At 37.5% G+C, this 144179-nt stretch overlaps 1 long non-coding RNA gene across 1 annotated transcript; it reads left to right on the top strand.

Annotated features, from left to right (window-relative positions):
* The first annotated feature begins 86985 nt into the window (after nucleotides 1–86985).
* LOC140595190 (uncharacterized) lies at nucleotides 86986–136999 on the top strand. Its single transcript, XR_011996643.1, has 2 exons — nucleotides 86986–87382; nucleotides 134545–136999. It is a non-coding gene; the product is annotated as an uncharacterized lncRNA (long non-coding RNA).
* Nucleotides 137000–144179: the final 7180 nt, after the last annotated feature.

Here is a 144179-nt window from a genome sequence, read left to right as displayed (position 1 = left end):
AAAAATTGTTATGGGGCCATAAAAAATGCAATGAGTAGAATGCGTACTTAAAATAATTTCAGTGAAGTCTCTATAATGAAGAAAGGTTTTTGTTTTTCTTTCCTGTATCATACAGCTTTAGTATTAAAACCAGATAAAAATACCATGAAACAAGCTAGTAAAAGGCATTTATTCTGAAAAGCAAGTGTAGTGTACATTCTGGGATCAAAACAAAATCAACCTGAATTCTTATTTATTCTGCTGCACAATAAAAGGCAATATTCAAGATGACAATATTCAGGCAGTGTATGATTTTTCAAACACAAAAGATCTCATTATATTTATAGCATAATGTCCTTAAAAAGATGGAAGAAATAAACTAAAATTCAGGTCAGGAGGATCTCAATAAAGCTTGAAATTAACAGGTCTTCTTGTCTAGTAATTGTTAGAAAGATTGCCAGATACCTCAACATTCTATGCCAGGAACATTTTTATTGCAAAGTACCACTAAGTACCAAATGATAACATGACTATACATAAAATACATATGATTATATAAAAATGTGTACATATCATATATAACATTTATCAAACCAATTGGTGATCAGTGCTCTTGCTTTGGAGACCCTGAATTTCAGCCGACTTGAAATATTACATATTCAACACCCTTGAGAAGCCCTAATTATACAACTCGCCTACTGGGTGACCTCTGAAGTCAACTCACTGAAACCTCAGTCTCCAGATTTGTAAAATGGAGATAACTTCTTCCAATAGCTCCACAGAATGAGGAATATATCCAAGAGCCCTTCATAAACAGTAAAGCCCTATCTCTCCACAAGGACAGCCTTATGATTAATGGAAGATCATGGAAAGAGGTGTTTTTGTGCTTGTTGCATCTATTTGTAATTGTTACTGTTGTAAGATGGTGCTTGTAAAAAATAGTTGACCTTTAGAGGTGAGTGTATCAATGACACCAGTTAAAGGAACATTAATTAATTGATCTGGGAAAGTTTTTTTTCTTTTAAAGATTTTATTTATTGGACAGAGGGGGAGCACAAGCAGAGGGAGTGGCAGGCAGAGGGAGAGGTTGAAGCAGGCTCCCTGCTGAGCAAGGAGTCCATTGAGGCGCTTCATCCCAGGACCCTGGGATCATGACCTGAGATGACGGTAGACACTTAACCGACTGAGCCACCCAGACCCTCCTAACTTGGAAAAGTTTTATTACTTTCTCTGTGCCAGGCAGTGTTCTAGATTCTGGAGACATAACAGTGTACAAAACCTGGAGCTGGTGGCGTAATGGTCATGCATTCAGTTGTTTGATACGCCTAATATGAGCACTTCCTATAGCAGAGGAAGCTAGTCAGGAGAGTGCTCCACCTCCCCAGCCTATACTCTTTTTCACATTTATAGCTTAAAGTTTGTCTTGCAAAGCATGTGAAGAAACATTGAGCAATGTTCATACAGAGTGTGAAGAATGAGGATGTGGATAAATTATCACATCTAGAAATTTGCAGACAAAACCCACTTCCTAATGTGCTTTTTACAAAGCAATAACATTGCAACGATCATGAATAGATGCCAAAAACACCTCTTACCATGATTTTTCATTAATGATAAGGCTATCCTTGTGGAGACATAAGGCTTTACTGTTTACAAAGGGCTTTTGGATACATTCCTCATTCTGTGGAATGGTTGGAGAATGTTATCTCCACTTCACAAATCTGGAGACTGAGGTGTCAGTGGGTTTTCAAATGTCACACAGTAAGTAAGCTACATAATTCAGACTGAGACTCACGTCTTCAAGCAATTCATGAACGTTGATTTCGTGGGCACCTTGATATTACACTCTTCATGGGTTTTGCTGATTTGGCATGGGACCATGATCCCTGGAGATTTTACTTTCTCAAATTATTACAGTTAAAGTGGCATGTGCTGATTTGATGGATATTCTGATGTCCTGATGGTGAGAATTCCAGGAGAGTCCTGAGTAATATATAGAACACACTGAGTTACTGGAAGTTCTGGCATTTGGATCTGAGCTAATGCCTAGGTTCTGACCTATTTCATTCATTACCAGAGTAGATGTCAGATTTCATAAGAGGAGGATGATAAATTGCAAAAACCATTATCCTGGCTAAATTCCAAAGCCAACATTCATATATTAGCAATTTTCAAATGGACAAAGTTAATTCTTTAGAAAATAAAATCAGTACTGGACAGTACTTTCTTTGGATCTCATAACCCCGGATGGAGAACTCCATTCACCGGGTGTGGGCTCTATATCGGGTGGTACATATGGGGCAATATAATATTGTACCTGAAAGTTTTGCAAGAGGAGTTGTTGTTTATCTAGGAATGGTGGTCAACAGCACGAGCTCCTGAGGACATTTGACACAAGCACATACACAAAAAGCCTTTGGATTTCTAAGTAGAACTCTCCATGGAAATGATCTAGACCAATTTTTTTTGACAATGACTTTTTCATTCTAATATGACCATCTGGAATTTTGTGGGTGTGAATTTAACCCATGTTTGAAGATGTGTACATACAGGATGTGTACAGACTGGTTATTTGTGAAATTATTCTATCCTGTCACATGATTTTACAGGATGAAATTAGAAAACAAAAAGCCCTCAGAAAATAAGCCTTCGATGGTTCTCCTAAAGTGAGGAGATCCATTTGAATCAAATGCTGATAGCCAGTCAAGTTGCTCATTTGCAGTCTGAAAGTGGAAGAGGCACCACTGTTTTTGGAGAAGCTCCTGATTTCTTGCTTTTATGTAAGGTTCACAAGTTTCAAAATACTTTCACAATTTTTAATTTGTTTGTTTTTCACAAAAGTACTCTGTGTGGTGGAAGGGGGTACAACAATTCTCATTTAAAAGAGGAAACTTTGACTCAGAAAAGATAACTATGAGACCTAAGGTCAAAATCAGCTGAAATTCAGGTCTTGGTATTGGAAATTCAGCTCTTAGCCCTCTAGGCCCATTTTCTTTAGATACAGAAATCTCCCTTTCCCTCCAAATTAGGTGCTAGGACTTTGCACTGGAGTAGTTTTAAATTGCCACTGGGAAAGCTGGTAATTGCAAAACAGGAAGTAAGAGAATGTGATAACTCTGATTTCAGCATTAATTATGCATCAAAGAGTAAGAAGTGAGTCAACGGGATAGCCAAAAGTATATGTGACACACCACTCACTGTAATAGCTGACTTTGGGGCCTGGTAGCAGCATCCTCACTTAGAAAGTATTTTTATAGGGATATGGTTCTCAGGTTTGACCCCTCCAGGACGATGGAAGTCTGTCTGGTTTCCAGAAGGTGACCTAGGGTGTTCTGTGCCCCAAGCTTCTTAATTCTGGTGGAAGGAGTACAGTGGTCCAAAGGACTCAGGTGCTATCTAGTAATAAAAACACAAACTGGAGACAAATTTACTGATGATCTCTATGTAATGCCACTAGATAGCTACCATTAAGGTAAACTTATCTGATGTGCAGTTTGTTGAGTGATCCTAGTTGTAATTCAATATACTTTTCCCTATGTGCATAAATCAGGGCAACGGTATTCAAGTTAGGCTGTACAAGTAAACATTTTTAATATGTGCTAAGCTATATTAGCCCTAACTTTTCCCCTCACTTTGATATTTGTCTATATAGAACCAAAGAAGACACTAGGAAAAAAGCAAAACCCAGTCATTTGGGGAGGTTTGTTTCAGTTTAGAAGATCCTCCTCAACAGCAGAAACAAACACTTCGAACCAAAGATGAAGACCAAGATAAAGGGAAAAAAAATGATTCCCTGCTACCCATCATGAAAACACATGCTTAGTCTTTTAGACTAAATTTAAGGAGAGACGTTATATATATATTTTTTCAACTTGCCAAGATATGCTAAACACATTAAACAAACCCAGTCCTCCTGCTCAAAATGTATGAAATTTCTATTCCATTTTTAGGGTATCTGCACACAGCTGACATATCTGTTTGAACTGAAAAATTGCTACTTGTAATTTCTTATTCTTCATGTATTTTATTCTGAGCCAACATGTCAATTTTGATTGTAAGTGTATTGTGTCTGTACCACAAATGGGAAAAAAAGTGCTGATAGATTTAATTATGTTTATCCGAACTTTGGATAAAACAAAACAAAACACCTTTAAGATGATCTATTAAGGATTTTCCAAACTGATTGGGGCTAAAAGTCATTAATATTTTTTCCTAATATGAGAGTGTTGTGATTCATATAATTTTGCCATTTTGAGATATATATTTCAATATCTGATATTTTAAGACAATGCTACCAATAGGTTGATTCTGGAATACTGATTATATCTAATTATACACCAGATGCTATTAATTTTTCTCTCAGTAATGACTTTTTAATCTGTTCCCCCACTTCTTAATGCCATGGTTCAAGCTTTCCTTTCTCCTCTTTGCAGTTTTTCTAATAGCTTCCTTCTCTGGAGCCTCTGTAACCCTAAGATAAACTTATTCCAGAATGCTTCACATTGCTGTCAGGGTTATCTTTTAAAAATACAATTATGGTCATGTTACATCTCAGCTGAAGCCTCTATTGGATCCCTCTTGTTTTCAGAATAAGTCCAAGAATAATACAAATAATAACAGAAGCTAAGTGTTCCATACAATCAAGTAGCAAATTTGAATCACAAATATTTGCCATTCTAGTGGATACACAAGGTATCTTATTTTGAATTAATTTGTTTTTCCTTGATGATCTGTGATGGTGTAGCCTTATCATGTGATTATTTGTCACTCATATATCTTCTTTGGTGAAATGTTTATTCAAATCTTCTACTTTTAAGAAATTCTGTTGACTGATATCATTTTTAATGATATGATACTAAAAACATTCCCTTTAAAATCAGGAACAAGGCAAAGATTCCCTATTATCACTGATTCTATTCAATATTGTATTGGAAAACCTAGCTAGGCACATACATAGATCTTGGACATGTGACAAAAGCAGAAGTAAGGAAAAGATAGACCACTTAATAAAGGATGGTGAGATGATCAGTAATTATCTTTTTGGAAATCTTTTTTGAAAAAAAAGAACCTGCGTAGCTGTCTCAACTATACACTAGAATCAAACCTAGGTAGAGTAGAAATGTAATCTGAAAGATGAAACTAAAACTTTTAGGAAAGAATGTTGGAGACTATTTTTATGTTTGAGGGGCAAAGAAATATTTCAGAGGTAGACACAGATAGCACTAATCTCAAAAGAAAAGAATTGATAGATTGATTACATTAAAATATGACTGTTTATTAAGCCACCATAAAGAAAGTGATCTATTTAGGAAAAAAACAAAAACAAACAAAAAAACCCAACAACACCAAAACAAAGACTAAAACAAAAACTGGCAGAAATAGAGAAGGAAAGGAAAACACACCAGTCTCACTTATAAATAAGTATTGATATAAAAGTCTAATATAAAATATTAGTAGATAGGGGATCCCTGGGTGGCTCAGTGGTTTAGCACCTGCCTTCGGCTCAAGGTGTGATCCTGGAGTCCTTGGATTGAGTCCCGTGTCAGGCTCCCTGCAAGGAGCCTGCTTTTCCCTCTGCCTGTGTCTCTGACTCTCTTTCTCTGTGTCTCTCATGAATAAATAAATAAAATCTTTTAAAAATATACTAGCAAATAGAATCCAGCAACACATTAATAGGTTAGTGCCCACTATTATTGCTTTTATTTAAAATTTCTCAGAAGTGCCAACCAAGGGACACCTGGGTGGCTCAGTGGTTGAGTGGCTGCCTTTGCCTCAGGGCATAATCCTGGAGTCCTGGGATCGAGTCCCACATTGGGCTCCCCACAGGGAGCCTGCTTCTCCCTCTGCTATGTCTCTGCTTCTCTCTGTGGATCTCTCGTAAATAAATAAAAAAAATCCTTTTTTTTTTTTTTTTTAAAAAGAAGTACCAACCAACACAAGTTGAAGAGGTGAAAGAATCAGAGGCACAAAAATTGTAAACAAGGAGAAACTATAATTATTTACAGATGATGTTACTGTATTTCTGGACAGCCTGGGTTAATCATCCAAAGTTCAATTAGAATAAATGAGGGAAATTACTAATGTGACCTACTCCCTAACATAAAAACCAATAGCTTTCCAGAATCAAACCACCGAGTAAGACAATATAAAGAAAACGTTGAATTTATAATATCATGCACAAAGCTAAATACCTAGTCACAAGCTTAATAAGAAATACACAGCACCTATATACATTTTTAAAAAACCCTATTTAGGCATATAAATGAAAACTTGAATAAACAAAAAGCTGCAACTGTTTCTTGAATAAGAAGATTCAGTATCATAAAGATGTAAATCTTCCTTAAATTAATTTATAAATTTAGTAGAATCACACTAATAAAACTTATTAATTTTGGACTATTTTTGGAGCTGGTTAAGCTAGTTCTAAACTCCATTAAATAAATAAAAAATATAGGATTTTAAAATAGAAAATCAAAATTAATGGGGCTACACTAAATCTGCCAAATACAAGAATGTATTAGTGCAATATTTTTGGTACTGGTCTACAAAATAGTCAGGCCCAAGGAATAGTATTGGAGTCCAGAATCGGTAAAAATATACAAGATAAGTTAGTCTGATACTACTGAAATTTCAATCAGTTGCCATTGAGGGGAAAAAATCTGAATACATATTCTTATTCTTAAAATGAATTCCAGATTTGTCAACAATTCAAATGTTAAAATTAAACCCATTTTCCTCCCTGCATCCCCTAAAGCAATTCTGTAAAAATACTAGAAGAAAATGGAAGAATGCTTTAACAGTGGAATCAAAAGCTTTCTCTTTCTAGACAAGACAAAGTCAGATTAGAATATATATTTGTAACACATATAAGATTCTGAAGCTTGACTTTCTTAATATCTGATAATTCCTGCAAATTAATAATACAAAACCTAATTTCAAAATGGGCAGAAAATATATCATTCATAATAAAATAAATCTAGGAGATGCTTTTTATGCAAAGCATTTTTGCTTTTTGATACAAAGATCAAAATTAGTACTGCACAGTGTAGACAAAGGGTGGGCAGTGATCAGTCTCACATAGTTATAGTGGAACTGTAAACTGATGTAAGGTTTTCTTTCTTTTTTTTTTTTTTTAAGATTTTCTTGATTTATTTGAAAGAGAGAGGTAGAGAAAGAGAGAGAGAGAGAGGGTGCACATGCATACAAGCAAGGGAGGAGCAAGGGAGAGGGAGAAGCAGGCTCCCCACTGGGCAGAGAGCCAGGAGCCTGACCTAGGGCTCCATCTCAGGACGCTGAGATCATGACCTGAGCCTAACAGGTACTTAACTGACTGAACCACCCAGGTGCCCCTGATATAAGGGTTTTTTTGAGAGCAATTTGGAACTATCCAAATTTTTGACAAGAAAATCTCATTTCTAAGACTAAATTTTAGGGACAAATTTTAAGCAACTATGTATCAAGTAGCAGGAGCAGTAAGGAAAGAGTGGATAAAATGTAATGATCGATCAGTAAGTGACTGGCTGAACAAATAAGATAAATGGAATGGAATACAGAGAAACCGATTAAAGGAGGAGATAGATTTATTATGATGATGAAGAAAAATTCCCCAAGAAATTTTATTAAATGAGCAAAACAAGATGTAAGATAATACATCAGATATATCCTTTGTATAAATACTGATATATGCAGTCCAGATTTTTTCTGAAAGAAGTCACAAGACTCTATTACTATGATTGAATCAACAAAGAGAAATTGGATTAGAGATGGAAAACTGATTTACTTTGTATAGTATCTTTTGTACTTCCTAACCTTTTAAAGAGTCATATTTTTGTATCACTAAATTCTCTAGATGAAAAAGTAAATATTTTGAAAGATATTATAGAATAATAAAAGGGAAAAGATTTGGGCATCTCTTTGATGATGGGACTCTAGAGATGACTTTATGGGTATATAGCTCCTTGAGGTTCTCTGGGTGTCTCTTTCAAACATGAACTAGCTAGTGGAGATTTGAGAAGCTCTCCTTTGGTTTACTCATTTTGCTTCCACCCATAGGACAATGTCCCACATCATCTGCCTTCTTTTGCTCTTCAATTTTTGTGATCTCCTGGCTTCCCACCTAGATTTTATTTCTATCCTGACCTCTTGCACGGTTCTTGATCACATGTTTTCTTTCTCTTCGGTAGATTTATGTGGAATGCTTACTCACTGGTTTCTTTCTGGCTCTCTCATTCTCATATTCCCTCATCTTATTCCTGGACATGACATTCTTTCTCCTAGGGTTGAACATAGATGGAATTTGAATAATAAAAGGAAGTGTTGTGTAAAGAAAGTCAGGCAATAAAAGAAAGACTTTTAGCAGGTAATAGAAAGTGGAGGGAGAGGGTGTCCTTCTTTAGAGTATATAAAAGTCTGATTGTTTTCCTTAACCTCAGGACCAGTGGGTTAGAGGGGCTTTTATTCATTCTTTCTTGAGCTTTGCTGAAAGGGTAGAAAGCACACTAGAGTCCCACAGGTGTGGGAAGGACAGGGACATGTGAAACAGAATGCTTAAAAACTGGGAAAGAGAAGAGAGGATGGGTGGGTTCTTGGGGTGGGAGATGGGTGAGGAAAGCAAGGCAAAGACTCTCTGGAGAAGTGAGGATCCTGAGAAGAAGGATAAACTAAAGTTAACATATGGACACGAGTAGCAGGAAGAGGACGCATGGATTTTGTCCTCTTCTTGGTTTGCATTAGGTGCATGGACTGGATTTGAATGGAACCGTCCTTCATAATCTGCTAGATTCTTCATGTTGGATTGCAGTGGACCATGTTACCCTCCTCTTTGAATATTAAGGTTATAGCAAAGTATTGCAGATTCTCTACTACATCTTTTCCCATGGTAAATGATAACGGTTAAAATTGAGCATTATTTTTGATAGTGTTGAACCTTACCTCCATCCCATGCTCCTGGAAAGCAGTGATAGTTAAGAAATCTTCTTATCCCTTATGACACCAAAAGCACAGGCAGAAAAAGTAAAAGTAGATAAATTGGACTATCAAAATTAAAACTTCATGTATCAGAGGATACAATCCACATATTGAAAGGGAAACCTATGGAATGAGAGAAATTATTTGCAAATCATATGAGGTTAATATGAGGTTATGAGGTTAATAGCTAAAATATATAAAGGACTACAATTCAACAATGAAAATACAGCCCAATTAAGAAATGAATTAAAGACTGGAATAGATATTTGTCCAAAGAAGAAATACAAATGACCAAGAAGCATGTGAAAAGATGCTCAACATCATTAAACATTTGTAAAATGGAAATCCAAACCACAGTGAGATACCACATCACACCCATTAAGATGGCTACTATAAAAAAACCAGAAAATAATAAGTGTTGGTGAGGATATGGAGAAATTGTAACTGACAGAGTCTCTCCTTGACTAATAAGCCTTAGGTGGATTTTCTGAATCCTCTACTCAACTAAGCCCTGACCTTTGAACTTCTGTGTATGTCTTTGTATTGCTCATTATCAGCAAGAATCCTTTCTAATCAGTTTAGCTAAAATCCCTCACCCTTGATATCTGAGTTTCTCATCCCCAATGTTCCCCTCAGATGACATCTGATCACCCTGTCCTGATCTCAGTGAGAATTTTGTCAAGTCATATGAGTTAGAATCTTCCTTGCCCTGATGTTTCCTTTTAGTAATCTTCCATTCACTGACCATGACCCTGCCTCTTAGCTATCAATATCTATTTGCCCAGGCTGTTTTTGGAGGTGAGCCTGCTTCTCTACTGAGGTCTCTTTTCCCTATTGCAAAAGTTCTCAAATAAAATCCGTTTTTACCACTTTAACTATTAGATTCTGGTTTTCTCTAACAGAACCCTTGTGTGCACTGTTGGTGGGAATGTAAAATGGTGCAGCCGTTGTGGAAAACATATGGCAGTTCCTCAAAAAATTAAAAATAGAATTACCATATGATCCAAGAATTTCACTTCTGGGTATATAGCCAAAGGAAATGACGGCAGGGTCTCAAAGAGACATTCGTAGAGCTAGGTTCATAGCAGCGTTATTTGCAATAGTTAAAAGGTGGTTGCAACACAAAAGTCCATTGAACAAAAAGTGATACATACATACAATGGGAAATTATTTGGCCTCACATAGTTAAGAAATTTCTGACACATGCGACAGCATGCATAAATCTTGAGGACATTTTGCTAAGTGAAATTAGCTAATTACAAACAAACAAATACTATACAATTCCACTCATTAAAATACCTAGAGTAGTCAAATTCACAGAGATAGAAAAGTGGGATGATGACTGCCAGGGGTTTGGAGAAATGGGGTAATGAAAGTTGTCTAATGGGTATAAAGTTTTCATTTTGCCCAATGAAAATGTTTTGGAGGCTGGTTGCACAACAATGCCAATAACACTACTGAATTGTGCACATAAAATTGGTTAAGATGGTAAGTTTTATGTGTATTTTACCACAATGAAACATTTTTAAAAAAAAGATGAAAAAGAAACCCCTCTATTCTTTTGTGTTCCTGGGTTACTTCGAAGAATTCCCTCCTTTCTCCTATGACTTACAGAAGCTAAGGGATGACACCCTTGTTTACCAATGACAAGGCCAGACAGATCTTCCAAATTTCTATTCTTAGCCTCATATTGATTAGCTAACTGTCTGTCCCCACTCATCAATTTGGACAAAATACCTAACAACTTGACTGGATCAAACTGTAGCCACCCTCCCCCCGCCCCCCTTCACAGGTTTCAGATCTTGATGTACTCTTGAGCCTAAACAAGCATTGGAAATGGGAAGCAGTGCCTCCTTAATGCCTCTTCCTCCAAATTGACTGATCACAAAGATATTTCCTGCTCAGCTCTCCAATTATACCACCTGCCTATCCCCCTACCCCATGTCCATTTCGATCTAGCCTTGCTCATTCCCCCTTATATAAGAAAAACTCTTTCTGCCTTAACTTTGAGAGACTTCTAGATCTTAAAGTTGGGATGCTCTTACTATTGTAATAGTTCCCCAAACTCCTTTCAATACCTCTTGTAATAGAATAGTCTCCCCTTACCCAAGCCTGGATTTGTTTTTATTTGACACTCTTTAAATATGAGAATGACATTTGTCCCCTTTAAACATGTGAAACACAGTGAAAAGATATTTGATGTATGAATTGCTTCTGTACCATAGGTAATACACATATAATTGGAATATATGAGTCTAATTGTGTAGTATATGTGTAGACATGCTTTAAGTGTGCCAGCTAAACTTTATTATAATGTTGTCCTAGGATATTATAATTTTTCTTTATAAATCTGCTACTTGGAAAACAATTACTTTGTTTTACAGGCTGTCAGGTAACACTTTTAAGCTGGCAGTTTCATTCTGGAAAACGTTAAATTGTGGACACTTAAACACCTACATAAAGGACAAAAAAGTTATGCTTAACTGGTTCGGTTTCCTATGTGAGATTTTATCTCTGTGCATTCTTAAGTTGCCACCTCTTTATATTGACTCTGTGAAATTATACTCAAGAGTATAAACAAGTGTTCTTCATAGTAAAAATTAACATTTTTTTTTACTATAACTAGTACATGTTCAAAGTGTTCTGATTTTAGATTCACGGTGTTTTCAAATCATTTCCTTTTGGTTTTTAAATTGTGGTTGTATGTTAGGATCCCACATATGGGTATTCTGATAAGCCAGTAACCATGTTAATTAACTGAGCCAACATTCTTACCAAGACATCACCAACGACTTACTTTCAGACGACAAGGGCACTAATATAGCAGCAGACTTTTCAGGTCAAATCTAAATATTTTATTTTATTGTTGTGAAGATTGGCTCATTCAGGATTTTTCTTTCTCTTGTCCTTTTTCAGACATCTTCCTACTTTTAAGTGGTAATTTTTAAGGAAGAGATGATGCACTGCTATCAAAATGAGAAAGTTTCTGTTTTTTATGGCCTTGTAATTTTTATGCTAAAAAATTTTCATACATTCATTCACCCATTTATTGAGTCCGATGTGGTGGATAATGAAGATTGTGACATGGCTCTATGTAGGAATATCCTTTACCTTAGCACTGCATTGATTTCTTCTTCTTATTCCCACTCCAGTCCTATCTCAGCCAGGATGTGACACTTCCACAACCATTCATTCCCACTGCCCTTGCATTTGGCTAACTTGGCCTATTTATGAATTTTCAGGAGCTTTTTAAAAAAGATTATATTTATTTATTTGAGAGAGAGAGAGGGAGAGAGAGCAGAGAAAGAGAGAATGAGTGGAGGGAGGGGCAGGTGGACAGGGAGAAGCAAACTCCCCGCTGAGCAGGGTGCCTGAAGCAGGGCTTGATCCCAGGACCCAATCCCAGGACCCGAGCTCATGACCTGAGCCGAAGGCAGATGCTTAACTGATCAAATAAGCTACCCATGTGCCCCTGAATTTTCAGGAGCTTTTATGTTCTTATGTCAGATGCACACGAATCTCAGAGGTGTTGGACATCTTTTATTTTTTCCATTATCTTTTGTTCCTAGGTCCCAAATCACCTAAACTCATTTATGTGTTGAATTCATTATATTCGGAAGGAACTGATAGTACTTTCTGGAAAATCAGCAAAAACCTTTTCTTTGCTATGGACTTGGAAGTTTTTGGTCAAAACAGAACTATGACCTTTGATACTATCAGATCTAATCTCCTTACTCCACAGCTGAGGAAATTAGGTCAAGAGAGATTCAACACTTTTCTGGTATTCCATGTGCTATTGAGTGACAGAGCAAGGCCCCAGACCCCTTGGTCATAGCCATAGGCCCACATGATTGCACTGCCTCAGGTTCAAGCCAGATAAAAGTCAGGCACCTTGCATATAAAGTAGATCATCAATCTTTCTACTTTGCACAGGTGACAGAAAGGAGAAATTGAAATTTACACCAAAATAATTAGATATATTTGGACTCTCTGGGTATCACAGACTCTGAGACAGTTACAGGTTGGTGTCATTCAGGCAGACGGTACCTAAGTGCAAATAGATGTAGTCTATGTGACCTTTTACCCAAACTAGATCTTTTTGTTTTCTACTAAATGTTTTCTTCTTCGTGGCTGGGGCCATCTTGATTACAGTTTCTTAATTTAAAGCTTCTCAATTGTCATCACTCTGGTGGCTCTGTGATGTCAGGCTCTGTGATGTCAGGCACTAGGGAGACACATTTCAGGTGGCCAAACTATGCACAACCAGCTTATGAGATGATGAAGTAGGACTGTCACAAACAGTAGCACTACAAACTGGCACCTCTGCAGGCGTGCTTTCAGAGAAGCACTAGCTTTAACTAATTAAACGGAAAAAAAATCCATTTTAATACTAAAAGTTGAATCCTCAAAGAAGAAGCTGGGAAGAGCATGGATCTGGAAAGCAGGACAACGGGAGGGACTGTGTGATTACCGCCTCTCCAGCCTCACGGTTTGGTGGCGAACAGAAGTACCTGAACATCTCATGACTTTGGTTGCCCCTTCTGTGAAAGAAAACAAAGGCATGGGGCGCTCCTTCGAATACTTCTAATGACAGGTTCTGTGAAATTAGATCCCCAAATTACGTGGTTAACCGTCAAAATTATTATCTTGACTTAGCCTCTGCCCCCTGGGCCTGTCTGTGGCTCAGAAAAGGTGTTGTGACTGTGTATTCCTAGCCTCAAACAATCTTTTCCCTCTAAATGTGACAAATGTCCAGGAACAAAGATCCCAAGCGATGTCACACTTAGGGAGGAGTTACCTGAAATATCCCAGAGTTCAGAAGGTTTATTTCAGGCCATTGCTGGGGTTCGCGAAACCTGTCTGTTTGTTCATTTCTCCATGAGACCCTTTCTGTTCTTGCATCTAAGTCAGTGTGTTGTGATAAATAATGCAGTGCCTTCCCAACAGTTGCCTTAGCCATACGAGGGGTACATTTTAAAAAGAGAACAAGCAGACACAGAAATGGAAATTAACCCCAGGCCTGCCAGCCTCCGTCAGGAATAAAGGCGTCACATAATTCCAGGGTTAAATGAGAAGTAGGTGCCTTTTTACTGGGTTCGGCTCTTTGTCCTTGCTTTAGTGTGTCATTGTAGCGACTGTCATGTAAGGTTAATGACAGCCCCTCATTACCCTTGTCAAATATGTAATAATGTGGCCCAACAACGGGTCTGAATGGCTTCTGCTTGTCAAGCCCCTATGTTTTGCCTGGCAGATGGTCACTGTGTTCGGAGGGGCCCTCGCTCAGATCCATCACACTGATACCCTGAACACGTGTGTGTGCGGGAAGCATTTTCCCCTGATGGGACAGTGTGTGGCTAGAATACTAATTGAGCACAGCAAGACGACTGCAGGCTTCACCCTCACTCCTCCCCCAAATCCCTGTTAGTTTTCTGTTAGGCTCTGGGGGGGAAAGAGGGAAGATAGGACCTTTCTTGCCTCTCTCCTTTATTATTTCCGGCGACACACAACACTTTTCAGCTGTGATACGCACCCGTTTGCAAACCCTTTATTTGGATCACTTACGATGCAGCACCCATGAAATTTAGACACATTCTATTCTCGGAGACATGGAAACAAAGGGGGGAAAAGCCTCAGTGAGGAAAGTGGCAGGGGGCAGGGTTTACTGGAAAAGAGCTACAGTCCAGGTGGCAGGAAGCTAGGATTCTAGCCTGTGACCTTGTGCAAAGTCACTGCTCCTTCCTCTGCTTACTCGTCCAGGAAGGTGGCCTGGCTGCAGGAGGTGAGAGACATACATGAGGCCAGACACATGAAGGATTCGCTGTCCGGCCCCAGGGCTTATCCATTGGGCTCATATTTCTCATCCTCAGGGATTCTTTTTCCACATGATGTCACTCCCTTTCTCAGAAATGACCCGTGGCTCCCAATCACTTGAGAAATCAACTTAAACTCTAAATCACATCAGTGGCATTAATTGCTAGACAAGTGACTCTTTTTCTCTTCCCACTCTGTTTCCACGAGTTCTGGGGGCCACATATAACTCTTCAGACATCAATCTGTCTACCTGTTTCTGTACGTGAATTTTTTTTTTTTTTTTTGGCTTCCAGTCTTTCCTCATGTCTTACCTCCCATGTGAAATTCTCTGATGCTTCTTCTAATGAGCTCCTATTCTTGAAAATGGTCACTTGAAGACCTCACAGCTCTGATAACCCCTGATTCTCTGAATATTCCTGATAAATAAGGTATTTCCTTAGTATACATTCAAAATAACAGAGAACTTAGAAAGTATTCCATGCAATCACTTCATTTTCAAGGTGAGATGGTCAAGTCTGCCTTGGTCAAAGCCAAGGTCAAAGAGCTTATATGGTAGCAAGGCCAGTACCCAGGTCTTTTGATTCTAGATTGTTTTTTTCCACTCTAGCACACAGCCCATTCCCCTCACCTCTCTATAGAAGAGCTTGTTGTTGTCATTTGTTCTATTCCACAATGGAGCACGTACTCCTTGAGGGGAGAAACAGTGCCTCTTCCCTTTCAGGCTCTGCACAGGTCAATGGGCACTGGGATGGATGGTTGCAGGTTGTGGTGTTAAAGCCAATCCCTTTTGTAATCTCCACAACATGTATCATTTTTACCAAATTATCAGTTGGCACCAATTTCTTGGCACTAACCTACAAGTGATATTTTCTTTTTCATCTTTTGCATGACTCATCCTTGAGGCCAGCAAGTCACTGTGAAGCAGTCATCAAGAGCAAAATGTTGTGTTAGGTCTTATGAGAAAGAGAAAACTACAGCCTACGACCGGAAGGCATTGACCAAACTATGTGCCATTGGGAGTGCAGAACACCCACCCCTCCACCTAAACCCTGTGACGATCTGAGAGGTAATGCTGATATAAACTAGAGGGAATTGCACTCAGCCTTTCCAGGATAGAAAAGGAAATAAATCCCCAGGCCTTTCCCACCCAGTCTCTTCAGAGTGAGAGATGATTTCACTTGATTTTAGATTTGGCATTTGCTGAGTGTCTTTTTTTTCCCCTTCTCATCAAATATGTGGAAATTTTAGCATAACTGTTGAATAACTTTGCTTCTGAAATTAGCTCTAGATGACCAGAGAATACTTCGGTTCTCTTTGATTCTAGATACTCCTCCCCCAAATGTTTTTCTCATAGTGTTTCAGTTAGTTGCATTCTTGCTCAAAATCATGCAGTATGTATGTACGACCTCTATAGCTTTTCTAAGCCACAGGATGATGTCCTCTGATTATCAGCGAAGATATACTCTGTAGTTCTTATTTAGCAATTGCTCCTTACTCTCTCAACATTTACTCAACATCCAACATTACAAGTATTCTAAAATATAAAAATACGTAAGACAAAATCCTTGGTCTGTAAGCACTACTATCTCATGGGAAAGGACGTAATAGAAACAGATAAACCTCGTCATTCAAGGGTTTCCCCATCTACCCTAAACTTCTCTCAGATGAATGGGTCGTCTCTGCCTTTATCCCCAAATCTTACCACTTGTTCTCGGGAGTTCTTGTCCACACTCAGCCACCTTCTCTATATTCCCAAACTCTCCTCTGAAAGCTGCCTCCATCTCCTGAATCTTTCTTTGGCACCTAGTTGGTCCATAAGGACATCATTTTCTTAGGAAGGGCTCACTGCTTATTTTCTCAAGTGACAATAACTCACCACAGAGGTTTGGATCAGTGTCCTTCTCAGTCCTCATTGCCAATTCTGGTTATTATTTATGCTCCACCTTATACAAAATCCAAGTCCATCCTACTCCTCTGAATCTTATACCATCTGCCAAAACCACCTGTCTCTCCTCAGTGTGTAGTGTGCCAATAATCTCCTGGTAACCAGCTCCTTGTTTGTCACTGAGTTCTGGATCCCACGGACAGCCGCAGAGATGACCTCTCCATTCCTTCCTCATTTATCTTTAGTGATTCTTTCCTGATTTCAATCTCAGCCATCTTCTCCCATAGTTGCATTCTGGATGTTGACATATCAGGACTCCCACTACATTGAAAATCACAAAACAAAATGGCCCATTTCCCCCCATCAACCTCCTCTTAATTCACTTGTTGAAGTCTACCCTGGCAGCATCATTCCATGGATTTCTACCTTCTATTTTCCTCTCATTTTCTCCCAGCTCCACTTGCCTTCTCATCCAGTGAGGATTCAGTGGTAAATCATTGTAATCACTTCCTTGCAAAAGCCCTCCACTGCCGTGCCCCTGTTTTCATCCACCATATTTTCCATCCACAATATTTCTTGGCAAAATCTCAAACCGGGATAAATCCAACCATCTGTCTCCCCCATGGCTACATCTGAGCAGTTGATTGTCAGTGGTGAAAATTATAAACTGGGAAGACGGGTGTTCCTTCAAATGTGTTGATACTATTTCACATGAGAACGTAACATGGTCCAGAAATCTATGTTAGTCTAGTAAGCTTGCCCTAAAAGGTCGCATTTACCTCTTCCTCTTTCGTCAATCTTATCTACATCTTCTTCCCCTAATATTTCTTCCCCAGTATTCCTGCTCCCTATCTGGACCCATCCAACTTACTGCTCACACAGCATTCAAGGTGAGTTTTGAAAAATCCCCAATGGATCCCATTTGTCCCCACTGAAACCACTAAGCCAATGTTCCCATTGTACTGGAACAAAGTGCAAACTCCTCGATGTGGTCTGGCTCTGACTATATGTCTAGCTCACAGCCTAGCTCCTCTCTAGCCAGGTCCACTGCTTCTGGCTGCCATACTTGCTGCTTTCCCTTTGCCTATCTCACTCCCTTTCCTGTTTCAGGTCAGATGCTGCTTTCTCAGAGAGTGTCCCTGAACCCCTCAGCTTCTCTTTTCATATACTCTTCTTCTTGTTCCTTAGAGCATCCTTATAACTTATAATCTATATTCACATATGTGATTCCTTGCTTAATTTCTGTATCTTCCACCCCACTCCATGAAAAAAAGAAATCTTGTCTGTTTTTTGTTCATAATGGTTTATTCAATATATAATAGATTTATTGCCACATGGCAGGAGCAAATAAATATTTGTTGACTGAATGAAAAGTGGTAGGGATGAATTACTGTTCAAAGAGAACTTGCCTGATAAAATTGGGGAAAATTTTCACCCAATAATTTTAAAGGTCTTTGAGTGTGGAAGAAGGAGGTAGAAGGGTCAGTGTCAGGGTGATGTGTTGTGAGAAGGACATGGTCACTGTTGTTGACTTTGACCATGGAAGGGGGCTGTGAACCAAGGAATGCAGGCAGCTTCTAGAAGCTGGAAAGAAAATATATTCTCCCCTAGAGCATCCAGAAAGGAATGCAACCCTGCTGACACCTTGATTTTATCCCAGCAAGACCCATTTCAGACTTCTGACCTCAAGAAAGAATGCCGAGATCATGAATTTGTGTTGTTTTAAGTCACTGTGTCTGGTAATTTGTTACAGCAGCAGTAGAAAACTAATACAGAAATGAAGTTATGGATGTAAACTGAAGTCAGAGTGAAGAGCCCTATCACAAAGCTGAGCAGTCTGGCCTCCATACTTAAGGAAGTAGGGGAAGGGCTCGGAGTAGGGGAAGGGAGAGACGGTGGGAGCAGCATGGTCCAATTTGTTTTATGGGACCACCCCTCCGTATCAGTGTGGCAGCATTATGCATTGGAGGCATATCGATAGCAGAGGGACCACTCTAGAGACTTCTCAAATATTCCATGTGAGTGATTAGGAAAGCCTGAACGAAGGCCCTGTGGGTATTTTGGCTCACATGCTATTTAACTTTTACATTTTCATAAATTTATGTTGTTTCTTGATCTAGAATAAAAGTTCATGAAATACAGTGGCTTTGAAATATACTGGTTTATGTCTTCCTGAATTCCTAATAATAGGTACTCACTAAATAGTTATTGATCTCGTAGCAGATTATGACCAAGCCAACATCTTTATTTCTCTGGATCTGTGCCAATTTCTTGGGCAAAGGTAGAAACCAATTGTCCCTGTTGTTCTACTGACTGGCTCCATCTTCTAGGGCCACAATTTTCTGGTCTTTAAAACAGGCATTAAGACAATTTCTACTCTCCAAATTTCAAAAATGAATAGGATAAGCTTGAAAACAACATCGATTATTGGGAGAGGCAGCCCACATTCTGAGGCTCTAACTTCAAAGCAGAATCCTTAAAACACATTGATCATGCAACATCTGCCTATCTAACTCGGGCTCAACTGAAATCACTGGGACCTTAATTTTCGCCTGCTTTTGAAGAGAGTGTGACAGAGGATTATAAAAAGCTGTGTGGTGGTTTAGTTTGTAACTGTCTTCCTTTTCCCTTGTCTAAACTACTTAAAAAAAATAGGACAGCTGTGGAATGAGCCAGTTCAGCAATCTGTTTCTTGCCTATCATCTTGCCTCACTCTCTGTGTGTTCCTCTGGGAAGGAATCCTGGGGAATAGATGGCAGGAAATCACAGGCAAATTCTAGAACTTCTTAGGGGGTGGGAACAGGCCGGGAAAGCACAATAGAAACTATAAAATGCAAAAGTGCAGCCAGCTACTCCCTTGGGGCTAATTGGAGGAAGCTGGCCTTCCTCCTAGGGAACTGAGGCATTTGAAATTAATTGTTTCCATTTTATACAAATAGTTCATCTGAAATGAAAGGAATAAAATACTCTAATGTAACCTTAGGCCTCCTTATAAATATGAATGTGAATGGAAACACGTATATGTACGTACCAGAGAAATCAAGCAATATCAGCGTTTAGTCGAATGACAGGTGTTTCTAGGAAGTGGCACCGTCATGGGCGAGTGAACAGGATGCTCTTGTGTGTACCCCAGTTCCCCAGTCCTGTAGCGTCTCTATACTGGGCACTATACGGTATAGCATTCGGGTGCAGCCTGTCTGGAGGTGACCGACAAGCCCATGTGCATCTTAAGCATCTTATTTGCTCTTGGTAACTTGTCTCTAAAAGCAAAAGAATCTCTGGTGCCCCTTGTCCACGGTGGAGGGACTTAGCTTTTAAAATGCAGACCCGAGGGGTGCCTGGGTGGCTCAGTCAGCTAAACGTCTGCCTTTGGCTCAGGTCATGATCCCAGGGTCCTGGGATGGAGCCCCGTGTAGGGCTGCGTGCTCAGCAGGAGTCTGCGTCTCCCTCTGCCCCTCCCCCCAGTCGTGTTCTCTCACTGACTCTCTCTCTCTCAAATAAACAAATAAAACTTCAAAAAAATAAATAAATAAAATGCAGACCTCTGTTTATGTGGGTGTGATCCATTCAGCTGCCCCCAATTTTGCCCAGAAAACAGTGCACCTGTTTCTTTTCCATTTGGGCCTAACACTTCCTTACCTTAATATACTCTTCTTCCTTCTCGCCCTTTCCACAGACACCCTGTCCCAGGCCCCTATTCTTCTATTTAAAAAAAAAAATTATTAGAGTTCAATTTGCCAACATATAGCATAACACCCAGTGCTCATCCTGCCAAGTGCCCTCCTCAGTGCCCATCACCCAGTCACCCCCACCCCCCCGCCCACCTCCCCTTCCACTACCCCTTGTTCATTTCCCAGAGTTAGGAGGCTCTCATGTTCTGTCTCCCTCACTGATATTTTCACTAATTTTCTCTCCTTTCCTTTATTCCCTTTCACTAATTTTTATATTCCCCAAATGAATGAGACCATATAATATTTGACCTTCTCCGATTGACTTACTTCACTCAGCATAACACCCTCCAGGTCCCTCCACGTCGAAGCAAATAGTGGGTGTTTGTCGTTTCTGGTGCCAGGCCCCTATTCTACGCTCTGTTTTAGGGACACAAGGTCCTCTGGCATGTTTCTGCGCCACCACTTACCTTGCTCCTCAACCTGACATCGTCCCTTATCTCTTCCTCTGCTTGGGAAACCTCCTCATTCTCCAAGTCCCCGTTGAGGTGCCATTTCTCCTGGGAAGCCCGAAACAAGTTTTAATGCCTCATCTTCACCCATCCAGTCAGATTAAATCATTACTCTCTCGGAGCCTTTTCACTTGGTCATTTATCCTTTTATTTTTAGCATCTATTCCACATTCTGACTGATGTTTTGTGTTTTTGTCCATCTCTCCCACCAGAGCCCCTCCAGGCCTGGAGTTACACCCACTTCACTTCTGCCAGCTCCGCAGAGCCTGGCATGTTGTTGGTGTCCAACCAACGCAGGGGGCAGCGAGGCGACCCTGAGTCCATCCTGCCAGGCCCACCCTCTTCTCTCCTCCTGGTGTCTCTCTGGAATGAGGTGTCAGAGGAAAGGCGGGGGGAGGCTACCTTGCGGGGTACCCACATACAGAAGGTCCTCTCTGACGTGGTATGGGTTTTTGGATGTACAAATTGATGTCAAGTTGGTTTCCAGTCTCAGTTTGGAGGCATTCGCTTTTATCCACGCTCTCCTATGTGGAGAGCAGGAAGCATTATGTCAAAGTCACGCGCGTGTGTTCATTTTTGGCTCCCTCCTAAGGAGAGAAGCACTTACCAATTTGGGGACGAGGGTTAAAAAGAGCAGGATAATAACAACAAGCAACAATCGCATAGCAATTTGCAGCCTGCGAGCCCTTCAATCTGCTATCTCATTTAACCCTCAAGACAATCTTGTGAGGCTGGTATTATTGCCCTCACTTTGCAGAGGAGGAAACTCAGGCTAATGATGTTTAAGTGACTTGTCTAAGGTTGTATAAAAGCACCAAGACTGACAGAATGTTATTTATTCAGAGTAACCTAGAGTGAATTGAACTCCGGGATGATTATACTGGAATTTTTTTTTTTTTCTCTCTAATAATATGCAACCCTTACTAACTGCTTACAATGGAGCAGACACTGTTCTAAGTGCTTTACATGTATTAACTCATTTAATCCTCAAACCACGGCATGCGGTAGGAACGATTATTATTACCCTCATTTTACAGATGGGGAAACTGAATTCCAGAGAGGTTAATTATCCTGGTCTTGCTCACATAACTGATAAATGACAGAGCGAAGATTTAAACTGAGGCAATCTGGCTCCCAGGTCCATATTCATAACCACCGTAGTCGACTGCCTCCTGGGGAATGTGGTGCCAATATGAAGCAGTGACTCTAATGAATAGTAATGGAATGCTTTCATCCTTAAATAAATGTTTAATGTTTTTTAATTTAAGACTTTCAAAATCAACAAAAACGTTTCAGACGCAGAATCCACCACCTCTCGGATCTCACCCTCTCTTCTCCCTTCTACATACATACACCCCACTGCCCAGAACAGTGCCTGGTACAAATGAAGGTCCAGGAAAATATTTGTTGAATAATGAAAATAATGCCTCCTGGTGTTTAATTACCAGTAGCGGAAAAAAAATAATCCTATTGACTGGCTGGAACATCAGGCCAAAAATTTATTTCAAACTCCTCCGTACTTAAACTGAAACACTCTTTCTTTTTAAAAAAAGATTTTATTTATTTATTCATGAGAGACACAGAGAGAAGCAGAGACACTGGCAGAGGGAGAAGCAGGCTCCCTGCAGGACCTGGATGTGGGACTCGGTCCCAGGACCGTGGGATCACATCCTGAGCCAAAGGCCGATGATCAACCACCAAACCACCCAGAAGTCCCTGACTTTCCTTAATTTCCTTAATTATTCCTATTCACCTTCCTGATACCAGCTTATATGTCACTGGCATTGCAAGTCTTTCCTATCCCGCTGCCCTGCTCCACTACCACCGCCAAGATAGAAGCAGAAATTCCTTTGCTGGGCTGTGGAGCTTCCACATTGTCCTCTTATATAGGATTGGTAGTATTCATGTCAGTTTTCTAAGACTCTGGTACACACACACACACACACACATGCTGTAATTTCCATCGAGGCGAGGATGGTGTGTTTCATTCATGTTGTTTCTCTGGGGACTTGAATTGTAAATGTTGCAATGGCAGATATTTGTTGGAGGAATAAATGAGTGAGTGAATCAACATTAGCAGCAGTCACCCAGACTTGTTCATTGATGAATAGGAATTTAGAAACAAAATGCATCGCCTTAGCTAGACAGCCAGTTATTAAAATCTCTTCAACACAGTTATCCTCGCACTTGAAGGACTGATGTCAACAGCAGAGTCCCTACACATTTTCTTCTTTCATTTAGAAGGGCTCATAGAGTGGTTACTGTGGTTTCTGATTCTTGCTTGTTAGCTCTTCTGTTGAGGGTTTTTGCAGGACCTTGACCTGCTCTGACCTGGATCTGGTTTGAGGTTGGATATTTATGGTGCCGCCATGAATTTTGCATTTACTTTTTAGAAAAAGGAAAGTGTAGAAATTAGAGATGATCACACACACACGTGTGTGCGTGCACACACACGCATTTTCTCTTCTTGATCAAAATCTCCAGATTAACTCTCTCTATGGGTTCTTTTATTCATGCTTCCAAGAGTGTTTGTTTATTTGTTGGATTGAGGGTTGGGATATAGAAGGGAGAATGGGAGAGGGTGTATTTCACTGGGACATCTACTAGAGGTAAATCAAATTAGGGAATATTCAGTGAAAGTTTTATCTTGAAAGATCCTAACTTCAGATGCTATTAATATTTAAACCATACTAGCATATTAATATTTATTTGCTTTGCTTTATGTGTATTTTGATTTCTGGCTTTTAAAGTCTGAGTTTGAGAATGCACCTGGATTGACAAAATTAATTTTCGTGAAACCATCAACACTGTGTTCCATTTCACTATGTCATAGGCCTTGAAGATTTCTGCTCAGGTGATTCACTTCTGAAGAGTCTTTTTTTTTTTTTTAATGAAAGTCAAACAGTCACTATTTAAACACAATACTGCTCTCTGCTTCAGATCTTAAATTGATCTCCAGACAGATAAAATTCAAATGTACTTATTTTCACAGAAATGTAATTCCTAACATTAAGGAGTCTGTAGAAATTTCTTGTTCCCAGTTAAAGAATTATTTGTGCTTGTGGTTTTTTCCTAATGGTATGTAATTTATAATTTTCTAGTATTTAGTTTTTAGAAATCTATCCAACTCACATAGTCCCAGTGGAGTTTTTTCACAAAGACTTCCTTGTTTTTTAAAGTATCAGTCATAATAGAATATTACAGGTTTTGTTTGTTGAGTTAGAGATAATTTTACAGTGTAGTGTGATGTCCAAGTGAGAAACTTGAAATGGTTGTACCTGGGATCTTCCTCCATCCTTTTATTTTCTAAATTGGTTCTGGTTTTCTCATTTTGTAATAATATCCTTTAATTTCTTTTTAGTTCTAAAGGGTTTTAAGAGAAGGAGACAGAGACAGCTAATCGTCTCCCAATATTGGCTCTTTTCTTTCCATTTAGCAATGGGATCCCCTGAGTTTTTGTTGGCTAACTTCTGTAAAGACTACACTTCGAAGGACTACTTGGCAGGTGTGGCCAAAGGACTACATGTTGGCCAATAAGATACAAGCAGAAGTCTCATATATGACTTCTACAAACGGTCTTGTCAGTAAGGGTCAAACTAATTTTCTTTTTTTTTACTTTCTTGCATCTCCCGGGTTAGAAGTCAATAAGGTAAAATCACATGCTGAAGACAAACAGCAGAGTAATAAGATAGATGGGACTTTCACCTACCAGCCTTGAACTACCCTCTGCTGGACTTGGTTTGCCTCAGATAGTTTGGTCATTAGCTAAGCCTTATCTCAAACTCTATAAAGAGCTAGACTGGATTTAATGAGACCTTCACAATTGTTCAAAGTTGTGTTGTTAAATGGTTTGTCCTTGCAGAAATTTTGGAGTTGGATTCACGACTGGGATCTATACTCTGGGACTTGTGTGAGGTCTGTGGATCCTGGGTGTCACTTCAGGAGTCATTCCAGTGTTGTCAGGTACTCTCCTCAGGCATATTGTATACAGGCAGGTTCAGCATGCTGCTTTTGACATCTCTCTCAGGGATAGTGAGGTTGTTTCAAGGGAGAAGGTACTCCCAGATTTCTAGCCATCAACATGTGATATTCATATTTTGAGCTTAAATATGTCTCCATTTGACCCCAAAGCAAAGATAAACCTTCCCTCAAATCCTAATAATTACCTAAGAACATCCAAGTGTTCTTAAACACTTAAGCATCTTATTAAAATTCAGTGGAGGCTTGGAAATGATTCTGATGGCATGACTTTTAGAAGGGGATTTAAAAATTGTTTAGAAAGAAAGCTTATTAACATGGTGGAACAACTTTATGACAATTTCTTAAGGGACTTTGGTTATCTCTTTGATGGGACTATTTTGTACTACCTCTTTAAATCTAACAGATTATTTCATTTTGTTTTATCTTTCCATATATTTTTATCTTAAAGAATATAGTGATATAAATAAGCAAAAGTGTGTCTAAAATATTAGTGGGACTAGGACCATTGTGTGTCATATCAGACTATAAAATATATGGTGGCATTAAAAATGACATTTCCATGGCATCTGCAGTTTGAAGGGTAACAAAATACTCATGAATTTGTGTGTGTTTCTCAGATACAGATAATGTTCTTAAAGTTCTTGTCTAAATAATCTTGGTTATGGAGAATGTCCCAATTTTTGATAATGCCATTTAGCATATGAAAATAGTGTTATTGGTTTCCGGTATAAATGAGTATTTTACCCATACTGATACTTTTGGTGTCTCCCTCAATGTAAATCTATACTTGACAGTAATTTTTGTATTGTGATTGGAAAGAAGAGTTGGGAGTTTAAGGAGTGGTTATCCCTGGCACTCACCTTTATAGGTTAGAGGTCTCTCCTTTGAGTGAATAAATCAATAGACACGGCTGTAGAGGGACATAAGTAAATGGCTCCCTTTCTAAACCATGTAGCATGCAGAGACATTTTTAAAAAATACTAATCATTGTGTGTGTGTATGTATATATACATATATATGATAATTATGCCTCATAATTAAATATTTTGAAGATACATATCTCTGGTTTTCCTTAATATGTCCAACTCTTTGAGGCTTTAGCAAAGTACAGCAATTATTGGCAAAATTAAATTGTGTTCTGATTGCCCTCTTGGTCAATTTACTTAGTGTTAGAGAGTTGGGGGTGAGAAAGCACTTATGTAAACAAACTCTGAACAACATTTTTTTTTTCTGTTGCGTTATTTGATAGAAAAGGCATAGGCACAAGCATCATTCTTGAATTCCCTTAAATCTTAAAATGAAGGCTCATAGTCTCCCTAAGAGTGCTATTTGCAGAGGCTCAGAGAGCATCTGGATTCCCCTGCCCCCAGACTAGAGTTCCCTCTGAATTGCTTGAATACTCGGGTTAACCCAGAGAATTTATGTGAATTAGGTAGGTTCTTTTCTTGTTCTTTGTTTAGATCTAGCCAACGTAAAATGCTGACAATTCTTTGTTTAAAAAAGCAGTTCTGCCTTCTGTGTCTTGCAAGGTAGATACCCACATGGCCATTTATCCGGTTTTTAAATTAGTTGTGTATATATCTTAGTGTCTTGTAGGAGAAACAGCATTCATGAGTGGTAGGTGTGGATATGGAATCTCAGAGCAAGCACGTTGAAGGAAAAATTGTGGATGGGATCTCTATATCTAGCCTACTAGTCCGTCATTACAGCTTTAAGTTCTGTTTTCACATCTTGTTCTTTATTTTATCTAAAGTCTGATTGAGAAAGATAAATCGTGAGAAAACTGAGACATAAATCATCTAGACAAAAGAGAGTGTATTTTTAAAGACTTCTTGGTAAAAAAATTCCATGGTCTCCCATTTCAATGTTTAACACACTTCATGCTTCATAGCAGACTCCTGAATCCAAATTTTGGGAAAAACATCTTTCCTCTCGTATAAGACCCAGGTTCCTTTTTGGCAACTGCAAACATCACCTCTCCCTTGCCTTTCCTATCTTTTGCTACAATGTGGGAGGTGTAACAAATGAATGCCATGGAACTCAAGTCACACTTAAGAAATACTCAAGTATTTCTGTCCCTTGGTCTGCCTGTTTGTCCATCTCTCAATCTCTCCATATGGCTTTTGTGGGTTGTGCTCAAAATCTCAGCCTTCAGGCTTCTCTTTAGGGGGGCAGGGTGGGTAGGGACATTAACTTTGGGAAATCTAGGATCACGTCTTTACAACTCACAGACCTAAGGGAAAGAGGTGCTGAAGAGTTTATGAGTCTACGATTCGTTGGTGTGTGGGAGGAAGTGCTGAGATTTGCAGCCAACCAGAACATGAAGTGGGGGAGGATCAGTTCCCCAATGGAAGGTAATGAGGTGCTATTTCCAGTGGGAGGAAGAGAATGCTGGAGAGATAGAAATAACAGATGTCTACTCTGAGCAGAAAACTAGAAATACCTAGTACATTATATGTCTGTGTCCATATCTCTATGTCTGTACCTATATCTGTACCTACTTATCTATAAGTAGGTCTCTATCTCTGTTTATGCCAATATCTTCATCTTTGCATTTCTACAAATGTCATTGTCCCTGACTGTGTTTCCAACATTTGACCATGTCTCTATCTGTATCTTCACTGATGTGTATAGGAGTAATTTATTCTTTAGCGCTTCAAAATATGTTTCTGTTAAGGATGATCCATTAGGTGAATGTAGCCACTGGATACCTATTTTTTGAACTCCCAACAGTATGCACAGTCGTAGGAATATAAAAAAAATCAAGTTAAAATGATCCTTGTCCTTTATTTCTTATTCTTCTCTCATCCATTAGAATATATGCTGCTTCAAAGTAGGTGAAATATCTTTGTAACATCTTCCACGTGGTACGCACATATTATTTGATGACTTTTTCTTTATATGACATTAGCAGGAGGAATACTCCTGGAAGAAGATACATTACACTTTGTATAATTGGAAGTGATTTTGTATTGAAGATATAAAATTTCTTACCTGAAATCTTTTCAATTTTTTTTTTCCGTTGATGTTTTTAGCCATTGGTTTTCTTTTCATTATCGAGGAAGGTGTTATTCCTCTAGAAAACGTTGTTGATTTTACTTGCAAAGATGCAGATTATACAACTAATTTTTAAAGCCTGAATCTGGTAAATAAGCTTAAGATTAATGTAGAAAAATATGACTAGGTAATAAAGATGTTTATGTAATGAACAGTTGTTTTATTGTATTTGGCAACGTGTTCTGAAATTTTTTTATTCCAGAGAATGCAATATAGTTTAATTTAAAATGTTATATAGAATAGTTTGAATCTCTGGTCTAAAAGATGGTTTATAATGATGAGATGAAAAATGTATCCATTAGTAACAGCAGTTTGATAGGAGGCCACATATTTACTTTTATTAATTTTCACTTTTTCATCTTAAAATGAATTAACCATCTTGATGGTTTGCTCTAGGGGTTACTGTGTGAAATTATAAGTCAAAATGATTATGGTACAAGTGGAAAACAGAGTTTATGGCCTTTCCAAACACTTAAACTAGTTTCTGATATAGAACTATATGAATTCTACTTCTGAAATGTTTCTTCATATCATGGTATCTCATACATTATAAATTCTGTGCTGCAATTGCATATATAAAAATGAGACTCAGGATTTACTCACTTCCAACCATGACTGGTGGCAAGTGAATGAAATATTCTCTAAATAATAAAAAAAAGGGGGGGGGACCATTAATTTAATCATATAACCAGTCCATGTACGTACTGGAGTGGATCTAGTCTCAAGGTAAAAAACAGAGTCTGAAGGAGCTTCTGACCTCAGCCTGTCTATATATATATGTTGGTTTGTTCTGCTTTTTCATCTCTCAATCTCTTTACCTGGCTTTTATCATGCACCTCAGAGTAACAAATTTCAGGCTTCTCTTTGTGGAGTGAGAGATAGTAACTCTGGGAAATCGGGGATCAGATCTTTCCAACTCTTGGACCCAAGAGAAAGAGGTATTTGCTGAGAGTTTATGAGGCTGCTGTATGTCTGGGTGTGGGAGAAGGTGCAAGATTTGCAGCCAACCAGGACAGGTGATGCAGGAAGATCAGTTCTCCAATGGAAGGTACCAAGGTGCTCTTTCCAGTGAGAGAAAACGGATGCAAAGACAGAAATTGAAGATGTCTAATTTCAGAAAGAAAATATTCTGGATATTTTTTTCACCAGTATAGAGCCTCATGCAAGTTACTGAGGGCCCCAGAAATTGGTGTCGAAAGTTCCTTTATGGACTACAAATGCGAAGTAGTGTGATAAAGAACAGAAAAACATCTCCTGGCATCAGATAAATCTGAATTAGAATCTCAGCCTTATCTCTGCCACTCTACGGGCTTTGTAATGGGCCGAATTGTGTTACTTCAAATTGATACATTGAAGTCTGACCTCCAGAACCACATAATAGGACCTTATTTGAAGATTGGGTCTTTACAGAAGCAATACAATTAAAATGAGGTCATTGGGGTAGGCCCTAATCCAGTTGATTAGTGTCCTTATAAAAAGGGGAAATTTGAATGTGAAGACTTACTAAAAGGGAAGATGATGTAAAAGACACACAGGGACAGATGGCCATCTCCAAGGCAAGGAGGCCAGGAATAGATCTCACCATTTCAGCCTTCAGAAGGAACTAACTCAGATTCCTAGCCTCCAGTCTTAGAGATAGCACATTTCTGTTGCTGAAGCCACCCAGCCTGTGGTACGGTGTTATGGCGGCCCTTGGGAATGACTACAGCATTGAACATCTTACTTAAATTTGTAGAGTCATTCAGTAAAGACTAACATCTATTCATTCTCCTCTTCCTTCACCTTTTCCACCCATTGTCCTATAATCTGGAAAACTGCTGACCAATTGTGTGTCCTTTCACCTTTTTCAAGAGTAAAATAGGTTTTAAAAATATCAGGTTGCCTCACTACAGATTCAGGTAAGAGTTCAAGTAACCTATTTGGAAGGAGGAGGGCTCAAGTGGGTTATTAAAGGAAGGAACAATAACTATTACCATATATTAACATATTGCATTTTAACTGAAACTTTATTAAGTAGGGAGACATGGTATCTTCGGAGCGTAATTGCTAAGGAGGTACATTCTAGAGTTAGACTACCTGCATTTTATTTTTTGTTTTTTAGAATACTTATTTGAGAGAGAGACAGACAGACAGACAGACAGAGCATGGGGAGGTGCAGAGGGAGATCGAGTTTAGGCAGCCTCTATGCTGGGTGTGGAGCCCGATGCAGGGCTCAATCCCATGACCCTGAGATCACGACCTGAGCCCAAACCAAGGGTTAAATACTTAACCAACTGCACCACCCAAGCATCACTACCTGCATTTTAAATCTCTACGCTCATTCTCTATATAATTCTGGGTCATTTACGGCTGTGATGTATCTCAGCTTCATCTTCTATAAAATAGGAGATAATAGCTGAGTTAGATCTCAGTGTATTAATAAATACAAAGTGTTCCAAACAATGCATGAACGATTGAAAGCTTTCACTACAGCCTGGCTTTGGTTAATTTGCCTCTCTTACTTTCAAAGCTGTAATGGAAGGACGATAGTGAATGTTCCAGGGTGGGAAAGTGTAGATCATCCTGCCCCATAACACCCACCATATAGTTATATTTCTAAATAGTATCACTGCTGCCTTGGCTTGGGAAATTAGCATTTTAAAGGGCTCTCCTATATAAAGAAGGAAGCAGAACATTCATGGGGCCGCTCATTGTCTCCCAAGGCATAGAAACACAACGATCTATTTCTCTCTTGGCTAAAACTTCTATAGGAGCATCTCAGGAATTAATGGTAGGATTACCCAAGAAGCACAGTAAAATCATCTTTTTCCTGCCTCATTTATCCATGAACACAGCTCTGACTGTAATTTGGGTCCTTTATCTTTAATGCCTGGGCAGCGGTAGAATGAATGCCCTTTGTACAGGCAACACACCTGGGAAATGCTGCCATACGCTCCCTAATGAAAGCAGCGCATAGAACAAAAGGCAGGCTATGGGGTCTTCATAGAGACACCAGAAAAGCACCGGCTGTGCTTGTGATGATAATGGCGAGAAGGCCGCTCGTACCTGAACATACCTTTTAGCAACCTGGTCTAACACACACATTTCTCACTCTAAACCTTTGCTTGATCAGTGGGACAATACTTTCCTGGTAACCTTGCAGGAGGACAGACTAACTCAGTGATATAATTGCCTGTGAAGTAATTTATAGCTTAGGTATTGGTGCAAGTCAGGCTAAAAGTGGTTTATCATCCTCGGAAATTTTGCCTTAGTGTCCTGGCGTAATGGAGATTTGTGTGGTCTGCTTTCAAAAATCCGAAAATTATTCTTATTTTTGATCTGCAAATAAATGGCAAATAAGATGTATTCACTTACAAGATTTTTATGACTTATCTCAAACCTGTATATAATGTGACATGTTGTGTCAATGACTACTAATTTACCGCAGAAATCAATTTATTTGGTGTGGCGCTGCATTTCAAATTTATTTACATTTTCATTTTTTAATTTATGTTAGACTCCTCCTGTTTCCTCTCCCCCAAAACAGATCTGTGGGTCAAGCAAATTTGAACAGTAGCTTAAAGGAATGATCTCTCTTAAGCAAGTATGTAGTATCTCCCCTAAAGTCACTGGTATAGAGTTACATATAATAGCATACATAGTTCTTACATATGAATTCAGATGCCGCATGGGGTATGCTCTGAAATCTAACTCCACAGGGAGACCAAATAATCAAGGCCAAGAAATCAGTCCCAGGTATGCCAGGAAAAGGGAAGAGATTTCTGTCATTATGCAACTTATTCATTCGATTCTCTGTAATATTGTATATATTTACATATTATATAAGATTATGAATAGCAAATCACTCTTAAAAATTACTCATGCTTCTTATACTTCTACCTTAAATGTGGCATTTCTTCAGGCTTCTCACTCGTCACTTGTTTTCTTAAAATTTTCATTTTCACTTACACATGTATTTTTCATTTACACGTGAATGTTCTGCAATTTCTATCTTGAGCTTCAGCTCTGCATCTCCAACTGCTTCTTAAACAATTCACGCACAGCACATCCAGCAAAATCAATACCATTTTAGCTCCTCCTCTGAGCCAAGCACTCTGCTAGGCCCTGCTCGGATACAATGAGGAATTAGGCACAGCTCCTGTCTTCGTGAATCTCTAATAACCACATATAAATAGATATCTTCAATAAGGCACATTGGAATAAACAATGAATGAGTTTAACTAAGCATTCTCAGATCTGGGAAGAGAGAACTTGACGTTTACTAAGGGGATTTGGGAAATACTATGGGATGAATAGGATAGAATGGGGTCAGACTTTGACAGATACAGGAAAGATGGGGAGGAGCTTTAGCATTAGGAACAAGGCTGAAAAACCAGCCCTGTCCAGGGAACCCTGAGAAAGACAAGAGTTGCAGCTGCTGTGGAGACTTGGGGGGTTCTCAGGCAGGGTGGGAGGAGACGGGGAGTGAAGTAACATCAGATGAGGTGCAAATGGCAGGTGGGGCTCGCTCTCCCTCAGAAGGTTTTAAGTGCCAGGTGGAAGAGGTTGGGCTTCATTTGGAATGCAATGGAAAGACATGGAAGGTTAAGTAGGTGTGTGTGTGTGTGTGTGTGTGTGTGTGTGTGTGTGTGTTAAGAAGATGTCTGAGGACAGAGGGAAGGAGACTATAGGCAAAGAGACTGGTCAACAGGTCATTTCAGAGAAGAAGAGAGTTGAGTGTAAAATCCCCACTAGTACTTCCTAGCTGTGTGAATAGATGCAGGTCCTTAACCTCTCTGAGTGTCCTCCTTCAGCCTCTAAGAGAATGGCTATAAATTTTCAATGAGAATACATAGACAGTAGTCATTATAGTGGCCGGCATATAATTAGTAAGCACTCTAAAATTTTAGCTAGAATTGTCATTAGTGGTATACCTACAGGTTTTGATAGGCTCAGTTCAGTACAGGAAATATTTATTCATCTAGCCATCTAGCCAATCAATAAATTATTCAACACCTACTTTAGATATAATCATGAACAAAAAGTTCCTGACTTCTTAGAGGTTATGTTCCACTGCAGAGTCAAACAATAAACAGGTGAATGAATAAATACTATGTTGGGTGGTGAGAGTTACTATGGACCATATATCCTGCTTTGCCTGGAAAAATGGTTTATATGTCACCTGTACTTGTCATTAATAGTGTCTCCTTTCAAACAAAACAAAACTCATAGATGCTGAGTACATTTTGGTGGTTGTCAGAGGGAAGGGGGTAGGAGTATGTATAAAATGGGTAAAAATGATCAATAGGTGCAAACTTCCATTTATAAAATAAGTAAGTCATGAGGATGTTATGTACAGCATCGTGACTGTAGTCAATAACGCCTATTTGAAAACTGCTAAGAGAGTAGATCTTGAAAGTTCGCCTCACAAGAAAAAAATGCTTTGTAAGGTGATGCGTGGTAACTGGCTTTATTGCGGTAATTATTTTGCAGTATATACATATACTGAATCATTATTCTGTACACTCAAAACTGATTTGATGTTATATGTCAATTATAATTCAATTTTAAAAAGTTTTAAAAAGTACCTCCTTTCAGCTGCATAAACATCTCTTTAGCTAGTAAATTATATGGTCATTTCAGACAGAATAAATAACTAAGCAGAGCAAAGGGGAGAAGGAATGCTGGTACAGGCCTGGGGGGATTACCATTTTTTAAAAATTAGCCAGGGAGGGTCTTACTATTTTGGTGTCTTTTGAGCAGGGATCTGAAAGGAAGAAGTGCAGCATGTATATACCTGAGAAAAGAAATTTCCAGGCAGAGGCAAAGACTCTGAAATGAAAGCGTGCTTGGAATCACCAAGGACTAGGAAAGAGGCTGGCAAGGCTGGAGATGAGTGAGGTCAGAGGCCCAATCGCCTGTGTCCTTGTGGGCTACAGTAAATACATTAAGGACTTTGGCTTTCATCTGAGTGGATTGGATGCCATTTCAAAATTTGACCAGAAGAGTCACATGAACTAACTCATTTTTAAAGGATCACCTGTGCTGCATGGGATGGCAAAGGTGGAAGCAAAGATCTGAATTGAGACAATGTGGCAATACTTGAGAAAAGAGATGATGGTTTTTGGAAGTAGGGTGGTAGCAGCGGAAATGGTTAGACATGCACATATTTTGAGAACATAACTGGCAAAATTTGCTATGGGTTGATTGTGGATGGAGAAGAGAGAAGACATAAGAAAGACTCCATGATTCTGTGCTTGAGCAACTGGAAGAATAGAGTTGCCATTTAAAGAGATGGCAGAAAGAATACAAAAATACTGATTTAAAGGGATAAATGTGCCCTAATTTTTATAGCAGCATTATCAACAATAGCCAAACTATGGAAAGAGCCCAAGGGTCCATATACCAATGAATGGATAAAGAAGAGATGTGCACACACACACACACACACACACACACACACACACACACTGGAATATTACTCAACAATCAAAAAGAATTAAACCTTGCCATTTGTAATAACATGGATGGAGCTAGAGAATATAATACTAAAGGAAACAAGTCAGTCAGAGAAAGACAAATACCACATGATTTCACTCATATGTAGAATTTAAGAAAAAAAATGAACATATGGAAAGAAGGAAACAACAAAGGAGAGAGAAGCAAACCATAAGAGACTTTTAATGAAATGATTGATAACAAATGGAGGGTTGATGGAGGGAAGTGAGTGGGGGATGGGCTAGATGGGTGATGGGCATTAAGGAGGGTGCTTATTGTGATGAGCACTGGGTGTTGTATGTAAGTGATGAATCACAGATTTTTTTTCCAAAGATTTTATTTATTTATTCCTGAGAATAAATACACGCACACAGCACACGCACACAGAGGCAGAGACACAGGCAGAGGGAGAAGCAGGCTCCACGCAGGGAGCCTGATGTGGGACTTGATCCGGGGACTCCAGGATCACGCCCTGGGCCAAAGGCAGGCGCTAAACTGCTGAGCCACCCAGCGATCCCCTGAACCACTGAATTCTATTCCTGAAACCAATAGTGCACTGTATGCTAACTAACAAGAATTTAAATAGAAGCTTGAGAAAGAAAAAACCAAACTAACAAAAAATAAAAATAAAAGTATGGTAAAGAGGCAGGAGTACAAAATTCTGTGATAAGGCAGTTGGGTTATATGAGTTTAGAATTCAGGAGAAGTTCAGCTGAGGATAAAAATTTGGCAGTCTTCATAAGGTAAGTGGTGTTTAAAGAGATGGGTCTTGATGAGAACAGCTATGGGTTGAGTATAGTTAGGGAAGAGAAAGGGTTCAAGCACGGAGCCTGCATAAACCCGCCTCAGGGCCCCGGGGTGAAAAAGAGGAACCAGTAAGAAGGAGGACCAAGACGGTGGTGTTCTAGCGGCCGAGTGAGGGATAGACATCAAGGAGGGAGTGCAAAGCTGTGTCCAATGCAACAGATAAGGCAGGTGAGTGACAATGTGGTTCCTTCACAGGATTGGTTTTGGGGTCGTGAACTGAGTGCCAACTATATGCTAAATACTACAGGCACGCTGATACAATTTCTCATACTACTTAATTTCCCCAGCCCATTCTAGTCTCCTAACCATTCACTTAGAATTAGTAATCAAGGGCCATCGGACAGGTTCTTTCAGGCAGGCATAATTGTGGACACCAGGAAGATAGGGCTTATTTTCTTCTGAAGAGCTCCAGGAATGAGCTCTCTATACCCCCTGCCATCCATTCCTGTGTTTGATCAACCTGAAGGCGGACACGTTTTTCATGTTTAACTGGACTCTACCTTTAGGCCCATTTTGTCCTGTCAGGTCCTCGGCCAATGTGGAGAGCAATCAATCACTATCACTTTCATAAGAATGCCCTTTGTGGACTTGGAACTAGTAATCAGATCACCTCTTAACCTGGTTTTCTTTAGGATGAACAATGCTATTGCCTTTCATCTTCACTTAAAGGCCCTATTTTACCCTTTCCACGTGTATGAAGATAGCATATTAAGTAAGTATGGGCCTCTCTATCCCCCTAGTCGGGCAGATATATTTTTTATACCATTTATAATCCACTGGCATACCTTGACCTAGAAGGGGCAAAAGAATGAATTTCTCTGGCTCTTAGGTTCTGTCGTAGACCTGACCTTAGTGTGGGTGTGTGTGTGCGCTAGCACGTGCTAACAGTGAGAAGAGAGGGAGGCAGGGGGCAGAGAGAGAGAAAAGAAGAGGGAAAGAGAGAGAGAGAGAGAAGACAAGAAAGCACCTGACTCCCACTTTAGCTCAAAGAGAATCACTTCCCTCCTGGTGGCTGCTCGCCAGCCAGTGTGGTTGGCTGGTTGTAGTCATTTGTTAGCACGATTTCATAATTCAGTATACCTGTATGCCCTTGAAATGGCTGAAGGATTTGTCTTGCTTCTTAAACAGATAACAAACTGGAGCTTTATTGGAGGAGCTCGGCTTCCTATAACTGTTATTCAGTTTGTCTTGCTCCCAAAACACCCTGTGTCCATCCCCCAAGCCTGAACTTTTGGGCCATCACAAACAGTGACAAGTGGGCAGAAACACAACCTTAGAAGGAAAATACTCCAGGGGCACCTGGGTGCCTCAGTGGTTGAGCATCTCTCTTTGGCTCAGGTCATGATCCTGGGGTCCTGGGATTAAGTCCCACATCAGGCTCCCCAGAGGGGCTGCTTCTCCCTCTGCCTATGTCTCTGTGTCTCTTTCTCAGTGTCTCTCACGAATAAATAAATAAAATCTTTAAAAAAAAAAAAAAAAGAAGGAAAGTACTCCAGATCTTAGATGCTTCAGAAATCCAGTGGTCTTCGGTAGGAATATTGCAGTATTTTGGCTGAGCAAGGTTCCGTAGCTCACCAAGCTTTTGTCAATCACAGAGGGTCGTTCAGCCGGTTGAGATTTCACATATTATACATCCTTTGACATTAATTATACCCCACGCACTTAATTCTGTTTTGGCCACTCATCTTGGCTAGCCCAGTGATAGGTTAATCAACTTCCAGGGTTTATAAACTGTCTGACTTTAGTTTTTCCATATGTAAAATGGAGTATCCCATAGCTGTGAACTGGAAATGCACTTTGATATACGTTAAGAAAAATAAGATCTGCGCAATGAGATGCTTTATTTGTGTGGATAATCCACACGATCGGAAACCAAGGCATCTCACAAAGAAGATTTATAATTGTTTGGCTGCACCATAATTGTATGCCCTAATTGTATCTGTGTCTGCAATCACTGATGTGCTGATCCGATTCGATATTCTGAAGCCTTGATTTTTTCAAAGGTTAAAGCTGAAAATAAAAGCAACACTGCTTTGTAATGTCTATTGATCCTGAGTTTATAATAATGTCTTTGGCATTGTGGGGGAATCGTTGCTTATCCTGACAACCACAGTTTGCTTTTAGTTTTAGCTACAGAGGCTATTAAGTGGGCAGGTGAATGTTCTCTGGAATGTTCTTCTTCCAAATGATTCACATTTAACTACACAAAATATGTTAAAATGCTAGGCCTCCGTGTCAGAAACCCACAAAAGCAAGAGGGAGAGAATCCAGCTCCTCTCTTCTTATCTCACACATGCTGACTGCAGAGGCCTCTGAACAGCAGGGAGGCAGAAATGAAATTTATCACTAGATAAGCCTTCCGAGATAAGGGTGATGGTATATCTAGTAGATGGTATTTTCCAGAGGGCAGGGTGAGGCTCCCAGACCCTAGAATCACCACATTTCTCCCTTGCTGAGCTTGGAGCTGAAAAATAGCAGAGCATGCAATGGTGCACAAATGTGCACTGAAATTTTTAAAAATGTTCACTGACCTTTAGGGAGCTTTCATGCTTTTTAAGAATCTACTGACCTACAGGCAGTTACTGCACATAAATGCCTAGTTTCTGCTGGGAATTCAACTTTGGGCTTTTGCCTGCTGTTTCTCTCCTTTCCCCCTTTCTCCAAGCAGCCACGTTCTGCAGCAAGATGGCAAGGGCTTCAGCCTACAGGGAGAGCATGGGACTCGCCTCTCTGCCTGGGCTGGCTCCGTACTGCTGTTTGCTTGCAAACATTCAGTTACCAGCAAACGTGGAGTCAGCTCTGCTTCTGTTCCACTCAATTTTCTTCACCCCATGCAGTGGGCTTTTCTCTTCTGCTGCCCCAGCTGTTCTGGCTTTTCCCAGGGTGGCAGAGTCCGCCCCAGCTGCAATCTGTGCTTCCTACAAAGTTCCTTAGCCGCCTCCTTGACCTCAGCTTCCCTGCCTAGAGTTTTCATTTCCTGAGCCTTCCACACCAGCACTGATAACTTAGTGCTGGCAGCTGCAGCAGCAGCAGCAGCAGCAGCAGCAGCAGCAGCAGCAGCAGCAGCAGCAAAAGACGATGGGATTAATGGAAACAATGGTGTAGCGTTGACTCAGGAGTCAGACCTGGGTTCAAATTCTGCCTCTCATTGTTACCTTAATGCAAGATGCTTAAACTCTGCTGGTAGCCTTGGTTTCTTCAAAGAGAAGATGATGCCAGTCTGTTGTAAGGATGAATTGCAATAATGTGTGCAACTCCTAGCTCATAATAAGCCCCTCCTAGCATCAGTATTCAGCTCTGCTTCCCTTCCTGAAAGTACACTCTGCTCAAGGTAAATGCTCTGGGACCAGTGCACAAATGTACAAGATAAACAGCAACCCTGCCTCCGCTTATAAACCATTTGAGGGTTTGAGCCTAAGTGTGAGAAAAGTTACAACCCCATCCAGGGTTTAAATGACGTTTGAAATGTTGCGATGAGAGAAAAACCACAAGGTAGAGAGAACTGATGAGTTCATGTGAAAGGTGATGTGTTGTAAGAATGCACTCTGTAATAATCAAGTAAGAGTTTATGGGAATGAGGCAACCCGAACCGGGTCTTCAAGTAGAGTTTGAATAGGAGAGAGGAGGGCATGATGGGTAGAAACAACACTGAGCAAATGTGGGGAGTTGGGGAAGCGCAGGTGTGTGGGGAACATAGAGTTCCTATTTGGGTTGGAGCATAGAGTTAGCTCTGCTACGGTGGGAAAATTAGCTGACAAGAAGTGTTGGGGCCGGGGCTGTGCCTGATTTAGCAAATATAAATTTAGGATCCCCAGTTAAATGTGAATTTCAGATACACAACAAATTTTTTTTTTAGTCTAACTATGTCCCAGATACTGCACACTTATAAAAAAGATGTTTGTTGTTTATCTGAAATTCAAATCTATCTAGGCATCCCACATTTTATCTGGCAATTCGATGTCAAACACCAAGCCAAGGATCCTGCCCTTGACCTCACATCGCTGAAGGTTTTAAAGAGAGGAGTGAATGGATAAATAAGGCATTTTAACAGAAATAAACTTGATAAAATGCCAGAATGGCTTGGAGAGAGAGAGAGAGAGAGAAAGAGAAGGAGAGCTTAGATGCAGGAAGATTGGCCCTATGCATCCTTCCCCATTTTAAACCCTTGCTCCCATACACATACACATAGTTCTCCTAATAGCTTAACAGTCAAAGACGTATTTTTTTTTCCTGAAATTTAGAAAATTATGCAAGGTGAGGATGCTGGATGAGAGTTTAGTGCTAAACATGGGAGAGGTTTCTAATTAACATCAATCCAGTCTCCAAGGACTATTAATGCGACCCATAGAGAGCTGGCAACAGGAACTCCTCATATATCATCCGTGGAGGGGCATCATCCCTAGCTCTTTCTAGAATTCTGTCTGTGACTATTAGTGATGAGCATGTTTCCTGGAACACTACTGCTTTGTTTTGATTTCGAGTCCACGAAGAGAAGGAAGAAGTTAAATTGTAATGCTTGCCTCGGATATTTCTATAGACAAACTTAGAAAACACTAGCACATAATATTTTTTCATTTTTAGAGATTTATCTGGTTGCCATGAAAAATTAGGTGTTCATATTGAAAGCCTTTTTACTCTCTCAGAGTAAACAAATCTTTAGGGTTTTTGTTTTGAGATAACGGAATTTCTAAGGTTATGATTTTAAGACAATTTTCAAAATGGATTTTTTGCTTTTTATCCACTTTTATGAAATTTATCAAATTTGATCTAATTTGCTGAAATTCAGCCTGTTGACAATAATAGTATTATAGAGCTTGTTGATGGTTTGATTATTTGCTCAAACAATTTAACTAAATATTTTCACTGAAAGAGAAGAGACCCAGGTAACTCTTCCAATCTTGAAATTGATTTAGAAGATTCTGAAAATAATGCATGTGTATGAAAATCTTTCATTTTCCATTGATTAAATGAGAAGTTAAAATATGTATTTGCAGAATTCTATTAATTATATAATCATCCAAATGCTCACCTTTGTCACCCGGCACAAAGACAAGTAGATATTAATATCAGATGCACTGATCCTATGGTCAGTTGAGATCTTATTCTCAAGACTTTTTAATAAGGATATTGGGTGCATATGCCTGGCAATCATTTTTTTTTTTTTTTTAGATTACCTGGTGACTCTTATTTTAGTAATTGATAAGCAGTCTTTGCTCCCTAGAATCCGAAGTTTGGGGTGGCATTAAGCAAATTGTTTTTAGCATGTGATGTTTTCTCACATAGAGACACTTAATGTGTGTCCCAAAAGAGACATTATTCTTTAACTGCTTACTTTATCTTCCAAAGGCAGTGTTGTTTCTCGAAATGAGGATGTTCAGGTGCAAAGATGCAGATGACAGAAAGGCATCTCTATTTAATTCTTAGGCTAAATGTCCACCAAGAAATCTAATCAGTAAAAAATGCATACAGACTATGTAGACTCATCTTACAGGATTAATCTAGGTCCATCATTCAGAATATGAGCTCTAGATCACAGTGATAGCCAAGTGTGTGAAGATGCTGATGCAGGTCTAATTGCTGCAGTGGCTTGCCCGTGCTGAATGCTGGCTATGGACATGCACCTCTCATCACCCAGGTGACAGCAGGGTTGAATCTGCTCACCAGGGAAACACACCTTTCCCAGTTGCTGTGGTCGGAACTCAGGAATTTGAGACCAAGTGACCAGAACCATCCGCTGGATAGAAACTAATCCTTTGAGTTTCATTTTGGTTGAAGATTTTGCTCCTTCATTTGGTTAGAATTGTGAGTACCATTCTCTGTATGGCTGGAATCCTTATCTTGCAGTTACTAAAGAATATTCTAGAGAATCATGCAAATGAACTCGTGTTTAGGAAAACTGGCCTTCCCTTCAAATCCTGTTTCAAATTCCATAGATTAGTTTTGGAGCTATTTTCGAAATGCTGCTTAACTCTTCTGACCTTCTTCACCCCAATTTAATCGTTTCAAAACTTTGGATTGGTTTTACTCGTATTACCAATGTTGAATCCTGATTCTCCTTCCCTTTACAGAATGAGATAATGTACGTAAATGCCTCTAGCAAATGCACACAAGAGTTACTCCATGCAGATCCCCATGAAAGCTAAAGCAAGAAGGATAAACAGAGCAGTAGTCTTGATTTTTTTGAGCTCATCCCAAAGTTCTTCCCAAATTTTGACTTATGGGCCATTGCTTACTTTTATGACTACCTAGGTTGTGCTCCCCTGGCTTATATTTCGTTTTTCATGCTTTCAAATATATACGTATATATATTTGTGTGTATATATATTGTATGTATATTTGATATATATTGTATATATTATGTAAACAAATATGCATTATATAAACTTTCAAGTAGTTTTATTGCAGGCTAGGTATGCTCGGATAAGTATTAGAGAAAAGCTTCCATTTGGCTTAGGGGTAAGAAGATCAACATTTCCTTTCATGTAGAGAAGGCTTCTAAAGCCTACTTTTTGAGATCTTCTTAAATAATTTGGGATAATTGAGTCTTTCAAGAAATAGACCTAGTGCCCTTTGCCTAAGGCTAGCAAAAAGCCTTTTTTGGAGATGAGGTAGTTTGTCTTTTTAAAAAAAATCTGTATTATATAAGCCAAGGGTCTTTGGGAGAAGACAGGCTGATATGCACATGCTTTTTTTCTTTCTTTTCTCTTCTTTTTTTAAAGATGAATGACCCACCAAAATTTACCCAAAATATTATTAACATATGCATTTTCGCATGATTGAGAATTCTAGAAATTGTCGGGTAACCTTTTAGGGTTCTCCAACTCTGGCAGTCTGCCACATGCACTGAGGGCAGTCTCATGAAGACGATGCATTAAAAAATTAGTTACTCGATGCCAACTAAGATGCTTCTTGACCCAGCCAAGAAGTCAGCCACGTTATCCATGAAAGTCATTCCATTAGCATGTAGAGCAACACTGATTTTTATAAGAGATGAAATTAATGTGTTATGCTCCCGTTAGAGGAAGCTGTGCTGTGTTGGATTAGCAGGGATAGCTCTCCGAGGAGATGAGGCTGAAGCTCAGGGTAGCAGCCAGAAGGATGGTGGGAAGTGATAAGAGATCTGCCACTGTTGCAACCAAATGGGAGTCTGGATAAGTTGAAGAAAACTGCAGGAGACCCAAAGGGATGTTTACCACATATAGGAGCCCAGAGCTGTCCAGGAAAGGTGGTGCCCTGGTATGCCAACACCCTTCCTCAATTTGATAGTTAAAAATGTGCTAAACGAAAAGCCTCATATTTTTTAAAAAAAATCCCTGAAAGTTCAGGAATCTTCTCTTTGGATGACATCTTTTTTAAATATAGGAAAATCTTGTTGCTGCAAATGAGTGTATAAATATTTCAATACTTTAAAAGCTCCATTTAAATGATTACATGTCAAATGGCTATATCTTTTGTCTCTAGATCGTCCTACAGGCTAAACCAAAGGATGCCTGTATTAATTCCCTTTTGCGAAGACAGCATCCAAGTGTTTTACTGACTGTTGAATGTAGTGCAGTAGAACCCGCTAGTTTAGCATCATTCCCCGAACTAATGCAGCACAGATCGGAGTTTCTGGAGTAAAGGTATCTCGTGTTTATGTATTTTATTATTTTGGCACAAAGTGGTTTTTGTTGTGTTGGGAAGCCACATGTAAACTCGTGTCCGATGCCTTCTAAAATAAAAATTGTTAGCATAAAATAAAAGAGATTAGCATTCCAAACATTTCCTGTGCTCCAAAGGAAAGCAATGCCATGCAATCTGAAATCCTTCCAATAGAGGGCTCTATGGGTTTGATTTAGATCAAGAAAGAAAGTGAGAGAAAACTACTTGGGTTTAGGTTGCTATAGTAAATTCTGTATTATCCTTAAAAATAGAACTGATAAAAATGGAGTCAGTTGAGTTGAACTGGAAGAATCATCCAAAGATTAAATGTAAGGTCTACTCTTACAAGGCAGAATTTCGTAATTCTTTGAATTGATGTTCTTTTCAAAAGGCAAAATACATTTTACCGTCTCTAAATAAGAAAGTAGGCAAATTAGAGATATTCGATGCTTTGAAATACTATTAATATTACCTCATTTCAATTACATTTTAAAAGAAAAAAGGAGCTACTGCATTCATTCTCTCTTTGGAGACATTTTATCTCTACTGTTGTCAAATAATTTAGTGTTGGCGTAAGGCGATGTATTATGTACGTAAAATGCATTGTAAATATTTAATACACAAAATATGTGTTTGTATGCACGCAAAATGCACAATGTACTAAAATGTTTTACAAAAACTAGTGATACTGTTTAGAAAGGTGAAGTACAAAGGCATAAAAATAAGCGCCTGTGAAATATATTTCTTTACGTAAGCATACATACTATGCAGTCTACTTTTTCACGTTAGGCCTAGCTTCTTATTCTATTTTCAGGTCGGAGAAGCTTACAAGATATGCATTAAAGTGGAGAAAAGAATAAACTAAAGCAAATTACTTTTGGACCACAGATCCTTGTCTTCTGATTTTAGGGAATATTTTATTTTTGTCTGATCTCCTTCAGTGTTCTTTGAGATGCATAGGCTCATTATGTTCTATGAGCAGACAGCTTTAAAAAATTTTAACTCATCTTATTATGTCTCGTTGAAAATGTTTATTTCATTTGGTATAGGGATGCTTTGATGGCAAACTAATATTCAATTTAATGAAATAATTTTGAAGTTTGGATACATTTCCTAAAATATATCTACCTCAAATTCCCAAACTGCTGTTTTAAAATATTCTGTAAATGTCATTTAGAAATACTAGCATCTTAATAAATGCCTATATTCACTACCAAAATGTTTCCTTCTAGAACTTGAATACACATGCAGATTATAATTTAATATTCTGGGTAAACCATTAGTATATAAAGTATGTAAAAAGAATTTATTTTATATTTATATTCTTATGTGATACTCTCTTAATATATCCTGTATTTATATCTATATTTCTTCAAAAGACATATGGTTATTTTTACTGTAATGGCTTTGACCTGCTAAGATTTTGCTATGTGTGATACTTGGATCTATAATATTAAGAAACAAATCCTCATTTATTTTGAATAATACGTTCATAACCTATACTCTTACTATAGTCTGTTATCAAGCAAATAAAATTTGGTTTGATTTTCTATAAAAGGACTTTCAATGCTTTTTTTTTAATTTACAAAATATTTCGCTGAAACAGAATAAATACAATTGCAACCTAACTGTTCATCTAGAAGAGTTTGATTAGCAATTATATTTCCATTTGTCTTTTTTTCCCTATGAATTGAGGAACAGAGACTTCTAATAAAATACAAAGAAGATTCAAACCAAATTACTTATTGTTGTTTCAGGTATTTTTAAAAGTAGAGATGATTTTTTGATATAATTTTCACTGTAGATAAGTATGTTTTCTAATTTTTGCTTTGTTTTGTTTAAAATGAGCCTGTCAGGAGCATGAATGACGACTTTCAAGAGATTTCCTAATAAAGATTCAGTAACAGCAAAGAACTTTGGGTTCATAGGGCTGCTATTTTAATATTGTAGGATTTTACCTTTGTCTCCAGAATTCTTTCCTACATATAAATTCTTCCAGAATATTTCCCTCCTTACATGTAGGGAGAATTATTTGGTTTGGCTTATTTTTACTTGTCAAGAGTGAACTTAACATCATAGGTACTATGCCCTGAAAGTGTAGAGGGCAGAGTGAATATGGAGCACATCTAGAATTATTTGCCAAAATAATTTTCCTTTTTTGTCATGGGTCCAGATATTTACGTAACTTTTCCAGGTGGTGGTTAACCTTTGCTAATATTTCAATCTTTTTATTTAAAACATGATCATCTCAAAACACATGTGAAATGCTGAGTAAGGGTAATGTGGCTACATCTTAGGCTCAATTTCAGCTGAAGGTAACAATCACGTTTAAGCATTCTCTATATAATGTCAATAACACGTGCATCTAGGTAAAATGTAATAAGGAAGTGGAAGAGTAGGGTGCCCCACCGTGTTTACAGCAAGGCATAAATCCGCGTTATTTGCATGTGTGAGTATTGCTTTGTATGGCTAAATGAAAAAAATAACAAAAAACAAGAATATTTCTCTGAAACCCGAATGCACAACTAATGGTTCGCTTCGCGCACCTGCCAGTTTGGGTTGCTATTAAAGCCACCCTGGAAATTCTCCTTTCTTTGTGCAATATTTTATGCTTTTCTTTTCTTCAGGGCAGATTGGTTCTGCCTGCATTTTATTCCTGAACCCACGTTCATTCAGAATGGATTGGCAGACTTAAATGGTCTATCCAGTGCTGCTGCTGCTGACTAATAATGCCCCTCCCCCAAGCCGGCTCCCACCCATCATACTCAGATGATTCTCTCTCCCTCTCCCTCCATCTCTCTCTCTCTCTCTCTCTCTCTCTCTCTCTCTCTCACACACACACACACACACACACGCACACACACACGCACAGGCACCAGTGGCCCTATTGTCAACAAAGAATGCATAATGGTACTCAGCAGTAATTTTGGTGATGTTTCGCCTTGCATGTTTTGAAAGTATTTCTGAAGAGTATAAATAAATGTGCCCTAAAGTCTCCCCCTTTCTCTATGTCGAGGTGTGGAGCTAAGCTCTCATCCAAAGGGGCAGCCTCAGAACCACAGGGACCGGAATGCTTTCAGGGAGCAAATGCGTGGCTCGATGGCTTCCCCCCTTTTCAATAATATTAGCACCACATAGATTTAATAATGGGGTGTTCGAAAACATTTCGATGATGGGGCAGTTTCTCTGATCTGCAGAGGAAAGCATCTGATTTGTTCGTGTACCAATTAATTATTGAAGCAACAGAAAGTACAGGCTACTATGTGTGCTTGCTTCCCTCTTGCAAGAGGCGGTAGTGTGTGTGTGTGTGTGTGTGTGTGTGTGTGTGTGTGTGTGTCTGTGCTCTTGGGCTCATGTTTATACATATGTGTATATTACTTAGAAAAGAAACTTGGCCAGAAATTTCTGCATTTTGACCTTGAAAATTATTGGGAGATTTTCTCTCTGTGTGTGTGTGTCTGTTAGAGTAATATTTGGATATAATAGGACACAATCCTCGTTTTTTTCTTTTCTCTTTTAATTTGTTCTTTCTCCACACCACATAAATGGGCCTCACAGCCAAACATCACCCTTAATTTTAATGTCTATTTCTAGCTTGTATTTTATTAGCACCTTTTCTGTTTTACAGTCTACTCACTGATATGGCACCAGATCTGTTGTGAGCAAACAATACGGTTTTGTTTCATGTTCCAATAAATATTATTCTACTCTGTAATGCATTCCTTATATTTTGTGCTTATTTCGTTTGGTTTGGCTGGGGGTGAGTACTTCATAATTGTCAGACCCGAGTTCCTTTTTTTCAGTCTAGGACTCCCTAAAGTTTTAAGGTAAAGGGAGAACATATTCTTGGGTTATTGTAAAATTTGTTGCTTTGTATTGTGACAATAGTGTTCATATGCCTGACATCCTCATAATAATATTAAGCTCTATTTTTTAGTGTGATGTACTTTATACATTTGTATAAATGTCACAGCCTGTAATCACTTCCTTTGTCATCGACGATTAATCTAAAAAAATCGAATAATTCACTGCCCCTTGCCATTTACATATCGTCTGCTGCCATCTGCTCTTCTCAGCAGCAGTAAATGATGGGTAATTAACTCAGTGCCTTTGTCTTTCCCTTGCTGAATGTCTGACACATATAGATTTTCCTCTGTGTGCGTATGTGTGCGCGTGTATGTGCAAGTAAGGGGAAGAGGGAGGGAATGAGAGAAGAAAAAGCAAAAAAAAAAAAAAAGAGTGAATGATAGTGCAAATATGGAAGTCAGCACAGGATCATTTCAAGAGAAAAAGCCAAACAAAGATATTGGGTCAAAGAAGGGGCCATATCTCATGACCTTAAGCCTTCTCAAGCTGAAAGGAAGAACTGCTGGAACAGTAGCTGCCTTACACAAGCACAAGAAGCATTTTTCTAAAACCTCAGTGGTCAAGGTCAATATGCAAAATCAAGTGAAGGCTCCATCAGCCATCTCCACCTAACATAGTGCAAAGAGATTGTGTAAATGAGACTAAGCATAGGGTCCCCACAACCCACATAAATAAATGTTCTAATTGACTTCTGAACCAGTAGCCAGAATCTGTGTTTTGAGAAATGGTTATAGAAGGAAAATCTGTTGATCCTGATATACACGTATATGTACACATAGATATATACACACATATATTTGTGTGTATATATTTATATATATATTGTGTGTACATATATGTATATATAAACTGAAAGTATATAAACTGAAAGTATCAAGGAAAACTTACAAGGGCTTATAAAACGGGGGATTTACAGATATGCTTATTTTAAAGGGAAACAATATCACTGTCTTGGATTTACCCAAACTTCCTCTTAAGTTATTCCTCCTGGTACAGCCCAAGAATGCTTTAGAAAGGAAACCCATGCTACTCTCAAGACTTCCTAATATAATTCTAATAATTCTTGTTGGGAACATACTATCTTATACTATATGAAAATTATTTGAAGGTGGGTAATTTTGATAACATTAAATACAAATAATGAAAAGATAAGATTTAAGGAAGGTCGGAATTTGTCTTGTTCAACATAGTTTTCACGTTAAGTGAAGTTAGCCTACAGGCTGAGTACCTATAAGTTTGCCAACATCATTTTCACTTGGAATTAGTAAAGCTTGCTTAATTAGAGATGATCTATTTTTGCTGTAACTTAAAGGAAGCCAAATGCAATTCTTGTTCTCAAGAAGTTTGTCATTTATATATGTGGGTATATATATGTGTGTGTATATATGTACACATATATACTTAGATTATTCAGTCAATCAAAGGAATAGGCCGGAATACATAATAAGATCTCGATCTTATATTCTTTACGATGTTTGTCACTGTGTGTTCTCAAAGTCTGAGTAATCTTTGAACTCCTCACTGAAGGGGGCGGAGATCAATATAGAAGCCACAGAAACTCTTGGAACCCATTTCAGTCTGCGTGAGACTTTCTGTGTGATATTTCCATCATGTAATCCTAGTTCTTTTTTTTTTCAGGATTTATTTATTCATGAGAGATACAGAGAGAGAGAGAGAGAGAGGCAGAGACACAGACAGGGAGAAGCAAGCTCCTCGCAGGGAGCCCAATATGGGACTAGATCCCCGGACCTGGGATCACGCCCTGAGCCAAAGGCAGATGCTAAACCGCTGAGCCACCCAGATGCCCCGCAATCCTTTTTCTGTACCTCTACTTTTCTGTCTATACAATGGCTTTGGAAACATTCTCCTATTTTTCTAAAATAATGTAATTAAAAGTAGTTTTGTCATACATTTAAGCAAACTTATTCTTAATGAAACCATAATGCATTTGGTAGTATTTCTGGTACCTCAATAAGACCATTAACATATCTATGAGTTGTGAATGTTTAAAAATATCTATCTTTTGGCTTAATTTTGGTATTTGTGACTAACCTTTGCTTCAGTAGCTATCAGCACTGGACCTCTAAAGGTTAAATGATTTGTTCGTAACCATAAAACAGCCGGACATTACTGGAAAGTCATTGAATCATTGGATTACATTTTCTATGTTAGTTTCAAATGACTTGCAGAGACAACTTAATATATACATTATGTGATAAAATGGCCAAAAAACACATAATTACTAAGTCACTTAAATGTAAGAAAGGAACATCCTAAATATATAAAAATGGACTCCATATCTCAGAGCTATTGTGTTAACTGTGTGAAGTACATGCACTTTATGAAACTATTTAAATTTCATAAAATTTTTATGACTTACAGGTAAATTTGTCAGCATCTAATTGAGTAAGAGATTCTTGAAAGCTTTCACTGCAATTGTTAATTCAGCATCATTGTTCTCTCAGGCTGTTACGTGACCCAACAGGCTGGGAGAACAATATTGCTGAATATAATTGGCATATGTCAGCAAAATATAATTAGTAACAAGCTTCTTTCTGAAATGCTCTTTTTGTTGGTTTAAAAAAGTTGAATACTTCCTCTTGGATTAAATTATAGCTTGGGTTTCTCTCTCATTTGATTTTGCTAGGTCTCTAAAAAAAAAAGTGAATTAATTTAAATTTTGGTATAAAAAGTATATATTGATTTCTTGTGCTGTGCAAAGCCTGTGAAGACTTGGCTTTCCTTCAATGGGTTTTCAGTTTAATTTTGGGTGTGAGAGCTTCGTATAGGAAATACAGGACAGTATGCTATCCAGTGTTATCATGAATTCCTCTCCCCTCATTATTCTGTATTGACCCCTCACCCACCCCCTGGAGGTTTAGAATAGGTGAGATGACAAGCTATTTCTCCAGGACTGTGGCTGGGTAGTTACTAAAATAAAGTGTTTGAACTGTTTTCTTTTTTGTGTGTGAGATTTTTTTTTAATTTTGCATTTAAAATTTTTTTATTTCCTTATTTTTTTATATCTAGTTTTTTGAATTGTTTGCCTTGGCACCTCCCACACGCTTAACTTCAGGGGTTTTATGGCTAATATTGATAATGGAGGAAAATGTGTTATGATAATCTTCTACCTCACATTATAAAAAGAAGATCTACATTGCTCACCATGGGAAGGAAAAAATAATAATAAGGTCATATATAGCACTTTTTTGACAGGAACAAAAAATATTTGCCAAATTGTTCTTTTTTTTTTTTTTTTTTTTTGGTCAGAAAAGGAACTCCGCAAAATTTCTTTAGAACCCAGGATTGGGGGATCCCTGGGTGGCGCAGCGGTTTGGCGCCTGCCTTTGGCCCAGGGCGCGATCCTGGAGACCCGGGATCGAGTCCCACATCGGGCTCCCGGTGCATGGAGCCTGCTTCTCTCTCTGCCTATGTCTCTGCCTCTCTCTCTCTCTCTGTGACTATCATAAATAAGTAAAAATTAAAAAAAAAAAAAACTTTATAAAAAAAAAGATTGTTAAAAAAAAAAAAAAAAAAAAGAACCCAGGATTGGAATGAAGCATCATTTTAATGGAAGGCTGCTTTAGAGTCTATCTAAAAATGTAATAATTTCACCTAAGAATGTTATTACTGCGATCATAGCCAAGTCTGAGGGAATGGTCCAGCCCACAGCTTCTGAGGGATAGCCCTAGAGGAATAAGGCAGACAAGGATACAAATGCTTAGCCATTCATACTGTGCAAAACCTGCTCAGGTGACCCAGCAGGGAGTACTTAATACACAGCAGAGACCACTCGCAATCATGTCCTCATTGCCAAGGTCCTTCTCCTGTCTTCAGCTTCATCTGGCTCTACATTCTGTAGTCCTCATTTGCTCTGTCCCTTTAGATTGAAGGTTCCTGGACACCTTCCCTGCCTTCCAGGCAGTCTGCCCCTAATCTTCCTGGCCTACTGTCTTCAACTTCTTCCACTCCTGGGTCCTGTGTGTCTGGGAGCTTGTCTTCCATTCTTCAGTCCTCCAAACAATCTATGACTATCTGCTTTTTTGGGGGCTCTATTTTTTACTTCACAAGGATCATTTTATTTATTTTATTTTTTTAATGATTTTATTTATTTATTCATGAGAGACACAGCGAGAGAGAGAGGCAGAGAGAGAAGCAGGCCCCAGGCAGGGAGCCCGATGTGGGACTTGATCCCGCATCCCCAGGATCATGCTCTGGGCCGAAGGCAGCGCTAAAGTGCTGAACCACCCGGGTTGCATCACAAGGATCATTTTAAACATAGAAGAGCTCTCTATATAAAATGGATTTGGGGAGCAGAGGGAGCGTGGTGGGAAGTAGATCCTTCTACACAATCATAATCCATTCCAAGTCTTATAAGCAACTATATTTGATTCAGACTTTTGGTCTTAAAGGCATGTGCGATAGAGTATAACCATCAGGCAGAATTAATTGAGTGTACTGAAAGGTCTGGAAAGCTCTAAAAATCATCACAATTACAGATTGGTTTTGGAGATTATTTTACAATATACACAAATATTGTATCATTATGTTGTACACCTAAAACTAATATAATGTTATATGTCAATTCTATCTCAACAACAACAACAGCAACAACAAAATCACAGTTATTCAAAGGAGATTTAGGGATAAAGGCCAACAACAAATTCTGCTTTTTCAGAGGTACTTATCCATAAGAAATAATATAGACAGAGGCCAAATAAGCTCATTGCAAATAAGCAGGCTGTCACAGAAGGGTGTAATATAGCAGCAAGCTCTAGGTAGATCAAGTGATAATGAAATCTAGGACTTGGGAAAATTTGATAAGTGCCAACCAAACTTCCAAAACAAATGAATCAAAAGGATGACTATTTGGGATTACCAAAGAATGATGTACTTTATTAAAGGGCTTTCAGCAGCTTCAATAAAAAAGTTAGTTACCCTTGTTTATCAACATATGAGCTCTTCAAAATAATAGTTTATATGTTATCTTTCAGGGATGCAGATTGGTAGAGTGGGAAGAGAGCAGGACTTAGTTTGCTCATCTATAAAATGGGTCAGTAACTTGCAAAAAACATTCTGGCAATGTGAGGATGCCATGAAGAGGCTGATAGGCATGGTTTCTCCCCTGCTTTAACCAGAATAACTCCAATTTGTCTTTTCCAATTTGTGATTTGCATGCGATTTGTTTTTTAAACCAAAGGCACCATAGATAGCTAAAACAACAAGCAGAGAACCTCTTGTTCTGATGAACTCAGGAAGTGTAGTAAAACATATAAAGGAAGATAAATTTTGAAACAAGCAAACCTAGTTTGAATCCCAACTCCGGCTCTGAGAGAGTAGGCGAAGACAAGGAAGGTATGCGAAGAGTAATATTTTAGAAAGAGAGTCTTGTGTTATGAAGGATGGGTTGAAAGGAATAAAGTCTGGAAGCAAGAAAAAAAAATTTAGGAGATTTTTGAAATCATCTGAATATAATATAATGAGCCCAACTCAGGCACTGACAATAGAGATTGAATTGGGAGTGCAGATTAAAAAAATACATTTAGAGAGTTAGAATCCATAGGAATTGTTGAGGTTTGTGGGATGAAGAAGTAGTCAAGACTGCCCGCTTTCTGAAGACATTGACTGAAGAGAAAATCCAGGGAGAGGAGCCCTTCTGGGGAAAAGAATGATGACTTCACACTGCACATATAGGGTTTGAAAGACAACTGGACATATTTACTGAGGTCTGCAGTATAGAAACAAGATCTGGGCAATACAGAGAAAAACGAACATTTTCATGTATGAAAATAGAAGTCACTAGAAACCATAGCAAAAAAAATTAAGACCTTTTCAAGGGGGAAGGGTCTGTGAGGTAATTAAGCCTGAATGCCCTCAGGCATTCATTGTATGTAATGAATTAATTTTATTCCTTTGCATCTAGAATGGTATTAGTTATATAAAACCTGTATTAGTCAAGATTCTCCAGAGAAACAGAACCAATAAGATATGTATATGGGGAGGGTTTATTATAAGGAATTGGCTCACATCATTATGGAGTCAGAGAAGTCCCATGATCTGCCATCTGTATGTGGGAGACCCAAGAAAGCCAGTAGTGTAACTCAAACTGAGTCCCAAAACCTGAGAACGAGGAGTGTTAAGTGAAGGAGAAGATTGATGTTCCAACTCAAGGAATCAGGCTGGAAGGGATGAATTTTCTTTGCCTTGTTGTTCCATTCAGTCCCTCAATGGATTGGATGATGCCCACCCACACTGGGAAGGGAAAGCAGCTTCACTGCATCCACCAATTCAAATGCTAATTTCATTCAAAAACATCCTCCCAGATAACACCCAGAAATAATGTTTAGCCAAATGTTTGAGCATCCCATAATCCAGTCAAGTTGACATGTAAAATTAACCATCATGCCAACTTTAGGTGAACTGAAAAACAAGTCAACTCATTTGGTGTGTGGGTTTTGTGATTCATATAAAAAACCCTACTTAGGACGAGTGTGAAAGGAAACCCAAATTCAAAGCCCTATCAGGACTTCCCTGATAGTCCTGAGAAGCTCACAGAGCTGTGTCTAATACAGACCTGCTAACAAATAGCATTAACAATAAGATAGGTAAGTGTAACAGCATCAGGGCTGCTGAGCAAGTCACTTCTGGTCTCTCTCTCACTCTCTATTTTTCTCTGTCTCTGTCTCTCATCTTCCCTCTGTCTTGGCTTCTTTATCCAGCTGGCACTTTTCATAACATAGTTCTGGGCAGCTCCAGGGTATGATCATCCTCAATTTAGCAATCCCCTTGGAAAATGCACATCTTTCCCACCAGGTCTAATAAAATTTCCTGAAATAATTCACATTGGCCTGGTTTCGATCTTGTGCCCCTTTCTGAAACAATCTCTGAGGCTATGGGGAGAGACTACACTGATTGCTTGGGCCCAGGTCACAAACTACTAAGGGAACATGATGAGTTCAGCAGAACCACGTAGACTGGAAGCAGGGGGAAGAGAATGCTCATCCAGGATGCCGTCTTCATAAGAAAGAAGCAGTGCTATAAAGATGCACACCTGATTGCCACAAGGAATCAGTAACCAATATTTCCCTTGAAGTCCGGAACTGAAGGTTCCATGAAAGGAACCTTCATGATGAGCTGGACCGTAGAGGTTGAGTAGGATTTCACTAAGCTCCTAAAGCAGTATTTGGAATTGTGACATACCTGGTGAGAGTGATATAACTGAACTGTAAACCTATCATCTTGTGCTCAATAAGGAAAAGATAGAAGGCCAAGCTTCAAACTGTAGCCAAATTTATGAAGATAACAATAAAATGATAAACAATAATAAATAATCATAACACCTGTAACTACAAAGAATGATACCACATACCCTTTTGTATCCTTCATTATTGGGCTGTGAAGCTTCGAAAATATGAACTAAAAATGAGATGATTTTATAATTTTAAAAAGAGGGTGGGTATGGGGAAATGCACTGATTTTGGAAGAGCAAACCTAGGTAAGCTTTCACAATTGGGAAACAGAAAAGGCAGTATCACATTCTCAGCAGATTTGTTCGGGGAGCACTTCTCATAAGCTGAGAAGGGTAGAGGGTAGAGGGATCAGTAGTTTGCTTTAAATTTATGAGACCAAGTTTCTGCATATGGAAGAAAGATCAGAGTGGGCAGATGGACCTATGAAAGTGAAACTTTTTCAAAGTGCAGAGGGCATCCCAATGAACAAAATGGACAATTTTACCTAAGAAAAAATGGAATTATTAGAATGTCCTTAAAAGTACAATAATTGCAAAAGCAAATTGGATTGTTTTCATTTTCATTTTGAATATGACCTAGAGTTTTTTTTTTGGGGGGAAAAAAAAGCTAAGAGAGAATGCTTCTACCTATTCAAAAAAATTTCAACTTGAAAATAAGAAATCAGAATTACTTCAGGCTTAAAAGGTCAAATGGTTTATAGCAATGGTACTGAGGAGATGTTTTTGGATTTCAAAGTAAATTGTTGAATAAGGCGACAACTGTGAACATGTTAATTTTGTATAACAACGGTTAATAATTTCATAGAGAGGGATCCCTGGATGGTGCAGCGGTTTGGCGCCTGCCTTTGGCTCAGGGCGCGATTCTGGGGACCCGGGATCGAGTCCCACATCGGGCTCCCAGTGCTTGGAGCCTGCTTCTCCCTCTGCCTATGTCTCTGCCTCTCTCTCTGTGTGTGACTATCATAAAAAAAAAAAAAAAAAGTAAAAATAATTTCATAGAGAACCTTAGGGAGTCTCAAAAAAGTAAGTGTATAATTATGGGGGGGGGTGTCTTTATGCCAATAAGTCATCTGCTCACTGCGACAGAAGTAGAGTTGGGCAGTTTTTACATATATTCATGTAATTTGAAATCACAAATTTGAAAACCAATCTTCATACTCTATAAATACTACAAATGATTGGTGCCACAAAATGTACTCATCCATTTATGTATTAATCATCCATTCAACAAATATTTCTAGTAAACCCTCTGTGTCAGGCACTTTTCAGAGTGCCGGGGAAAGAAGAATCAATAAAATACAGCCCCTGATTTGGGGAACTCAGTCTATTGAGAGTGGGAACGTGTAAATACATAATTAAATCCTTCATCCATGCCTGAGGAGTTCAATTAACTTTGTTTCAAATGACAAACATTAGGATAATTTGGTCCTAACAAAATGTTACATTTTGTTTTAGAGGTCCTAAATTTACCACCATTTAACTATTTTGAAATATTTTGGAACTCTTTCTGTAGTTACTCCTTTGTTTCTCTCTCCTTTTTTTTTTTTTTCCTTTCTTTGTTTCTTTTCCTTTTCTGCAGCTACTCTCTTGTTTTTTACTTGTTAAATAGATGCAATTAGGGCTACACTCTTCTGGAAAGGCACTGGCGATATGAAATTCGGCAGGAAGAGAGTGAGACATCCATTTCCAAGGTTTGTTCAAAACTTGTGTACCCTACTTTTAAGTGAGTACTAGGGGTACTTCACCCATGATGAACAAGGTCAAGTTTCTCTAGGCAAGTCCTGGAAAAGGTTTCTGAATAAGCCTTGGGAATGGATGGCTCCCTCTCCTCCTGCCCAATATTTTTTTTAAAAAAGATTTTATTTATTTATTCATGAGACACACACAGAGAGAGAGAGAGAGAGAGAGACAGAGAGAGAGAGAGAGAGAGGCAGAGACACAGGCAGAGGAAGAAGCAGGCTCCATGCAGGGAGCCCGACGTGGGACTCGATCTCAGGTCTCCAGGATCATGCCCTGGGCTGAAGGCGGCGCTAAACCGCTGAGTCACCCAGGCTGCCCATCCTCCTGCCCAATATTATATCAATATTGCCTTTCCAGAAGAGGATGGCCCCCAGTCTATCTATCTAACACAAGTGAAACTAAACAGTAGCTGCAGAAAAGGAAAAGAAATAAAGAAAGAGGGGGGAAAAAAAGGAACAAAAGATTAACAGTAGAAAGAGATTCAAAATGTTTCAAATTTTTTAAAAGGCAGTAAGCTTAGTGTGTGTGTACTACAGACCCAGAGGTAGAAATCTTAAGAAGATGAAATTGCTAGGAGAAAACTGTAGGCCAACCAGTTAAAAAAATCATTTTTCATTTTTTGAGGGCAGAATGAAGACAAAGATTCCAATTGTAGGCAGCACTAATTGAAATACAATATTCAGGTCATGGGAAATAAAGTCATCTGCATTGCTGAGCACCATTTTTTAACTGGAACATTGACAAATTCCACTAAATAGAGAGAGGGGAAGTATAAGAATAAGGAAGATCTAAGTTTCCTTCCAATTCTAATTGTTGAGGTCTAAGTTAATTTAGTATTTATCCTATGGGTTAAATATAGTCCCTAAGTAAATAAAAGAAAACAAACACCTTCTCTCTCTACTCTACTATATCTCTTTGTGTGAAGGATGGATTCCATACACCTTATTGAAAGAGTTATCAAGGTCTGTCTGTATGAGTTTGTACCTAAATGCCATCTTTCAGGAATCATTTCCATGATTTAAGCCAATAGACAGAAGTTTGAAGATCTAGAATTGGAATAGAATGAAAGAGTTTGGAGGACTGTGAAGACAATTACCTTTCTTTTGATGCGTATTTCTTTCAGCAAAAGTAAGCATTTTGCCTTGAACAGTGTGCATGATTTTTTGCTTGGCCATTCCACTTTTAGAATTGCACTATACGGAAATCATTAAAGATTTACACAGAGTTTTCTGTAAGTGTTCATCTCAGTGTTACTGATAACAGTGAAAAAATAGAAATATCACACATACCAAATGTTGGAGAACAGGTTAAACACTCCACCCAATGCAATGTACAATGAATAGTTGAGATGGGAAGCCATTCATACTATATTGTTAAGTGAAATAAATCAGATTAAAATTTGTATGCATATTATTTTTTGCATTATTTTATCCAAAAATATGGAAGGAAAAGAATTGAAAGAATATTATGGTAATTGTGGCTCACTCTGGATGTGGAAATTATAGGTCTTTTATTTTAATTTTCTCCCATTTGCTTATTGTCTAATTTTTTCTCTGTGAAATCATATCTCCTTTGTAATGATAAAAATGTACATTAAATTTAAAATCATATATATTTTTTATTTAAGATGGAAATATTTCTATTAGGATATTTTATGTATGTATATGTAAGGGATAGAAATCATATAAAGATATATACTTGAAATAAAGACAGAGCCTCTCTTTCTTTCATGCCCCACAAGTAATCCAAGACCAGACGTGGTCAGTCCTATGTTCTAATCAAATTGATCTTTTTTTTAGTTCTTTAATCACACCCTGCTTATTCCCATTTTAGGATCATTGCTGAGCTAATCCCTCTGCCTTGAATGTTTTCCAACATCTCCATGGTTGGCTTCTTCTCATCTTTCAAGATTTGGCTCTGATATCACATTCATAAAGTGAAATTCTCTGACTACCCTCCTTCAAGTGTCTTTGCCCAATGTCTCCCTCTCTTGTTTCTGTTTATTTCCCTCAGAGCACTGATGACAATCTGTAGTTTTCTTTCTCATTCATGTGTCCACTAGATAAGTGCCTGACTCCTCTGGAATGTAAGCTCCATGAAGGCAGAGAACTTTCCATGATTGTTGGACCTTCAAAACCTAGCCGAAGGCCTGGTCTTTAGTGAATATAGAATGAATTACTCATGAACATTTTAGCAAGAAAACAGACATTACAACTTTCATCAAAAAAAGCTGGAGAACCAGTATCCAGTGTTAGGTGGAGATAAACTAATGTCAAGACCCTAATAATATTGTGTATTATCTAAATATAAATTTATATATATACATAAACTATAGATACATACCTATAAATTTATAAATGTATACACATACATACACATTTATAATCTACACATATTTAAAAACTGTGTGTATATATTTATATGTACATGTAAATATTAAACAAAATTTCAATTCTTTTCAAAGTAGAGAGAAGATTGTAATCAATACCTTCTGTGGGTCCATCAACCACCTTTAACAGTTATCAACTTATGGTTAATCTTGTTTATAAACAGAACCCCTCACTTCTCTCTCTGTCTGAAATATCTTAAAGCAAATTCTAGACATTTTTTTCTGTAGTTTTAATGTGTACTTAAAAAAATTAAAACAACCATAATTTCATTATTGCACCTAAAATTAACAATAATTCCTTAATATTTTAAATATCTGGTGTTTTCAAAAATGTATGTTAAAAATCTTTTTCATCTGAAACATTTGTTCTTGAATACTCTTCCACATGCCATTTTTTAAAAAAAATTAACATTTAATTCTTGAGTTCCATGAGGTTAGAAATAGATAATATTTTTTCCCTTTTACTTGGATAATATTTTAGCTTTCTAAAGTAAACTCTTTTTCAAGTTGACTCAGGGATAAAATAGCCAGTTTTTTTTTTAATGCATTATCATTTGGTGGTGGTTGTGGTGAGGGGTTCTCATGAATCTTTTTATCTTTCTCAATCTTCTCATTTTGTTAATCTGCCATCAGATGATAAATTGCCTTCAAAGAGTAAATGATCCTGAAACTCTGTCCTAATGAATAGTCTGAACTTATAGATAGTCAATAAGTATTTGTTGATTTTATTTTATTCTGATATTTGGTTATTAGGGATAGCATAGTTTCAATAGTAATTTGTGAGTTGCTATACAAGATTAATTTTGGTTAAGCTATGTAAGAGTCATCTTGCCTTTCTTTTCCAATAAGCTGCTAGAATTATTGTAATTTTTCCCCCTCTTTATAACCTTAGGCTCGTCCAATTTCTTAAAGCAGTTATAGATAATGTTAAGCAATTGATTGTGTTGCGAGTTGTTACTAAGGACAAGAAACATGTATTCTTCATGGTTGTAATACCCTGGCAGAGAGGAACAATGTAGGAGCAAAACTGTAAATTCTAGTGAGTTGCTGTAGATATGGCATCTTTGTGCCAGGTTTCCAGTTGTCAATAAATTGCATCGTTGGTCCTCAAGTCAAGATGCTCAGCTGAAACGTGAGCGTGAGAACTCCCATCTGTGGGTCCCTCACTTGGTGAGTAAGAGCAAGCTAACTACCCCTTACCTGCTGCAGCCAACAATGTGTGCTAGTTATCAGCCAGTGGATCACCAAGCCTGGTCTTTTTTCCCTCCACTTCAAATATTACATTCCATCTATCTAACATTGTCACATGTTCATCAGCTAACCTCAGACTAGAGGATCAAGGAGTGATGGAAACATCCCTGGAGACTTGGAGATTCGCCTCTGGTTTTGATGGGATATTATTCTGAGGATTCACACATGTATTGACCTCAATGCTGGTGAGGTCAACATGACAATGCAGTGTGTATTGATTTGTTTCAATTCAGAAATTGCTCATTTATCGTTTATATTTATGTAAATAAAGCACTAGTCTTTCATCTTCCAATTATAACATGTTACTGAATTAATGTGATTAAAGACAAAGCTGGACTAATGTTAGCAGGGTCTTTCTTTCTGTCATAAAGTGCAAAGGAACAATCATGTAAAATTAATATATTTCTAAGGAGGTGACTATGCATCCCAGTGTCAGTTATTATAAACTCCCTCCTATTTTTCCCCCCCTCCTGTTCAAGCCAATTTCATGCTAAAATACCTTGACATAGTTTCTTTTTATTCCAGGCGCTTCTTCCTGTTCTATGCCTGCATCTCCAAATTATATTATGTGGTAGATTTTTCTATAAATGGGAATATGATATCTTTGAGATGAACAAGGTTGGCAGGAATTTAGCATCCGAGGAGTTTTGAATAGGCATGTCTGTTATTTTTATTGAAATATTTTCAGCTATCTATTTTTCTTAACACAATAATAAAAAAGACAGTGTCTGGAGTAGGAATTACCAGTTCATACATTTGGCAACTGAGCTGCTTTTTCCCAGGTCATTGCTTTGTTGTCTAAGCTTGAAATCACATTTTGGAACCAATAATATGGAATACTCATAGCTATGACCCAAAAGATAAATCTTTTTTTTTTTTTCCTTTTTATTGGGGGAAAGGAAAATTCAGTTTAGGAATGAGAGGGATTGTATAGTTCCTGCTCTAATCTATGTAACAGAGCAGCTCTGGCCACTGAAGCATAAACAAATATATACGGTACATTTATAATTGGTTTTATATCTTGGCTTTTAATATTGTTTGATACAGAAATCATTTCACTGAAACATTGCAGTAACAAAGGCCTTACGTACGTGTTTCACCTCATCCCTTATCCATTCAGTATAAAAATAAATTGAGAAGTGTATTCTGTAGGACAGAACTTATGGAAAATACAGTACGGTTGATATTGTGGTCTATTTCTTAAATTTATCAAACTAGCCCACTACCGGAAGACATTTACCATGGGGACAAGAGATTCATTCCTAAGCATTCCCTTTGGCTGCCAGGTAAGGGTTATCCAAGAACTGACAGCAGCATAGCATTTAAGGGCATCAGTCTGGTACAAAAAAATGAATATAGAAGAGATGGAATCACTGGGTATTGAGCAGCGGGGAAGGAGATGATTTGTGCTGCCTGCTGATGTATAAAGGTATATTATGCACAATAAGAACAGCTTAGCTCTCTCTGCTCCGTGGCTTACCACACTCTAGAACTGAAGGTACATAATGTGCAGGATAAGTTTATCTTCCAGCATGGCCTGGGCAATTATTTGGTATTGATTTTCTGAAAGTTTGGTCTTATATGTCAGCATTTTGTTGGCAAACTTTGCAACATAATCCAATCAAGTCGGTGCAGAGATGAATGCGGGTAGAGATAAACCCTCACGAGCGAGTCCTTTGCATGGTCGGTAGGTAGCCTCCCTACATTAGGAACGCTCTTGCAATGGCACTGTCTCGTCAGGGGAATTGTAATCTTGGGGAATCCCTGTGCCTGATTGCGGCTCTCCTCCCAATTGTGCACTTTTGACCTCTGTATTGATTCTGTCCTCTCATCAAAAGCGCTGATGTAATTCCGTGTGCTAGGATCACGCAGTGATTTGCATTTAGGAGCTGTAACTGCGCGCTGACCCCAAACCATTTCATCAGAATGAAAGTAGCCCAAATGGCAGATGCGTTTCCCATAATATTAAAGTCTATTGTGCCATTTGGTGGGGTTTTTTTTAAATCATATATAGAAAAAGGACATACATCACCCACTCCAGATTCTGATTTAATTCCAACCAGAAATTGAGAAATTCTTTAAATCATACCAGGGATCAAAGGGATTTTATTGATTTCCACATTCAGATCAATAAATAACATTCCTATTTGTTAAAGCTTAACACAGAATGCTGAAACCGTCTGAATATTTTTTTCAGCAATTCTAGTGCTTTAAAAAATTATTGGTTTTTTTTTTCCAGGGTTTTTGTACTAACCTATACCCATAATGAAGCCTCTTTATTGACCATCTACCTAAATATGTTAAATAGAAAAGACATTTAATAATTTTCTGAGGAAAATAGTAGATATTTCATTAAAAAATCCAATGCAATTTAAATATTGACTGTTAACATTATTTTGTTTCTCCTCCCCCTCCCCCTTCCCTTTCTTTTCCTCCTTAGCCCCCTCCTTCAAATAGAGTGAAAAATGGGGGGAAACTTCTGAAGCATAGACACCTAAAGAAAGCTTCATTAGAAATTGATGTAAATCTATAATTACTTGTATTGTGTTCTGCTTTCCTATCTTCCCTTTAGTTTCTATTCTTCTTTATTAATTTCGATCAACAAATATTTACTGAAAATTTATATATAGGTGCTAGAAATTCAGTGATGAGAAAAACAGATACAGTGCCTCATGGTGCTGATAGTTCAAATGGAGAGACAGTCAACAAAGAATACAAATAATGCTGAATATAAAAAGAAGGGGACAGTTTATATTAATAGCTGACATAAGAAATTGTTCTATGAATGGAATCTAATTATTTGGAAACATACTGAAAGGAGTTTGGTGGAGAGGAGTGAGGATATTGACGGTCCTAGGTACGGATGGATCCATTCACTGAACACCAAGGGAGGGATTGACTAATTATCCTATAGAAGGAGAGGAAGAAGATGCTTAGTAGAGGGAGAACCAAAAAAGAGAAAGCAAGCTGTGGCTTATTAAATGTTCTGCAATTCACAGAAAGTATGGGGATATTCTGTATTCCTATATACTAAGAATTTGGAGGTTCAAGCCAATAGTCCATAGCCTTTTTTTTTTTTTAAAGAGTCTTCAGAAGTGCTGTGAAGATAAATTACAGAGAGCATGAAAGAATACAACAGGAGTTTTAGTTTAGATTGGAACAGAGTGGTAAGACAAAACAAGACCTTTTGATTTTTTCAGATCTTGGGGATACTTGATTTCATTTAGGAAGAGTTAGATCTCTCTGTGAGAAAATAATTGCAAAATTTTCTGAGTTTACAGAAATATTAAATTTGGAAATTTTTAAAACAAGATTTTATTTTTTTATTTGACAGAGAGAGAGAGCACAAGCAGGGGAAGCAGGAGAGGGAGAGGGAGAAGCAGACTTCCCAAAGAGCAGAGAGCCAGATGATGCAAGACTTGACCCCAGGACCCTGAGATCATGACCCCAGCTGAAGGCAGATGCTTAACCAACTGAGCCACCCAAGGGCCCCTTAAATTAGGAAATATTGATAATAATTTAGATTGCATAGGAAATTCATAGTTTCAATTGTTTCAATAAACCTGTAAAGCAATCCTGTGAAAAAGCTTATGTGAGACCACCAACATTCAGACAGTGACTTGCTAAAGGTAACAGATAGCAAGTGGCAAAGGTAGAACTTGAATCCATATCTTCTCCCTATAAACACTGTGCTCTGTCCACTAACTTTGTAATACAGTATTTGAAGTTGTAAAAGCATTTGCCAGTTGGTTTTTCTTTAAATTGTTGTTGATACCAATAAGTAGAAAAGTGTTCAATTTTTTTCAAAAAACATAGATTTTATTTAAATTTCTAGGAATATATATATTCCTAGACTACATTGTGGTTTACTTCTAGAGACTGTACTCATGGCTGCTAGAGAATAGGAGAGGGTTTCAGATCGACTGTCCCATACACTTCTTATTGGCCCGGAAGAAGCAAGTGATGGGATGGCTCTTTATTGGCAGGGGATCTCTAAATTTCTGCCTTTAGAAGCCAGGCTAAAAATAGCAGCAGCATTATAGGGAAAAGTGACAAAAGCCTGCCCCGAGACACGCTCCTACAGAGAAATACTATGGTGTCATTAAATAATCATGTTGTTGACTTTTGTCTTGAGGGAGGGTGGTTTAGAAAGCCTTTGACTAATCCTCTGTCTCTTCCGTCATATTTCTGTGATTAATATTTTATGACAGAGGCTCAGTTCTATGAATAACAATCGACAGCATGATTGTACTTATTAATCATTATTTAAATCAATTATTAGATAACAGATAATCGAGTGGAGGACTGCCCCTTATATAAGTAGAAGATGCTGATTATCCAAGTTTATGACATGTGCATTGCTCATTTATTATCATTGATTATTTGTAGTTTAATTCGGGGACAAGTCATTGAACTCGGACTCTAAGCTCAAAGTTAAAAACCCAGCTTCACCACTTTATCAGGGGCCTGACACCAGTTATTTAAACTTTCTAAGGCTTCAGGCTCATCATCAAGAAAATGGGGTTAATGATGTTTATAAAATACTTTTCAGGATGAAATTAGATTATAAATATGAAATAAAGTAATGCAGGTTTTTGTTTTCTTTTTTTTTTCTTTTTGCCTCTTTGTTTTATTTATATGGGAGATGAATAGAGCAGATCAGGGGTGGTATCAGAGATCAGGGAATGGTATGGATGAGGGTAGACCAAGAAAGAATGCTATCAGCTCCTTTGGTTAGCATTTAGATATTTGGACTCAGATCACAGGATGAAGTTCACGTGCATACAGATGTCCTGATCTTCTCCTCATCTGTGAGCTTCCCACATTGCCACTTGGTTACATTCTCTTTAGCAGGAGTTAAAAGTTTTGATCCAGAAATGGAAGGTTGAACCAATGATTTCAGTCCGAGGCCTTCTTAATTTATCTTAATACCATGTGTCCTTTTTGTTTATTAAATTCACTGAGAGTGTTCTTCAGAAAATTAAAGTCCATGAGTACAACTTTGCATGTGAACACAATGTAACTGCTTCATCATGATAAGAAATACTTGCAAGAAAAAGTGAATGTTTTTATTAAAGAGCACAGATTTCACCTCCTCTTCCTGGAAGCTCTCTAGGATGATCTGAAGCTACTGATATATTGATTCATTTCCAATGATGATAACTTTAGGAAATGTTATATGGCATCCCACCTCATATTATCTTATCTTAAATATCAACTGTAGCAGAGAACAATGGTGATGAATTATAAATAGTTTGGGGATTGATATCAAGGACATGTAGGCCAGGAAAGATAGACCTTTAAATTGTGCGTGATCACAGTTTACTGTCTTTCTATATCAACTTAGTGTTTTCTTTTCAGTTTAGAAGTCTCTTTCATATTGATTGTCATCTGTGTTTCTTTACAGAAAAGAGAATATGTTTTAAAAATTGTTTTATATATTGGAAAATATTACCTTTGACACCCAGGTGTCTTATGTGTGTGTTTTGATTCGCTGCTAAGAAGTATGGGCCATGGCTATTAAATTAGTTGATCCTGAGGCTGGATAGATGTCAGCATTTCATGGGTTAATTCTTACTAGGATGAAATACAAAAGATTAGAAGGCATACTAAAGATTCAGCTTTTCTTCATGATTAAAATCTTCCCAATAATTTTTTAATGAGAAAAAACATTAGGAGGCAAGTCTAGCATTTAAAATAGCATGTGATTATTGCAGCATGTGATCCATACTTGTTTATGGTGTTGAAACCTTTTTTGCCAGGGTTGCTGTTGTGTATCATGAACCTGCACATATGTGAAGAAGCTATACACTGGATTAGCTTTTGAGACCATAAATATAACATAAGACAGGAACACATTTCCTGAACTTCAGTAACAATTCGCTTTGCTTTTGATAACTTCAGTTGTCACCATTTAGTATTTACAAAGCAGATTTTAAGAAGTTGCACAGGGCCATCTGAAGCCTCTCTTTGGTTAGAGCAGTCAGAAGGAAAGCCCCGGATACGTCACAGTGCTCTTCCCATGTCACAGGTGTGGGACATGAGGCCACAGATGGTGAGGGAACAGATGTGCCCTGAGGGCCAAAAGGGTGACCAGCAAGGGCACTGGCTTATGGGGGTCTTAGAAGATTGTGTTGGGAGCCACTCTTCTGGAGTGTGAAAATCTGCCTACCTATCCCGCATCATGCTCAGAGCCTTTCTAAGGGTTTGAGCTTAGCTTATGGAACCATGAACATCTGGCTTTTTTTCCACCCTCTGGAAACAGCTCCAGTCCATGCTCACCTGAGAGGAGGTGAGCATCACTAATCCAGCTGCATTCCTGCTGTATCTCTCAAGCAAAATGACGAAAAGACTACATGAAATAGAAACACTCTGATCAGTTGGGAACGTTACCAATAAGTATTTTCTCTCCAGGTTGTCTAATCAAGTTCACCGAGTCTTTAACCCTGTCCTGCGTTGCATTTTGGGTACATTCACAAATGGTGATTTTTTTTTCCTTTGGGTTGGTTTCTGCTACCTACGTGTACAGAGAAGCTGAACACTTCAACCCTTCCATAGTGACAGTTGATGTGCGTGATTGTTTGCTGACGGTGATTTGGAATATTGATGCTTTAGAAAAAAGAACTACATCGAACAGGCAATCCGCACAGCTCACAAACTACACAAAGAGCATTTGATATAAATAAAGTGTCAACCGGGTGCTGCAGCTTTGTGCAGAATCATTTTCAAATTTTCCTTTTTGAATTATTAAATAGACCATGTCAGAACAACTCTGATTATTATCCAATCCATATGCTTCAACACCAACCTTTTATGTAATATCAAGTGACTGCAGTGATCAATTGGACCAATCATGAATGCGCCCTCGTTCTGGAAATGATTCAAGCACTTCGCCACACTGCAGCATCTTATGCAGATATGCAAACACCTGCTGCATTGCTTATACAGGAGGCCACAGCAGGATCTGTCTTTAGGAATGTGTGGAGGCTGTGAAAATATATTTAGTTCCTTATCAAGAACTTTGAGCATAAGTCCATCTTTTTTTGCCATTTTAAGACTGTTTAGGTAAGTTAGATATAGCACAATTATCCAACTATGCATCTATACAGCAGAATTATGTACATAACCTATATTGTAAATAAAATGTGATAATGCATATTTCTGAAAACTGTGGTGTAAAAATAAAATGTTGTTTTTGGTTTTTAAAGAAATACAGTGTCTACTGGAAGCAGAGACCGAGATACTCAGGCATGTAGCCACGTGTAATTTATAAAATGTGATAAAATGATAATCTCTCACCTACACTAATACACAGTTTATCTAGATAAATAACTCTTAGAATGAAGACTGTGGATGCCTTTAGGGTTTTAGGCATTTAATTAAAACGGAACAAAAATATTAGCTGTCAGCTTTGGGATTTTTAGCATCTTCTCTTGAAAAGGATATTCTTTAGTCTGAGAACAGATTTGTGACATTCACTGGGAATAGATGTGAGGTGGTGTTTTTCTAATCCTCAAGAAAAAAGAGGCTAAAAATGCAAGATATAGAAATCTTAAGATGAAATGGTTACTTAAGAATGCCTCCATTGCCCACTGCAGCTCCCTCCCAGGACCTGGGACTGAGGGAGGAATTCAGGGAGCCTCTGATAATTGCCAGTGATTGGAGGCAGCACTGTGGCCCGGGCACTTTCGCCATCGTGCTGGTGCGTTGCCATCACTCACAATGACTGCAGAAGCAGAGGGCTTTCTTCCTATTGCCTGTGTGTGATTTTGACGTTGGACACAGGGAGGCAGGGCAAAGCAGTGGCAGAGACCAAGCATAGGGAAGAGCCGGTGGAGGCCCTGAAGCAAAAACTGCCTTCCAGAATGCGGAGATTATAGGAGGCTCTACTGCTGCCCCCTTAACCCTAAAGATACAACCTAAGCTGCTGTGCAAGAGACTTGTTCAGAAATTACTCCTTTTAATTGTTCCATTGTCTACTGAAAATTGATTTGGCTTTTCTTTGAGTCAATTTTTCTGGGAAAGCACTGGTTACCTTTATGTGATAAAAATTCTGTCTCTTTAAATGCATAGATTGCACACTGTGTATACATATCATGTGTATTTCTTTTGTTTATTTTTGCTCTGTCTTATAGGGTTTGGAATACAAAGAAAGAAAAGAAAAGCCTTCTATTGTAATGCAGTGGTACCCTATTGTTGAACAAATTAATCTGGATATTTGTCCACAATTTTGATAATAGATGACACGCTGACAAAGCATGAAATTATTACTGTAAATGAATGTGGTGTGAGATTTCTATTTTTTTTCACATAGTAGACACAGTGTTTATGGAACATGGTTTAAAGGCTTTATTGCATGTGTGTAGATGTTCAGCACTCTTGAGAGGGAGAAGAAAAGGTCTAAAAACTTAAGAAAATAATTTGAATAAGGAGTTAGATTTTATAAGTCACTTTTAGTTCTTGTTTGGAGTATTCATTTTTCGCTGTGATTTTGCTTTTGGATCTGGAAATGGACTATATCCTAATACAATAATGATTGTTATGGGACTTACTCTAATTTGTGAAATAAAATTTCACAGATCTGGAACAAAGATGCTGTTCAAATGGGCAAATGTATGATATGTTGATAGTGGGTAGCAGACCAAAGGTGTGTGTGTGTGTGTGTGTGTGTGCCCTGTCTCGTCATACCAGGAGACTCATACAAGAGTTACAATCAAAATCAAAATATAACCCTTATAATTCAAGTGGAAGAGAAATTTAGGTAGTCAGTTGTTAATAATCCAAATCAATAAGCACATTGTCTTTTTCCTCCAGGTACATCTTAGCCATGAGCGCTGAAAAACACCAGCCCAGAAAGGTGTATTTCAACATTTCAAAATTGTCTTTGGTGGGGGGAAAAGGGGTAGGGATGCTATTCTATATATTTTCCTCATGGGCAATGGAAATAAGCTCTTATGATTCCATGTTCTTTTAGCCATCCACCCCTCCCCCCTTCATTTGATCACATTATTCACACAAAGAACCAATGAGCCGTACGCCATTACCTTAAAATCCTATATTAATGAGACAGCTACAGTTTTTAATCATTTGAGTTAAGCCTTGAATATTCTGTTTGTTAATATAGTGCATCCATTTAAAATGAGGACAAGCCTTTTATCGTAATATTTTATTTGCAAATAATGAATAAAATACTGATTTTTTTCTTTGTATAGTTGTCAAACATTCTGAAGAAAGCATTTTATTTTTGAAGAATTAATTTTATCTCTAAAAGCATGGTAAAACAAAATGTGTCCTGCAGGGTCAATTAGGGAGATAAGGGCCTGGGATTTGGTTTTCTTGCAAAATTTTTTGGATGGGAATAAATATATAAACAAACCGGATAGTAAGCCAACCTTGATTATTTAACAAAAATCGAAAACGTTTGAGATAGCACTTAAATCGTACCTAAACAACTTATACTTCGTATCTTCTGGAGATGTGTGAACAAAAGGAATATATATATTTTTTTTTGCTTAATCTTACATTACTTTGCCTTTGTTTATTAAAACAGCTTAGAGAAGTACTTGAGATAAAGTTAATATAGCACCATAATTTAACTTTTTTTTCCCCTTCTAGCTAATAACTGTTCTCTGACTTCAAACATGACATGCAGGCCACCTTGATTCCACGGATGTCAACACCGTATGAATTAGAAAATGGTCTTACCTTTTATAATTCCTGTATAAGAAGGCAGCAGACTTAACCTCTTGAAAGTTGCCAAACCATTTATAAGTGGGCTATCATTATTTTTTCTTTTATAACGTTTTTCTTATTTGATGAAAAAATCTAATAAATGCTGGGGTGCTAGTAAAAAAAGGGGGGCTAAGCTATTGAATTTTGAATGCTTCTTAATAAATACACACAGTGAGCTGTAAAATATTAATTCTGAATAGGAGGAAAGGTGTTTTAAAATGGAGTTTGGTACTGTTTCCATAATACAATGACATTCACAAATGAAAATCACGAGCAAAATTCAGGAAAAATTAAAAGGAATTTCCATAAGTAGGGTTTTCATGGCTAATAAAAAGTACCAGAGAATTTCATGGATGCATAGCATCCATATCACTGAACTAAACCTTAAAAACAAACTTAAAGACACAGAATGAGTTTTCCTTGACTTGTGTTTCTCACATCTCAGCAACTTAATCTAGGATTTTTTTCAGTATTCATGTAGAAGCCACTGCCCAGGCATTTATAAGAATTTGGGGGTCTGCCTAAAGCTAAAGTCACAATATGTGGGTGGATGGCAATGTTACTTCATTTGCATGGGAAGACAGTAATTTTTAATGCCCCTGAGATTACAGACAACATAGAACAGAAAAACCGTTTGGGAATACCAGGCTCCCATTGCAGCTCTTCCCTTGAAAAATCCAGCTATCTCACCAGTTTATTCTAACCAGAATGTACTCAGTTACCCCCTCTGCCCCACTCTTGTCTTGTCCTCCCCCCTTAGTCACATACAGACACCCTCTTACTTGGAACCTTTGAGGCGACTTCTTTTTTCTTATCATAATGGTGATTTCTGCATAAATAATCAATCAGTCAACCAAGCATTTGATCCTATTAACTGGCCAGGGCTACCAAAACCACAAAATTTTGCTAAGCTCTATCTGATGCATTCTTCTATAGAAGCAAATATATTTTTCCCCAAGTAGTTATTAGATACTTTATTTTAGATACTGCCTTCTTCTTCTTCTTTTTTTTTAGCAACAGAATCTAAGCAGCCTGATTGGAATTTCAAATGATCGTCACACTGAATTTGAAAGTCTGTCTTACACAGAATGTAACATTTTTCTTATATTTTAACCAAATAGAGACAAGAAAGTCCTTTTTCTCTTTTTCTAGCCAAATGTATGTTCAATATTATTAATTCAAATAGAAAAAAGAACAGTCCACGTCTCTGACTATTTAATAAGATTTTTCAGTCTTTTGCTAGGTTATCAGTTGCTTCCTCTCTCATTATGAAGTATACCAATTTTGCTTACGTCCTGATTTGGTTTGTTCTTAAGGGATATAAAATCCATGTTGTCATTTACCAGCGCACACAAAAGCCAATTTGTTAGAAAACAACACGTTGCAGTATTTTATTTATTTATTTATTTATTTATTTATTTATTTATTTGCAAGAAAATGAGTCTGAGGTATCTGCTTACACTTAGTTTTCCTTTCTTTACACACGAAGAAGCAAACACTGTCCCTGTCAAACGATAAATGAGGCAGAATTGGTGACGTGTGTGTTTGTCAACATAAGCAAGATCAAATGATTGCTCAGCAGGAAGAAGCCACGGGAAAGCCAATGATTTTTGACTAATTAGCAAAATAATAATAATGTCTCCCTAATGATTACCTTGTACGGGGTTGTGGCCTTTTATCAGACAGATATTCCATCAGTGCAAACTGGTGTTTTGAAGGCAAATTAGCAATTTTAGTTGAAATCATGGATGTGCAGAATTTCTGAGAAATCTTTTGAAACATCCTGTCCTTCTTTACCACTTGAGTAATTGAGAATGAGAACCTAGCTGGACTTTTTTTGTTTCCCACTGTCATATTAACAAAGTGCACTTCCGTTAATATTCTATGAGAAGAAGCAATGTGTATTTTTGAGGACCATTTAAAATACAAGTTCATTCTATCCTTTCCGGGAATTGTGCCAGAGGGTTTCATGAGGAATAACTTGATTGAAAATAACAATGTAAACCAGATTTTTTTTTTTTTTTTTTTGCAACGTGCTAACCAAAGTTATAGGGCCCATTACCATGTGTAGCCTTATTTTAAGTAATCTTTTAGGAAACTTCAAGAAGAAATAGATAGACCTAAATTCTTGCCCTGGAAAATGTCGCTGGAGCTGACATTTTCTGTGAAGTTCAGTAGACAACCACTATTTATAGGAAACGGTGAAGACAGGAGCATCTCTCAGGTCGCAGGGCGTGTGCTGAGCTCTGTGGATTATCTTGCCTGAGGCATATTCGCAGGATTCCTGGCTCAGGACAAAGCTACATATTTCTCGCTTTCCTGTGTGCCAGATTTACACCTTAAAAATAGAGATCAAGGATGAGTGAGCTTGAAACCAGGGAATATTGTCTAGGAGAACTTAGTTTGTCATATGGTGTCTAGGTTGGGAAATGCTACATGGACTTTGCTGATTTGGGCATTAAAATTGCTAGAACTGTATTAGAACTGTATTAGATTTTCTAAAGAGAACTGATAAAACTTCCAAATGATCATGGGCAAAAGTATCTCATGAAAATAAAAAGCAGACATGATGATAAAGTTATGGTTTTTCTAGACTAGCAAACTACTTGTTTATTTGCTTTTAAACATTTTTACTCTTTAAATAATATTAATTGTTATTTTTCACATCTTTTCTATTGTGATCGTTTAACTGACATATAGATTTAAATAACAAAAACAATCCTCCACCCATTTTCTTTCTATTCAAATCACCAAATAAGAAGTTTTATTGTTGGGTAAATGTTGTTTGTGCTTACAGCAGTGAATACAGGACTTGTGGTTGCCTTTCTTTTATTTTTATTTTTTGGCACCTTAAACCTGTTCAGGAAGCTCTGCTGGCACCCATCTCTCCACCAAGATCGCTCCCAGCCCCTTCCCCAAAGAGCAGTGATTTCTATGCTAGTAACCTGAAAAAAGAAATAGTAGTATTTTTCCTTTGTCTAACCCAGTACAGAGCACTAATAGGGAGAGACAAGGAGTGAGGAAGTGACAGCAGTGATGGGGCACATGGTAATAAGGGGTGGGGGTGGGGGACAGGGGAGTGGGCTAGCAAAAGACAAGAGCAGTGTTGATAATATGCGGGGTCGGGGGTCAGAGGGTAGAGGTCACTTTAAAGAGTCACATGGCTGCTACCGCCAAACAGATGCTCAGAGATTCTCTTAAGTCTCCATCAACTTCAATGAATTCTTCGATGAATTCTAGAGCTGCACTGTCCAATAGAGTAGCCACTAACCATGTGTGGCTATTGAGCACTTGAAATGTGTCTAGTCAAAATCGACACATGCCTTAAATTCAGCATACATAATGGATTTCATGATTTAATACTAAAAACATAAGATATCATTGATAATTTTTGTGCCAATTACATGTTGAAATGATAGCATTTAAGACATTTCTTTCCTTTTTTAAATATACTCTAAAAATGGCTACTAGGAAATTTAAAATTACATATGACTCACTTTAATAATCACATTATCTAGTTTCTGTGTTTGATGCTGGACATCTGCGCCTTGCTGAGTCTAAAGGGACTGCCTCCTCCAGGGCTAGCTAATTTCTAGAGATAGCAGAAGGACTTGCATAAGAGAGCCCCAGCCATATGCAAAGCAACCAATCCAGAGCCCATACCTCCAGCCACCTTTTGTATTGGGCTCTCATACTCTAAGCCACTATTCACCTGCTCTAATCATCCCAGGGCCAGATACCAGACAGCTAAGATAGACCCTATGGCCCAGAGCCCACGGAAATTGTTCAAATTAGTCGAATTTAAGACTGCTTCTCCTGCTTCTCCTATTTCCCTGTGCAAACCACAATAAAGGCTCTTGCCCATGTTTTGCACCCTTCTCTCAGCCTCCTAACTGACCTTGGTACTTCCCATGTGGCCCTCTCGCAAATGGAATGCCTCATCTTCTTGGGATCTGTGACTACAACAAACTACCTTTTCAATGGCAGTAATTTTCTGATTTGTTGGCCTTGCCATACTGGAATAATAATAAAACCGACATGTGAAAACACTTGCATATTATTTCTATGGGCTAGTGCTGCCAGAACTCTGTTTTCTCCAAGTGTGATCCACTGATCACTTAAAAATGTGGAGAATCACTTACCAAATTAAACACCCAGATTCCTGGGACCCCTTAGAATTATCTCTGCTTCTGAAGCATAGTATTAGTTCAATAATTCTTAGTTATTATTACTTTAACACCATAATAACAACAACAGTAATAATGATGATAATTAAGTGGTTTACTTCTGGTTTGAGAGAACATTTCTTCTCTTTTTATAGTTAGTTTTGTTACTATTGTGTAATATAATAAAATATATATCTCTATATGCAAACTAGCATTTATTGTTTATTATTGGCCAAGCTCATGTTAAGTGTTTTACACATTATCTCATTGAATCCTTATGACCAGCAATTGAGTGACAAAGTAATTTGCCCAGAGTCACACAGCTTGCTAGTATGGGGGCATATATTTATTTTTGAATGATACATGATTTGTATATTTGCTTAACACTATCAGGTACAATACTCATTCAGAAAGACAATAGAATGTATATGCACAATTTAAGAATTATCACGAAACAAACACACATGTGCACATAACCAGGCGGAGGGCATGGCTCCTCTCTGATCATGTTTCCCCTTTCTTCGTCAGAGGCAGCATGCCCTGACTTTTGTGGTCATCATCTAGTGGCTATTAAGACAAGTCACTAAAAATACTCTATTGTTTTTTCCTGTCCCTAGACATTTTCAGTGATGTGCATTTTTTCTTTAAGAAAAAAAAAACTAATATTAACTCATATTAGCTAACTAATGTTAACTAATAGTTTTAATAAGCATTAAGCTTACAGGAGAGTTGCAAAAATCATAGAATTCCCACAGACGTCTCACATGGCTTCTCCTGGCGTTAGCATCTTACTTGATCATACCACAATTATCAACCAGGAAATTAACGTGGGTAGGTTATTATTAACTAATCTGTGGGCCTTTTTGGCTTTCATCAGTTTCTTCAATGATGTCCTTTTTCTGTTCCAGGATCTTATCCAGGATCCCACAATACACTTAGTTTTTATTTGGGGAGACATATTTTGAACCCATTTCTGTCTTACTACAAAATTCACAGGAGCAGTGTTTCAGGGAGATTAATTGTAAGGCAGCATGTGAAATAGATTTTAGGGCAGAGAGCTAAAAGCAGGAATGTCAGGAGACTCTTGCTATATTACCATTGCTTAAGGCAGAGAAGGACTATGGCAGTGCAGGGCCATCTATGTCTCTTCCTTTATATAGCACACACTGCATTGGAACAATGTGTTCATCTGCCTCCCCTAGAAGCCCACAAGTTCCTTGAGGGCAGGGAGCATTGAAGCTAATTCATTTTAGTATCTCCTCCAGGTACCAAGGAGAGTGACTGGCTATAGAAGTGATTTGGTGAAGGCTTGTCAAATAAATTAGTATGAATGAGAAACGTGAGCAGAGGGGGGAAGCTATGACACACAGGAGGGATGAGCAAAGGCGAAGGGAGAAGAGGGAGAGCAAAAATCAGAGGAGAGAGACCCAATCAGCTGGCGGGCTGGGGGAGACAGCCACACAAGGTACAGCATTGATAGCAGAAGACAAAGAGAGCGAGAAGCCAAAGGAGAGGAAGCCAGGAGATTTGAGGTATAAGCAGCTAAGGCAGCAGCACTATTTTCCCATCATGCTGCTCACTTAGATTCTGTACATTATCATCCATCACTTAACTTTAAAACCTTGCCTCCTTTATTTATTGCTGTTCACAGCTCTCAGACCTTTCTTTATCATTTACTCCCTCATCGCACTCCTCCTTCACAAGATGCTGCTAAGAATAGTCTCCTGCCACAGCAGTGGAGAGTCACGTGATGCCTGGGCTTCATTGTCACCAGGCCACTTCTGGTGCTCAGCCCTTCAAACCACTTCCTGTCTCAAGGCCTTTGCGCTTGCTGGTCCCCCTCTTCCTAAGATTCTCAGCTCCTGGATTTTCAAAGGGTTGGCTGCTTCTCCCCCTTGAAGTTTTAACCCTACTTGCTTTACCCTATATCTTATGTTGTTTTATTGTCTTCAAAGTGCTTAAGGCTCGAGGAGTTTTTCTTATTTGTCTATTTGCTCACTTTGTTTTCATTTGTCTTCATCCACTAGAATACTAGCTCCAGGAGAGAAGGGGGTTGCCTGTCTTGTTTACCAGGAAACTCCCAGCACCCAGAAGAAGGTGAGAAGACTCTGAAGTGAGGGACAAATTGCTCTGCACACAGGCTCAACTTAGTCACTGTGGAGATGCCCTAGGAGTCCACCCACCTTACTTAAAACTTCACTGTTTCAAGCATCTAAAGTACTCTCAACGCGCACTGTTCATGCTTTGCTTTGTTTTTCACCTGGGCATCTATTCTAGGATAAAGGAGAGTAATTGTCATGGTTCCAAGGTAAAATTAATTTAAAAATAATTCACTGAATGGGGATAGAGGTGAGGGAAGAACAGCTTCTGAACTAAGATAAAATTTCAAGTGAATTTGATATCTCTCAGGCAATTCAATGCTTCAATTTAACACCTTTTTAATACCTGTTAAGTACCAGGTACTGTAGCAGAAATGGCAAATATTGAAAACAATTTTCTGTCCTCTAGGACCTATTTGTCAGAAGGAACTGTCTGATAAGCAAATAACTGGTTGCAAAGCAATTTCTTTTTTCCTTTCTTTAAAAAAAAAGATTTTATTTATTTATTCAGAGAGACACAGAGAGAGAGGCAGAGACATAGGCAGAAGGAGAAGCAGGCTCCCTACAGGAAGCCTGATGCAAGACTCAGTCCCAGGACCCTAAGGTCATGACCTGAGCCAAAGACAGACACTCAACCACTGAGTCACCCAGGCCCCTGCAAAGCAATTTCTAAGAGCTATATAGAAGATTATGGAGGAGAAGCAGACAGACCTTAAAGGCGACTTAATATCCACTTCAAATATGCAAATTAATTCTCAAATAATGTTTTGAATGATGATAACAGGTGTAACTGGGGGCCTCAAGTGAATGTGGCAATACTGGCTTAATATTAACAAGTTGCATCTAATACGATACTTAATGGTGTCTTTAACTTACTAATATGTGTTGTTAATTGGGGTGGAGAGGTTGGTAAGCATCATTAGCTAAACTTGACCACTGTGCCTTTTTCAAATATCTTATAAAACTAGTTTCCACTGAACAAATTTTGAAATTTCTTCATGATACATTTAGCTTAAGAGTTCTAAAACATAACTTCTTGATGTTCAGGGTTGAGGATTTCACACTTGAAAATTTTAGGAATGGAATTAAGAAAGCTCTTCATTACTTTCTTTTCTCCACTATTGTCCTAGGACTCCTTCAAGACCTGCATACGTGAAGAAGAGTTCTAACTAGTGGAAGATGCCTGATAGTTTTAAATTTTTTTTTAGAAATTCTACCTGAAGGAATGATGAAAGAGTAAACAAAAAAAGCCTATCATACTAGTGTCTTGTGCCTTGTACCATTCTCTATGAAAAGGAATTGCGATTCCTGAAAGAAATGACTCTTTTCAGGGCTGGGACACAGTAGCTACAGGATGAATTGGGACTATCTTGTTATCTATAAAATAAGAAAGTGCCCACCCCCTGCTCCAAATAAATATACTGGTAGGGCATATTACAAGGACATGGGAACAACTCTAAGTGATCCCTACTACCGACTCCTAAGACAATCAGAGCACCAAAACAATTAGTATAGTAATAAATCATTGGGAAATGAAAAAATTATAAGTCCATGTCAAAAGTAAAAGTAAATAAACAAATGGAGGAAAAGGCAGGGTTCTTACAGTAGAATGTCAAGTGTCTACTCAAAAATGGAGGAAGTGCTGGAGTTAGATAATCACTATTTTACAATCAACTTGCCAAAGATCAGATCAGACAAGAGTCATTGATGCAGAAGGAAATTTTGATGAAGCAAGATGTTTGCATGGTATTAAGTATTTCTGCACAGATTGCTTGTAGTTGTAAGGGGAAAAACAGTACCAACATAATACTAACTATATTATAGCTATACACACACACACACACACACACACACACACACAATTTAGTTTCTATATAATAAGTAACTACATAGTAGCAATATATAATGGTGAAATCAGACAAACCTTGACTGGATGATGCAAATTAACATCAAGAAAGGGCAGATGGACATCGCGTGCCTCTAGATGTGATAACTTGAGAAGGACACAGCATCACTTATGTATTATTCCAGCCTGGAATACATTTGTGAATTTAATCATAAGGAAACATAAACCCAAAATGAAGAATATCTCAATGTAAAAAAGAGGACTGTTTCCTTCAAACTTGTCAATGTCATAAAAGACAAAGAAAGGTTATGGAAATGTTTTAGATTAAAATAAGCTAAAGAGACATAATAATAAAATGCATTACTTGACTCTAGACTGAATCTTGCACTGGAGGGGAAAAATGCTATGAAGGACATTATTGGGTCACTTGAAAAAATTGAAGTACAGACAGTAGATTAGAAAAAAGTATCCTATCAATGTTAATTTTACTGAGGTTCATAACTATACTATAGTTTGTATGAAAAAATATCCTCTTCTTAAGAATTAGATGCTGAAATATATGGGGATAATGGGCCCTAATGTATTCAGCTTATCCTCTAGAGTCAGAAAAATATGATATATATCCATATATATAAATTTATATCCATCTATCCACCCACCCATCTATCCATTACTTACCCATCTCCCTACCTATTGTATCTATTCTTGATCAATCTATAGATTAGTTGATTCAACAATATGTCATCTATTCCTCTCTCTCTCTGTTGTGCAAATGACAAAGCAATTGAGTCAAATTTTCATAGATGAATCACATATATGGTATAATGGTGTTCTTTGTACTATTCTTATTCTTTCAAGTTTTCTATAAAATTAATATTATGTCTAAATAATGAATTTTTACAAGTTAACATAGCACCAGGGATAGCTCTTGTTTGGCTTGGGATTAGCCTCATGGGCTCTGGAATTATATTCACCTGCTTCTAAGCTTGGCCTGATTACTAATGACTTCTGTGTTCTTGGATAGTCCCTTAACATTTTTATGCTTCTATCTCTTTATCTGTGAAATGGTCATAATAAAAGCATGCTTCCTAAGTGTTATTATATAGATTTGATGAGGTAGTCCAAAGGAAGTTTAGCAATGTACACGACACATGATATCTTTCAGTAAGTGTTATTGGGATACAATGAGTATTCAGTAGATGCTAGTTGATCGAAAGGATTCATGGTTGAACCAGCTCAAAGACATTTAGAAAAAAGACACAGGATTGGACTAAACATGCTTCTGAAATCTCTTTAATTGTTATAATCTTTTGGTTATTTAAATAATTCCTTGTATTTGATTTAGAAAGCAAAAGATTGAATTTTTAATGATTTTTACTATAGAGCAGTCTGTATTTGTTTAAAAAAAAAAAGTATAAAAAGCTGACCCTCTGGTCTAACTGAAGAGTATGGTTGATTTTCAGAAAAGCCTTCAAATGAAACAAAATTGAATATCACATGCTCCTTTCCACCAAACCAGACATGATTTATTTCTGTCCAAATTCAGTCAATAGTTCCTATAAAAGAGTGAAATCATACTGCCACTAATAATGATGCTAAGTTCATATGTCTAGCCACATTGACATGAAATTGGACTTGCATAGCACCTGTTTTACCATTTTACTTGGTTTTCTCATCTGAGATACCGAGTCTTAGGTCAACTGGATGAGAGAGTTCAATGTCACCCACTTATAAATGATGGAATTCAGGCTCTCTCCTGGGTCTGGTGAATTGCCTTGATGTCAGTGATTTCTTCCTCTTTGGCTCCTGAGCACCTTCAGCAAAACTGCCAAAACCAACTTCAGTTTTTTCCTACCAAAGTCTTCCCAATCTTCCAACTCTTTTTTGCTTCAACTTTCTGCTTTGGCAACTTTGAAAATTCTTTTCTGGATATGGAATGGAAAGAGATCATTTTGGAATTTTGGAGTCAAGCAGAGATGGATACAAAATCTGCTCTGTACCACATTCTTCCTGTGTGCCCTCAGGCAAGACAGAATAGTATTCACATTAAAAGTGCATCTCTGGGGGTGGGGGGTGGGGTGCACCTGGATGGTGGAGTTGGTTAAACAGCTGACTCTTGGTTTTGGTTCAGGTCATGATCTCTTGTGAGATCCAGCCCTGTGTGGAGCTCAGCACTTAGGGAGGAGTCTGCTTGAGATTCTGTCTCCCTGTCTTTCTGCCCCTCCCACTCATGCTCTCATTCTCTCTCTCTCTCTCTCTCTCTCTCCAAAATCAATCTGGGACGCCTGGGTGGCTAAGTGGTTGAGTGTCTGCCTTCAGCTCAGGATGTGATCCTAGAATCCCAGATCAAGTCCCACATCAGGATCCCTGCGTGGAGCCTGCTTCTCCCTCTGGCTGTGTCTCTGCCTCTCTCTCTCTCTGTCTCTCATGAATAAATAAATAAAATCTTAAAAAAAATCAATCAATCAATCTTTAAAAAACAAATGTATTATCTCTGGGGTCAGACTTCTAGGATTAGAATCATGTTTAGTGGGACCGCTTTGTTGGGCAAGTAACTTGACTTCTTTCTGTGTCAGTTTTTTTATCTTAAAGTGGGGATAATAGAGCTTACCCCACAGGCTTGCAATAAAGTTTAAACAATTTAATTATGTGAAATTTTTACCACAGTACATATAAATGACAAGTAACTTTTCAAGTTTCAGTTTTCTTATCAAAAATTGAGGATAAGGGGATCCCTGGGTGGCGCAGCAGTTTAGCGCCTGCCTTTGGCCCAGGGCGTGATCCTGGAGACCCGGGATCGAATCCCACATCGGGCTCCCTGTGCATGGAGCCTGCTTCTCCCTCTGCCTGTGTTTCTGCCTTTCTCTCTCTCTCTCTCTCTCTCTGTGCGACTATCATAAATAAATAAATAAATAAATAATTTAAAAAAAAATTGAGGATAAGCCTATTTCATATGTATAATAGAAGGATTAAATAAACTATTGCAAGTAAAAACACTCAACTCTGTACCTAGTTCATTAGTGACCTTTCATTCATTCACTGAGTATATGCTTATGGACCTCCTATGCTTTAAGGGCTGGACATTAAGAGAAGACTCAGCTATACAAGAGTCTATGCTCTACTGATCTGTAGGGGAAAAACAAGTGAGTTGCTGTTGTTACAAAAGATGAGGATTGAGTATAAGCCTAATCTCTAAATCTTAGTAAAAGTATGTTTTGTTTGTTCTTATCTCCTATCTCCACTTTTAAGGCTATCTAATTTCCCTTTGATTTAGAGTTTAGAATCTAATTTTTCCCCCTACAAGCAGTATTTAAATGTATCTAAGTTGGCATTTAGCTAATAAGGAAAATGAACATTTTGGGGGCATTTTGAAGTTTGCAAAGGCCTTTCATGTACAGCTCCTCCTTTGGTCCTCCTCTGACGCTCTGAGGGACAGATGTGGGCCCATTATCTTCATGAAAGCTCCCACGGAAACATGTCTGCCACATATTCTTAGTGATTAGCCAAATAAAAGATTCAAAAGTAAAAATATTCCTGTCTCTTTTCTTCAAAAAGCAAACAGATTCTAGAATAGGCAAGGACAAGAGCTGGAGGAGGAAAATTGGCAATTTTTTCTTTGCATAATTTTTCTGACAAAACAAAAAGATTTCTACATCATTTTTGATGACAAACTGCACCCGTATCTTTGGAATTTTTGCAAATTTAGCATCAATCATGTACATTTTCCAGTCATTTTCATTGAAATTTCATTCTATTTATCTTGTTGGCAAAGTGAAAGGCAATTTTTGTTTGCTAACGTTGCCTTTTCCCTTGCTACATTAAAAAAAAAAAAGGCAATGCTGACAAGAGGGAGGTTTTTCTTTTCTCCTGCAGGGAAGCCCCCAGTGTGTTCATTTGTATGTACAGTCTATCATTACTGTTTTAGCGTATTTTCATTTTATTTATAGGTTTGAATCATTTATTATTTGCTTGCAAACATTTTGCCAAGGACTCTTAATTGTTACATATAGCAATTAAAACTTTATTACTTAAATAGTTTGGGGACTAGGAAAGGAAAGGTACCCAAATCAGCATAATCAATTTAGCTATAAAACACTATGTCTGACTTTTTATTTTATTTATGATAAGGATTTTGTTCTAATGCTTTGTAAGTAGCATGGCTGCTCTCTCTAGTTCTACATAAATGAGATTCATGCCTAATGTGCCTCCAATTTTCACAAACAATCCCTCAAATACAGTTTTAACTTCCATTAAGGCTATGTCTACCCATCATAAAATGAATGTTTGGGAAGGAATTACTGGTGCATGCAGGGTGTTAGTTTTTTAATAGGAGAATTCATTTTGGCCCTGCAAGCCTCTTCATCAAAACTTTCCTTTAGAGAAGTGGTTTTTGCTGTTTTTTAGGGAATATTTCCAGACAAAAGTCACATCAAGTCCATTCTCCACTGATGGAGCTTTAGCAATCTTTGCTGTAGACAAGATTTTCCAAATAGATGAGAAAGGGTTTTTCATATAAATTTAATGGCTTGGAAATGTTTATTCAGTGTAGGCAAAGCATCTGTTAGTACCTTCTATCCCTCGGGAAGATTTCCGAAAGACTATGATAAACAAAATGGAGAAAGTTGGAAATTTATGGAAACCCCAAAACTATTACAAGAATGATGAAAATTACTTTCGTAAAGTTCTGATGAGTAAGTAGCTAGAAAGTACACACAGACACACACAGATGAACATGCACCCAAAGACTGTATCTGCAGGACGAAAAATGAGTCAGGCATTGTGCTAGGCACTTTCACCTACAGTAAGTATCTCATTTAATCTCCACATTATTCCACTGAAAAAGGTATCATTATTGTTATCCTATTTCTACAGTTGAGAGGGCAGATAACAGCATAAAATAATTATAAAATTGATGAGTTAGGTTGAATATGAAACAAACTGAGAGAAAGAAAGACTTTCGACAGGGGAAGAACAACTTCTTTAATGAGGGTTGAAGATGTCAGGAAAGAGATTTTAAGCAAGCCTTGACTGATGACTGCAACTCTCAAGCCCACTCATTGTCCTACGGCAGCTCAGTTCTCTTCCCTCACTCCTGGCAACCTGGATATCTGTCTTCATAGGACTCCACACTCCAACCTCCATGAATTGTAGTCTGTTTTCTACTAACCAGGAGTGACTGAAAGATTTTCTGTGTGCTCTTAAGGACAAAATTGAAAACCCACGCTGAAACCTTTAAGGTTTTCTTCCTTAGTACTGGGTTGGCTTCCATGATAGAGTTCACTTTTAACACAGAGAGAGAAGCACACCAGAGTGTGTCCTCTACATCTGTCAACATCCATCCCATCCTTGTGGCCACCCATGAACTAGGGATGGTTATGCTCATGGACCGATGAGGAAAATGAGGTCTGAAGAGAGTAGGTAACATATTAAAGCTTGGGTAGGAAGTAAGAGAAAAAACTTAGATGCAAGCCCAGATCTGTCTTATGCAATGTCTATGAACCTTAAGTTCTTTCAAATCAATAACCATTGATGAGGATCTGAGTGCCATACAATAAACCAAACAACCTGCTTCTTACTGCTGAGAGAGCAAATGTGGGGAAAATGGATGTGAAAACAGATGGGCCCGTGTGAGACCCTTTCCAAATAATGATAGGGAAATGAAAAATTTTATTCATACTTCAGTGAAGTTCTGCTGTCATAGGATCAGTTCTAATCATAGAGATTAAGGACCCTATGGACATCAGGAGGAAGTATGCTTTTTTCCATACCAGGATAATGTGAGTGACTTGCAGTTGACAACGACGACTTTGAGTTTGAAGATCAAAGCTCACATAGCGGGTGGCATATTGTGGCAATAAACAAGAGAACCATTGATCTATATTTATGGATGTAGGATGGACAATGTTATCGCCTGCTTAACATCCCTCCTCCTTTCCTCCTTTCTAACAGAACTCCACATTTGTTCAGCATGGTGATGTATTTTGCCACCCTGAATCTGATGTAGACTATAATCCATCAGAACCAATCATAACCATCATCTTCCTTGCTTTCCCAGTGTCTGCAGCATACGGGGCAGCCACGAGAGTCAGTTCTGCCAATGGAATCTAAGAAAAATCTGTTCAGATTGTTCCTGGAAAGGTTTTCCTTTTCTTAAAAAAAATAAAGACAGACATCATTGACATCACTTTTCACCTCTCTTCATCTTTTGAATGCAGATGTGTAGCCATCTTAACTATAAAAGGACAGAAATGTCCAGCCTGCATTTGTGCTGCTGTTGAACACACATCAGACATAGCCTGCCTTTCGACTTGTTTTTTGTTTTCTTTTGTTTGTGGAAAAAACTCAACACTATTCTGTTAAGATACTATATTTTACTACTTCGTTACTTGCGGCTAAGTACATTCCTAACGGGTAAAGGAGAGATTATACCTATAATATCAACTACAGCCATTTAAATGAACAAATGATTAAAAGTATTATATTAGGGAAGTAATATTTGCGCTAATCTAAATGAACAGTTCATCCACCCCCAAACCTAAATGGGTTTAATATGGGTCACACAGTGATAAAAATATGATAACTAAATGCAAGTAAATAGAAAACAAATAGGTGAGTGAAAGCTACTACCAAGTCTTGGGGAACTCATTTCAAATTTATTCTCTTCTATTTTTTGAAATTAAATATGCTCTGAGTTGACACTGGTCCTTCCCTCTTTTTTTTATCATGGCATTTTATATATATGAAAAAAATTTTCACGCTAATTATCTGCAAACAAGAAAGGCACATCATCACAGTGAAATTAGTTCTTTCTTGATCCTGCTCAAATTTAAATGTAGCCCAAATGACACCTGACAGAAATATGCAGAGGTCATGCAGTTCTTGCTTATGAGAGACATTAATCAAACAAATGGCATTTGTCTAATTCAGCAATTTTATATCAGAAAATTTATCTTTTAAACCTTATGAAAAAGGAAGATTAAGTGAAAATAGACACAATACATTTAGCATTGAAGAGGTAAAACTCTAGAGATCAGGGTTACTAAGTTATTATTTCAAAGATCTTGCTCTAAGATTGACAGGTCATTTTGAATCTCCTGCTTCTCTCACCCTGACATTTTTAGAAAAACTCTCTCCTTAGTTGTCTCTACTTTACTTTTTAAGATATCATTACTAGTAGGTGAGTAGTTATGGTTTTTCCTACTGTGGTTTTTCCTCAATTGTTTGATACTTCTGAGAACACGACATCGCTTTGATAATTCTAAGAAGACAAATCATTTTGCAGCTTTCAAGGGAACATGTCTCCAATTTGTTTTTGTTTTTCACTCAGAGAATGAAAAGTTAGTGGTTGTGAAAGGCTGCTTTCCATAGCCACCACTGTGTAGGGAATGATTTGTTATGTTCCCCCTTCAGTAATTTTTATTTTTATCTCTTTCTTTTTTCCCTTTAAATATCTAACTGGAGAAAATAAATTATATTTTAGGAGGGAAAAAAAGGGAATTTTGCAGAATCCAAAAGGCAGCCCTGGTGGCTAGACAAAGAGCCTGAATGTTTTCATACAATTTGAGTTCAGGGCGTCAGTGAAATCATCCACTTCTCCAATGAACAGATTTCACCTGGGATGAGTTTTGTTACTCAGACTGTGAATAACTTGTTATAAAGCCACATTTTTATTTTGTAAGTCCCTTGTTCATGCTAAGTCTTTTGTTGGTCTCTATTGAAAAAGAGGAGATAAGCAGGTATGCTCCAAAATTTTTCCTTAGAATATTTATTTTTTTCAGGTATCAGATTGGAGTTCGAGTAATTAAAGGGCAGAAAGCATTTTCCAAGGTACCTATTCATATACAGCAGCAAGTGGATGGGTTCAAGTGAACATCAAACATGCACAGAAATTAAGGCAGAAGAGCTCCCTTATTTGGCTAAGTGAATTATCCCTAAGTTCATACATTAAAGAGACACAGAGAAATACTCCTTTCTGTCTTCACTAGCCTCAAAAGAGTAAAACATAGTTTTCCTTATAAAACACGTTTGACACTTCCCACAAAGTCTTCGAGTCCCCACAGTGAGGTCCTCACAGGGGGTTCACAGAGAATGAGATAACATAATTAAATCTTAGGGAAGTGGGGTCATTTAAAACTCATAGAGGATGAACAAATAGAGGTTGGAGTTCGTGCAAAATGAAAACTCTGATTCTTTTCATTTAACTCCTTATTAAGCCACAAAGGACTTTAATTCTCACTTATATGTATCCTGTGGCATAAAAGAAGAGGTGTAGCAGTTCTCAGAAAGATAAAAGTGTATGTGTGTTTGTGTGTGTGCATGTGTAGGTGTGCACATATACATCTACATGCATGTATGTCTGTGTGTTGTGGGGAGGGTTGCTATCACTGGCCACTCACTTTAGACTAAAATCTTTATCTTAATCTAAATGTGCTGGAGATGAAATGCATGGTTTAATAATATGGAAACCATTTCTATATTAAATATCTTCCTTGATTGGCTCTGACAGTCAAATTTGAAAATTATTAAATAGGTAAATAGACTAAAGACCTTTTAAAATATATTTAAGAATGTCCTAATTACCCAAAGAGCCATGTGGAAAAAAAAAAAAAAAAAGGATTCTTGAATATGGTACTGAACTGGAGTGTTTGACAACTCATTTTAACTATCTTTCAGATAAAGAATAAATTCAAAGATTCAGTCACTTGTGCTTACAGAAGAACATATGGCACGTTCTGTTGGAGGACAGAGTAACCCTCAACATCCCAGCCAAATTTTAGTTAGAGTTATTACAGCCTCTTTATCTACGGCTCCCTGTAGTCTTCACTTCCCAAGTGACAGGGCTGGATGAAGAGATGATTGTGCATAAAGTGGTTTGTGATCTTCCTAAGGGAAAGACTTGATAAAACGTGGGCTCTTCTTAGGATACAGCAGATGTGCAGACTCCAGCGAAAGCCCTGCTCGCTTGAGCGCAGACAGCCATGAATCACGCACTGTCACATTTCAGCAGGGCGGCTTGGCCAGCAGGGCTGGGCACTCGGGAAGAAGGCAGGAGCAGGAGGGGCTCACCGGCTCTCCAGTCTCTCTGGGCCTTTTTTTTTTTTTTTCTGTCCTTAAATCAGGCATGAGGGGTAGCTCTGCAATAAGCTTGGAGCTGGAGCTGGAGCTGAGGGGGAGCTGTCATAATCCAGGTATCTCTACTTTTTATTACTTACCCAAAATGAAAATATGAGTGAGGGTCAAGAGGAAAAAGCTCAATCCCAATTTTGACTTGGTAAGCAGCATCTCACTCACTTGTTGGGTCAGACACAGGGAAGTGCCTCAGACCACTGCTGAGCTTCATCCCAAGGAGCAAAGGAATTCTAGCCAGGGAACAAAGACCAGCACAGGGCAGCATCGAACTGAGGGCTGTGTTGAGAAACCAATTCATAGGAAGGGGAAAGAAGAGGCATGCCATCCGCCTCAGGGCCACATTTGGCTTCTCTTCCCTTCCAGGTGGAAGGGGAGTCGGCTGTCCTCAATTACGTATCTTCCCTTAGGAACATAGAGCTACCTGCCAGATTCAGAAGTGACTCAGCTTTTAGGAGGCTTCTTTGAGGCTATGCTATTTGTATATTCACCCAGGAAGTAACTGTAGAGCACCTGCTGTGTGCCAGGCTCTATGCTGGAGGCGAGGGGTGCACACAGAGCTGCCCTCAAGGAGCTTCTGGCCCAGGCTGAGTAAGCAGAGACACGGGGAAAGCAAGACCAATTTAAGCCCCATGGGGGATGCAGGAACAAAATGGTGTGCTTGAAGGGCACTCCAAGAAGGGCGTCTCATGGACCCTGACAGCATTGTGTAAACATCACTTTGGTTCCTTGCAGAGTCTCAGGCTTGGTGTCAGCATTTTTGAGAGCTAGCCGGAGCTTGGCAGCAACCAGCACATCTGCTGCATTGCAGGAAGAGCTTGAGATTTCTAAAGCTGTTTCTTTAGGAAGATCACAGTCCTTGACTTCTGATTTCCACATAGACTTTCAGCATTGGGAGCAAAATCCTCCTGGTGTGTCAGCAAGCAGTCAGGAAATGAGATGCCCTGCTACTCCCCTGGCACAGGAGCAATAATGCATCGCAAGTTTCGGTTATAAAAAATAAAAGGAAGAAATCAAGATCATGCAGTAGATAATGCCACGTTCCACCATTTGGATGAGATTTGAAATATTCTTCAGGCCTGTCTACAAGCCTAGTGTGACTCCCTAAAAGCACAGATTCACACAACCCACGGTAGGAACACAGAGTCATGAAATTCCAATGTTGTTGTTGTTTTTTAATGTAAGGGAATTTTGTTAACATTTGTCAGAATATTTAGCTTTATTGATGTCTGGGATTGAATTCTGGAGAAAGTTCTCATATTGGAGGTTGCCGTTACAGCTTTATCAGCTAATACTGCACGTGTATGTGTGCGCGCGCATGTTTTAATATATGTGATAGCAATAATGAAAAAGAGGAATGGAATGTTAATACACACCAGCTCCCAAGAGAGCAAGGAAGCACTGCAAATATACACAGTGGCATCAAAGCAACATTTCTTTTGAACTAAATAATGCAAATTAGGTTTACCTCGATCCATCTCCCTTTTCATTGGAATATATTTTCAAAGAAATGAAATATGGGTTGTCCTTGTTTTCTTGCTAAAAACTAGGCCTCCCTAAACAAAACCAAGTTTTTGAGGCTGTCAACACTTCTTACAAATGATGACATTTTTTTGTAAGCATGTTAAATTAGAATAGAGAAGATCCTGGCTAATTTGGGTAGCTCGAGCTTCTGAAGGCTTGTGTTGCGCCCTTTCTTTGCGGTGGAAGCAAATTCATATTGACTGTCTTCTCCCCTTTCTCATTCAGTTTTCATCATCACATCAGCTGTGGGCCCCTGCACTCACCCTCACATTCTCTTTGTTGTGTTGTTTCCTGCAGGTTTGGCTTATTTTTCCCTCCCCTTCTCTTGTCTTCCTGTACGTATTCTCCACGAGTTTATTTTCCATTTGGAATCTATTTTATCCCTGCTACGGGAGTATCGATCCTCTGTCATATAGACCACCTGCTTCCTGGTGTCCCCTCTTGACTGTCACACAGGCTATTATTGCATGTAGGTCACTTTTGATTATTCCAATGTTGGCTGCGGTTTTCCCAGCTGATGCCATATAGCCTTCCCGTATATCATCAAGAGCATGCAGAGGCCCCCTGGCCTTTTGCTTTGGCCAGATAATCCATTCAGAGGCTTGGATTGAAAAACAAAAAGTGGCCACATTTTCCTATTAATGGAAACATAACTTTTTGGTTGAGGATGAGGAACAGGAAAGAGAATAACAAGTAAAACTTGGCTTTAGCATGTTACCAAAGAGAGAGCAAAAGTCCTTATGTTTTCAGGCTTTGATGTACAGCCATTTGTGTGGACATGCCTGTAGCAAGGACTTTGATGGATAGCTCCCCACCTTCCCACTCCCCATCCAGACTTGCATGCTGTTGAAGAACAGGCCTGCTATCGTTCTTCTATCAGGTTGAGAGGCCAGGCAACCACAATCATCGTTAAAAATGTAGGGCTATTTCAGGAAGGTGTAAAGTATGCTAAATCCTATGAAATATATTTTTAGACAGATCTAATCTGGAGAATGATGCCTTTGATTAAGGAAACTTGGTAAAAATCATCTTGCTGCTCAGAAAAATCATTTTAGGTAAAATAAATCAAGAGCAAAGATATTTAATGGGTTCAATTAGTCACGTTGAAGTCATGGGAGCAGCTATACAAGTGTACTTTCCCAAGTATAGAGGGGACCAGACATTCTCTCCTTCTTTGTGTCCACTTTCTTTTCAAGAAAGCTAGTACCTATGCTTCTATGCCAGGAAGCTCCTGATGAAATATTTTAAAGGAGAATGAGCAAGAGATGCGTACTTTTTCATTCCTCCTTGAGCATCTTGGACCATTTTTCCTCTTCTCTTAATGGCAGAGTGAATGTATCTATGTATCACAAAACGTCCCTCCCACTCCTGCCCAAGAGCTCATCATATATTACAAAGAGCAGCAACCTTGTCTCTGTGGAGGTAGCCTGTGTCTCTTTCCATGATATAACCTTGAGAGACATGGAGTAGGGTAGAGAGTTCTTCATGATTTCCTTTTATCTGCTCTTGTTTTCTCACACACAATCAAATGGTGTTGAGCTGCCAACCCACAAACTCTTGAAGATTTATTCCTTGGCTAGGGAAGTGCATAATATTGAAGATGAAAACTGATAGGTGGAAGGGTAGGGAACCAGCAAACATATTTCCTTCAGCTGTCTTGGGCAGAGCATCACGTACTGATCTGAAGTTCAATACACCTATTTCTATTCTTCATTCATTCATTCATTCATTTATGTATTTATTTATTTAGGGGGGCAGAGGGAGAGAGAATCTCAAGCAGACTCTGCAATGAGCACTGAGCCTTATGTGGGGCACCATACCACAACCCTGAGATCATGACTCAAGCCAAAATCAAGTCTGATGCTTAACCTTCTGAGCCACCCAACCTCCCTCAACATGCCTATTTCTTACTTCATGGCTACCTATTCAGGGAGAATGAGGCAGCAGAGGCAAATGTGGCATCACCTTCTTCATTTCAGCCTTGGAAGGGAGGATGTAGGAATTATATACTTTAGTGTGTGTGTGTGTGTGTGTGTGTGTGTGTGTGTGTGTGCAATGGTTAGGCGGTTCGGGGACAATGCTGGTAAAATAAAACTCTCCTGAAAAAATTAATGACAGCAACAAAAGTTTTGAGTAGGAATAGATCAGATGCTGTGCCTTTAAGAGTCTCACAAATGTTTGCGTTGAAAATAAAAGGCTTTGAAACCACAGGTTTTATTCCAGTTTCTGGAAAGTGTTGATCCAAACTGGTATCTTCTTAATAATTCTCAGACATGAAAAATCGTTTTAAAGCTCAAGTTAAATGGTTTGTATATAATACACTGTCCCTTGAATAACTCTGCTTGAATTAATTTCAACCAAGAGCATTGCCTGTTATAAACAGAACTGATGTTTTCAATACCAAAATTCTCTCAGAAATATAGGTCTTTTGATAAAGCAAAAAATGACATGTCATTTCCCCTTTTAAAGGCTTACATAAATCCCACTTTGTTATTCTGTGGATTTTTCCTTTGTCTAACACACTTGTAGGAGCTTAGGCAATACCTGCAGCCATGGAGCATAATGATTGCAGTCAAGTGTCTAATAGGTGTTTTCCTTTGTTCTGGTTTCAGACTAAGTCTCTGCCATGGTCCATGTCCTTGTATTTAAATCACTGACTTAGTAGTGCTCGAGCCACAATAGATGCCATTGGGGAGAAGCAAAAGACAAAATACTGTAAAACTCGAAGCTAAAGAGATAAAGTCTTAGTGGGAAATCTCTGAAATATTTTAAGTGGTGAAGTAATGTGAACAGATTTAGTTTGGGGGAAGATAAGATTAGTTGCAAAGTAGGGATTTCAGCTGGGGGGCTGAGGGGTGGGGACCATTCTGGGTGGGAGGAGAGTGGTTAGAAAAACCTTGGGGAGTAGCCTGAGTGGTAGAAGGGTAAGGGAAATGTCAGATTGGGGGGTGGCTAGGTTGAGAAATTAAGGAGTTGAGTAGGAGAACTTGCTAACTGATTGGGGGTAGGGAGTGAAGGAAATAAAGGATTCAAAGATGAGGTCCATATTCTTGCATATGTAACAGATGGTCATTTATTGGGAAAACCCAGCAGGAGATGATACACTCATGTTGAGATATGTGAATTTCAAAATACAGATGGGACTACCAAATTTATTAAGAGGTGTGGAGTGCAGATAATTTGGGAATCAATACTTGGTAGAGAAAAGTATTTGTGGGCATAAAGAAAGATGGGGACTTGCATGGAGGGCCCCACATTAAAGTGAGAAGAGGGAGCCCAGGATAAAATGAGAGGAACACCCACACTGAGAAGATAGGATCAAAGGGAATAGAACCCCAGAGGTGAGGATGTTTTATGAAGGAGGAAGTAGTTGACAGTAAAATTCTACTGAGAAGATAAAGATGGAAAAGAATTCATTTGATTTTGTTGTAAAGGAAAATAGGTTCAGTGCAATAGAGGGGATGGAAATCATCTTGCGATGGGTGGACGGTGAGGAGCATAGACAAAGTTTTCCATAATTTTGACAGTTGAACCAAAGGCAGCGAATTCTCTATGCGGAATTGTTAACCCTACCACATATGAAAACTTCGTTTAGATACAGACATCATAACAGGTTTGATTTTTAACTTTGACTTGACTTATTACTATGGCAGAAGGCCCAGCTCAAAGAAATAGAACCTGTTATAGAAGTACTATCAGAAAAGAATGGCCAAGTCAGGTGAAACCGCTATCGTATGACTGTGAGTATTTGCCTTTGTCTCTGTATGTGTTTTGGTCTGCGGCCATTAATAGCTTAGATTCCATGAAGCAGTGGCAAAGGGGAGTGTGTCAGAGCAGCAGGCCAAAATTAAATTACAGCAACCTCGCACTTTGCATTAAAACCTTCACTCGGAGATGGAGGCTGGTAATCACATCCAGATTTTCCTTAAAGACAATGGCCCTCCATGCAACTGGCCACACTCAGTTAATTCATGCTGTCAGCTGCCTTTATTGGCTGTGGGGAATGCAGTATTGATTCTTGAACTCAGCAGCAGCACAAAGAGCCACTAGTGCATGGTCAAAATGCTGCAATAAAGGGCTGGCAGCTTGAGAAAAGCAGCCATTCCGTTGCACAAACAAGGTCAATTAGAGGACAGTGCAGTGTAATATAAATAGCATTAGCATCCCTCTTCAACTCCGATGATATCACGCTGGCAGAATGACAGTAAGGAAAATAAGGTTTAATGTCGAATAAATATAAAGGCATTTAGTGTAATTTAATTTCAAGCTCTCTATCATTTTAAAAGTGCTATGAGTAGCAAAATATTTAGTTTCATCATGGGTAGGAATTTATGTCTACAACACTGAGTTTTTGATAAAACTTTGTGCTCTAGCCAATTAGTCACGTACAGTAAAACTGATGTCGTTAATGCTATTGAGAAGTAAACAATTTCTCATTCACAGTTTCAATGTAGTGTGCCTACCTGTTATTTATTATCCTATTTAATATTGAAATTCCAGAATCTCTAGAGTATCATGAAGGAGGAACAAAAGATATCCTGGTATTTTTAGTTTAAGAGATAGAGCAAGTTGCGTCTTTTTCTTTTCTTTTCTTTTCTTTTAAGTTGCTGGAAATTACTAGGACCTTTTGTTTAAATACTTGCATTCATTACTTTTATTTATGGGAGAATTTTTCCTACCTTCTTTGTCAGTTCAAAATTAATTACAAATGTAAAACGCATCATGCTGTTAACACATACTCTATGCGGGAAACAAATTATACTCTCAAAATAGATAATGGACAGCTTGGAGAGGTAATTGATAAACCTACCCTGCCTACAATAACTGAATAGATTTTAGAAAAATATATAATTGTAAGGAATGGAAAGACTGTGTTTGAATTCTCTTAGTAATGAGTGCGCCCAGGGTTGACTAGGAGCAACTCATTAAAGTGCATAAAAGAGTTTAAAGAAAGTTTGAAATCATGGTGTCTTTGAAACGTCCATTAACCTCTGAGAGCGTATATAGTTTCTCAGGCTGATGTTGTCCAGTAATTTGGTCAAAACCAGTTTCTAAAAGATGAATGTACCAAGTAGCCTAATGTATTTCCAACAAACCAGCTGTGTTCATTGTGAGTTGGATACAAGAATCCCACAATGCTTTCATAAACTTCCGTGAGTGAGTTAATATATCTCATTTTTTTTTAATCCCATAGGTCCTCCTCCATCAGCTAAAAGATAATTTGTGGGCAGCCCTGGTGGCTCAGGGGTTTAGCGCCACCTTTGGCCCAGGGTGTGATCCTGGAGACCCAGGATCGAGTCCCACATCAGGCTCCCTGCATGGAGCCTGCTTCTCCCTCTGCCTGTGTCTCTGCCTCTCTCTCTCTGTGTCTCTCATGAATAAATAAATAAAATCTTAAAAAAAATATTAAAAAAAGATAATTTGTATTACCTCTTAACAGAGATGCTATAAGACCAAATACACAACTTTCTACAGAAATTAGGCTGAAGGATTACCAAATTTTCAAGACCATAGACTAGTAGAATTTTAGGTCTGAGAAAGATGTTAGAAGGTGATCAAATCCCACTTCCTGCTATTTATCTGGGAAAAGATAGGCCAAATAATTTAAGCCACGTGAACAATGTCATAGAACTAGCCAATGGCAAGACTAGAACTTTTTAAATTTTGTTTGTTAATTGTCCATGATTCTTTTCACTTCACTACAATATTTGCTTTTCTTTAGAAGATTTTATTTATTTATTTGAGAGAGAGAGAGAGAATGAGAAAGCATGAGCAGGCGAAGGGGCAGAGAGAGAGGGGGAAGCTGACTACCCACTGAACAGGAAGCCCGACATGGGGCTCCCAAGCTGAAGGCAGATGCTTAACTGACTGAACCATCCAGTTGCCCCTACAATATGAATTTGAAAAGAAACATATTTATTGTATAATCTCACTAAGTAAAGTAATAATATTCAGGGGAAAAAGTTTTTAAAAATAGATATTGAAAAATTTGGAAAATAAATGTCCTCCATTTTCCTATCTCTCAAAAACTAATTATAAAATTTCCCCCAATTTCTCTTATGTAATTATTTCTATCTCTCCCTCTATCTATATCTGTGTATAGCAACTTGTATTTAAAAAAATGATATACCGGGCAGCCCCGGTGGCTCAGCGGTTTAGCGCCGCCTAAGCCCAGGGTGTGATCCTGGAGACCCAGAATCGAGTCCCACATCAGGCTCCCTGCATGGAGCCTGCTTCTCCCTCTGCCTGTGTCTCTGCCTCTCTTTCTCTCTCCCCTCTGTGTATTCTCATGAATAAATAAATAAAATCTTAAAAAAAATAAAAATATGATATACCATAAATGATTTTCTGGCCAGTGTTTATAAGTCTAGTAAACATCCTTTCTAATGGATGCATAACATTCCATCTTATAGTTATAGCCTCACTTAATTATCAAATCTCCTTTTGTACTACATTTGGATTTTTTCCAGTTATAGTTAATATGTAATGAATATCCTTATATACATTTTTTTCATACTTAAAATATTTCTATAGGATACATTGCTCAAAAACAGAATTAACCAGCAGGTTAAGTGAATTTTTTTTTTAACAAACCCTTTATTTTGAAATTATATTAGATTTATAAACTAGTTAGGAAGTTAATACACGCCTCATCCAGTTTCCTCTAAAATTAACATCTTATATTACCATGATAATATCATAAACTATGTTTAGCTGTGAAAACTAAGAAGCCAGTATCGGTACATTACTATTCACCGGACTCCAGATTTCAGTAGGATGTTTTTACTAATGTATTTTGTTATTGTTTGAGGATCCAATCCAGAATAAATGCATTCAGTTATGTTTTCTGTTTCTTTGGGGCTGTGATTATTTTCACTCTTCGCATGTTGCCCATCACCCTGACAGTTCTGAAGAGTACTGGCCAGGTATTTTGTAGGAGGGGATTGATTGATATTTGCACTTAAAATTTAATCCCCAAGATGTTTTATTAATCTATTATACCAGTGAATGTTAGTGACTCTATTTTTCTAATAACCTTGACATTGGAAGATATTTATCTCTTGTTAAACTTTGCCTCCTGGCTGGTGATAAATAGAATTATTTCATGGATTTAATTGATGTGTAGGTTGAGAATATTTTCAAAGACTTATCATTTGTTTTTCATTTCTTATGAATTGATCATTCATGTTCTTTGTCCATTTTTCTACTAGGATGTTGAACTTCTCTGACAAATTTGTTAAATTTTTCACGTATTAGAGCTCTTGGCCTTCGGATTGCTCCAAAAAATCTTAACAAATATTTATATCATCGTGGGTTTTTTTCAGTGTTTTAATGTTTCTTTTTCTATAGATAAGTTGTTGTAAGTTACTTTCCCCACAGTGTCTGAATAATTTGTCATGTTTAAAGATAGTACTTTCTTTACACCTAGATTACAAAATGTTCATGAATTTATTTCTTGTATATTTTGGCCTCATATTTTACATACCTATCTTTGACACATCTGGGATTTATTCTGATGTTAGGAATGTTGGAGGGATCCAGTTTAGCTGTGTATACTCTTTTGCCTTTTGTTTATTTGGTGAAATGGGACTGACAACATCTGAGGGAGAAGTAGTCATAATTTTTGGTTCCAAACACAGTAGAGCCTCATCTGAAGAAGAGTATGAGAAGTGATATTTTACTGTACACCTACCTGCTACCTTAAAATCCTTTATAGTCTTTATTTTGCTTGATCTCTCAACTGCATCTAACACTTATTCACTACCCCTTTGAGTTTTCTGATCCCACATTACGTTTCTTTTCTCTTTCTTGATCTATTTCATGCTCCACTTAAGCTCTAATTCTTGAGGGTGGGTGTTCCTGCCATTTGGGTTCTGTACCACTTATCTCCTCACCTTGAGTGTATGTGTGTGTGTGTATACATGTGTATATTGTACAGTTGTCATCTGTCTCTTGTTGTAACCCAGAAACTATTCTAAGCATATTAAATATAATTACTTATATAATCCTCATGATAGCCTTATGAAATTGGTACTATCATTATTATCTTCTTTCTATAGATGAGAAAACTAGAAAAATTCATACACTCTCCTAAGTTAGTCTAAATTCTGAAAAATGAAGATAGAATTTGAACCCAGCCTCTCTGGCTCAAAAGTTCATAGTCAAAAAAAAAAAAAAAAAGTTCATCGTCTTCATCAGTGTGGTGAAGTGTCCCTCAGTACTATGTGGCTGCTATTGGTTGAGAGAATTATCATCTACTCCTGTCATGTTTGTTGGTATCATTATTCACTGAAGTAAGGAACCTGACTTATTCTTTACCTCACCTTTCATGTATAATGCATAGCCAGTATTGTAGATTTTACTTCTGTATGATTTGAACTCAGCTTCTCTCCCTCAAGTCTTATCTGCTATGCTAGATTTGGCCTTCATTATCCTTTGTCTGGGCCACTGCAATAACCTTCTAACCATAGTGCCAAGTCTGTTTGGATGGATTACTGGACATCTATCTAAAAGACAAGTTTAACCGTGACATTCCTCTGAATGAGCTCCTCAGCAGCTTCCTCCCCATCCTAGTGTGAGTTCTAAGCAAGGTTCTTCATGCCCTGACGCTCACTCCCTGACCTCGCTGATTTCCATTCTTCCCTGCTTCCATCCCAAACACTCCACTCCAGAGTGTTCTGCTTGGGTCATGTTTCTCACTGTCTGAGTCTCTCCTCATTCATTGCCCTCTCCAGACAGTCCTCTCTCCAGCCTCTTGCTTCCAGGATGGCTGGAGCAGGTACCCTTTCTCCATCATAACACTGGATTTCCCAGGTACTGAAGTCATCTGCCTATTTGTCTGTCTCACTGAGCTCCTTCAAGGAGGACTCAACAGTGTTTCATTTGTCTTTACTTTTTTAGTACCCAGGTGCCTGATACTGTATAGGGCACTTGTTAAATGTTTGCTAACCTGAATTCTAGAGGCAATTTTATAATATCCTAAGTACTATGCCTGCCTTATAGTCACATCAGAGAGAATCTTTTGAGCTCTTGAACTACTTTAAGCAGACATTCAAGTCACTGAAGGAATAATTGTACACAAGTCAACTATGGAAATCATTGCTTTCAAACAGCAAGTAAAGGAACGTTTCCCGGATGGATAGATGCTATGTTATTATAGTGTTTGGTACATGTAATTAGCGAGCTGCTCTTGTAGACGTTCCTTGACTTGCTATTAAATCTGTGCTCTGAATCTCCATTTCTATTAAAATGTAACTGCAGCTGATTTACATCCCACATCCACAACATTAAGGGCAATGTAGAAGCCACCATCTCTAAAGACCCAGTGGTGAGTCTTTCTGACATTGGTTTGTGATGGGAACAAGAATTTAGTGGGACGTTAAGGCAGCATGTACAAAAAGAAGTCAGGGTGATGGAGAATAGACATTAATAGAAAAACAAAAACCATTTATTTGGCATTCTTATGTGCCAGGGACTGTATTATCTCATTTAAAATTGTACATGCTCCTCCTCAAGTCTTCAAGACATGACTATTGCCTTGAAATTATGGCAGGAACAGCATAAAAAGGAACTCAGATAACTTCTATACCTTTCGTGGAGTAAAACCTAAGTAGTTAGCCATAGCTGTTCCTTGTCCACTATGGACTATGTTGACTGGAATTCAGTGTCATAGAAAAGCCTCCCCATCCCCTTAACACAATGGTCTCAGGAGACTCAGAAACCCCAAGAGTAGAAACTCCTTCCATAAACCTTCGAAGTTCAAATCTTTCAAGCACACACACATCTCAAGGGCCCCTTTGGGCTAGTGTGAAATGTCTTCACATCAAAAAATATTTTTTTTGCAGGAACTCAAGGTGGAGAAACAGTATGTTCTAAGACATGCAGGAATGTTTGTGACTATCCCTGCCAGTATTTCTACCTCCTTTGGATTTTTTCTTATCATTATGTATGGCATTTCTTTTGCTCTCCTCAGCCTTCCTATAGAATGCCAATGTGTTGATTTTTGGTGATTTTGGCCAATGTGTTCCTTAGGATTTCTTCCTGGGAAAGCTGGATGAATAAAGTAGGGGATGTGCACTTCCTACTTCCTAGAGAAATGTGAAGTCTAACTCTTGCTGGTGAGTCAAGTATTACAGACTTTCTGTCTGATTTGCCTTCCCTTCAAGGTTGTCCCACACAGGGATTCCGGATTTTGAGTTAAGTTAAACAAAACAGATAAAATTAGCCCATTCTAAAGCATAGAAGAAAAACTCAGTGATATTTTAGATGTATTTGGGGTAGGAAGAAAAGAGCAATCTGAAGAGGAGGTCCTTGAAAACAGGGAGAGTCCTGGCAAAAGGATAGCAATGCTAGGTTGATGATCTGGAGTTCGTAGATTTCTCAATCAATCTCTTCTTCATGTAAGGGGTCTTGCCATTCTTACCATGAGACTACTGTCCAAGACTCTGCAAATGGATTGAATGGAGACTAGTTTAAACAAAGCAAAACTTATGGACAGCCCATATTTTAGGATCTCCTTCCTTATTCTCACTGTGAAAATATTATTTTGTTAAATGTGTGCTATTTAGTTTTTAAAATTCATCTTTAAAATAGATTTCCCCTGAAAGTGTGTGTGTGTATACGTGTGTGTATGTATTGCTTGCATATTTATTTGATCTTCTTTCTCTGTTTTTCCTTTTTTGTTGTTGTTGTTGCTCTTGGTTATTTTAAACATTGTCATTAGCTCTATGTTTTATTGTACTTCTACCTTAAGGCCCTTAAATAAAAGTATCTTTTATTAAGCCATAAAAGTCATTTTAACTATGCATACTCTCTTAATTATGTCTCTGTAGGTAGACACATGTTTATATTTTATTTTATTTTTTTTCATGTTTATATTTTAAAAAATAAAACAAGAACCTTTAACTGTTTTCTCAGGAGCAATGAGAATGCAAATGAATAAGAATTCATGTTGATCTATTCTGGAGGTTTTTGGAATTTGCTTGGAAATGGGAATGAAATACCATGTTTCTTCTTTCTTTTTTTTTAAAGATTTATTTATTTATTTATTTATGATAGACAGAGAGAGAGAGACAGAGAGAGAGAGAGAAAGAGAGAGGCAGAGACACAGGAGGAGGGAGAAGCAGGCTCCATGCTGGGAGCCCGATGCGAGACTCCAGGATCGCGCCCTGGGCCAAAGGCAGGCGCTAAACCGCTGAGCCACCCAGGGATCCCCCAAATGCCATGTTTCTATATGCATTTCCTCTCCGTGTATTTTGCTTAAATATCAGTGGCAATGTGTCTGTGAAAATATAATTATCAACAGCCTCATCATACATGAGTGGAATCTCAGCGTCCACTAAATAGATTTTTATATCTCTTCCATCTCTATTTAAATGTGACTTCATTTTATTTCCTTAGCTGGAAACACTGACAAAGGAAAAAAAATGAAGGAAAGAAGGAAAAAGAGGAAGACAGGGCTGTTCATTTCTGCTATCAAATGACCAACAGAAAATCTATTAAAAACTACATTTTTATATGAAAAATAACATTTGGTTATAATAAACCTCTAGTGTACATCTTTAAGCTAAGATGTTCTCTGGTTCTTTTGGTTAATCTGTATAATTAAACAATACCAATAAATTAAAATAGCAATAAGTTAATTGTAGTCAAATTATTTTTCATTATAGACATGCTAGCTAAAAGGAAATCTGAGACACAGAAAACTGAAAGTATTGTTCAATATGTATTGAAGTCTTACCATGTATCAGTCATTGTCAAATACTACAGATACAAAGGAGATAGAGACTTTGTCCTTGAAGAGTTCCCATTTACTTGGAAAAACAGAGGAAGACAACCCTCTAAAATAAAATACTTCCTAACCTTCAGAAAAGTTGCACAGGAAACAAATGATTCATACACTTTGGTGGAAGCTTGTACAATGGATAATGAGTAGAATTTGCAAGGGTAGGAGGAAAACTGGTGCATTTCCTGATGAAGATTGGAAAAGTGCTGGGGGACAACTGTGACTGTTACAGAATGCCATTCAAGTGGTATCATAAAATATGTAGTCTTTTGTGTATGAATTTTCCATTTAAAATAATGCCTCCAATATCTATATTGTTACATGTGACACTAATTCCTTTTTTGTTTATTATATATAATTGGGGACTAAGCCATTGTATAGATATACCACAACTGTAAATGGGTTCACTAGTTAATGGACATCTGGCAGGTCTTTTTTGTGGACATATGTTTTCATTTTTCTTCTTTAAATTTCTAGCAGTGGAGTTTCTGAGTTGAATGCAAAGTGTAGGTTTAACTGTAAAAAATTGCCAAACATATTTCTAAAAAAGCTATAGCATTTTTCATTTCCACCAGCAACATATGAGAGTTTTAGTTGTTCCATGTGATATTTAATTTCACATGTCAACTTGACTTGGCTAAGGTAAACTATTATTTTGGGGCATGTCTATGAGAGTGTTTCTGGAAGAGGTTAACATTTCAATTAGTAGACTAAGTAAAGAAAATCACCCTCACAAAATCTGGTGGGTATCATCCCTTGAGGGCCTAAGTAGAAAAAAGAAGGGGAAGGGCAAATTTACTCTCTGTTTCAGCTGGGGCATTCACTTTCTCATGCCCTCAGATATCACTGCTTTTGATTCTTAGGTCTTTGGACTTGGGCTAGAACTACACCATGACTTTGCTGGGCCTCCAGTTTGCAGATGGCAGATTGTGGAATTTATCCTCCATAATTTAGAGAGCCAAGATGCATAATCTCTCTTTCGATATACCTATATGTAACCTATTGGTTATGTTTCTCTGGAAAAATTCGGATACATTCCTTATCCTTTCCAATACTTGATATTGTCAGTCTTAAATTTCTTATTTTTTAAATTTAAATTCAATTAGCCAATGTATAGTATATCATTAGTTTCAGATCTAATGTTCAATAATTTATCAGTTGCGTATAACTCCAGTACTCATCACATCATATGCCCTACTTAATGCCCATCACTCATTCAATCTTAAATTTTAGCTATTATAGTGAGTGTGCAATGGTATCTCATTATGGCTTGAATTTGCATTCTTCTAATTACTAGGAATGTTAAATACACTTGTCATGTCATCATTTGCTATTCATATACCATCTTTAGTGAAGTATCTGCTCAACTATTTTGCTCATCTTTAACAATTGATCTGTGTCCATAAATATTCCTTATATAGTCTCATATATTTTTGTATTCTGGTTCTTTATCAGATATGTGTTTTCTTTTAAAAAAATTTTTTTTAATTTATTTGAGAGGAAGAGTAGAAAGAGAAAGAGAGAGAGAATGAGAACAGTCGTGAGGTGGGAGAGGGAGAAGTAGACTCCTTGCTGAGCAGGAAGCCTGATGTGGAGCTCAATCTTAGAACCCTGGGATCATGACCTGAGCGAAAGGCAAACGTTTAACCCACTGAGCCACCCAGGCACCTCTCAGATATATCTTTTTAAATATTTTTTCCAGTCTATGGCTTGCCTTTTATTTTTTTAAATGTTTATTTGAAGAGCAAACATTTTTAATTTGAAAAAATTCATCAATTTTAAATGGCATGTGTTTTTGTGCTTTTTGTTGCAAAGTTACGAAGATTTTCTCCATGCTTTTGCACTTTGATTTATATCTGTTTGAGCTAATTTCTGGATTTTATATTAAATAAGAGTCAAGGTTAACTTTTTCTTGAGTGTATATGAAATTGTTCTAACACTATTTAAATGATTATTTTATCCTCACTGGATTACATTGGCACATTGTAAAAAATCGTCCAAGGCTAGACTCTCTATTCTAGCTCATTGATCCATATGATCCATTATCCTTTGCCAACACCTCTTTATCTTTACTGTACTAGCTTTATTGTAAATCCTAGAGTCAGGTAGCATAAGTTATCCAACTTTGTTCTTCAAAAATGCTTCTTTAGTAGTCTAAACTTTCACAACTTAATACATTTTAGAATCACTTTATAAATTCTATTCCCAAAGTCTGCTGGGATTTTGACTTATATTTTGTTGAATCACAATACAAATTTGAATGTTTTGACAAAACAGAATCCTCCAATCCATGAATATGCCACTTTTCCCCATTTATTCAGACATTCTTTAATTTTTCTCAGCAATAGTTTTCAGTACAAGTTTTGCATATCCTTCGTTAAATTTGCCCCTAAGTATTTTATGTCTTTAAATTCTATTAAAATAGGATGCCTGGGTGGCTCAGCGGTTGAGCAACTGCCTTCGGCTCAGGGCATGATCTTGGAGTTCTGGGATTGAGTCCCACATCGGGCTCCCTGCATGGAGCTTGCTTCACCCTCTGCCTGTGTCTCTGCCTCTCTCTTTCTGTGTCTCTCATGAATAAATAAATAAAATCTTTTAAAAAATTCTATTATAAATGATATTTCATTAATACTTCAATTTTTAGTTGTTTGTACTAGCAGATAGAAATATAAATGATTTTTGTATATTAACCTTTATCCACCTTCTACAGATCTCTATATTTTCTATTCATCATGTTTCTCTGGAGAACTCTAATACATTCCTTATTATTGTTATTCCTTATCAACTTATTTGTTTACTTGCTTTGCGTAGATACTTTAGGATTTCCTACATAGATGGCCATGTCACATGCACATAAAGACAGTTATACTGCTTCCTATCTATCTCTATGTCTTTTATTTATTTATTTTTCTTTATTGCATGGTCTAGGACCACTAGGATAATGATTAATAGAGATGGTAAGAATAAACATTTTTTCCTTGCTCTAAATCTTCGGAAAGCTTTCAGATTTTCAACATTAAATATGTTGTTGGCAGTAGGTTTTTTATAAATACCCGTTGTCAGTTTGAAGAATTTCTTTTCTATTCCTGCTTTGCTGGGAGTTTTTACCATGGATCGTTGCTGAATTTTGTCAAATGCTTTCTAAGCACATATTGAGATGATTATCTGACTTGTTTTAGCATATTAATTAATTGATTGACATTGGGTTTAGACATAAAACCAACTTTGCCTTCTTTGGATAAGCCCAAATAGGTCATAATATTTTGTGCTTTGTATATCTACATTGCTAGATGTACTTTTTATAATTTTTGTTATATGGGCCTGTGGTTTTGTTTTTGTTTTTCTTTCTTTCTTTTTTGTTTCAGTTTTTGTATAATGGAAATATTGACATCATAAGATGAGTTGGGGTGAGTGCCTTTCTTTTCTATTTTTTGGAGGCAGCAAACTTCAGTAGTAGTCTTTGAGTATGGAGTTTTTACTGTGGAAAAGGATTTCTATTAGCTGCAAATTCAATTTCCTTAAAAGATAAAAGACTATTCAGATGATCTATTACTTCTTGAGTTAGCGTCTGTAACTCACATCTTTCAAAAAGTTTGTCCATTTCACCCAAATGGCCAAATCTATTGCCATATAGTTATTCATAGTATTTCCTTATTATCTCCTTAATGTAAGGCTGATCCTGTAGTGATATCTTCTCCTTCATTCTTGAAATTACCAATTGCATTTTCTTTTCTCTTGATTAGTTTCATTAGAATTTTGTTTTTTGAATTTTTATAATTTATTGATAAAAAGAAGGCTGAATATCTTGACAAAGTTAATATAGTATCTGAGGACAAACAGCATTAAATATGGGACATGTCCTATATACAGATGCCTGGAAACCTATAGATTTTATAATGATGTACAAAGGCCATGGTAAAGGGGCAGACCCTGCAATCCAGCTACTGGATACCAAAGGCATCTGTCTCATAAGTCAGTGACCTGCATTTCCTGCTCAGGCAGAAATCACCTTAGCAGATAGAGCACCAGATGAACAGTCAAGAGGATTCGATTTTACTCATAGCATAATTTTATCACTTCCTTCCTTCCTTCCTTTCCTTTGTTCTATTTCTTTCTCTTTTCTGTCTTCTATCAATGGCTTAGCTCTTTGGAGAGATGCCGTCAGATATCTCTGAGGTGCTTCCTTCCTCTCTTCAGTGGAGAGAGGAAGGAAAGAGGAAGAGAGGAAGGAAAACAGGGGAGAGTGAACAGAGATGTAACCTGCACCTGGCACAAGATAGTTCTGTGGGAAAGCTTCCTTGTGGGGTCATGAGGTTTCAAGACTCTTACCCTGGTATCTTGAAGGGAAATGGCTACACGGTGCGTTGGGCATGCCTGACCCTGAACACTAGCTCTTGAGCAAAGACTCTTAGGCTCCAAGGAAGCAGCAATATCACCCAGATCAAGACTCTGTAAGGTGTTGGACAAGGAGGAGAGAGTGTGACTTGGGCTAAATGTGAGAGGTCCTTCCTTCTCCTGCTTCCTGGGTCTTTTTTTTTTTTTTTTTCAAATTTGTTCTATTTATTTAAACTGAAAAAAAAAACAACAACAACGAGGGATGCCAAGTGGCTCAGTTGGTTAAGTGTCTGACCCTTGATTTCAGCTCAGGTCATGATCTCAGGGTCATGGAACAGGGCCCTGCATTGGACTCTACATTGGGTGTGGAGCCTGCTTGGGATTCTCTCTTCACTTCCTTCTGTCCCTCTCACCCTCCCCCTACCTAAAATATATACATACATACATACATACATACATACATACATACATACAAAAAATCCTTTCTCCCACACCCAACTCCTACCACTGGCAATCACCAATATGTTTCCTGTATCTGCTAGCTTTTTTTTTTAAATTCCAGGTGTAAGAAGATTACATGGTATTTGTCTTTCTTTGTCTGTTATTTTAGTTAGTGTAATGCCCTCAAGGTCTGCTTGTATTGTTGCAAATGGCAAGATTTCATCCTTTTTATGACTGAATAATATTCCATTTGTCCATTTATTCATCAATGGACACTTAGGTCTTTTTCTATATCATGGCTATTGTAAATGGTGTTGAAATAAACATGGGGGCACATATATCTTTTTGAATAAGTTTTTTTCTTTTTTTTTTTTTTAAATAAAGACTCACAAGTGGAAATAATAAAGACTTACAAGTACTGGATCATACAGTGGTACTATTTCTAATTTCTTGAGGAACTTCCATAATGTTTTCCATAATGGCAGCACCAATTTACTTTCCTACCACGACTGTACAAGGGTTCCTTTTTTCCTGCTACCTTGGCAACACTTGTTATTTTTTGACTTTTAAATAATAGCCATTCTGAAAGGTGTGAAGTCATATCTCATTGTGATTGATTTGCATTTCCCTGATGATTAATGATGTTGAACATCTTTTCGTGTACCTGCTGAACATTTGTATGTCTTCTTTGGAAAAATATTTATTCAGATCTGCTCATTTTTTAACCAGACTGTTTTGTGTTGCTGTTTGGGATTTTTTTTAACTATTGAGTTTTATCAATTTTGTCGATCTTTTCAGTGAAGCAACTTTTGATTTTCCATATTTTATTTTGACCTCTATCACATTAATTTCTGCCCTATGTTTATTAATTTCTTCAGGTTAGTTTAGGTTTAATTCTGTTTTCCTAATACCTTAGGGTGGAATCTTAGGTCATCAGTTTGAGATCTTTTTTCTTTTCTAATATGAATGTTTAATTCTATAAAGTAACCACTAAACAATGCTTTAGATACATCCACAAAAATTTGTGATGTTTAAGTTTTCAAGCAATTCAAAATATTTTCTAATTTCTTGTATGATTTGTTAACTTATGTGTTATTTAGATCATGTTGTTTAATTTTTAAATATCTGGAACTATTCCAGATATTTCACTATTACTTATTTCTAGGTTAATTCTTTGTATGATTTTACAGAAATTTTTGGTATGTTTACAGAAATTTTTGTATGATTTTAATTATTTTAAATTTATTGTGCCCAGAATATGCTCTTAGTGTTTCGTGTGCATTTGAAAAGAATAGGTATTCTTTTCTTGGGTAGGATTGGTTGATAATGTTTTTCAAGTTTCCTATTCTTACTGATTTATATACATTCTATCAATTACTGAGAGATTAATGTTTAAATATTCAATTATAATTTGGATTTTTCTATTTTGCCTTTCAATTCTACCAGCTTTGCTTCTTATATTTTGAAGCTTCGTTGGTAGGTTCAAACAATTTAGTACTATGTGTCTTCATGATGAAACAATTACTTTATTAATTATAAAACATTTGTCTCTGTGATAATATTCCTTGTTCTGAAATCTAGACTATCCGATATTAACATAGCAACTCTAGCTTTCTTTAATTTTTTCATGTATACCTTTTTATATAATCCTACTGTTAATTTATTTATGTCTTTGTTTATTTTTAAATATTTTATTTATCATGAGAGAGAGAGAGAGAGAAAGAGGCAGAGGGAGAAGCAGGCTCCATGCAGGGAGCCCAATGTGGGACTCAATTCCATGACCCCTGGATCACGACCTGAGCCGAAAGCAGAAGCTCAACCACTAAGTCGACCAGGTGTCCCTAGGTCTTTGCATTTAAAGGGAGTTTTTTTTTTTTAATTTTTATTTATTTATGATAGTCACACAGAGAGAGAGAGAGAGGCAGAGACACAGGCAGAGGGAGAAGCAGGCTACATGCACCAGGAGCCCGACGTGGGATTCGATCCCGGGTCTCCAGGATCGCGCCCTGGGCCAAAGGCAGGCGCCAAACCGCTGCGCCACCCAGGGATCTTAAAGGGAGTTTCTTATAGACAACATAGAGGTAGGTTCTACTTGTATTTGATATTACCTCCCTTTTAATTTGAGTGTTTAGACTAGTAGTTCTCAAGCTTTCTGGTCACATGACCCACTTGTATTCTTATCATGATTTTGTTTATGTGGATTTACATCTATTGATATTTAGTCTATTAAAATCTAAAAAGAAAGAATTTAAATATATTTATTGCTACATTTAAAATAATAAGAACAACATTACATGTTTGTGTGTGTGTATAAATATGTATAATAAATTTCTTTTCAAAAAACGTTGTTGAGAAGAATGGTTCTTTTTTCTCTGCATTTTTGCAAATCTCTTATATGTTTGGATTAATAAAAGACAACTAGATTTGCATATCTGCTTCTGCATTTAATCTATTGTAATATGTTGTGTTGAAGTCCCTGAAGAAAATCTGGCCTCACAGAGATACTTAGTTGGAAAATGAGGAGAATTGAATAGCCTTTTCCATTTTTAGCTTTGCCTTTCCTTAGTAATACAGAGAAAGCAAATGATGCTTGAGAGCAATGCTTTGCATTAATGCCCTCATTTATTTAGATTGTCTTCCTACTCAGAACATAGTATATAACTTCACTGTTTTAGTTTCACAAAAATATTATAATCTCTTTATTTAGAGCTTGAGTACTTTTATTAAATTTATTTGTGGTATCTCATTATTCAAATTTTATTGAAACTTTTATCAACTACATTTTCTAGCTAAAATCTATGATGACTTTATATTTGCCACCTTGCTGAACTCCATTACTTATAGTAATGTTCTATCAGTTAATTTCCTAATTGTCTGAAGATTATACACGTTCTTTTCTTTATCTTCCTTCTTTACTTTTGTGAACACATTGTCTAAGACTGCTAATAAATATTAGAGGGTAGTGGTAATAGATAAACATATTGTCTTCTTCTAATTTTTAGTAAGATTTATTAAACATAGTTTTCTGAAAGTTTATGAAAGAAATCCTTTAAAAAGTTGGGAGGCTTTTCTAATTTACACTTACTAAGGACCTTTGGGAAAGATGAGTATTGATCTTCATTTTTGGCATCTGTTGAGATAATAAATATTTTTCTTTATTCTAAGAAATGAATGCCTTTGACAGTTTTTTTTTTTTAACACAACACTGGTGTGCTAGTAAACTGACCCTCTGTATGAAAAAAAAATTCCTTGATTTGTTGCATTTGCCGATTTCTGTGTTGTACATACTTCCTTAATAGCTGGTTTCAAGCTATCAATTGGCTCACGGAATTACTGATTATGTTACATTTATTTTTCATGTGCTGCTATAAGGCAACTCCAGCTAAACAGTTCATAAAATAACCTTGTATTCTTGGTTAAGTTGTACCTGGTCATTATGTAAAAATACATGAGCCAGTTGCCTTTTTAAAAGTAAGATGTTACACTAGTTTTTAAAGCTTATGTAAGGGGATCCCTGGGCGGTGCAGTGGTTTGGCGCCTGCCTTTGGCCCAGGGCGCGATCCTGGAGACCCGGGATCGAATCCCATGTCGGGCTCCCTGTGCATGTAGCCTGCTTCTCTCTCTGCCTGTGTCTCTGCCTCTCTCTCTCTGTGTGTGACTATCATAAATAAATAAAAATTTTTAAAAATCCATATTTAAAAAAATAAAGCTTATGTAATATCATTGGACTATTATGGCTTTCTACCTCTTTGTATGTCAATTTTGTAATATACATATTTTTATACATATTTTTAAAAATCATTATTTTCTAACATCAAAGATTGGCATATATTTATAGTATTCTTTTATAATTTTAAAAATTTCCCGTGTCTCATGTCCCCTTTTAAGTTTTTAATGTTGCCTGTTTATATTCTCTTTCCATTTTTTTCTTCACCAAACTTGTAAGAATTTACATTCTTTTTCAGGCTTGTTTATTAATTAAACAAAATAGATTCTCAAGTTGTACATTTAAGTCATTTATGTTCACTCTTTCTTAGTTTCTAATCTGTGTATGTAAAGACATAATTTAGTCTGGATTTATTGGGCTTTGACAGTGTTTTGAATGTATTATAGATTTAGTTATAGACATGACTTTCTCTACCGACTGCAACCTCACTCCTGATGCAAATTTTATCACACTTCTATGTAGCCAAACATTAATTAACTTCATAGAAAAGAAGTGGCTACTTAGAACAAAAGCAGATACATCAGATCTCAGCCAATTGCTGGACGACTAGAAGCCCTAATACAGGCACAGAACTACTTGACACTCCTCTCACAAGATGGCTGCTAGATCTGGGAACATGTTCAGTTATACACAAAAAAGATAGTAAAATGAACCTCAGAAAAGTCATCATCATATTCTGAATAAAGATTTGCCAAATGTGTTTTATTTATTCCTTTTTCCTTCCTTCCATTCTTCCATTTTATGCCATTTTTTCTTTGCAGAATTGTTTAAAAGGGGTTATTTATTTGTTTGTGAGAGTGTGTGTGTGTGAGTAGGGGGAGAGCCAGAGGGAGAGAATCTTTAAGCAGACTCCCTGCTGAGTGCAGAGCCTGACTTGAGGCCCAATCTCAAGACATATGAGATCATGCCCTTAGTTGAAACCAAGAGTCAGATGTTTAACTGACTGAGCCATCCAAGCACCTTTCTTACGCTGATTTTTTAAAAAAGGAAATAATATATAAAATGTTAATTTCCACATACTTCAGAGATTATGTCTAAAATATATAGACTTTTTTTTACATAACCACAGTGACATTATCTCACTTAACACAATTAATAAACTTTGTTCCACTGTATTATTTTTTGTTCCTTTGTCAAAAATCAGTTGGCTGTATTTATGTAGGTCAATTTCTGGTCTCTGTTCTATTAAACAATTTTTGTTTCACTGATCCATTTGTTTATTTTTTCCCCTAACTCACAGTCTTGCATACTGTAGCTTTTTGGAAGTCAGGTAATGTCAGTTCTTTAATTTTGTTCTTATCCTTCAATATTGTGTTGACGATTCTGGGTCGTTGCCTCTCCATATAAACTTCTGTAGACTGCTAAGGTGATGGGTTACATTAATTGCTTTCAAATGTCAAGCTAGCCTTGCATACCTGGAGAAAATCCCAAGAATGGTGTATAATTCTTGAGTATGGTATATAGTTCTCTTAAATAAATTATTAGATTCAATTCAATATTTTGTTGAGAATTTTTGCATCTATGTTCATTAGAAATATAGGTCTGTAGTTTTCTTTTCTTATTATATCTTTGTCTGGTTTTGTTATCAGGGTAATTCTGGCCTCATAGAATGGGTTAGGAAGCATTCCCTCTGCATTTGCCCTCTGAAAGAAATTGTGGAGAATTGTTATAATTTTTTTCTTAAATAAATGGTAGAATTCACCAATGAACCCATCTGGGCTTGTTCTTTCTGTTTGGGAAGTTTGTTAATTGTTGATTCAATTTCTTTAATAGACATATATCTATTCAGATAGTTTATTTCTTTTTGTGTGGGTTTTGTCAGATTGTATTTTCCAAAGAATCGGTCCATTTCATCTAGGTTATTATCGTTATGGGGATAGAGATGTTCAGAGCATACCTTTATTAACCTTGTAATGTCCATTGAAGGGATATGTAAGGATGTTCTTTCTTTCATTTCTGATATAAGTAACTTGTATCTACTCTCTTTTTTCATTAGTCATCCTGGTTAGAGATTTATATATTTTATTGATCTTTTCAAAGAACCAACTTTTAGTTTCATTAATTCTTCTCTATTGATTACCTGTTTTCAATTATTTCTTTATTCATGAGCGACACAGAGAGAGAGAGGCAGAGGGAGAGGTAGGCTCCCTGAGGGAGCCCAACATGGCACTCGATCCCGGGATTCTGAGATCACACCCTGAGCCAAAGGCAGACGCTCAACCACTGAGCCATCCAGGCACCCCTGTTTTCAATTTTATTGGTTTCTGACTTAATTCTTATTATTTATTTTCTTCTGCTTACTTGGAATTACTTAGGTAATTGATATAAGATCTTTCATCTTTCGTCCCAGTGTTATTGAGATGCAATTGCCATAAAGCACCATATAAGGTGTACAGCATAATGCCTTGACTTACATATGTTGTGAAATGATTGGCACAATAAATTTAGTAAACATCCACCATCTGATACAGTTACAATAAAAATAAATAGAAAATTTAAAAAAATTTGTTCTCTGTAATGAGAACTCTTAGGATATACAGTTAACAACTTTCCGATATATCATATGGAGTGGTAACTATAGTCATCATGTTGTACATCACATCTCCAGTACTTGTTTATCTTATAAGTGGATGTTTGTACCTTCAACCACCTTCCTCCAATACCCACTCCTCCATCCCTCATCTCTTCCTTTCCAATATATGCATTCAATGCTATAAACTTTCCTCTAAGCACTGCATTCACTGCATCCCACTAATTTTTATATGTTGTGTTCATTTTTATTTAATCCAAAATATTCTTAAATTCTCTTGAGATTTATTCTTTGATCCACATGTTATTTAGAAGTGTGTTATTTAATCTCCACATCCTTTGGGTTATCTTTTTGTTACTGACTTCTAGCTTAATTTCATTGTGGTCTGAGAATAGACACTGTATGATTTCTACTTTTTAAAATTTGTTAAAAGGTGTTTTTTGGCGCATAGTGTGGTTTCTCTTGGTGATTGTTCTATGTGAGCTTGAGAATAATGTATATTCTGCTGTTGTTGGATGAAGTAGTCAATAGATGTCAATTATATCTGCTTGATTGATGGTGTTGTTGGTTCAACTAAGTCCTCATTGATTTTTTTCTGCTAAATCTTTCCATTTGTAATGGGGGATGTTGAAATCTCCAACTATGGCAGTAGATTCTTCTATTTCTTCTTGCAATATGTCTATTTTGTCTCACATACTTTGATACTCTGTTATTGGGTATATGTGCATTAAGGATTGTTATGTCTTCTTGGAGAATCAACCTCTTTATCATCATATAATGTTCTTCTTCATCCCTTATAACTTTCCTTTCTTTGAAGTCTGCTCTGTCAGGAATTAATACAGCTACTTCTGTTTCCTTTTGATTACTATTAATAAGGTATTTTTTTTCAATCCACTTACTTTTAATCTGAATATTTCTTTCTCTATGTAGTGTGTTCCTTGTAGACAACACATACCTAGATACTGTTTTTTGATCCATTTTGATAATCTCTATTTTTTAATTGGTGGTTTTAGACCATTAATGTTCAGAGTGATTCTTGATATATTTAGATTAATATCTACCATATTTATTACTGTTTTCTATTTGTTGCTTTTATGTTTTGTTTCTATTTTTGTCTTCTGTTCTTTTTCTGCCTTTGATTTTAATTAAGCATTCCATTTTCTATCCCTTTTTAGCATATCAGTTATAATTCACTTTTCCCTATTTAGTTTGCAAACTCTAGAGTTTACAATATATATTTACAACTAATCCATATTTGCTTTCAAATAACACTATGCCATTTCACTGGTATTGTCAAACATTTACAATAACAAAATAATCCTAATTCCTCCTCCCTCTAATCCCCTATATTGTTTTCATTCATTTCACTTATATATAAGCATTTATGTGTGTGTGTATATACACACATACACAATTGAATACATTGTTGCTATTATCATTTTGAAAAATGCTATTAATTAGATCAATTAAAAATAAGAAAAATAAAAGTTTTTATTTTACCTTCACTTATCTCTTCAATACTCTTCCTTTTTTATGTAGATCTGAATTTTATTACCTGTACTATTTTTCTTCCTTGTAAAGAACTTCTTTTAAAATTTCTTGCAAGACAGGCCTACTGGCAAAAAAAATTCATCATTTTTTGTTTGCCTAATAAGGTCTTTATTTCTCTTTCACTTTTCTGAAATAATTTTTCAGGGTACAGAATTCTAGATGGGTGTGGTTTTTTTCCCCTCTCAACACTTTAAATATTTTATTCCACTCTCTTCTTGTGTGCATGTTTCCTGAGCAGAAGTGGAATGTAATTCTTTTCTTAATTTTTCTATGGGTAAAGTATTTTTTTCCTCTGGCTTCTTTCATAGTTTGTCTTTGATTTCTTGTAATATGAAAATGATATACCTATGTTGAGGGGTTTTGGCATTTATCCCATTTGGTGTTCTCAGAGCTTCCTGGATTTATGCTTTGGTGTTTGACATTAATTCGGGAAAATTCTAAGTCATTACTGTTTCAAATGTTTTTTTTTTTCTGTTCCTTTTTCTCTTTCTTCTCCTGGTATTCTCATTATGTGTATGTTATATCCTTTGTAGTTGTCTCACAGTCACTGGATTTGCTGGGATTTTGTTGTTGTTGTTGTTTGCTTTTACTTTTTGTTCTTTTTTATTTTCAGTAATGGAGGTTTCTATGGAGATATTCTCAAGCTCAGTGATTCTTTCCTTAGCTGTGGCCAGTCTACTATACTTCCATCAAATACATTATTTCTATTAAAGTATTTTTATCTTTAGCATTTCTTTTTGGATTTCTTTCTTAGGATTTCTAGCTCTCTGTTTTCATTGCCGATCTATTCTTGCATGCTGCCTACTTTATTCATTAGAGCGTTTAGTATATTAATTCTAGTTGTAAATTCCTGGTCTGATAATTTCAGCTTCCCTACCACATCTGGTTCTGATGCTTGCTTTTTCTCTTCAATTTTCATCTTTTACTATGCCTTACAATTTTTTTCTTGATAGTCAGACATGTACTGGGTAAAAGTAACTGCTATAAATAGGTCTTTAGTGATGTGTGGTAATGCCTGGGAGGAAAATAGTTATACAGTCCCATGATTAGGTCTCAGTGTTTAGTGAGCCTAAGCTGTGAAATTCACAAGTGTTTTACAGTGTTTCTCTCTCTTTAGATGGGACAGGATGACTAGAGAAGGCTGGATTTGGGTGTTTCCCTTTTCCCTACATGGAAGGCTGAACTTGATTATTTCCCTCCCCAGGTCAGTTAGGCTCTAATGATACTGCAGCAGGTTAAGCTCTGGGTAAGTAGTTTCTCTTCAAGGCAGGCCTTGTTAGAAAGTAGAGTGCTATGGTGGATCTTCAGTTGGTGTTTCCTCTCTTCCCTCTGCTAGAGACCTGAGGAGATTTTTCTCCGAGATTTACTGTGAGACTTTGGTCAAGCTCCTGGAGGTAAAAGTGTGGGGGTTCCTCTATAACTGGGTCACACTGGAGTTTTTAACTCTCAGACTTGTCCACAATGGACTTCCAGCCATTTGTTAATGAATAGCTTAGGTTTTCCTACCCTGCCCTGGCTCTGTGGCAGTTTCTGTTCTTCACTCTGTTTCAGTATGCTGTGACTCCCTGTATTCAGCTTTCTGCCTCTTTAACTTTGAGGCAGTGGTTTGTCCTGTAACCTTAGAGATCCATGAAGAATTGTTGATTTTTCAGTCTGTTCAGCATTTTAGCTGAATAAGAAAATAAATAAATAAATAAATAAATAAATAAATAAATAAATAAATAAATTTATCACTGTTAGGATGTAGTGGTGATTTCCATCTTATACATATAAAACTGGAAATAAGAGTCTACTTCTTTTTTAAGTTCTATCTTTTCCTTCACATTTATTAACTAGCTTTCTTTTGTTGTAATAATTCTTTTCAATTTCAAAACTTGAGGTTTTTTTTTAATTTTAGCTTTCTCTTTATTAAATATTATTATAAATTACTGTTTTCATCTTCTTTTCTTTTAACTCATGGGTTTTTCTACTCAATAGATTTCAAAAGTTGTGGACTTTGTTCTCTTTGGTGTTTATGTGTTCCATCTTTCTCCATGATGGTTCCTGTCATTTGGACCTAACTCCATTAGTTTGTGATAGTCCTCGAGTTCTGGAACAAGATGTCTCAGACAAATCTATATTTTATGCTTCAGACTTGTAACCAGATGCTTCCCCAATGAACCTTGGTATTTATGGAGTATGATCTGCATATAGGAGTGCTCACTGCTGCTGAGCAGTCATTGCTTTTAGGCCCTTTAAATGGACATGACTAGGAAATACATGTTTTAAAAGAAAAGGTCATAATTTAATGTTATTTGCGATTCAAATTTAATATTACAAGTGTTTGCTATTTCATTTTGTTTTTATACCTTATTTTATATACTGTCATCCTTAACTCCTTCTAATAGCCAAAATTCCATGTTTATTATATTCTACTACATAAAATGTATCTCATTATTAATTATATAATTCAAGCTTTTGTATCCTTCGTTGATTTGCTAACTTTTGAAAGAGGTGCAGTAAATCTTCAACTATGATTGTAACATTTTCCATGCTTTTTTATATTGTTTTTCTATTTTCTATTTCAAAACTGTGCTATGAGGTTTATAAAAGTTCAAACTGTGATTTATTTATAATGGATGATGCAATTTGGCAATATGAAATATTCATCTTTCTCCTGTTTAATGTTTGTCATCTTGATTTTTTATGTCAGATAATACTATTGTTACACTTGCTTTATTTATAGAACACATCTTTATATTTAAACTTTTGGTGCTATGGTTTAGATGTGTCTTTTTAAAATAGTTTATCCTTAAAATTTTATATGTCTCTAATAGAGAGCACATATGTGTTTGTTTCCACCATAGACACAATTGCATTTCTAACATTCTCATTGTTTATTTACTTTTTTAAAGATTGATTTATTTAGGAGAGAGAGAGAGAGAGAGAGAGAGAGTGGGGATGGTGAGGCAGAGGGAGAAGAAGACAAGCAGACTTCCCACTGAGTGGGGAGCTCAATTAGGGGCTTGATCCCAGGACCCTGAGATCATCTGACTCTTGGTTTCAGTTCGGGGTCCTGAGATCTAGCTCTGTGATGGAATCCTCAATGGTCCTTGTCAGACTCCACACTCAGCAAGGAATTGGCTTGGCTTGGGATTCTTTCCCTCTTCCTCTCCCTCCCCCTCTAACCCTTCTCTCCTAAAGTAAATAAATCAATCTTTATATATATATATATATATATATATAAAACCCAACATACTGAAATAGTTTGAATAACAAGATTAAACTATAAGCAATGTTTAAAAAATCATAATTAAGAGTTCAATGATCTTAAAAATGGATATTTATACTAATAATTAGATGCATGGCCATTTCATATGCATAGGAAAAATAGTTGTGTAATGAAATAAATATATTACTAGAAATACCACTATCAGTCTATAAGAGATGGAAAAAAATGAAAATGATATTCAATGTTTCTTCTATAAATTAAAAAATGAAAAGAAATGCCTTTTTTGAGTAGGGAAAGTAGGTGGCAGAGAATAGTGGTAAATATTTCTAGTGGTAAATTTTCAGTTTGGGAGAGCACTTGCCCTTTTACTGAAGCCGCACTCTTTAACCTTTTCTCTAATACCTATTATACTCTCAATTAGCTGTTGGTCAAGTGCTACAAACAGATTAAAGTCGAATATTTCTTTTTTAAAGAAATATTTAATTAATTAATTTATTTGAGACAGAGACTGAGCACAAACAGCAGGAGTGGCAGGCAGAGAGAGAGGGAGAAGCAGGCTCCCGTTGAGCAAGGAGCCTTATGTGGCTGATCCTAGAACCTTGGAATCAGGACATGACCTGAGTCGAAGGCAGATGCCTGACCGACCGAGCCACCCAGGCACCCAGCTATTTCTTAATTAGGCTTAAAATAGGTAAAGCTTAAAATGTTGTAAAATTTTGGGTACTATTTCAGGGAAGATAATAAGAACAATAAACTATTATTAAGTTCTATATATAGTTCTACTTGTTTAATTCTTCCAGTGGTTCCAGGAGGTAGGTACTATTATTATTTACAGCTCACATGTGAAGAGTTTAAAACATAGAGTTAAAAATTGTCAAGATCCCATCTATTACAAAGCCATGCACAAGTTATCTTACCTCATAAGGCCTCAGTCTCCTTAACTATTAAAAGGGGCTTTAATAGTATCCACATCATAATGGTGTTGTGTGAGTTAAAAAAGCTAATTACATGTGAAGTGCTGGTAATAGTACTTGCAAAAAAGCAAGCAATATACAAGTGTCAAGTGTCAGGAAACACCTGGGAAGATGTGCCTTATAGGATTTGGCTTTTAATTATAAGAGTTTTCTCATATTAACCGTATAGCACCAGCTCTCACTCAGGTATTTCTTTTTTTTTTTATAAAAGTGATTTTTCATTATGAATACTATATATATTTAGTCAATACAAACTAGAAAATGCAGAAAAATAGGAAAAAAACTACCAACTCTTACTCCCAACAACTGGGCAACCACTGTTAACTACTCATTCATTAATGTCTATTAGGATTTTACTATGTGCTCTTCGAAATGTTCCTTTCCAGTCAAGATTATATAATTTAAATGATAATTAGTAATAATGGATTCAATTTGTAGTGCTTATCTTTTGCCAGGAACTATTTACAGAATGTCTTAGTTAATCCTCATAACAATTTTATGAAGTAGATGATATGCTAATCTCACTTTAGAGATGGAGAAAGTGAGTTTTAGAATGGTTAAGTGACTTGTCCAAGATACCACTGTTTATATAGCTCTGAAAAATGTATAGAATTTTCCAGGCTAACCTTCCAGTGGAATAAATTATTTTGGACTAATTTTCTGCTGTTGTTATGAGAAATCAATAGACTGCATAATTTTGAAAAACTGATTCTTTATTGGTTAAGAGTCTGTTTGGCTGCCTTGCAGGCACCTTGAAACTAAGGTGGTCCAGCACATTCTGTTACTATTCCAGGTTCTCTCCATCCCCTATACCATCCTTATGTTTATCACTACATGGTCAGAGAGTGGCTCCTTCACCTCACCTTCATGTTGTTGTGGCCGGGTCATGGACATGGAGAAATGTAGAGGTGGTGCTATTAAAAAAATCAAAACTATTTCCACAAATCTACAGAAGACTCCTAATGAATAATATATCATTATCCAGATGTGTCCAAACCCCACCCTTGTCTGTGATCAAGTTTGGCATATTAAGGGTTTATTTTGGGGGACACATTGTCACCTTAAACAAAAATCTGGATTCTCTCTAAGGAAGAAGAGGCAAATGGGTAGGCAACTGGCAAAACCTACCACCTGGCTAATACTTACATAATAACTAATGAATTGAGTAAACAATTCTCAATATAATCTCGTGAGGTAAACAGGATTTCAGCTCTCTGGAAAGAAGGAGTATGGGAAAAAACAATGCAAAGCTATAGTGTGAGGAACAAAACCCAGTGCTGTTGAAGTTGAAAGAGAAACAAAGTTCCTCCCATTGGCAAGGAATTTCCCAGTTGTGTGGTTTGCTCAGAAGATCAGATGCTTTCCAGGCTCAGCACTGATCATCCTGCATTTTATGAGTCTCCGCAGTGTCATTACTATGGTTCATTATACTGTTTGCAAGTGTCTTGGCCAACCTTGAAGATGATTTCAAAAACCCTCCCAACCTACAAACACTTCTCCAGCTCTGTCTGCGCTGATTAAGTCAGCTAGGTTTACCTCCATTCAGTAACTCATTAGGTGAGGTAGGTTCTAAATGAAATCAGGAATCAGGGAAATATAGACAAGAATCTCTGGTACGCCTGCTATCATCCTAGAAGCACTTGCCCACCACTGAAACCTCTCTTCTTGGGACTTTCTCCTTATTGTCAGTGAACATTGCTAGATTCTACTAACTTTTAATCCCTTGTAAAGTTCTAGTGGATAAGTTAAATCAGTGTCTCTCAGATTTTTTCCACCAGCCTTTGTGTGTGTAAAGCATGCCACCTGGAATTATTCACTTTTATTCTAGAAAACATACCACAATTTACATAGTGAGGAGGGAATGGATTCTTCCACTCTCAAGTTATAGAGTTTTGTTGAAGTTCCTGAGGGGGTGTGAAATTTAGCCAATCAGAACATTTTATAGCTGGCTACAGTGATTCTCTAGTGACACAGTTGAAGCCAGCAAAGACTTTTTCTTTTCCTGGGACTTTTTAGAAGAGACGCTACTGCTTTTCCCCCCTGTGATTTGAAATAGAGAAAATATAAAAACTGAAGCTTTGGCTCTCATCTTTTGGTTATAAGAGTGAAGTCAGTATGGAAGAGAGAAGATTGTAAGATGGATTAAAAGACAAAATCTAAGAGGCATCTCTTGAGCTTCTGGGCAGGCTATATCCAAAGCCAGTTCCACCATCAACTTTTCATTTATACAAGCAAATATATACCTTTCATGTTAAAGTCACATGGAGTTCTTTCTGCTATTTGATACAAATAAAAAAATTCTTACTGATTTGCTAACACAAACCCTATCTCCTTAAATTAATTTGAAGTTTTCGGTTTCACACAAACAGTTTGCATTCTATTCCATGATATAAATATATAATTTAAAAATACAAAACATGTTTAAATTTTTATTTAAATTACTTAAATTTCTGCCTCAAAACTTTCAAGTAAAATTTATTTTCCAGGCAGAGATGTCATATTTGTTATATAGTTTCTCATTCTCTTGACATAATTCTGCATGTGCCAGGTGGTACATCTACCACAATTTTAGAAACACAAGCTTGAGGAGCTGTGTGTCCAAGTATAATAGGGAACTTCTGAATACAAAAAGTTTTCAGGACTCAAAGACATGGAATTGTAATGGTAGCATAATAGGGATTGGCACTGGAAGACCCATTTGGGACTTGACAAATAGGCAGCACTCATTCAATCCACAGATAAAGCTCCTTTGTGGAGGAATATATAAATATAAAAATTCCATAAGGTAGTCACCAGTGAGGTTCACACTCTGAATTTCAATGATTTTATCTCTGCTCTGTGAAAGCAGAGATACTTCACACTATAAATTATGACATATGACATTGAAGAAAATCAAGTACAATGTTCATATCTCTGGGGAGTGTCTTTTCATTTCATTTTGTTTCTTTTTCCTTCCTTCTTTCCTTTCCTTTCCTTTCCTTTCCTTTCCTTTCCTTTCCTTTCCTTTCCTTTCCTTTCCTTTCCTTTCCTTTCCTTTCCTTTCCTTTCCTTTCCTTTCCTTTCCTTTCCTTTCCTTTCCTTTCCTCCCTCCCTCCCTCCCTCCCTCCCTGTCTTTCTTTCTTTCTTTCTTTCTTTCTTTCTTTCTTTCTTTCTTTCGAGTTATTATATTTTATATATTATATCTACAGCACAATATATTTTATATTCTGGACTACTGAGTCAAGTTTTTCATGCAGTTAATTTAAACTCCTATCTTTCAGAGGGCTCAGATTTTAGGTAGGTGTGAAAAAAAAGTACAGATGTTTGATTCATGCTCTGTGAAGAGCCTACTCTACTATCCATTGCCAAATGTGCATAGGGTGAATGAGGTAGGAGATGATCAAGACTTCCAATCTTTTGTTATATTCATTTCAAGTAAACTTAATCAGGTGTTCACCCACCATTTATCAGAGAATAGAATAAATTTGATTCAAAGGGGTTATTTCAACATCTGCATGATTCCAGAAATCCTGATAAGATGAAAAAGATTCAGGCAAGTGTCTTGATGTCTTGTTCACTTGTCAGCTAATACCTTAGTAACATATAGATTTTTGTCTGTATGTCTTTACTCATTGAATCATAAGGCTGGAATGATCTTTAGATAGTTTGTAATCTCTTCTCTGGCCACTGATCTAAACACCTCAAGTGAAGAGTTTAAACATTTCTACCTCTCTCTCCCTATTTTATTTTCATGAGCTTTCTTCACAAGGGGAGATCTAGAATGCAATAGAGCAGCCATAGATATAGCAATAATTTAATATCCCAATTCCAAGCTTCCTGCCAGAGCAATATTTTAGCAAAACAAGGAGAGTATAAGTCTTGCTCTTCAGCTCTCATTAATATGACCTAATGGGTATTGGCTCCAAGATTCTCACTTTTATATTTATTTTGAGATACAGTATTACATTTGGACATTTTTCTTTTTCTTCCTTGATTGAGCCTCTACTTGGGATTCTTTCTTTCTTTCTTTCTTTCTTTCTTTCTTTCTTTCTTTCTTTCTTTCTTCCTTCCTTCCTTCCTTCCTTCCTTCCTTCCTTCCTTCCTTCCTTCCTTCCTTTCTGTCTTTCTTTCTTTCTTTTCTTTCTTTTTTTTTCTTTCTTTCTTCCTTTCCAAGCAAAGGAAAGAAAATTAAGATTACTTTGCTACTATAAGGGTAAATGAGCAAGAGAGGTATAATTCTGATTTTAGGAAATATTTTATGGAATCATTTAAGCCCTAGGACCCATTTGGACTTTATCCCTTAAGGAAAAAAATAAAGTATTGTTAGTTGTGATAGCTAAAGATGAGTTGCCTATAGCTAGGAAAATAGCTATGATAACTTAATATTTTCAGGAATATACATAATTAAAGACATTGAAAGCTATCTAGAATGTTTTATTAAGTTTGGGTCACAAGAGGATTTTTTTTTTCACTGCATACAATGAAAGCAATTGAATGAAGTTATTGAAGAACTCTGAATTCCTACCCCTTATTTTCTCAAATTGCTCTAAAATGCTAATGATAACTTTCATACTTGGTAGATGGAAACTATTTAGATGCTCCTCAGTCTTGGTATTCACTTAAATACTCCACAAAAACTACTGAATGCACATTCCAGTTGAAAATTATTTCAACATATAGGTTCCTTCATGACATACAAACAAAATCGGATATTCATTATGTGTTAATAAAAATTCTGGAATGACAAATTTTAGTCATGGGCTGTATTAATAAAAGGACATCAAGGATGTCCTTTGGGATGCCTGGGTGGCTTAGTCAGTTAGGTGACCAACTCATGATTTTGGCTCAGGTCATGATCTCAGGGTTGAGATGGAATCCTTCCTTCTCTCTGTGCTGAGTGTGGAGACTGCTTAAGATTCTCTCTGCACTCCCTTTTCCTTCCACTGCATGTGTGCTCTATCAAAAAAAGGCAACAGTTTTAAGAAAATGGCAGTGCATAATTATAGTCTACAAAATAGGTACCTCTTTAAATCTTCCATTGAAAAGTAGCATGTGGGTTCAGGATCTCAAGCAGAGAAAGGAAAATCTATATTTAATTGAATGTCTATCATGTTCTGAATACTTTGCATATATTATGGCATTTCTATTTCTATTTATCACTATAAAACCCAATGAGGGAACTGTGTGCATTAATCCAAATAAATCTAGTAATTCAAGAGCCACGAAACAAAATGGGGAAAGGAGATAATGTAATTCAAGACAGAGCCTTGATAGCTTTTTGAAAGAAAGATGATAGATCTGAATACTGACCAACATGATGCACTATGGGCCCTGGCTCTGTGGTCAGTTCAGTCCCTGCCAACTGTGAAACAGGCCATCTGGTGATGAAGGAAGAAAATAAGACCTAAACTTTCAAACGCTTCTTGACCTGTTCCTCTTTTTGAACATCTGTTATATTCCAATTGCTTATCTTTACTTCTAATTCGCACATCCTGCTCTACTTTTGTTTTTGGGAAAATAAAATACACATTTTAATTTATCACTTGGTTGCAGGTCAAACAGTTCAAAAGTACTTCTGAAAATATTTCCCATTCACCAACTTTCTTATTCTCAGAGGTGATCTTCTTTTGTGTCCGTTAGTAATTTTATTGGTTGTGATGTTTATAATTTAAAATAATATTGTTATATTTTTATTTCTTGAGCTTAAATATTACACTCCCCTATGATGCCACACTCTGCAAGATAAGACTTAACTCACGTAAACTACCTAGATGGCATTGGGAGGTTGGCAGGTAATTTGCATTTCTCATGCTGATGTTAAGGTTACAGTCACTTCATTAATGGAGTGGGACATATTCCTCTTTGCTATGTTCTGGGAGAGTAAACATAATATGAAGGCTATTCACCTTTAAACTTTGGTAGAATTAATCTATAAAACTGTCTTTACTTTTTTGTATGAAGATTTTAAACAACTATTTCAACTTCTTTAATAGTTATGGGATTTTTCCGGTTTTCTGATTCTTCCTAAATCAGTTACATATCATATATGTCTAGAACTCTGTTCTTTGTACAGAAAGTTTCAAATTTACCAGGAAAACAAAACACCAAACTTTGAATTTTCCCTGATGGATTGCTACTTTTGTAATTCCTGTTCTACATATACTATTGCAACCCTAATTTATATCATTATTTTTTCTTTTTTTTTTTCCCCACTTAAACAACCTCACTAAAGCTTTTTGTACTTTATCAATCTTTTTTTAAAATATCGTTTTGATTCTCTCTCTTGAATCTTTGTTGTTGTATATGCACTGATTGATATTTTTACTGATTGATACTTTAACGTTATTTTTTCTTCTTTTATCTGAGCTTATTTTATAATACTTAAGACTTCTAAAATTGGATACTTACATCATTTTCAGCCTTTTCTCTTTTTTTATGTGAGAATTTTAAAATTCTAAATTTTCCTGTAGAAACTTCTTTTACTATATGGCATAACTTTTGATATGTTTATTATTATATCAAAATTTATTATCTTTCAGTTATAAAATTTACTATAATTTATATTTCATCATTATTTTTCACTTTGACCCTTAAGTTATTTAATACAGTGATTTTTTTAAAATTTCAGAATATATGGTGTTTTAAAATCTATCTTTTTGTTATTGCCTTAATAGAATTGTGATTGGAATATATGATTGGAGTATTAATGATTCTTTGATTTTTGGATATTGGTTTATAGTCTTAGTAATTAATTTTTATAAATGTGTCAAGTTTTCTTGAGAAAATATGAATTCCTTACTTGTTGAGTATAGGTAGACCAAACTTGTTAATGATGTTGACGTATCCCACTACTCCAGACAAAGCAGGGTGATCAGACAGCCTGAGGAAGGAAAACCAGAGGCTGAATGGAGGAAAAAGGTGACTCATGGGGAAAGAGAAGAATCAAGTGTTTATTTTTAAAAAATGCAATAAAATAGAACTTCTAGTATTTTTTACAAACAATAACAATAGGCTTCAAGTAGAGTCCTCTGCTTTCGGATAAGACCACAAATATTTATAGTATAAATGTAAGTGATAATGTATGACATAGACTATGAAAAAATAATAATCGCTTCCTAATATACATCATATTCCGTTTAATGTAAGAACTTCTAAAGATTATTGTATTCAGGGGGTGCCTAGATGGCACAGTCAGTTGAGCAGCAGACTCATTTTTTTTTAATTTTATTTATTTATTCATGAGAGGCAGAGAGGCAGAGACACAGACAGAGAGAGGACCAGGCCCCTTGCAGGGAGCCCGATATGGGACTCGATCCCAGGACCCCATGATCACACCCTGAGCCAAAGGCAGAGGCTCAACTGCTGAGCCACTCAGGCGTCCTGAGTGGCAGACTCTTGATTTCGGCTCAGGTCATAATCTCAGAATCCTGGGACCAAGCCCCAGGGCTCCTTGTTCAGCAGGGAGTTTGCTTGTCTCTCTCCCCTTGCCCCACCCCCTGCTCAAATGCTCTGTCTCCAAAATAAATAAATACATCCTTTAAAAAAAGAGTATTCAGTCCTCTTAACAAATAAGTGAGGTAGGAATTATTATATCCCTTTTATAGATGAGACTTAACAACTTGTATAACATCACCTACCTGGTCAGTGATAAAGGCTTAGAATTGCACCTAATTCTGAGGAGCCTTTTCTGTCAAGTCCTTGCTAGACTCTGCAGATGACACAAAAGAAAGGTGATATTTGTTCTTGCTTTCAAGGATATTGTAATTTCATTAGGGACATATGTTTCATGTACTAAAATAATTAGAAAATGGTACTACTTAGTGAAATAATAAAATTCCAACATGAAATTCATATGTCAAAATATCTGGTACAAAGCATGTGATATTGCAAGACTGTCAAAGAGGAAGAGTCATGGCTATCTGCAGCTATTAGAAAAAAGTTTCTAGAAAGATGTGAGATTTAAAATAAAACTGTAAATACTGATAGGATTCAGATAAATAGAGGAAATACGTTCAGTTGGACTGTCCAACTGAATGAAGCATTGCTACTTATATCCTGTATAACTTTAGCAGGGAGGCTGAAACATGGCAGGATCTGCCAAAGTAGAGAAAAAAGGTGACGACCATCCTTAGGCTAAAGGGGCAATGGTAGGAATAACTAGGGCATCTGTGGAATGGGAAGAAGATCAGATGAGGTAGTGAGTGCTAAGGGAAGGACATTTGAATAGGTTAGGGGGCATCATAGTCTTGGTTCCGATTTGTTCTGAGGAAAGATGGAGAACTGTCATGGTTTTCTTTCACCCCTAAGGGAATAATAGAAACAATAATCTCCCTGGCCTCTAAATTCTGTACTGGAAACAGCATTGCTGAAAAGAACATTCTCTGCCATCTCACCCTAATACATTTCTTTGTTTCCTAACCCCTGAAGACAAGATTTTGTTTTTCTTTGACTTCAATCTCTTTTATTGGAATTCCAGTCCATTTCCTCTCTTGTCTTTCCTCCAAGAAGGTGGAAAATCAATTTCACTATTTTTCAATACAGTCCTAGTTCGATATTTTAATCTATTCTTAATTTCTGAATGGTATCATTGGAAACTAGTTTTATTTATCTTGTAACAGAAATCTAACCACCCCTGTCACCTTACCACACTCTCCTTTTTGAGGGGGGGGGGGGATTGAGCAACAAACACACCACGTATCATTTTAATGAAAAAAAATCTGTCAAACTGATTAAGCTTCCTGTGGATTGATTCAGTTGGCTGAATTTTATACATTTCAGAAACCAGTTATTTTGGTGACATGCAAATGCAGTCTGAATTTTGGTCTCAGAACTGCTGAGTTTGGGAAAGACTTCTGAAAGACCTAGTCAAGCATTTGCTTTTAGTTGTTGCACTTATGAGGATCTGTTCCAGATATAACTAAGTGACATTGTGTTGAGAGTGATCCTGACACGCATTAAGATGAAAAATAATCGTCAATCTTATGATTCCTGCTGTTACCACAGTTAATTATGGGCTTGTGATTGGTCAGCATTAAACAAGCTCTTCCAAAGTGAACTGAGTTATAATGCATTCCTCCAACTCCTGACTTCTTAACATCAAGGTAATCCTCAAGAACACAGTCCGTATATGGATTGGTTTGCATTCGGGGAGGCGTTTGCATGTCAGGGATTGATAAGTGCATGAAAGTGTCAGTTATTTCTCACCCAACAAAGAGACTGGAGAATTTCTGTCTCTCTAAATTTTGTTGGGTTTAGAAGAAAATTAATAATAGCATCCACTTAGGATCTGATACAGCATTTTTGTATATGCTGGTTTCCAATTTGAGAATTTGCATTTTTGTTTTGTCTTCTTCAAATCAATAATGAGGCATGCTGTCCAGGGTCCTGCAATCCATGTCATCTGTTAGGGCCAGGCTGAAATAAAACAAAACTTGGAAAGCCTTCCCACAATGCTGCAATAGCCAGTGGTGGTCACTAGCATTTTTTTTTTTCTTTAAATGCCAAGATTGAACTTCCTTGACATTGAACCTCATATTGCAGGGTATTTTAAGTTGTTTATCTAGAATCTGACACACTTTAACCTACATAGTTCTGGTGATAATTGCTGAATTTCCAAATTAATAGGAAAACTGGCACAATACTAGATAATATCAGAGTTTGTTATTTGTGAAGTGCCAATTTTCTGTAATTAGAGAAAATTGCTAATTATCACTGGAACTATTCATTAATATTTAAAGGAAGATAAAAATTAATAGAAATGCTTTTTTAGTGGCTGAAATTTTTTAACGGCTACCTGCTGTCATCCTTTTGATGAATCCAGCTCTTTGTGTCCTAGCAAACAACTGGGCAGTTGTGAGGAAGGCAGAAGTAGCACTGTATTTGCAAATGTTGTGATGGAATGTTTAAAATGAAAGACTTATGCAACACTTAACTAGTATTTCCAGTGTTCCAGTGCAAACTGGGAAAGTCTCAGACCAAATCACTTAATACCAGTACCTTTTTCTGTGAGGTCAAAGTGGCCCTGTCTTGCTAAATAAAGGGCACAGTCCTCTACATTTATTTAGTGTTATGAAAAGGGGCATTTCTTCATGAGCTTTGCCTATAGCAATGCTAATTATTGCCATTATATCACATAATTTTGGCCGTATGAGATGATACGAGCAAGAGCTTTGAAAATGAGCCACCCTTTTCAAAGTTTACAGAACGTTTACCACAGGTAGCCTTAAAAGCCTTATTTCGAAACAAGTTAAACCAAAAATAAAAATATGCACACGTGTAAGTGATGTTTGAAAGCTTTTAATTGTATTTTTTTTCTCTTTTTAAAGAAAAGTGTAATATATGTACTTATTAACCTACAGGAAATATCAGAAAAATGATAAACTTTTTTTTTATTAAGCCAAGGGTGTTTTAAAAAGTCATTATGAGATAGCGAATTATTCATTTCTTCCATCAAACATTTCCTGAGCCTCTATCCTGAGAAAGGTGATTGGGCAGCTATAGGAGACTACAGGCTTGTTGGAATAGATGGATTGAAAAGGAAGAAAACAAAGTTGGCAAAGAAACTGGTGATCTAGGGTCAGGATGAAGCTGAAATGAGCTTGTCTGCAGGGAATAGACCAAGAAGACGGAGTGATAAGTGATTAAAGCAATGCCAGTGAACTTGGGGTCAGGAAGAAGGTGAACACAGTTAGGGGACCAGTGTGGGTGATAAGCTGAGAAATTGGAAAAGGTGTCCTTGGCTGAATGGAGCCATGGACATAATTCAGTTCAATTCGGTGCAGTATTGATTGAGTTCCTACTAGGTGTTGAATGTAGTCCATCCATAACTTTGAAAAACAGAGAAAGAAAAATTGGTGAATACACATGAAATTTTACCTGTGGTATCAAATATTCTGGTTTTTTTTTTTTTAATATTAGTTAGTGGTACTGATGACCACAAGTCATCATTGATGGATGTTAGCGCTTCACAACTTAGGTCTTCCCATGCATGAATAGCATCTTGTAGTGGGAAGGAATCTTAGACGTAAACCATGCTGAAATCCCTGAAAGCAGTTCCTTCAGGAAAGGTAATGCTTATGAGGATGATATTGGATTATGGAAGCCTTTTTAACATTTATGAAAATGTCTGGCTCAAAAACCCCATCGTGTGTCCACTGTACTAGTCCGTCAGTGTTCTCAGACACTGTGACTGATGTATGGAAAGAAGATATGAGGTAACTTATAAAAACTTCACCAATCAGAGAACTATGCTTAGCTGCTTATACAGCCAGGAATGGAGCCTGGTGGAGAGATCACTGCCACTGGGCACTAAATCCTGAGACTTACTTCTGATAGCACAGAACTGGGCACCTGAAGCTGCCCCTAAAACACAACCACCACTGCCTGGATGCTGCATGGTGGCTACCCAATTCCCCCCATTCCGGCCCTGAGTATGGCCAGTGCACCATCTGTGCTGTGGCTGTGAGGATGGCACACTGTGCCACACAAGGAATGATTCTCAAACTGTAGGCAGAGAGTTCCGAAATTGGGGAGTTGACAAGAGTAGCAAAGTGATCACTGGCGTCCCCCTTAACTCCTTACTCCCTGCCTTCTCACTCTTAGACTCAAGCAAAGCCCAGTCCTCTAAATCTGTTACTTTTCCAAGGTGCTCTATGATGGGTAGGGAGTTAGGAGTAGGAGTAAGAATATCAAGGACATAATTTTCAGAAAGGAGAAAGTGACAACAGCAACACAGTATTTAAGACTGACTGTGTTTAGCCTCTGTGAAGAACTGGAAGTCAACCTTTTTTTCCCCCCAAGTGCTCAGAAATCATTGGCATTAACTAAAGAGAAGGTGGATTTATAATGGTTTGCCCAGCATTACATTGCAGAACTGTATTTATTTCGGATGCCAGAGTTCCAAACTTCTTCTCATCTCCCGAACATGCATGATGAGATCCACTGGCCAAAATAATCATAAGAAATATGGGATATACCTGGTCGTGCTGTTTCTCTACAACAGCATCACAGATTTGTAATGATAGACCCAGATAACAGTCATAATGCAAAATTCATCTAGTGCTCAGTGGGCTTCAAGGCAACATTCTGAGCACTTTATGTGAATTAACTCAAGCAATCTTTGCAACTGCCCTCGGAGAAGGGGATGCTAGCACATTTGACACGTGAGGACATTGAAACAAGCAAGAGTAGTTACCTACCCAGGATTCCCCATTTCATACATGGCCAAGGCCAGGCTGGAAGCCAAGGCGACTGACTCCACAGCCCACAGTCTGACCCACTCAGCGCAGCCGCCCGTTAGAAAATTGGACACGGTGCTTCTCTCAGGTTTCTCTAAGGTGGATCAGAAGTAGCATTCCTGCAGTAAGGGTGCTTTTGCTCTGGTGGTTGCCACTTAGCTGAAATGAGAAGCCATTTTACTGCCACCGGTAAAGAAAAATACATTGACCCTCTTTCCCCCCCTCTTAGTACAATCCCAATTGCAGAGAGCAATGTGACTATCCGGTGTGAAAAATATTCCAAGCATCTCAGCTGATAAATTCTAATGGGGCTCTGATGCCTTTTGTGACTTTGCTTGGATTCGTTTAGTACACCAAGCATAAACTGCGTAAATCTTTTACATACAACCATTCTATTGCCTATTAATTAGAACCGTCTTTTAATTGCACTGGTGCTCCAGAATTAAGTCTATATAGTTACAGGGATAGGATCCCCTGGGGGAAAAATTTCTTTATAGGAAGCAAGAGATGTTCAAAACAACAGAAGCAACAAACAATAAGACTCTCAATAACATCTACCAAACACCCCCACAAAAATCTTCCTAAATCATTTGAGGATAAAACTCCATTTTCCTAGCTGCAGATTAAAATACACTTGATGCTAAGCCTCTTTCCACGCCCCCGCTGGGTTGTGATGTCGCTCAAGTTCTCTTTCTGTGTCTTCGGCTCCCTGTTCTTTAAAACCCACTTCCCTTGCCATGATGTGGCTGGTGCCCTCCTTCTGTTTTCAGACTCTCTCCCCCGTCAAAACAGGAAAAGATCACACATCAGTCTTTTCCATTTGATGGATAGGTTCTATTTCTTAATTCACTGATTAACCGTTACTTCATCCAAGCATTTGCATTTTGGGTCATTTCGGCTCTCAGTGACTAAAGTTAATGTCAGCTATTGACAGAGGGTGGGGAAATCTGATCCAAGGCAGGAAGGACTGAAATCATTCAAAGGTCCTGAAGGTAAACTTGACTTAACATTTTTGGGTGATGTCTGGATTGGGTAGTGGAAAGGTTTATAACCTTTCTCCCTGGTCTCCTGAGGAGGCCTTCCCCTAGGGTAAAAAGAGACAGTGAGCAAAGGTTGACAAAGACTTGGTCATGGTCCTCAGTTGCTGGTGGGCCTGGGACCTCAGGTGCTCCTGCCTTCTCCTGCTTCCCCCAGGCCTTCTCCCTTCACAGAGCCCAGCCTCCTTTACCGGCTCCCCTCCACCCCCACCTCAGCCATCCCTCTGATTCCCCCTCCCTCTCACCAAAAATGCCCATAAGTATGTATGCTGATTGTCATTAAAGGTATTTTGGGTTATCTTATGAAATTGGACGTATATTCGTTAGTGGACGTATGACTCTATTCAGTTCTGCTTTGGATAAAGCTGCCTTGGAAAATAATCCTACAAGCATCCTAATACTGCAATCTGTGTCCTATATTTCAATAGTATTAGCTCCTTCCTCTGGAGCTCTGAGTCAGGCTTTTTATAGTTCACATAACCTAGATTTGTGAGTCACTATGTACAATAAATAGCATTCCCACTGCTACCGCGTGTCTTGGAATCAGTGCCAGGTGTGGCGGCCGTTGATGCCCTGCCTGCTGACGACGAATGTATTCTAGAATCATGTTCTTCTGAGGCCTCAGTTTCCTCATCTCTAGAATGAGAGATGGGTTGGTAGTTTTCTAACACTTACTTGTAATCTGTGGCATGTCTTTAGCTTACTTTTTATGCAAAGTGAGAACTTTTAAAGAACTTAAATTTTAGCTCACACCATAGATAACCCATTTTGCTTTATTTTGTTTCAGGTTGAAGCTCATGCTAAATCAGAAATGAGGAAAGAGCAAAGGATACAAAGCTGGCGGGAAATCCTGGGCCACGTGCTCTAGTTCCCAGTTCCAAATAAAGAGAAAATGGGCAGAGCAAAGGGGCAAATAATGAAAGATCTATTTGCTCACATTGTACTCCCATCCTCTGAAACATGTTGATAAAGCCCTGGAGACATCATTAATTTCTCTTGCTACTTTCCTCAAGCCTGAGTGGCCAGCCTTGAAAAGATGTGGCACTCTGTTACTACTCTAGGGCCCATATTGGCCTACAAGAAATTGAAAGTGAAGTTAATACCCAAGGAACAAATGAAAGCTGCCTGTCTGTGGCAGAATGTTCCAGCAGAGCAAGGGTGACTGCTGGGATAGTCTGTGGTCCAAGGTTAGAAAGGCTGACATTGAAGAGCCCTTGTCTCTGTGATTCTCTGATTGTCAACGAAACACAACACACACCTGATAGCGACATTTTCTTGTTTGCTTTGTTTAACCTGGTCTCCCTTGCCTCTTCTGTTCCCTTATCTTGGCTCTGTGTTTTAAGGATCAATTTGTTGTATGCACCTTCTTTTCCATCTTTTCAACTTCTATTCAGCTCATTTGTTTTCCCATTTCTCTTTCTTTCGTCTTCTAGCTATTAAGGAATCTGTCATATGTCAGCCCCCAGAGGCCCAAGTGGCAGCTCCTTCAATTCATGGAATGCCTAATTTTGCCCGCCTCTTTGGAGATGGGGCTAGGATTCTTTAAAAAAGAAAAAAAGAATCCCTGTTACTGCCTGTTTATATCCCTAAGGCTCAAATAATTAAAAAGCATATTGTTTGAGGAAAGATACACAAGAAAGAAAATCTGGTTTTCCCAAGTGAAATTCCTGACAAACCATGAACTCTATGGAAAGAACATCTCTCTGTGATGACCAAGATATCATGTCCTTACAAGCTGACACCATAGAAGGGCCTCTGTGCATAAATAAACTGTATGCTAATAAAACAATATTTATGATTCAGCCTTTTTTTCCCACTTTTAAGTATCAAGCTATATCCTGGAGGAACAAAAATAAAAGAAGTTGATGTCTACAATATAACTATTAAGGGGAAATTTGCTCCACTGTTATTTGGATGTAATTGGTACTGAGCATCACAATGCACTTGTAATTGGGTCTGTACTTGTTCACTTCAAGGGTTCCATGCTATTTCTACTTGAACCCATTTTTTTGATACCGTTCAGCTCAGCAGTGCCAGCTAACTCTTGTTATGCAGTTGAAAAACTGTGGCCATTAAAAATAGGATACGGTGTGATTTTGTTTTGCAGCACTGCATGGAAAATCAGTTGCTGTTCATAACAGCTCTGTGGTTGGTTGATTTAAAGCAGGGGGGTGACTTGGAATTGACAAGCAGACAGTTTGTGAAAAGGGATATTGTATCTTTAAGGCTTTCTGACTGATTGTGTTTAACTGCGCCACGCAGCAGGCAGTAATTAGGCTGTAGCTTCACCGAGAGGCTTAAAGCACTGGCTCTGGTTCTCAGTTCTCCAGATTTTTTTTTTTTTAAGCACAAACATTTTTTTTTGGATTTGAATACATGATAATTTTTTTTAAACTGTGAGTGAATGTGTGAGTGAACAAATGAAAAGCCAACCCTAGAGGCTTCCTGTGCAGACCGTCTCTGAGGACCACCCTGTGCCGAGATGGGCTCTTGGGAGACTGGGTGCCTGCCCTGGGAAGCAGTGAGAACCATGATAGGAGTCTATGATGTGACTCCTGGAGAAGGTCAAGGTGCTCTTGAAATGAGAGGAAGGCAGCTCTTATAATGTGACATGGTTTCCTCCTGGCCCAGTTCACAATGTTAATGAGACTAGTTGAAGTATGCTTCTAAGATTAATAGACAAATGCCTAATAGTTTGTATTTGGGGGAAAGAGAATTTTTTTCTTTACCTAGGCTATTAAGTAGAAAAGAAACTATGTTGTAGAAGCAAATTGAAGAAGCCATTAGCTTAAGAAATGTTTTCCATTCACTGCTCTGCCTCCCTTACTACCTCCCTTCACCCCTTAAATGTCCCACTGCTTTTTTTGGAAAGTAGCAAATATTGTCAATTTCTTATTATTTGGTAAAGACGGAGTTTCAAGTTTTCCAGGCATTTGTTATCACAGAGGAGCAGTTGACAGATTTTACATTGACCTTATAAAAAAACGAATGTTCAATTACTGTTGGATTGACCACGGTAACTGTCTTCATTATCAATCAGGCAACAGTGCTGAGTCCCAACTGTGTGCAAGATGCTATGCTAGGTGCTGTGAGAGATAAAAATTGTTCTGGAATAGTAATTGAGATCTTTCCTGACACTATGTACAAACTTTTCTTCCTCTTGCTAATTATATGGGTAAGTTATTCTAGATAGATTTGCGTACCATTTAATTCTTAAATTGGTATGGTGTTTTTTTTGTTCTTATTGAGTGAATTCCTTTTTTTTAAACTTATCTTACTTTATTACTGATGCCTATAAAGTATCTTTACTTATCCATTTGAACACTTATGTATAATTGCAAATGTGTACAAATTATAGACATTTTTGGTTTTAAATAATAGCTCCTCATATTTGTGAATCACCTCGTGTGTTTTACCACTCATTATGTCATTTGGGTCTTCCTCCATCATTCCGAGGGTGGTAGGGCAGGTGACATTAGCACTTTCAGAAGCTCACGAGTTGGGCAGGGAAACAGGCTGGGAATAGGAGTCAGGTTTGTTGGCTCTGTACTCTTCTCACTATAACACGTTTCTATATTCAATCCCAGAATGAAGCATCTGCTCATTTAAGGATAATGGAAATATTTTGGGATAACTTCACCATATTGAAGCATGGATTAAAAGTCAAAGATAAGCTACCAGAAGGGGATTCTGATTCTTAAAAGTTGCTCCTACCAGTTTTAAGCCAATGTCTGTCCTTTCTCTATAAAGTTTCAAGCATTTAGAAGCACTCTCTACTCTTGGTTTTGATTTTTTTTTTGGACTGCCTTAAAGATAAATTACTTTAATCTGTAGGCTAAGCTGCATTGATGTATTTATCTTTCTCAACATGCTTTGTCCTAAGGTCCATACTCCTTTGAAAGATTTGATCTAAATAAATTATAAATGTGTATCAAAATCTATTTGATATTAGCGTAAACACATTCCAAATACATTCCATCATTGCTTCAAAAGAAACAAAGATGAATTCCATTCTGTAGTTCAAATTTTAAATGTATGTGAGTACTTTTATATATGCCTATGCCTAAATGTCGAGGTCAATATTTCTATAAATTCCTAAGGTTGGTTCATTTTGTGGTGTTGATAAATGCTCCTTGGAATTAGGATGTACAGAAGATCAAAGATTAAATTGCAATTTTTTTTCCAAAGTGACAATGAGCCTAATTCACTGTCAGTTAATGCCAGGTGTTTCTCCCCCTAGTATTAAGTTCTTCAAAACAGTGGCTGCATAGGACACCATTCACAGAGGCTTAGCGCTGGGGAGAAAATGATTACATTAAATCGAATGATATGAATAATTCATGACATCACATTTTGTAATCCTGGTGTTAAGCATAAAACCAGTGGTTTATTTTTCAGCAAAATGTTTTTGTATCATTTTAGATAGTGCATAATGCAAAACAATAACTGCATACATAATGCAAGAAGGATGGTGGTGAATAGGGTCCTTAATAGTGCTTGCAGCATCATCTGGGGTGTGATCACAATAAACACATTTTGAGCCAATGCCCATGGGTGCCCAATGCTTGCTGGAATCTTCTGAGTCCAATAGAATGGCTGCCTTTTAATTTGTTTTTGAATATTACACCTGACCTTTACCATGGATCTGAAAGTCAGTCCTTGTATATTGCTAGAACTACAAATCCTTTTGTCCCCTTCCCTTTCAGTTTACTAGAAGGGCAATTCTACTGGGGGTAAATAGCCGATTTTTAAAATGACGTTCGATTTTCCAACATGGAGTTGGAAATACTAAGAAAATCTATACAATCTGAACTTATATTATTTAATAAAGAACTTTAAATGTTCTGGGATAAAATGCCAATTATTTAGCAATTCAGCCAGGTACATATTAGTAATGTCATTTATATCTATGAGACTACATAAGCTATTCCTTGTCTTATTTGACTCTTCTCCCTATTTTTTAGAGAAATCATCTTTTTAAAAATAATTATCAAAGGAGATTGGAGATGGCCCTGCAACCTTCATGAAGCAGTTTCCAGGTCATGTACATTGTACCAATACTCTAACATGAGTCTGATTATTCTGCTGCATTTCGGGCTGAAATAATTGTGTACCTGGACCATCTGCGGCTGCCTTTTCCAGCACCTTCCTGTGGACAGCTCCAGGGCACTCTCTGGAAGCCAGAATGGACTCCTGCTGATTCGCCCACATATTTGTCTTGAATGAAAGAATGGCGTATGCCAGTGGATTTCAAAGCTTTTCACAAAACATCTCCATATCTGAAGTCTCAAGAGTTTATGTCAAGCATTTGTATTACTTACCACTAATTAAATATACCATCCGTGTTTTACAACATGAACACATCTGCTGATAATGTTGTAACTTGTATTATTATTTACTTGAGATAATACATTAGAAATTAATGGTTGGTCAGTAACCTTGAAATCCTGGCCTATCTATAATAGATATTAATGGTCATGTGTATAGAAAATAGTTTTCTTTTAAACATTTCTTACAAAAGGATAATTTGAAGGCATGTTGAAGTGTTTTATTTCACCATATTTATTTACCATGATGCCAAAAATATTGTTTAAATTCCTATTGTTAAGATTTTGAGCAGACTGCCAAAATGGGTAGATTATGGTAATATCCTTAGAGAAAAATCAAGAAATGTAGCATTTAGAAGTAAACTATGTTTTCCTAAGAATGTTTAATGGGGAAAAAGCTTGATGACACAATTTTTAAAAAATGGAAATGAGAACACTGCACTGGATTTAAACATAGAAATACTGAGATTCATGATACATGGTAGTTTGAGATCTATTCCTCCTCTAGATCTAACTGAAAGTAGAAACCAAACTCCATAAAGAAATTGATATTCCCCTGAAGAGTACAAATTCTAAGTTAAACATACAAAAAATAAAAAAAAAAAGAGTCATGACATGAACGCTTTGTCACCAAACACCTGCTCATCATGTTTCTACCTATCCTAAGGCTCTAAAGCAGCTGCTCTGTGAGCAGCCAAGATCCCAGGGCTATTTCCTCCCCTGTTTCTTCTCTGGTTTATGGGAACAGTAACTTCTTTGTGGTATTGCTTATCAAGAACAAGAGAAAAATTGTGCATAATGTAATTCCAATTCTAAATACAGAGAACAATTAAAAAATTGCTAAAACAAAAATCTATTTATCCAAATAGCAACTATTTCCATTTTTTCCCTTTGTTATACACAACTATGCTATATTGGATAAACTAGGACACAAGTTCCAGTGCCAATTTGGCCACTTATTAGCTGTGGGAATTTGGGGAAATCAATGGATAACCCAGAACCTCATCTGCCTCCTCTGTAAAATGGGACTAGGAAGACATCTTGGGTTTCCTATGGAAAAGTAAATAAAACAATGCACCGGACAATATTTTGTAATAAGTCCCCACAAAAATAAAAATTATTCTGACCTATTTAAAGAGTTCCCTTTCCTTGTCAGTTAATAGGTCATAAAAAATTTACTTTAAAAATTAAACTTGTTCAAAAAGAAAAAAGAAGCCAAACCCATTAGGAGGTTCATGTGTATCTTTAAATAATCTTTTAAGCAAGCCAAATCAGTGATGTGGGCTTTCATGTGTGTCTTGCTTTCCCACACTTAAATGCATAACCTTGAAAGTAATAAAACTTGCTGAGTTGGCTATTTCCCTGCTTCCCCAGAACATATGTCAACTGAGCAACAGAGAATTAGCTGTAGCAAAAAGAAAGATAGTTCAGTGGAAGCTTGTTCAATAATTAATCCGCTGAGTAACTGTATGAATATTTGATAAATATTTAGTCAACTACGTGTATCATGCAGCACTGGTTGCATACCAAAGGATTTGCAAAGGTAAAAACTGCCAGTCATAGGCATCAAAGATGTCCAGACTTCTAGCTCACAGGTCAGAGATGTGGAAATTATTCCACATAATACAAATCCAGAAATATTAATCCATGACTATCCACATGATGCTACTCTGGGAGGGTGAGAGGAGGCCATTACCTTGCTCTCCGCAGTTCTTTTAAAGTGTATTTGGCATCACATTTTAATTTAATAGCAGCTCGCCTGCCCATGTGTGTGAGGTAAAATATTCTGATGCATACATGAAATGGAATTGTAAAATAAAAACCCTGTGTCCCCTTGAAATTCGCACTATGGTGCTGGGAAAGCATTGGTGGGTGATCCACTGCTATATGTTAAATGGAAATAGAATTTGCTTCAGTATCTGGAGACCAGGCATTTGAGTTTAACTTAATAAACATTTATTAATTCCCTAGGATGTTCAATGCACTGTGCATAAAAAGAAGAGAGGCTAACGTGTGTGTGAATCTTTCAAGAGCAGGAAATGTAAAAATTAAATCTGTGTGGCAAATTCAGTAAATAAAAATAAGAAGATGATCTCTGATTTCTGGAAAGATCGTATTTTGCAGTTAGAATTTAAAAGCTTCAATTTTCTGATCTGGTTAATCACTCATAAATTTTGTTCTGACATGAATTCTTAGTTAAATCCTCACAAATTCTTAAAAACCTCTCCAGAGAGTTCACAATCTCTTTTCGTAGAAGTACACATGCCACCTTTTCACTTCCAGGTCCTCAGCTTTCTTGGGGGTGGGTATGAACTGTTACAAACAGAAAGTGGGAGTGGCTGCTCTTCTTGGCACCCCCTGCTGGCCAGAGTAGCACTAATGATGGCTCCAGAGAGGCCTCAGCTTTTCTTTTCCAGCCCATATGAACTGTTGCCATGGCAGCCACAGAAACAAAAAAGAAGGGAGCCCAGGGGCTGCAGCATGTAAAAGAAAGAGATGATCCAAATGAGGCTCTGGAATGGAATGCCTAGGATTTCCCCTCAAACAGAAAAGATTGACCTTGGAGGGAACTGTTCTACCTGGGTGTATTCACAGGAACCATGTTCTATTCCTTAATTATGGTTCCTTGTCCATACCACTGTATTTTGATTCTCTATTTCCCTATTATATGCTCCTTTACACATGACCAATAAACTGAAAAAAAAAAAAAGTAACAAAAGCAAACAAAGTGATAGAGTGATAGTAGGAAATGTCTTTTACAATACTAGAAGCAATTTATGGATCAGAAAACTTAATATTGTTAAGATGGCAATGGTCCCTAATTGGATTTATAGATAGAATGCCATCCCTATTGGAATCCCAGTTGGCTTCTTTGTAGCAATTGGCAAGCTGATTCTAAATTGTAAGAGATTTACAATTGTAAAAGATTCAAAGTAGCTAAAACAATCTTGAAAATTAGTGAAATGGAAGGACTCTCACTTCCTGATTTCCAAACTTAACTCCAAAGCAATAGTAATCGAGATAGTGTGCTGTTACAAGGACAGACACATAAATTGATAGAATAGTTGAGAGACCAGAAGTAACTCATGCATCAATTGTCAACTGATATTCAACGAAGGCATCAAAATCAAATAATGGCCAAAATATAATCTTTTGAACAAACGGATAGCTACATGAGAAAGAATGAAGTTAGACCCTTACCTCACACCATATACTCAAATTAATTCATAATAGATCAAAAACCCAAATGTAAGAACTAAAACTATAAAAATCTTAGAATGAAATATAGGACTAAATATTCATGATATTAAAAGCATGAACAACAAAAGAAAAAAAGGTAAATTGGACAACATCCAAATGAAAATCATTTGTGTTTCAAAGGACATTATCAACAAAATGAAAAGGGAATCCAAAAAATGGGAGGAAATATTTACAAATCGTACAGCTAACATTAGGCTTATGTGTAGAATATACGAGTAACTACAACTCAATAAAGACATAACCCAATCAATAATGGGCAAAGGACTTGAATAGATACTTCTCCAAAGAAGATGTAAAAATAGAGAATACACACAGAAAGAGATGCTTGGCAGCATTAGTAATAAGGGAAATGCAAATCAAAATGGCAATGAGATATCGCTTCACACCAACCAGGAGGGTTAGAATTAATAATAATAATAAAAAGAAATCAGATAACAAATATCAGTGAGAATGTGTAGAAATCAGAACCTTTATATGCTATTTGTGGAAATCTGAAATGATACAGATATTTTGGAAGACATTCTGGCATTCCTTAAATGGTTGTTACGGAGTTATCATATGACCCAGAAATTTGATTCCCATGTATATTCCCAAGAGAAAAGGAAATATATATGTCTACACAAAAACGTGCACACAAATGTCTATGGCAGCATTATTCAGCGGCAGCATTATTCAGCAGCCGCCTAAAGGTGGAAACAATCCAGATGTCCATCAAGTAATGAATGGATACACAAAATGTAGTATATCCATGCAATGGGATATCATCCAGTCATAAAAAGGCATGGGGTCCTTGATATATTCTACAGCATGGATGAATCTTGAAACCATAGTGCCAAGTGAAAGAAGCCAGTCACAAAAGACTACTTACATATCATATGCTTCTATTTGAATGGATGTCCAGAATAAGCACCTCTATGAAGATACAAAGCAGATTAGTGGTTGCTTAGGGCTGGAAGGGTTGGAGGATAGAAAGGTGATGTGATAGCATTTCTTTGGAGAGGATAAAAATGTTCTAAAATTGGCTGTGGTGATGTTTGCACATATCTATGAATATGCTAAAAACCATTGAAATGTACATTTTAAATGTGTGAATTTTATGATATTTAAATTATATCTCAATAAAGCTGTTAAAAAATGAAATGACTTTTACAATATTAGAATCAGTTTACTTGGAGAGAGGGCCAACTCTCATCGAAACTGTGTCTTCATGTTTCTACGATCTTTCCCAGACCTCTTCTTTGGAGCTCCTTTGTTTATGAGCAGCTGCCTTACCTACTACCCATCACCAGGGCTTTAGTCCCTTCGGTGTTTCCAGGTGCAGACAGCTATCATTGGCGTTCGACCCCTTCTTGTCTAAAACTGCCTGGTTTCCTTGGTTTGAAGCTCTGCGCTTTCCAAGAAAACATTCAGCTTAGTTAATAGATCTGAATGAACAGAAGAGAAAAGGCTAGCGCTCCTTATGGTTCACATCTCCTCACAAATGCAGTACGTTTTAAATATGGCTTCTAAAGACTGTGTGACTAGAGACTATTTCCAAAGAGGCAAGAAAAGCTAAGAACACATTTTCTAAGTCTCCCTTGTACTTAGGGATGATCAGGTAACACAGTTGACATGGGTAGTGAGCTCAAAGGAGCTGCAAATCAGGGTATGTTTTTGCTTTCTTGACGGGAGGGGCAGACAAACTGGCACGGTCCCTTTCTTTTTTAGTCTGCCTTGGATGTAGATGTGAGAGATGGCACTGTGGCATCCATCTTATCACCATCTTGTCACTCTGGTCATGAGAATAACAGATGTACTAGGTTTGACATCTGTGAGCCATTGAACCAGTATTAATAGCCGCTAGTGTTCGGACTTCTTGGTAGGAAAGAAGTGATTTGTTTAAGCTTCTCTTAATCAGGTGCTCTGTAAGTGGCAGGTAATAATAATAATTCCTGAAGCCTCATCTTTTTATCTTTAGGGTCTAGTTCAAAAGAGATGGAGAAATTCAGACTTTATTTTGGAAGGAGAATTAGGATAGAATAGTAGGAAACTGTTTGGGGGCAGATTGAGTCATACACAGAGCATATAAAGTATAAACTTCATGTTTGCCTAGGCAACCCACAGTTTATTTTTACTTTATTTTTTTTTAAAGATTTTATTTATTTAATCATGAGAGACAGAGAGAGAGAGAGAGGCAGAGGCACAGGCAGAGGGAGAAGCAGGCTCCATGCAGGGAGCCCAATGTGGGACTCGATCCCGGGACTCCAGGATCACACCCTGGGCTGAAGGCAACACTAAACCGCTGAGCCACTCCGGCTGCCCAACCCACAGTTTATAATAGCTTTCCCCCTAATAATTATAGCTACATAAATATACTCTGTAGGAGTGCAAGGAGCAGAAAGAGAACTGAACCCAGAGTTGAAAGGCTGGATTCAAATCCTGCCTCTACTTATTAGCTGTCTTTACCTTTTCCTTACCATATTCCTAGCCCCTGGTATAGTGCTTGAGAAATGGTGGGTATATATTAGTAAAATCTAAAAAGAGTGGAAAACAGTTTTCTAAAAATTGCGAATATTATGTGTAAAATAGATATATATGCAACTAAATTTAGATTTAAAAAAAAAACAGTCATGTTGTACGTAACAATCACAGAATCATAAACTCTTGGCTAGCAGAGCCAGTTACAGGTGAGAAAACCAGGAATTTGAAAACCTAAGCTAACTGACGTATTGTTGGCTCTCCCTGTCCAACGTAAACACTAATAAAAAGGTAGACTGACTTTGAGGAAGTCAGGGAAAGGCGGAAGGATGAAAGACACCTGAATTACGGCAGCTTGGTGGGGAAGAGTGGTTCTCAGTGGTGACTGCTCGTTAGCATCACCCAGGAAGACTGTTCAGCACACAGATGCCAGTTCCACGCCCACACACATTCCGATTTAATTGGTCTGTGATGAGGCCCAGGCGTCTGATATGTTTTGAAACTTCACATTATTCTGATAAGCAGCCAGGCTTGAGTGTCACTGGAAAAGGGGGAAAAAAGATACAGCCTTTGACAAAAGATGCCACTACGTTTGAATCAGCAATTGCTTGCTACTGATTTACTCACCTTGGCAGTTACTTACTGTCTATTAGCGTCAGTTTCCTTACCTGTAGAATGGGGATGATAATATCTGCTTCATAAAGATGTGAAGATTATATGAGATGACAGAGACACCATTCTTAACAGAGTGGTCATTTAATACGTAATAATTGCAAGACATCCTTTCCACGTGTTCCCTGTTCACGCTTTGTTGCAGGTCATAAGGAAACCGGCAGCCTTGGGATTGGTGAGTGGGAAGTTGGACAGTAATGGGCTCCCATGGTTTCTTCCTGGCTTTTGGTGGCACCATAGCATTATTAGTAGGATCTTAGTTTGTCCAATCCTCAGTTTTTAAATTTTGTTTCATTTTCTTTGCTGGAAATGCAGAGTTCTTATCAGTGAAGATTGAAAAGAATGGAGGGAGCATCTGAATTCCTGTTGCACGTCATCTTGAGTCTCCCTGGCTAAAGAATGCTCATTTTTAGAGTTTTAGGAAACTAGCACAAATTTTATTTTCATTTTTTTGCATGCTTCCAGGTCCCAGAATACCATTAAAATTCCCCTGCTAATAGCTAATATCGTGCCTGGCATGTAATCAATGCTCAAGAAATATATGTCTAATTGAACTGAGTTTTAAGATGGTCCTTTTTTTGCTGACAGTTTTGTTTGTCTCACTGTTCCCACCTGGTAGTCTTCCAAGATTTGCAGATGAAAGCTTTACTTAGCAGTAAAAATCCAGGTGGCTATTGTTCACATTAGCAATACTAGCTCCCTGCCCCTTCACTCTCCAATATTAATTGTACTTTTTGGCCTAATTCAGTTCATTCTTTTAAAGCCTGGTTTACCCACCAGTTTTGTTCCTAGTTTGAAACCATCTGGCATGTATTCTTCTTCTTCTCTACTTATATCCTGGTGTACATATTCTCTTTAAACCTCAGAATATTCCTGGATCACCATCTTTTTTCTCTTCTTTCTTTTTCAGAAGAAGAGCACATCCCCTGTTCCCATTTCCAGGTCTAAATGGAAAGTTCTGGGCCTTTTTCACCTTTGCCCCCTGTGCCTTCACCTCTGGAAGCAACTAATGCTTTTCACAGTGGAGCATCTCATCTCCTTTTTCATGAACACCTCCCCGTGTGCCTTCAGTTGTATTTCTTTTTTTCTTACTTTACACACACACACACACACACACACACACACACACACACACACTCAAGATCACTAAAACCTCTCTTAGCCTTAACACCCACCTTAGGCTGTTGTATTTTTCACTCTCCTTGACATCTTATTGTCTTTGTACTCCTTTCTCTTTGTGATTCCTTCTATTTCCTCTCTTCCTTATCTTACTTCTTTTGTTCACAGATGGAATGAAATCATATAATTCAATTCTTATTTATTTTTCTCTTTCCACATCTTGTAGATTTGATTCATTCTTATGATACCAAATGTCATATCACACGTACAGCTCAATTTCTTTTATTTACTGATATCTATTTGCCTACCAGCTCATTTGAAACACAAAAGAGTAGGCACATGCATGATCTTGAGAATGATAATTAATGACCTCTTTCTTAAGATAATTTTCTGAACTGCTGGACTTCATCACAGTTTCCAACAATATGTTAACCATCAAGCTGGTTCTCTTGCCCCCCAACCTATGTATACCACTGCATCAACATACTCTTGGTTTCCTTGCTTTGTTACTTGGACTCACTCTTGATCTCTTCCTCTCCTTACATAATGTGTATATCTTATTTCTCTTTCATCATCTTCACTTCTTTTTCCTCTCCCAATAAGTTTTTTGGTAAAACATCTGTCTGAGTAGTATAAGAGCCTCTAACTGGCTTTTTAGCCAAAGTCTTTGCTCATTTTAGTCTGCCGGCACATGATTTCCAACTTGTTCCTCCTCAAAACATTCAAAACACTGTTAATGATTCTTCTATTACAATGCCATAATACTCATATTGGTTAACCAATCAGTTAATATTCTCTAATCTACCTGCTTTTTCTCTATCTTCACAAACTATCCACTTCAGGAGATTCTATTTCCAGGTTTGCCAAGTATATTTCTGCACCTCCTGTCCATGAGTTATACCCACCCTTCCTTGTAGTCCAGGTTCAAGTCCTTGGTCATCCCATCCCTCACTAATCGCCTCGGCCTTACCTGAGCCACAGAGTACTTATTGGTTGACACTTACTGGTTTTCAGTAAGCATGGTGTCTATTTACTGGTTTAGTATATATATGTCTTGCCTATGGAATAGAATATAAGCTACTTGCTGGTAAGGAACACATGGGAGCCCAGATATGCTATGAGTAAAATATCCTAGTTCTTTCTATTAGCCAAACGGTGAGTCTCGAACAGACATTTGTTGATCCTGGTGATTTTTCATTTTTAAACTCCAAGTAGTGTAAAAACTAAACATAAATTGTGAGTATTCCTGATTAGCCTCTTGAAATGACTGTTTTCCTGAGTGAATAATAATGACTGTTTTGCTGATACACTGATAAAATAAAAGAAAGAGAGAAAACTGTAGGGAAAAAGAGAAAAACAGGAGAGAGAGAGAGAGAGAGAGAGAGAGAGAGAGGACTATATTCTTTTATTTTCCTTTCTTCACATGCTTAAAAGGAGAAGCTAAAGTACTTAATTTTTTTGTGTGTTCCTTAAGCATAAGCAATGTAGTATTTTACTGAAATAACACATAGGCCCAGAGAAAAATAAACACAGTAAAATACTTTGATCTCCTCTTATTTTGAGATCACATTGTATCTACTGGAGGAGAGACTCCTTTATCACTTTATTTTTGTAGTCCAGTCCTGCCTAGAACCACAGTGCTTCTACAGGCATTGACAATTATACACTATAGTGCTTGTTAGGCAATTGACAGTTAAAAGGCACACATTTACCTATGTTAAATGTCCATAAAAGAAAATCAGCAAGGAAGGGTATTAGTATGA

Source organism: Vulpes vulpes, chromosome 13 (genome assembly GCF_048418805.1).
Source record: "Vulpes vulpes isolate BD-2025 chromosome 13, VulVul3, whole genome shotgun sequence".
NCBI classification, from domain to species: Eukaryota; Metazoa; Chordata; class Mammalia; order Carnivora; family Canidae; genus Vulpes; species Vulpes vulpes.
The sequence above is the reverse complement of the archived record's forward strand: the minus strand, read 5'-3'. Positions and strand labels throughout refer to the sequence as shown.